Consider the following 118,498-nt stretch of genomic DNA (forward strand, 5'->3'; position numbering starts at 1 on the left):
TAACCTTTTACATTTCCCTTCAAGCAGTAAATTCCATTCCCTCGAATAAAACTAAATGCTTTGAGTATGGTTTGTCAATAAATATTATCCATTTTTAAAATCAGGACAACTAGAGAAGAAGTTGTAGCTTTTAACTCTACAGATGGCGAGGCCATAAAACGGGTTTCGGGGAAAGGGAACGAGATCCTGAACAGTTAGCGGTTGGGTAGTCAGTGGGGGAGAAACAGAGACTAGCTAAGGGCAAACCAATGGGAAACTCGATGCTCTGGAGCAGGAATCTCCAACCTCGGCAACTTTAAGACTTGTGGACTTCAACTCCCAGAGCAAAGCTGGTTGAGGAACTCTGGGAGTTGAAGTCCACAAGTCTTAAAGTTGCCAAGGCTGGAGACCCCTGCTCTGGAGGGGAGAAGAGACTGGGGTGGGGGGAGCTGGTTTCTTGGGGTTGCTTCTTGGTTAAAGGGCGAAAAGTTTGGGTGCCAAGATGAGGTGGCAGGCCAAGGGGCTGGAGCTTAACTGGCCAAGGAGGGGAAGGGAAGATCCAGCTGCTTTTCCTGCAGACCCCTGATGGGTTATCAGGATCACCCAGAAACATCCAGAACGCTGACTGAGGACTCGAGGTTCTGTGCCAAGTGACGGCTGGCAGTGGGGGAAATCTCGGGACAAAGGTCACGTCACAGGCAACAAAATGCAGCCTCTTTCCCAGGCTGGCAGTGGCCCTGCCAGCAGGCAAATCAAGCAGGTTCTCTGCCTAGCAGCATGGAAGGAAGGGTCACTTCCTCTCCTGGGGCAAAGGCAGAGCGGCAGCCTCCAGTGCCCAGCATGGATGGGTGAAAGGAGGCCAGGATGCCCCTTCAGTTTGGAGCCCACGCATTTTAATTCAACTTAATTCCACCAGCACCCAGTTATTTTTGTATCCTCTTAAAAGACTTTTCGATGGCCTCTGCCCTGTGGGAATGGGTCCTCTTGAAACATTTTCCCTTTTCTTAAAATAAAGCTGGGAGGCGGGGATTGGGGGGGGGAGAAGGCTACAATATCTCCCTGAAGTGGGATGAGGTTTTTCTAAAAAAGAATTGGGTCTCTTTTCTGGTTGACACGGCAGCATTAAACAAAAGACTGCAGGAGAACACGTACTGAGAGAGACAGGAGAAAAAAGCAAGATAGTGCAAGGTGGGGGGGGGGAATGGTGAAGCCCCCCCCCCCCCCCCCCCAGGCACTGCTGAAATGCTGGAGTCAGAGGAGGGCAGAAGCCCCCACTCATTCCAGCAGGGCTGCCCCCACACTGCTTTCCACTCTTTTGTTAGTGTTTAAAAGAGTCCCACCTGATCATATAGTCCATTTAGTGCTTTAAAATGCAAATAAGGTTCTAACACGCACTCACGCACACACATACACACAGTGTTTCACACCTCCAGACGCAACTGCCCCCATGGGGTTAACATTTCCAGTGCAAAGTGCAATCTCGTCCCTTTCTTTCCCTTATCAGTTCTTGTAAAGACAGAGGGATGGAAGGAGGGAAGGAGGGGCACACTGGCCTGTCCCCATCCACACAGGTGGGACTGAATTTCTGACCTACTTAGAGAAGGGGAGGGGGGCTCAAGGGGAGAAAAGACAGGCAGCTGGTTCGCTCTGGGGCCTGCAGAGAGAGAGGCTCCTTCGGAACCCGCAGAACCTGCACAGCTATCCTGGCTAAACAAAGCTGCCTTCGCACAAACAAATCTCCTTCCCATGATAGCTTTACTATAGCAACTCCCCCTCCCCCTGCAGAGCTAAGAGAGGAGAAGGTAGCAATGGCGATGATGATGATGATGATGATGATGCTGGAAGGTCAGGCTTGATTTTTGCAGGTCAAGAGGAAGGGACCGCAGGCCGGGCTTTGGAGTCGTCCTAAGTAGAGCCAAGCCAGGACTGAATGCATGGCTATTGTGCATAAAGCAAGAGGAGTGGGGGGGGGAAGGGGGGAGGTCCGGGAAGTGAGTGGGAATGGAGTCTGTGCAAGTAGTCATGCAGATCTCTCACTTCAAAAAAAAAAAAAAAAAAAAGTGGGGGGGGGGAATCTCAGCATCGTCAAAGGGGCAGGGGTGTGAGAGGGAGCAACGTGAGAAACCACCCCTATCCGAGTGGTAGAACGGCTGTCAAGACCCTCCCGAGGTTAAGGAAATGGGGCTGAGCCCCGGAGGAGGAGGAGGAGGAGAGAAAAGAGCCACCTGTTCTGGGGCCACTGGGGATGGGAAGGGGCCCCTCGCTAGCCAGACTGCTCTTGCCATGGGCTGCCGCTGCACCGCCTCCTTCTCTGCGGGGGGGGGGGAGGGGGGGCGGAGGACCGTTACAGAGCGAAAAGGGCGTCCTCGGACCGCTCCGGCTTCCTTTTGCTAGGCGGGTTCGCTGGTGGTGGTGTGGGCTCCTCCTGAGGAGGGGAGGGCAGGTTGGGGATCCTTTCCGCCGCTTTGGCACGCTCCTCCAGGAAGCGGTCGAATTCTGCAAGGTTTAAAACAAAGCAAAATGAAACAAAAAGACCTGAAGGCTCAGAGAGAAATGATCCCAAAGCTAAATGTCTCTGGAGATTCTCCGTCCTCCAGGTCAAGGTTGTCCCGAAGGTGCATTTTTTTTCAAGAGGCAATTGGACTTTCCGGTTTCGCTTCTCATGCAAGAAGCTTCTTCAGCTCTGAAGAAGAAGAAGCAGCATCTCGGATGAGAAATGAACCAAAGGAAAACCGGAAAGTCCAGCTGCCTCTTGAAAAAAAATGCACCTTCAGGAGTCTCAATGCTATTTCATGATCCATCCCATCGACTCTTCCCTCCCGGTCAAAATCCACCCGGGGATGGCCTGAAGAGCACCTGGTTGGGGGTGACCGCCCTGGGGTCAGCTTTGACCCCATCTGCTGGAAAAGGCAGGGCTTGGGGTCCGAAATGTGATTGTCTGGAGGAGAAATGGCTGGCTGGCTGGCTGGCTGCAAGCTTTAACGGAATAACAGAGTTGGAAGGGACCTTGGAGGTCTTCTAGTCCAACCCCCTGTTCAAGCAGGAAACCCTACACACCATTTCCGACAAATGGTTGTCCAATCTTTCTTCCTGGCCTACATTTCCCACATACCCAGTTTGCAGAACTAGTGAGGGAGGGGCAGGCCATGCAGGGCCACACGTTTTCCATCCTGCTAGGCTTCATTAGCTCCACTCTCTCGGGTGTTGGGGGGGGGAATGTCTCTACAGTCCATTGCTGGGGGTGAGGAGTCCTCCCCATCGTCTGGCAGCTCATCCTTTTCAATAGCTAAGGCAGCACCTCGATCCCTGGGCCGCTTACGTACCTTCGCTGGTCACGCCTTCTTCCAGCTCATCTCCTTTCTGGAATTGGAGAAAGAAGGAAAGGGGGAGTGGGGAAGAAAAGAGAGAGAGCTTATCATTTTGATACCCTTCCTCCTTTGAGAAGAACTGCAGAGAGTGTAAATACGTTGCCAGCCAGGTGAGCCAACTGAGGCTGGTCCCAAAATCTGGTCCCCGAGTTGCCCCAACTCAGGATTAAAAAGAAAAAAAAAACAGCAAGAAAATATGGTCGCTGGACAAGGGTCCACAGATTTCCGGGAATGAAAAACAGGGAATGACCCCAGCGTAGGAGAATCAATCCTCCAACGGACAAAAGGGACCTTCCAGATTCAGGGGTCGGCTTCCCCCAAGCTGCCCAGTTTGGGCACCTTCGAAAAAGCTGGGATGATGAGGTGCCTGGAAGGAGACGAGGCAACCCAGCGACTTTAACCGTAAGGCAAAGATGGGCTGACTCCATACACCTCACCAAGCCCGCTATCCTGAAAAGTCTTAGAAGCAGCAGCTTTCATGCCCTGCCTCTGTTAGAAAGTGCTTGTCCTGCTTGGAGTAAGGGGGCACCATGGGCCTTTCTCTTCCCAAGGACCCTTCTTGGCATCCCCACAGTCAGGGCAAAAGCACAGGCCTGGGAGGAGGGAACACCCCTCCTCTTATGAAATCCAAAGCAAAGGATCAGCCTGCATGGAGAGACACATGGGATCTACCATGCAGGAGGCGGTGATCCTATCCAGCCAGCCGTGTCCTTTGGGGCGGACATGACATTTCCTGGGGGACTTTTTCCCCTTCCTTTGGATATTTTTCTGCTCTGTATTTTGTAATGTATTTCTATAGACCCGTGTTTCCTAATCTTGGCAACTTTCAGAGATGTGGACTTCACCTCCCAGAATTCCCCAGCCAGTTATGCTGAGGTTGGACCCCCACTGCTGAAGACTTCATGGGGTCTGGGGAATTCTGGGAGCTGAAGTCCGCTCCTCTTAAGAATGGCCAAGGCTAAGAAACATTGTTTATACACCTTCTAAGTTCCTCGGGGTTGGCCAATACTTTCCTCTCCTTCAGCACACATCTGTTGCAGATGCTACCCATATTGGATGGCTTCTACCTGCAGCTCAGCCAGAAGTCCAACCCACCCTGCCTTCCTTTCACTCCACACCTTCGCCCAGGAGTACCTTGACTTACGACCACAATTGAGCCCAACGTTTCTGTCGCTAAGTGAAATATTTAAGTGAGCTTTGCCCCATTTTTATGATTTTTCTTGCCCCTGCTGCTAAGCGAGTCACTGCAATTAAGTCAGTCACACAATTGTTAAATAAATCTGGCTTTCTCATTGGACTTTGCTTATCGGAAGGCTACAAAAGCAGATCAGGTAACCTGGGACACTGCGACCATCATGAATACGAACCCGTGGCCAAGCACTGAATTTGGATCACGTGACCAGGGGGATGCTGTAACAGTCATTCCGTGAGAAAAATGGCCATAAGTGACTTTTTTCAGTGGTGGTGTAACCAAAGTTACAGTCACTAAATGAACTGTTGTAAGTCGAGCACTACCTGTGCTTTAGAAAGGTATGCCAAAGGAGAGCTCCTACCCTGGCAGCGCCCTGCCCTCCTCAGAGGCCAATTTTAAAAAAGTAAAAGAGGACCAAAGAGTCTCTTACCACGTCGGTACTCAGCCACTCCTCAATGTCCTCCATGACAGAGGATTGTGGGACAGGAATCTAGGCAGGGCAGCAAAGACGGAAAAACAAGACCAAAAACACACCCAGAAATATGGGCCCAGAATGAGACAAAGAAAAAAGAGAGAGAGAGAGAGAGAGAGGAAGGAACAAAAGAGAGGGAAAAGAGGAAGAAACAAAAAACAAAAAACAAAAAAACAAATATAGGCTGTGTAAGATGCATTGCTGTCGTAAAATTAAAAAAAAAAGTGCATTGTTGTCATCGCACGGGGGGTCGCAACCGAACGGAAAAAAGCACACGCATAAACGAAGCAGTGCGAAAACGAGGCAACGTGGCTAGCAAAACTCAACACAGGAAAGGTTATGATGAGTGAAATGGTGGGGGGTGGGGGCGGTTGAGAGGGGGTGGGTGGGCATCCTCTAAACCAGGAGCAATGGGGCTGCCGATAATGGAAGACCGGAAAGCAGGAAGGATGCCCTGCAAGGGGAACGGGTGAGGGTTTGGGAACGGTGGTGCCGAAGTGTGCGGCCGGGTGAGAGAAACGAACTGGGGAAAGCTCAGCCCATAAGGGTCAGTCTTGGACAAGCTGCATGGACATCCGAAAATCCTTCGGGATTTAGTGAGGCGGTTCTGAATTCCGAGATTCCTTTCTTCCCTCTTCCTCTTTCATGGGCACAAAGAAGTGGTTGCTGGCCAAATTCTGGTCCACAAAGTTTGTAGGTGCTTCTGCGTACATACATGCACACACGCAGACACACAGCACACTCCTTCTGCCCCCCCCCCAAGTCTCTCTGGACAGTGGAGGGCGGATAACATTAGGCCGCCAAGTGATGGTCTAAATCAGGGGTGTCAAACTCAATTTCACTGAGGGCCGCATCAGGGTTGTGTTTAGCCTTGGGGGGACCAGCCTGGGTGTGGCGAGGTGGATGTGCCCAACTCGACTTGTGTCAGGGCCGCCTGTGGCGACCCAAGTGCTCTGCCAGTGAAAATGGGCTCTCGACCTCCGTTTTCGGCTGCAACGGCCTCTTGCAACCCTCCGCCAGCAAAAACAGAGCTCCATTCTCACTGGCAGAGCCACCCTGGGCCAGTCCTTTACGGTTTCCAGGGTGATCTAAGCAGTCCATGGGCCAGATCTGGCCCCCGGGCCTTGAGTTTGACACCCCTGGTCTAAATCAATATCACAGCCAATTTTAATCTGAATACAGGCTGGGGCCTCTCGCCCAAATTGATGCACAATCCAAAGAGCAATTCAACATTCAATTGCAACCGCGTCATTTGCCTCGCATTTCCAGCAGACTGCACTGTGTGGTTAGGTCTAAAAAACCCTTCTGTTCATTCCCCGCTTGGTAAAGATGGTTTGGCTCAAAGACGTGGGGTTACTCCAGACAAAGACTGGGGGGTGGGGAGAGAGAGAAACCTATCGGATCTTACCAGATTCCTTCTGCCGCAATCACACATCATGAGATTTCCCCGAGCTCAGGCTTGCACAGAAACCAAACGCTCATCGAAACTATCAAATTATACTCCAGCTTTAGATCCAAACCTGTATCTTGCCATTTCAGACATCGTAACTGCTGGCTTTTTATTTCTCATTTGCCAGACATTCCCCTTTCTCCAGTCCTGGGCTGCCTGGAACAGGAGCGACCGCTATAACCATGGCTTGTTGATTCAGGTATTGTGCCAAGTCACAGCTGGTGAAGCCACGGCTGGGGCCGGTTTTCATCACGGATCAAAATAGGAGGAAGCTCTTTCAAAGCCACTTGGCTGCTGAGCTGAGGCTACGAGGTGCCCAAACCGAATGGGGCTAGCAATCAAGACTGAGACACGTAGAAAAATATTGTTTGGAAAAGAGAATCAGCTTCAGGGTATCTCTGACCCAGCATGCTTTAAATCCTTTAAATTTCCAGGGACTCTTGGTGTGTCCTTGCACTTCCTTCTCACCTGTCTGCTTGCACACTTGGGCAGATCACTTGTATTATTATGTGTCTCCTAAAAAGACACGGCTAACAGCTTCCGCTGCTGGAAACATGGTTAGGGATTAGTTGGATAGAGGAGGTCAAATATGTCCGTGTTAAAAACAAACAGGGATGAGGAGCTTGTGAAGGAGCCAGCCTCTCCGATTCTCTACATGTGTTATTGAAGGGTCCATGAAGGGGGCAGTAACCTTTTTTCCAAGCTGAACAACACAAGCTAGCAGTCTGGATGCTTGGGACACTGGGGGCGGGCGAACGGAATTTTCAAGTCAGGGGGAGCTCTTAAGGATGTCCCCAGGAAATTGAAGCAGCAATATTATCTGCTCAGGGGATTTACAAGGTAAAAGATGTCTCCATTCTCCATTCTCTCCATTCTCTCTTGGGGGAGGGAGCTCTTTACAAAGTAGTTCAACCCCACTAAACATCACTCTGTCCACTAAACCATTTGCACCCGCTTTTCCAAACCGAAGTCCTTCCCCTCTTTACTGTTTTTCTAAGAGTTTGTCTCCTGCAAAAATTCACATTTTCTTTTCCTCTCTTCCTCCCCCCACCCCCGATTTCTATTACTTTTTTAAAAAGTTCTCTTTTGTATTTTATATTTTGATAAACCAATAAAAATATGATGGGGGGAAAAAAGGCTGGGATCCCATGTAAACTCTTCAAGGTGACTTAACTAATGTCCCACTAACTCCTGCCCTTTCCTGCCTAGCCGTATTTAGGGTTTTTCCTTCCTCTTCCTTCCTTTGCAATAATAATAATAATAATAATAATAATAATAATAATAATAATAATAATAATAATAATAATAATAATAATAATAATAATAATAATAATAATAATAATATAGTTTGAAAGCAACAGAATCTTTCAGGAGAAGTTTATATCCAGCGTGCTTTGCTTCTTGCAAGCCGGGGGCCAAGCTTATCAGATTGCCAGCTGTGGGTGTGCAGAGTAAGGCACACAATACAGAGCGTAGAACAGTGTTTCTCAAGCTGGGCCACTTGCAGATGCGTGGACTTCAACTCCCAGCATAGCTGGCTGAGGAATTCTGGGAGTTGAAGTCCACGCATCTTCAAGTGGCCCAGCTTGAAAAAGACTCATGTAGGAGAGACCTGTCTGCTATTTTCAGTTTTCTGCTCTTGCAGGACATGTTGTTATTTTTCTCCTCTTCCTCCCAAGCTTAGCAGAAAGACGGATGAACCTAGGGCTGCCCAGGTGTGCTGAGCTTCTGGGATGCCCAGACGGGGATGGGAGTTGAAGTCCAAAACATCTGAAGGCAACAGAGCGTAAGAGGAAGAGACCCTCTTTCACCTGAGCTTAAGGTTGCTCTTTTGCGCTGCCTTGGTCAACCTTTTGCAAAACCCAAACGTCGAAAGGCTTGTGTTTACCAGGGAGGGGAAAAAGGTAATACTGCAGGTATTAAAAAAAAAGAAGATGACGACGATGACAGTACAAGGAACCAACCCGTGGAGAGATCCATCCAAGTATTGGAAAACAAGGCCGGCGCACGAACATTACGTCTCTTTGTCCTAGTCCCCCCACCGTCTGAAAGAAGTACAAGTATTCCTCGACTTACGACCAAAATTGAGCCCAACATTTCTATTGTCAAGTGAAAGATTTGTTAAGTGAGTTTTGCCCCGTTTTACGACCTTTCTTGCCTCGGTTGTTAAATGAATCTGGCTTCTCTGTTGACTTTGAAGGTCGCAAAAGGGGGAAACAGACGTGACCCCAGGACGTTGCCACGGTCGTAAGTGTGAACCAGTTGCCAAGCGTCTGGATTTTGATCACCTGACCATGGGGATCCTGCAACGGTCCTAACCGGGAACAATGGTCCTAGGGCCGCTGTAAATTTTAACTGTCACTAAACGAACTGTTGTAGGTCGAGGAATACCTGTATTCAGCTCCTCGACCAGCCCATCCTTCCATCTCCCCAGATGAGGCTCCCCACCCGCACCCTCCTTTTACCGCCACCAGGCCGGTACTGTTGAACAGGTTGAGTGACAGGTAGACAGAGGGCGGTGAGGCCGGCGGAAAGGGACACCAGGAGGAGTGAGGGCAACATGGAGGGGGGAGGGGATGTCACCAGATGGCAAAATGGTGCTCACCATTCCTTGGGAGATGAGCCACCTGTCTATGGGCTCCATGGGGCAACGCCCACCTTTACCTCTCCGCTGTGTGTTGAGAACAGAAAGCCTCATTACCGTAGGTAACAAAAAAAGAAAAAGAAAAAAGAACCATGTCCCCCCCCCCCCAAGGCAGACACGGGATGTCCAGCTGCAGGCGCCTGGAGAAAAAACTTTGGGCATCCCAGCCTCCCACCCGGTTCTACCTGTGGGTGACCCTGCCGAGCATCGACAGCCTGAGGGTAGAAGAAACGCCCCTCTGTACCCAATTCCAGAGCCAAGAGGGCATTGAAGCGGGCACAAAAGTCCTACGTCTTTGTTTGCAAGGATCTCAACAAGCCATGCTTTGGGTACTAGCCAGCCAAGGCTGCAGGTAGACCTCGATTTAGGATTACAAATGGGACCAGGATTTCTGCTGCTAAGCGAGACAGTTATGGAAGTCGTGCCCGGTTTTACCAATTTTTTAGCCATGGTTAAATGTATCAAGGCTGAAAATTGAAAGGACAGTGATTGCTACGGTGTACAAAGGTTTCCAACACCTTTAAGTCAGCTGGAGAGCAAAATAAAAACGTTTTCACCTGCAGGCAAAGTCTTGGTGGGAGGAGACACTCCTTCAGGTACTTTGACCCTGCTCCAGGAGGCCCTTTGAGCTGACAACACACTAAGCAGTTTGCCCTCAACCTGGTGCCCTCCAGACCTGTGCAATTCATTCTCTCGAGCCAAACTCAGGAGAGTTAAGGCCTGAACCAGGGCTTAAATGGGAGCAAAGGTTCCCTATCACAGAGTATTACCACTGGAGCGATCTGGATTCAAATCCTGGCCATAAAGTTGATTGGGCAAATGCAAATCTCGCGTTTTAATGGTGACGATAAAAATGGGGACAGAGGAAGAAAACAGAGCCACGGACACTGCCTTGAGCTGTGTTTGGGGGAAGCACAAAGGTGGCCCATTATTCTGATGAAATAAAATTAATTAGAGATCGACGGATATTTGGATGCTACAAAGGCCAGAATATGGAAGGGCGTGATCAGCTGGAGAAAGTATAAAAGCCTGAGGAGGGGAGGGGAAACCCCCCTCCTGTGGGAGATGAGGTTCACAAATCAGGACTCTGTGCTTAGCACTCAATCTGGACTGCAAGGGGGGGGGGGAAGGAAAGTCATTCCATCCGTCCGTCCCCCCCACCCCACCCCCCGGTCCTAAAGTAGCACCTCGCCTTTCTCCACACTAAATCAGTGGTCCTTTTAAGCACAAATGAAGCTGAGAGAGAAGGTGGTGGGTCTTTGGGCCATCCTCCGGAGTTTCCCATTGACCCACTCATTATCTGGTCCCCAAATACTTCTAGACTGCTGAGTCCCCCCCCACCCACCATGACCAAACAAGGAGATGACCCCAGATAGCTCTGCCACACTTCCAGTCAGGTACCCCAAAAACAGACAATTGCACACAAGGGGACACACTGCCCTTCTGTGTCCTCAGTTTAAGAATGTGACACACACACACACCCCTTTGGTAACACAGCAGAACGGACTTACCCCTCCTGAACTGGGTTTCCGGATATCTGGGGCAGGTGCCATCCCTTTAGCTGTTTGTGGATCCTCCCTTGTCCTGCTGGACAAAAGGAAAGAAAAGAATTGCTAGAATAACCAGAAAGCAACAACAGCAAAAGAAAACCTATGAAAGAGAGACCCAAAGCAGGCTGATTTTGTTGGCAAAAAAGAAAAGAAAACCACCAGCGCAGCCACATGCCAGCACACTTAACTCTTCCGCCCCTGGGGGCAGATTGGATTATGGGGAACTGAATATGCACATGTAGAAAGTTGCACTTCACTACCTCCTAAATCTGGGGATTTCACGTCTCCCAGAAGCCCACCAGGCCAATCCAATTAAGGCAGAGGGAGCCGATTAGATAAAAATCCGCCCCCCCTCCTTTAAATCTGCCACAAGGTGGAGCCAATGGAACAAAGAGGAGAAAGCATCATTCATGCTTAAATACCGAGGAGTCTCTGGGAGGTCTCTGGGGGCTGTAATTCATCCAGCAAATCTCCAGAAAGCCAGGAGGACTCCATTTTTAACAGCCCTGAAAGCTGGGACAATCATATCACCAAAACAAGGGCTTGGCAAGGGCGAGGCCTTCCTGAGGTCTCATCAAAAGGTCTCAGGCTGTATTTCTGATTGTCTTTGATTTTCCACTGCATTTGGATTGGCTCTGAGTAGCCTAGAAATAGTCTGAAATACGATCTAACTGAGCGATCAAAATTCCCTCTCACAAAGCCCTCTGGGTAAGATCTGCTCCAATTGTGTATCTAAAAAAGGGAAAATGTATCTGCTGTAGCACAGTGGCCACGAAATGAAGGCGCCTGATCATTTGCTGGCTCAGATTTGAACCTGGGCCCAGGCCCAGAGGACGACTATTGGCCCGAACAGCTCTTTTGGTCCTAGGAGCCAGTTTTATCTAGTGGTTAAGGTGTCTGGCTAGAAAGCAGATGATGATGAGTTCTAGCCCTACTTTAGCCATGAAAACCAACTGGCAAAAGTGGGTCAATCATCAGGAGATTCTGAGTTCTAGTCCCACTTCAGGCATGAAAGTCAGATGGGCGACTGTGGGCCAATCACCAGGAGGTGGAGAGTTCTAGTCCCATCTTAGGCATGAAAGATGGCTGGGTTACTTTGGTCCAATCACTCTCATTCAGCCCAACCCACCTCACAGGGTTGTTGTTGTGAGGAAAACAGGAGGAGGAAGGCGTGTTGGATCTGTTCATCATCTTGAGTTTCATTTGTAAAAATGATAAAAGGCAGAATACAGACAAGTACAGACATTTTCAGAGAGGCAGAGCAATTCATGCCACGGCCACTTACGTTTTACGCTGATCTGCCACGGAGACGCCTCTCGTTTGTGCAAAGACGTCAAAGTCATCCCGGGGATTGCTGTGGGGGAGCGAGCTGAGGGCCCCACTCACGTTGTTTGTGCCCAAATCTATGGAGAAGACACAGAGGACAAAAAGGAAGACTGCTTAAGTAAAGCCTGTTTGGCTTTGAACAAAAAAGTAGCACTCTGTCGTTTGAGAAAGATGAGCCTGAGTGCATACGCACGTTCCCTGTAGCCCAATTTCCCCTTCTTCCTCTTCTTCTTCTTCGTCCGTTCCCGTGGACAAAAGAGCCTACCCTCTACCTGGCTGGGATCTGAAAGATGAGCTCAGATCGAAAACTCATCTTCGGGGAGGGGAGGAAAGAGGAAGATCAGATTCAGGAGGAGGACAGATTGGGAAGGAAATGGTGCCTCATCCAGTCCTCCCCGCCCGTTTGCGGTGCCGAAGACTCCAAGCCAGAGAAGGGACCACCGAAATCAATAAATGAGACACAGCTTGAGTGTAATATGGGACGTAAATTTTGACTCTTAAGAGCCCCACTGGGACAAACACGGATTTGCGCACAGCATGGTTGATGATTGAGCGCAAGCTAATGAAAGGCGGTGTCTTATCGCAGAGACTTATTGTGCACAAATCCATTACGAATGAAAAAGGGCCTCATATCTAAATGCAGTGTTGGCTCCTAGGTGTTTCCTCCTAGAGAGCTGCCAGCTTCCAACATCGGCAACTACCTAAGCACACTTGGCAACTTCTCAAGTTTCAAAGGCCCTCACTGTGGACTAGCTTCTTGAGACTTCCTCCAACTCTTTGAGAAACAGAAGGGAAACTAAAATACTCACCGAGCCCAGCAAGCTGAGAGGAAAGGGTAGAGGCGGGGGCTGTGTTTCCCACCATGGGGCTGACCACTGCTGGGGACCCAGGGCCCAGGTCTATTAAGTTGTCCTCGGTCACCTCGCTGAGAACCTGCAGGGACACAGAGGGCAGCAGCAGAGGTCATACGGGACCACAGGAGTCAAAGGCAGCACCAGGTGGCTCTGTTAAAGCCCAGGATGTTACAGCCAGGAGGGGTGCATGTATACAAGCACACGCCCCCATAAACCTCTCTTCAGATGCTCTTTCTTTCCTTGGCCACGTCACTTCGGCTAAAAGGGGCAGAATTCTGCCAGTACTGAGCCTTCCCTCCCAACACCTCCCAACAGGAGGAGAATTATGATCAACTACATACAGAAAAAACAGGCAGAACTTTGAGCCATTTGGGCCACCATCCTGATTTTCTGATTAGGACAATGGTATTCCAAGAACAGGCAACGGTTGAATTTCCAGTCTAGGTATTTCCACATTATCCTGTTCCTGATCAGCTTGACATGGCTGGATTCCTCCCAATCTGCCAGCAGACCTTTGACTGTTGCTTTGCCAACAAAGACACAACCAGTTATGCTTAATATTCAGGATAAACATTGGCAATTCCGAGGGGAAGAGTACATTCTGGTCTCAAGGACAGAGAGGAGCTGTTACTCTGCTTAGAAAGGCTGGCGGGAGGACTTACTCCGTTGCTTGAATTCTGTGCTGATCGGCCCAGCCTGTATCGTTCAAACCTACAAGGAGACAAGGAGAGATGAAAAAGGAGGGTAAGGGGCAGTTTTGAAGAAGTGTGGATCTTCACCCAAAAGCAGGACTGGGGAGAAGAAATTACTGTGGAGCCAAAGGAGGAAGAGTTGATTCCAAGTAAGACACGCAGGAGATCATTACAAGACCCATATGCCATTCTTTCCCCATCTCCCTGGTTGCCCATGAAAGTTAACCCAAAGGGGCCGCAGGAAGTTCCTCCATGGAGTGCTGGTTGGTTTTCTCTCTCTCTCTCTCTCATTCTGGCCATACTTAAGCACTTAACTGGACTTGATATCTGCTTCCAGGCAAACAAACACCCCCCGTCCCACAAAACAGATCAAATGCTTGGGATCTGTTTTGCAGGGCAAGGCCCACACCTGGAATGCAATATCCTGACGGCCACGACCTGCCAGCAACCGGTTCCAGTTTTTGGATGCCTGGCTAGCATGCATGATTTTCCACATGGATGCTTTTTCCAGGAGGTTCTTTCTGGACATCTAGCGTCCAACTGTACGCATGACACCTCACCCGGCCAGGCATCAGTGTAGGCAGCCGGGAGTCAGTTATTGACAGCTGAACAGCTGAGAAAGAACACAGCACTGACATTTCCATGGTTCTCTTCTGTGCCTCCAGGGAGGGAAGGGGAGGGGATGGAAGGAGAAGCCCAGGAAAGAAGAGGAAAGGAAAAAGGAATGCCTGCCCTTCTGAGGGACACCCCGCTGCCCAATGCTGTCACTTAGAGAGGGAAGGCCTGGGCTTGCTCTGCCCTCCTGCCAGGGGATCTAACTTCTCAAAGGGGGAAAAGAGACCCCACCTCTCGTATCGGAGGAAGACGTTATTCAGGTCATCGTTGGCATGCAGCAGCTCCTCGGTGACTTCTTCATTGGACACCCTGGAGATCAGCTCCACAATCCGTTGCTGCATCGCTCGGCAGGTGCGGTTCAGCTCCTAGGAGAGGAGGCAGGAAGGCGGCTGAGAGCAAGGAACAGCCTCCAGGGATGGCACCACAAGCAGGAGCCAGAATTTTCACCTCCAGGAGGAGGTCCTGCGGTCTTTTGAGGGTATGTTTGCCTCCAGGTGTCTCTTAGGGAGGCTGTGGCCACATCTGGCCTCTCTTGTCTGCTGTTTTGGCTCCCTCTGCAAAAGGAGCCCAGCCTCTCTAGAAGATCCACCACTGGACCTCACATCTACAACAAGAGAAGCCAGCTCCCTACCCCCCCCCACCCGGATTTTCTGTGAGTGGTGACCTTGAACAAAAGCTGGCCTGAATCTGGAGGCTTCCCTGCCAGAGTGAGAAATCAGCAGAATGGTGACAGCATCCAACCTTTGAGAAGCTGCCTGGGCTTCCTCTGCCAAACTGACATTCAGAGTGTGGCATCCATCTCCACTCAGGTTCTCCAGCTGCTGAAACAGCTTGAAGACCAGGTTTGCCAACACTCAGCTTTAATCTTGTCAGTTTAGAGCCAGGAGGTGGCATTTCAGACGTCTGGACTCAAGTAGTGGAGACAGGCTGACACAACCGGCAGGTGCAGCATCGGGAAATTGCCTTGTGCACCAGTGCTTAGTGGCGTCTATTGTTTGGCCCTATTTCTAAGAGGCAACAACCAACCACACATTTATCTCAGTTTCTTCGATCCAAGTCACTATAAAGGGGCACCTACAGACAATGGCTTGCTCTCTGTCATCCCGGAAGGCCGGGGAGAGAATAATGGTCTTAAATCCCAGGAAGACAGGTAACGTTCGCATCTGGTTGAAGTGAGCCTTACTCCCCAAAGCCTCTGGCCGTTGGTGAAACCAGACTGCATGTGACTTCTGGCGAACAAGAGGGGTGGGGAAGGGAAGGGAAGGGCTGGGGGTGTCGTTCCACAGGTGACTATAAAGAGAGGTGGAGAAACCATCTGTCATGAATCCTTCCCCAAGCAACAGATTCCAATGACCTCTTCCGACTCTGGGGCTTTAGATGTCGCTCCGGATTAAATGGTCTGAGTCTATCAAAACCAGGAAAGATAAATCAAATACCCTCAACTTACGACCATAACTAAGCTCAAAGTTTCTGTTGCTAACGGAGACATCTCTTAAGTGAATTTTGCCCCGTTCTATGACCTTTCTTGCCACCATTGTTAAGCGAAACACTGCAGCGGTTAAGTCAGTTAGTAACACAGGGGGTTCAGTGAATCTGGTTTCCCCGTTGACTTTGCTGGGCAGATGATCGCAAAAAGGGGGTCATGTGACCCCGGGATGCTGTAACCGTCATAAATAAGAGCCAGCGGCCAAGCGTCTTAATTTTGATCACGTGACCCTGGGGAGGCTGCAATGGATGTGAGAAAAATGCTCACGTAAGTCACTTCTTCTGGTGCCGTTCTAACTTTGAATGGTCACTAAATGAATGGTCATGAGTTGAGGACTACATGTGCAGAAGAGCTAGGGAAACTGCCCTCTCGTAGATTCACCTGCAGTAACTCAAGGTCTGAGGGATCCTCTTGCCCAGGGATCATTTCCGTGAGCATCTCCGACATCACCTTGGTGTTGCCACGAACAACGTCCAACTCGCTACGTAATCGTGCAATCTGGTGGGGGAGAGAAGGGGGGGAAGGCCGGGAAGGAGGAAAGCACTTTTGTATATAAAAGCCAACACAGGTCTCCTGAAGGAGTGTGGGGGAGGGGCCACACTCCCCACCCCCACCCCTGAGCCCCTTCCTCCAGAGCTCCACCTGTTCCGTATTTGCTATGATGGGGCCGGTCACATTCAGAGGAGGGGTCTGAGGAGCCGGGAAGGACGTAGGGGAGGTGCTGGAGCTCATCTTTTGCTGAGACTGGGACTTGTGCATGTTGGCAGCTGGGTCAATTTCAGGAACGCTCTAGCAAAGGAAATGGCAGTTCATGAAAGAGAGACCCAGTCCACATTTAAATATGCAGAGGGGAGGGTGTCCGCTTGTGTGTGTCTGTTTTCAACAGTCACCTAAACGGTCTGGAGGCCCAAAGACTGGGTAGCCTCCCATCCAAGCAGCTAGTAGCCCATCACCCTGGCAGACGGACAGGGTGCTAAAAGGGTCAGATCCTGCAAGGTTGTTCTAAAAGGCAGCTGTCTTTTCTGGATCAATGAATATCCAGTGGTGTTCTAGGGTTCATTACACTACAATTTATCCCCCTCTTTCATTTGCAGTTCAGGGTCTGGGTCCTTGGGTAGGAGCTCTTATCTTCCATGCTTAGAGACTTACTCTCTGTGGGGTGTGTATTGGAGACAGGGCATCCAAATCCGCAACAGGAAACTCTATGCCTTTCCTCTTGAGCTCTTCGTAAATATGCACCACTCCTGTGAGGTCAGGGCTGCTTCGAAAGGCATCAGCCCAAGCCTGGGGGGAGGGGGGGGAGGGGGGGGAGAGGAACAGGGAAAATTGTCAGGCTGTTTTTACACAATCCATATTTCTTCACTGGGGCACCAGGACCGGTTCCATGGAGAGAGGTTTTCCGCGGACCGGAGGGGGTGTGGTTTCATGTGCTGCCTGCTTTTTCATGTTTCATGTTTTCATGTTTTTATGTGCTACAGCCCGGTGCCTGGAGGTTGGGGACCCCTGCACAAGGTTGTCTGAATGGATCGTTTTTTCTTGGAGCCATTACAACAGAGAGATCACAAGACAGCTCCCATAATAGCCCTAGGAGAGGGCCTCACTAGAGACCCTCCTGAAATTACCCCTCATCTTTAGTGTGATGGAGAGAAAAGCTATGAAATGGACTAGAAACAGTCATTCATCCTGACCCTCTTGCTTTTGGGCATGGAGACCTTTATGCACTGTGCTATTCGACAGTCAAAGGTGGGATTCAGAACCTCAAACATTGCGCAAATGAATCAGGCTGTTGCCCCAAAATCTTGAGAAGAGCCGTCAGGCCAAGGTGGCCAATGCTAGGCTTGATTCACTATTTCAAGTTAAGAAGCAGGGAGCTGCTGAATGTCCAGTTGGAAATATTGCCAGTAGAAGCTTCAAAACTAGGTGGCCTTAAAACCGTTAGGATTTGTGATGCTATATGCTCAGGGAGAAAGAGTGACTTAAATTAAAATAACATACCTGAATCAGGGCAAGGACTTTATCTTGAACGATGGTGGGAGGATTGTTCTTGGGTGAAATTATTTTAACCAGGACACCATCTATGAAATCTCGGTTTGCTACGAGGATATGGAAGCGATGGCCGCAGTTCTTTACACACGTTTCCAGGACCTTGGTGTGAAAAACACATTTCAGGTGCAGAAGAGAGAGTCAACACTCAGCATCCTAAAAAAAGAGAGCTGCTAGGTTGGGTCCTAGGATGATGGACATATTCCCCCACCCCAAGTCTCCAGATCTTGATTTCTTATACTTACCGTTAGAGCGAGCATCACCTCCCTGTAGTTTTTGTTTCCATTCAGCCTCTTCTTGAGCGCTCTAACGGCATCTTTCGGGCTGAGGAGGAAAGGAGGAGAGGATGGTAAACGCCCCGGGTGCCTCTGAAGCACAGAAACACAACAACCCTGGTTTTAAGCTGTTTGTGCACACCTGTTTTGAACCTGGGTGCTTGGAGGCACCGGCGTTTGCTCAATTACAGCGGAGCATCTCAAAGGAGAACAGAGTCCCCCAAGGGAACACACAAATACTTTCAGTAAATTAAAAAAAAACAAAAAAACCAAGCCAGGCCAGGAGCTATGAAGATGCTGAAAAGAAGCCAGCAAAAAGATGTTGTTTTTCTGATGCTTTTGTCTAAAAGGAGACTGCAGGAGATGGGCCAACAATACTGCTATGGTGTTTAAACAAAGAGAGCTGCTTTGGACTAAAGTATTCCAGCTACTTGAAATATTATTGAACAATTTCTTGAACAACATCTTACAGAACAAGCTCTTCAGGCTTAATCCTGGTGGCTGTTTGGCTCATACAACTTCAAGTCATTGGTCCATTTAGCATCATCTTCTCTGCTTGATTAGGGTTAAGGCAAGCAAACACTATCTGCAGTTAACGGGCGCCAAACATCTAAACTGCTGGCAGAGACCACCTGACCAACAAGCAACTACTCTTCCCAGAAAAGGAGGCCTCCAAAATAACAAAAGGCAATTTTGCCGTCAGCTAACAGGGTGTGCATACACATACCCTTCTTCTGTCTCATTGATGATGTCGCATATCTCCATGTTCAGCGTCCAGTCTTCGCTCTGTAGGGAGCCATCAGTGGCTTTTTCTGTAAGGCAACCAAATACGTTGCTCATTTTCTGCAAAATTGACAGCCAAACTGGTTAGCCTCACCTATAGCTCCATGCAGTACAACACAAGATATTCCATCAAGATTATCTTCCTTCTGAGCAAATGGTGCACTGCACACTTGTTCGGAATTACATAAAATATAGTGCCAACAGACTGTGTCACAGTTTGCAAAAAGTGAGCAACCTAAAGGGCCTGAAGTTTAGAAAATGACCCATAAAAGGTACCAGGAGAAGGAAAAGATTTCAGAAGTAGCTTGGAAGGGAAATACTTTGAAATCAAATTTTGAGTCTGCCAGCTTTCTGCCATCTGATAGAGCAACCTCTTCCGGCCAACAGCACTAAATCACCTGTGCTGTCCTTTTACCTTTTTTCCTTTTGTGCCAGAAAGCCTCTTAAGGAGGGGAGGCCCAAAGTCTAGGTCATGTTATCAAACTCAGTGTACATTGTTTTTTGAGGCCAAGAACTGAATTTTGAATGATGTGGCAAAAAGTAGGAGATTATGCCTTGGACAAAAAAAATCAGTGTTTAATATTTGCATTGAAATGTAATTATTATATAATATGCTACTTATCTATGTACTCTCTTATTACATGAAAAATTACTGTTTGGGAACAATTTTCAAAGTGTAAAGAGGTCTGAACATTTTTGATCTAGGTGAAAGCTGACAAATTATAACTGGGTATAACGTGTGGGGGGGGAGGCACACGGGCATACACACCCACCCACACCCATAAATACCCTTAAATACTTCATATTAGCAAGCGATAAAGCATATAAGTCAATCAATCTATTTCTTGTAATGTGTTCCTTTTGAAGATTTAATGTTCAGTTCCTGAGGATTTCCTATTGCAGTATAATCCATCTGAAATAGGCTTATGGCACCCTCAAAGCACTTTACAATATGGATGCGTTCTGGCGTGTACTTTATTATTTATCTGCAGAAATATTCAACCACCAAATCTGGAGTACCAATCACAGTCTGGTCTGAGGCCACTCCAGCATCTTGTCAAGTTATTCAGAGCGGCTAATTTACAATAAGTACTGCAGAGGGCTCTAATTTTATCAGAGGGGATAATAGGGGAGCTTTTGAGTTTTGTGGTCCAAAGTTGAAAAATAATCACCCCATCTTCTGTTTCAAGAAAATGGTCCTTTGCTATTTAGAGGGACTGCCGTGGAATACGATCTCCGGCTGTTAAAATCTGCCCACTTTTAGGTACTTTTGCCAACCTCATTTATGCCGCCCTCTTAAGTCACTGTCTGGATGCTGGGAAGAGTCAGTTGCAGACCACTAAGTTAAAGCCCAATTCTTGCAAGACAGATGGACTGAGCTAAACAATGGCTTACTGAATCACCCCTAAGTGAAAAGGTTGCTGGATGATGCAGAAGCCATGGTTTATGAACCGCAATAGCTAAGCTCACATGATATCTTCAGTTGAAACCCAAATAAATTCTATTTGGGCTTAGCTTGATGTGCGAACCAAGCCATTCTCTTGGTCAGCAGGCAATCTAATTGGAAACAGCTGTTCAGGATGAGAATTGGAAGAGAAATGGTCTATTTTTTTATGGGCAGGCCTGTGCTTGCTTTACAGATTTATCGTTTTTATTCCTGTTGTGCTACTGAGTAACCTGCGTGCCAAGCCATATTTTGCTTCCATTAGCAATATGTTGCATCGAACTAGACCTACTTGGTTTTTTTAAAAAAAATATTTGGAATCCTGCACAGAACTTAAACATTCTCATCCCCGCTTATTAAAGAAATAATTGTGGATCTTTCACCCTTTGGATTTTTGTCTTCAGGGATATTTTTGCATTAGCATTTGGCTATTAGCCACCAAATATGTCAGAGGCTAGCATACAATTTTGCATGTTTGAAAAAAAAGAGTAGGGAGGTATTAGAATGCCAAGGAAGATTCCATGCTTAGAGAAAAGGAACTAAAAAGCAATAGTCATCAGCAATAGTCGTGACCTGTTGACAGTAGTCATTTAATGACCTTTCAACTTGCAGGGAGGATCTAAGAAGAAACTATACTGTAGTTTGCGATTCTGCGGGTACCTTCATTAGCTAACTCTCAGCCTCAGGCAACAATTATTATGGTCTTCTCAGAGTTCAACACATCTCTGCAGGCTTACTCGGCCAACTCCGTGCTTTCACAGAAATCTTGTTCAATCTTTCATGGTGAAAAAATTCTGCCAGAAGAACCTTCTGCCATCGCAAATATGGCAAACACATAGAGGGAGTTGCATCAGGGATGAATGAATAAACATATTGCTCATTAACCTTCGGAAAGTGTTTATCCCTTTACTGCTTCAACCTGTTTCACAGCTGAGTTATTTACATTTTACAACAGAGAAAGATAAGCCTCTGATCATCTCAACCCTTTCCTGAACAGTGTTTGCTCATGTTTACCCAATGTCCTAGTGTGCTGGCGATTAAATTTTCATGGGAATCAATGCCATTTACTGGCAGAAGAAGTAAAATGCTGAAGCATTTCTAGCCCTAGATATTTTCCGAGACCACCGGGTTTAATTGCAGATGCCAAAGCTGTCATCAATCCTATAAGTTTTAATGGAACTAGTCTCCATCTTTTCCAACATCAAAAGGGCCCAAAGAACAAGAAACAGCCAGATAATTGCATCTCACACACAAGCCAGGAAAAAAACCACAGAAACATTCAACAAGGCAAATTCAGTGAACTATGAACTACTTTAGCCAAGGTTATACAGCAGATATTTCATCCAATATATGTTTGCTTTTCCATCCCCCTTCAAATTAAAGTGAAATCCCTCACAGGCTTCTCTGCTTTTTAAGGCCGCTTGCCCTATGCCACCAGAGGAAAACTTGTTATACCGTACATGATTTGCAGATCTTCAAAATTTCAGATTGAGATGGTAATAATAGGTTGGATGCCTTTTTTTCCCTGGATAGCCAGCAACCAGGTCACATAATGTCAGTGACATCCATACCAAAGTCTACAAGATTACTTAAGTCTTCAACACTAAAATTTCAAATCGGGGAGGAGGAGATGTGTGCGATTAAACTTTGGACAATTTCTGACATGAGACTTTGAAAACAACTGTTTCTTGACTGAGATCAGATCCTGCTCTGCAAGCCAAGTGGGATGTTTTGATCTTTTGATAAACACTGTGTGTGTAGCCAACCTTTGGTTCTTTTACTTTAAAAAAAATCAATAGCCGAAGAGTGCAATTTGTTTCTACTAGGCATTTTCTTCAGAATAAAGATTTTCAAGCTATTATTTCCCATCTCTTGCCTAAGAGGGCAGAAATAACGAGCGTGTAAGCTGAACGTCTTTTCTCATTTTGGAGTTGGCCAATTTTAGGCTTAGGAAACAGCTTCAATTTTCCAAGCGTAACTACTTCCATTGTGAAGTGCTACCTCTGCTTGTGCCCGCCGGGCTGGGCTCACTCACTCAGCTAAGCTATAGTTATGTTTAATAACTCCTTAAAAAATAACAATGGTTGCATTCATACAACATCCTAAACCAAGAAGAACTAAATCCCTTGCTGGCTGAACTAGCCCCTATATACTCTAATTCAAAGACGTGACAACTTCAAGGCAGCAACGTTCCAAGGAATTCATTCAAAAATTCCAAAGTCCCTCCTGAATCAAGACCACATAGAAACTGTTCTCTAACAAAACAAAGATTTTAAAAAGAAGAGCAGCAATGTCCTGTTTTTATCTGTTTCTCTTTCAGAGGTTTTTACGTTTTTCTCTCCCAACTGGTGTAACCCCCCTCAGGACTTTCAGCTTGCAACAATATGTGTACTGTAAAGAATATTCTTAGAATTGCAGTAATGTCTCCTTTTAAATAAAGGGATGTTCCGAGTCGCTTATTCAAGGTCTTGGTAAAGGTCAACAGAGTCAGGATGTAAATGACATTCCTTGGACTATAGACAACACTTTCATTATGCAACCCTCTCTTGAATAAAATGTCACAATTTGTTAGAAAAAAGGCCAGAATCTATTTTTGATTTTCCAAGAGCAAAAGGAAGGCACCCTAATTAGACTGTTGCCTTTTAGAGCAGGGTCTCTGATTTCTTTCTCAACAATTTAGCATCTGCCACAAAGAAAAATGGGCTCAAATTAAACAGCGTTTACCTGCTTTCGGACCAAGCATCCCTACAGCATTCACAAAACTATGCAACAATAAAATGTGTGTTGAAGTTTACTCTAATGATGCACAAGCAAGCAGTTAGCTTCATAAACTGATCAAGATCCTTCCCAGTAAGAAAAGTTTGTGGCCCACTTCCTAATTTTGACTAAAAGCTAGGTAGAAACCGACATAGATTTTGTATTTCTCAATTCTTCCTTCCAATTTCTCAATTCTTCTTTTCAATTCCTGTGTTATATGTCTCAACACGAGCCAGCGTATTCTCTCCCCCACATTTCTCAACCTTGCGCCTCAGCTCTGTCCACCTTTTCTCCTCTCTCCAAACTGAGTTCAAGAAGTGAATGAGCGGCCACTGATCAGAAAAGTCCACTCACCAAACAATTGTTGGGTCCTTCGGTTCTTTAAAGGCATGTTACATCCAGGAGCCTCGCAACCTGCCGTATAGTCATTTCCTTAAAGCGCACAGGCATTTATGCAAGGCGTTGCTTCTTTTAAAAAGAACAATTGGTGCACATCGCAAGGTCCTTGCACTCTAACACGTGGCTTTTGTACAACCATCAACCTTCCCACACCCTGCTTAGTCACTGTTTTTAAGCCAAGAAAACCACAGCTTCTTGAGCCTTAAGTGGAGAAGTTGCTGTATATATCCACAAACAATTCAATCATCTTTTCTTGGCTCCACCTCAGGGGATCTTTTTCAAGATTACAGGGCCTCTAAATCTGCACCTTGCTGTGTTTTCAAGTCAGTTTTCCCTCTTGGGCATCCTCTGTTTCATTTCCTGCCAGCATTCCTAGCTCTAAGCTCACCCACAAGTTCTGAGCATCTCTAACCTCTTCTTCTTCTTTTTGAGATCTCTTCCTTCATTCTCAGGCTGCCTCTTCCTACAACCTCGACCGCTCCCCCCTCCCTGACTTCTTTCCCCCTCTGCCACAGATCCTCCAAAGGTTTTGCACCCCTCTTATTCTCACCCCCCCCCAAAAAAACCCTGACAGATTACTACCAGGCAACCTCGCCTTTTATATCACTTTTCTCCCAAAACATTCTTTTTTTTAAATGCATGCTTTTTGTTTTTTGTTTTTTTAATCTTCCACAAAACAGGAGTCATCCTGCAGACGGATCCAGGTTTGGGAAGCTGCTGGGCGTGTCACGGCCGGCCGGCTTGGGCACACACTTTCATGGGCGGGCATAAGCCACACACGCACCCCACCTCTCCAGGGGGATAGCTGGCCTTTGCCTGGAGGGTCTTTGCAAGGACCTCTCCTCCAGAACCCCCCCCCCATGTGCCTTCAGAGAGACTTTGTACAGAGCTGTATAGAAAGGAAGAAGCTAATTTGCAGCTGCAAAAGCAGCAGCAGCTGGCCAGCTGGGAAAGTCCAGGCGATGCTCATCCAGCTGGGCACCCACTCTCACCCGAGAGGCGCCCACCCCCTCCTAGGCTGATTGGGGGCTGGGGTGCACATCTCAGCATCGCCATACATTGAAACCAACTACAAAGCCCCCCTCCCACCCCAACTACAAAGCCCCCCTCCCACCCCTGGTGTCCCAGATGGGGCACCAGGGACCAACCCCCCCCCCTGCGAAAGATGCTCTGCAGGGACCGAAGGGGGAGGGGCTGCTTTTTCTCATCCAGGGGAGGGGGAGGGGCACACCTGTGCAGGTGGGATGTTTGCAGACGTCAGAGGGGCTGGAAGGGGGTCACTGGGGAGCGGGCGCCTGCAGAGCTCCCCCTCCCCGCCTCGAACGGCCTCTTCAGCCCAACCGACTCCGGGGGTCCCAAAACGGGCCTAGGGGCCTAGGAGACCCCCTCCCCATCCGCGGCCCAGCCCCCCACTTGGCCTGAGGGCGCCTCAACCGAGCTCCAGCCGGGCCGAATCCTCCCCCTCGCCCGGTGCCGGCTTACCCAGGCTCTGCCCCACCGGGGTGGCGAAGGGGTTCCCCAGCAGAAACTCCATCTTAAGGATGACAACAAACGCGACCGGCCTCCCGGCCCGATCCGCCTCACGTCGCCTCTCACTCCGCCACTTCGTTCCGCCTCCCCGGCTTGAGCGACGGCTGCGGCGGCCAAGGGCGGCGGCGTTCGCGCCTCAGGACGGCCCCGGCTCCCTTTCTATTGGTCGGAATTCCCGAGGGGCGCTTTGTCATTGGATGAACGAGAAGCCCATCACTGTCAGGCCAGGGGGACTCGACTGGAAAGCGGACAGCTTCTGAGAGACGACGACGAGGCGGGGAGGGAGAGGACTCCGCCTTCCGCGCTTCGCCATTGGAGAACGCTGCGGGAGAAGCCCTCAGACTATTTGGGTAGCATTCGCAAGTGATTCGCAAGCCGTGGGGCTCCGACAACCAATCCCGAGAGGGAATGGCTGTTTATGTGGCTTTTCATTGGTGTGCCAGCTCTGACAGACGTGCTGCAAAGCGAATGCGAATCGAAGTCGCCTGCTAGCTGCTCCGACGCGAGAAGAAAGGCAGGCGGGCTCCGATAGAGGGCACGTGACCTGCCGTAGCAACGGACGCAGCTTCCACAGCAACGAGGCCTTCCTCCGGCAGGGCCGAGGGTCCCAAGGGACCTGAGCTGCGGCGTGCGGACCGGAGCTCGGGATAAGCCGAGAGAGGCTTCCGTCCACGCAGGGCCAGGCCCAGGGCCAGATAGGCCTCGAGCCCCCTAAAAGAAGACCGGCAACCAAGACCGCTGCAGAAGAGATACAGGTAGTCCTCGACTTACGACCACAATAGAACCCCAAATTTCTGTTGATAGAGGGAGACCGTTGTTAAGTAAGCTTTGCCCCATTTTACGATTTTACCTTCCTCGCCACCGTTGTTGAGGGAATCCCTGCAATTGGTAAGTGAGCCACACGGTTGTTAAATAAATCCAGCTTCCCCATTGACCTTGCTGGTCGGAAGGTTGCCAAAAGGGATCACGAGACCCCCTAGGATGCTGCGACCGTCATAAATGTGAGTCAGTTGCTGAGCGTCCGAACTTTGATCAGGTGACCATGAGGATGCTGCAACCATCGTAAGTGTGAAAAACAATCAAGTCACTTTTTTACAATGCTGTTGTAGTAACTTCAAGTGGTCACTAGACAAGGACTGCTGTAAGTCAAGGATGCCTGTATGCTGCATGGGTTCACTGAGGGGTCCCTGAGACTTGGCAAGAACTGGTGGTCGTTGGTTGCCAGGAACTTCATCACTGGAAGATTTCCGGAAATGATGTAGGGTCTCTTGCTTGGGCGGGGGGTTGGACTAAATGACCTCCAAGGTCCCTTCCAACTCTGTTAATCTGTTCTGTTCAGAACTCTTTGCCCCTATAGAGAGATCCCAGCAATGGGGGTCATTTTTCCTTGCATTTCAGGGCCAGCCACGGAATCCAGTTAACCTCATCCCAACTTTCTCCCGAACATGAGTCGCTTCTACGACAGCATCGAGCCCAACGTGATCAATGAGGAGATGCTGCAGAAAGCAGTGGAGGAGCAGGGGCCTCAGGACGATGCAGGCCAGCTGGCCAAGAAGGAAGGCATCAACTTCAAAGAGGTCAAAGCCCTGCAACTTGATTTCAGAAGTAAGGGCCCCGAGCACAAAAGAGAGCATTTTATTTTACAAAAAAGGCCTGCCCCCTTTTCACTGCAAAGACTTGCTGATCCGCAACTTGCCACGGGAACGCCTAGTAGTTTCACTTGGGTATTTAAGAAGGTTTGTGAAAAGGATTGGAAGAAGCTGTTGCAGGAAAGTGTTGTTGGGCATAACTTGGCGTTATTTCGCTAACTCCACTTTAAGGTACAGTTCGGTTGGTATTGGAAGGCCTGAAGACCTTGTTGGACACAGAGAAAGCCTATCCATGTGATTACTAAGAAAGCGTATCCATGTGATTGCTACGATCCACTGATTGGATGGTCCATAATGAGTCTGTTGATAAAACCTTTCCCCCTTCTCTTTCTACATCTTGTCTTTCTATTCCATCCTTCTGTAATCTATTGGCCTCCAGATGTGTTGGGATGCTCTCCGAGGCTGCTAAAATCTTTGTGAACATTGTGCAGTGCTGATCCACTGTAATAATGTGGTAAAATTGGGTCTTTTAGACAATTAGATACTATGGAAGTATGAGAGTTTGACATTCAGTGCTGTGATTTGCCTCGGTTAATATCTACCCTGGTATTGCTAGTTCATTGACTATATTTGTGGCCAACTTAAAGTAAGTGGTTCTTTTCTTATGTGGTCTCAGATATCCTGAAAATCGACAATCTTTGGGAGTTCGTGAACCTCACAAAATTGCAGCTTGACAACAATATTATTGAAAAGATAGAAGCACTGGACTCTCTGGTTAATCTGGTTTGGTTAGGTAAGGTAATGCAAGCCACATCAGATAAATCTCTGGAAGTGCCACCCTGAATATATATCCCTGATCGCTGATGTTTCTACATGTCAATAAGGATTCCATCTAGCAATTGTGGGCCATCTGAAATTGTGTCAAATGCCACAGCAAACAGAAACTTTGCTGCCTCTTGGCTATTTGCCCTGCCCTGCCCTCTCGGGTGCATCTTGACCTGAATAGATAAAATGCTTTATTTCTCTATGGCTAGGATTTTTGCTTTTCATGTTATATACAATTGAGATTAGTATGTATTCCCGTAACAGAAAGGTTTTATCTTTCTGATCAGATGATACTTACATGACACATCTGATGTGAGAAAGAGCTGAAAAAATGATTTCATTTGCTTATTTACTGGATTTATTCCCAGCCCCATTCAATAGATTCTCAGCAGCTTTTGCTGTTTTTTTCAGGAGCTGTAAGTTCTTTATCACCAATGCTCTACCAATGGCCATGTGGGTTTGCAGGTCTTGCGTGGGAGGGATTTGATGGCTTCCTTTTGGGACTCATACATTCTAACCTTGTTCCCACAGATTTGTCCTTCAATAATATTGAACTCATTGAAGGCTTAGACAAGTTGGTTAAATTGCAGGACCTTAGTTTGTACAATAACAGAATCTCCAAGATTGAGAATCTGGATACACTACAAGAACTCCAAGTCTTTTCTATAGGAAATAATAACATCAACAATCTGGAAAATGTAAGTTTTTGATTAGAAAGGATTTATAAATCTTTGGCACCCATTTTCTTGGGCCTTTAGTCAGTTTTGAACTCAGAAGATATATTTTAGTTTATGCTGCTCCTCTTCCGATTTCCCCTCTTTGGTAAGGTGATATACGGGGACAATGGCACATCTGTAGCTAGACAATGAATCACTAACTAAGGAAGCTACTATTAATGACCTGAATAATTAGGATTTATTTAATGCTAAATACATGTGAAGGGTGGAAAGCACTGTGAACTTTACAGCATGTCTGTGGGTTGAACCACTTGAGAAATATATATAATATATTGTGGATCTCGATATTTTTTAAAAATTGAATGTATCGGAAATATTAAAGCTGAGAATAAAATTTCTCCAGGCCCAAGCACTATATTAAATTTTCTAACAGAAGTTTCCTGAACCAAAAATCCATACTTCTCTTCTTCTTTTGTCATTTGTAACAATTGCAATATTTTGATTAATCAGTTACAGGCTTCTTGATTACCTGGATCTTTTTGTCCATCTACCTCAGATGATCTATCTCAGGAAATTCAAAAACTTGCGGACGCTGAACCTCACTGGGAACCCAGTGTGTGACAATGAAGTGTACTCCATGTTCATTGCGGCTTACCTGCCTAATCTCGTGTACCTGGATTTCAGACTGGTGGAGGAAAACAGTGTAAGGATCTCAAGAGGCGCTCCTCATTATAAACCGATAGCGAGACCCCCACTGCCGCGCCGTCCCCCTCGGAGAGATTCTGCTTGCGTGACTTTCAAACCCAGTTCTAATCTCAGCTGATTGTCATTCCCGTCTCCTTCCTGCCAGCGAGAGATGGCCTTGATGAAGTACCAGTATGCCATAGAGGAGATGAGGCACGGGGAAACGCTGGCCCTGGCCAAGCAGAAGGAGTGGGAAGCCAGGGAAAAGGAGGTGGAATCCCACAAGGTAAAGGCACTCTCACTAGCTCTGGGTTACAGGACCCTGGGGAGCAGCCGCTGGGTGCCTTCTGCCTCCCCAAGTTTTAATGGGACCGTAAAAATCACCCAGTGAAAACGGAATCAGAAACAGGCGTCCGTTTCGCTGTTTGAAAGGAAAATTTGTCTGAGGGCCATTTGCTTCCCTCTGGAGCAAAATTTCCTGTGCTGGAATATAAAACCTGAAAAGTTTCACGGGGAATGCCACAACTGGATTCACAGACCAAGTTGGCTGAACAAATTACTGGATCCTTGTTAAATCCCAAATCCTAATTTACAAATCGACACATCCTGCTGTGCTAAAATCAAATCCCCCCCCTCCACACTTTAGTGCAAGTTGTGAGTTTACCTCGAGGTGTAAACTTTCCATGCAATTTGCATGTGGACATTTATGGGTTGTCTGATTCCCCTTCAAAGACACACACAGTTGTTTTGCCCTTGAGGATTCTTAAAGCAGAGATATCCTTGCAGCCTTCATCTAACTTTTGTGATTTCTCTTCCAAGGCTGCCTACGTGGAGTACCTGGATGGGTCTTATCTCTTTGACAGCATGTATGCAGAAGACCCTGAAGCATCTAAGTTCAATTACCTTCCTGGCGTACCGGCACTGTTAGAGACATATCCTTCCAGAGGAGATGCCTCTTGGAAATACAATTTGAGGCAGTTCACTGTGTCATGACTAGTGTCACGCTTTAAACAAATAAAAAAGCAAATACAGCTGTGATGAGCCATAAGCGGAGGGAATTCCAAAATCTGTGTTAAAGTAGCATCGTGTGGGGCAGCTGGTTCACTGCCTCCCATTCCATGTTTTAGACAGGTTTTCCTCAGCTGGGACCTGAGAAAAGTAAATAATGTCAGGATTTTTATTTTCTATGTATTTCAAACCCAAGAAGCTCCCCCAAAATCTACTTTGCCGTGTTCTCTCTGATCTATTTTCCTCTCCAAATTTAGCATGGGAAATTGCTCCATGTTTATTCCCAGAGAACCGATTCTGACTGACCTCTTGGAGGCAGGAGATTTCCCGGCAGGAAATCAGCCTTAGAATAGAATAGAATAGAATAGAATAGAATAGAATAGAATAGAATAGAATAGAATAGAATAGAATTTTTTATTGGCCAAGTGTGATTGGACACACAAGGAATTTGTCTTGGTGCATATGTTCTCAGTGTACATAAAAGAAAAGATACGTTCATCAAGGTACAACATTTACAACACAATTGATGGTCAATATAGCAATATAAATCATAAGGATTGCCAGCAACAAGTTATAGTCATACAGTCATAAGTGGAAAGAGATGGGTGATGGGAACTATGAAACGATTAATAGTAGTGCAGATTCAGTAAATAGTCTGACAGTGTTGAGGGAATTATTTGTTTAGCAGAGTGATGGCCTTCGGGAAAAAACTGTTCTTGTGTCTAGTTGTTCTGGTGTGCAGTGCTCTATAGCGTCGTTTTGAGGGTAGGAGTTGAAACAGTTCATGTCCAGGATGCGAGGGATCTGCAAATATTTTCACGGCCCTCTTCTTGATTCGTGCAGTATACAGGTCCTCAATGGAAGGCAAGTTGGTAGCAATTATTTTAGACATGCCATGAAGCAGGCTTAGTGTTATTTATTTATTTATTTATTTATTTATTGCTTCTTTGACTCCAAGCCCACCTACAAGAGTAAATTTGTTGAGATTTGCCAAACGCTGTTCGAATACGGCCTGCAGCAGCACCAAAAGCGAGAGGATGAGATTTCTGTTTTCTATGAGTGCCTGAACGAAGCCCTGAAAGACAACCAAGATGAGGGCACCAGAATCATTCACGCATTTGAGAAGAAGAACCAAGGGGTGGGTAGCTTCCTCGCCACGGGAGTGTTAGGGGAATCTGGCACTTGCCTCCCCAGCGCCTTTCCGCTCCCATCGATTTTGTTCTTGATCACAGTCGTGACTACCATAAACCTTGCTTGCTTTGGGAACCAGAAGAGCGGGATGAGCTATTTGAGCAAACCAAGGTTTATCCTGGAAGCCTCCTTTAAAACCAGGCCTGAAAGGATGGCACACAAACATTACAGGTCGTTTCTGATTTACAACCACAGTTGAGCTAAGCAAAGTGGCCATTAAATTGGGCCCGATTTTACTTTTGCCACCGTTGTTATGTGAATAGCTGCAGTTGTTAAGTGGATCACATTGTCATTAAGCGAATTCAGCTTTCCCCATTAATTTTGCTTGCCAGAAGCTGTTTAGGACAGTCACACTGAGCAGGTGCCCAAATTTTAATCCTATGATTGTGGGGAGATTGTGACAGTCGTAGGTGTGAAGACTGGTCATGAGTTACTTTTCCCGGTACTGTTGAGACTTTGGTTGCTAAATGAACAGTTTTAAGCTGGGGACTACTTGTATTGCCTTGTGTTGGAGTGTTTTTACTCGCTGGTAGTTGCATTTAGTTGTAGCCCTATTGAAGAACCTGCATATTGCAGAGATTCACCCAGGCCATTTGGAACTTCCCATGTGTTCATGCGTTTGTGCCAGGATCTCTTTCCTTCCCATTAAGAAAGGAATTGGGGCACAAGAAAAACATTTTCTGTCTCATCTTCTACCAGTAGACGATCGAAGAAATTCAGAACCTCGGGGACTTCCAGATGGCCGAGTTAAAGCTGATGGAATACAACGATGAAATCACCAAGCTGTATGAAACGTTGATGTCTCTGGAGATGCAGCTGGTTGACCAGCTGGAGGTAAGGCAATGAGGAGTGGGGGGGAGGCCTCCCTTGAAGACTCTGTTGGGATTGGACACACAATTCCTTGTGTGTCCAATCACACTTGGCCGATAAAAAATTCTATTCTATCTACTAAGCATGGGCTAGGCGATTGGGATCGACAGTCCTGAAAACCGGTCAGTTTCCAGCAGACCATTCAACACTGCTGAGCATTTCTTATATTCTTAAGCACAACAGCAAATAAGCAGCATCCCTAGACACGCAGCCTTATGCCATACCTATCATTCCTCAGTCTTTTCACATCCAGCCACATCAGCAAACCAGGAAAAACAAAGTTTCTAAGTCTATTGGAATGTGAAGAGTCTTGGAATTGGTTTAGTTCAAACTCAACTGTCTTTTTGTTCTCCACCAAGGAAGTTATCAAAGATTTTGAAAGAAACATCGCCGATCTCGTCTCGACTTTTATAGAGAACGAACAAGGACTATATCCTTTTGAGTGCCGCCGCAATGTCGTAAATTTAAGTAGACAAATGCTTCAAGCTCCAAGCAAGCTGGTATGTCTTCCAGAACCACACAGGCCTGCGTTGCTTTGATAAAAAGCTTTGATAAAATGAAGCTTTCCTCGCTTCTCTGAGGTGAGCAAGGCTGCTGTGTTTTCCTTAACCTTCTGCTGCACGATGGCACAATGCCGGGATCTTGAAAACCACCATCATGAGAAGCTCTTAGAAATAGCCATCAACACACTGGAGAAGATAGTGAAGAGTGAGTACGATGAAGAGATGCCAGATGAAGTCCGCATGGTAAGCTTCTTCTACCCCTCCCATAACTACCCCCCTCCCCCCTGGGACCAGAAGAGGTGGGATATTCCCGTTCTGGATCAGTCATTAGACACCACATAGATCCCATCAGGGGGTCCTCAGAACCTTTTCTCAATGGCTTTGCTTCCAGCTCTTTGTGGACAAAGACACCATCGTTAACGCGGTCAATGCCTCCCATGACATTCACCTGCTGAAGATTGACAACCGAGAAGATGAAATCATCACCAAAGCTAACAATCGGGTTTACAACCTGATTGAAAAGGTAAGTGTAAACCATTAGGTCATTCCTGAGAAAGGGAAGACTTCTAGTGTACTCAGTGGCCCTCTCAACAGAGCTGGCTATGAAGGGAAATGCAAGCAGGAATGTTCTCTTAGCTCACCATAAGAAACCAAAAGAGACATCCTGAGCAACAGTTGAAGCTTCTTCATTTTTCAATCCCTAAAGGTTCACAAGGATGAAATCCACCGAAACCGAAGCCGGGTGCTAGAACTCAATCACTATATTGAACATATCCGTAGTGAACTGGATAACCTGGACATCCTAGAACAGTAGCTGCTTTCAGTACTGAAGTGTACAAACTTGTGAACCTGCCCGGTGGTCTCCTTCTGGTTGAATCTAACCGTTGAACACAAAGAACCTGTCTCACCGCAGAGACTCCGTAATCCCTCAAAATGTTTAATGATCAAAATGAATAAACAGACATATTTTCTTTTAAAAAGAACAAAATGTATCACTTTATTTTTGTCCGTCTTCAAAGCATACTTCCAAACAAAGTACTCGGTTGTATTCACCATTTTTTAATTTTCTAACAAAAGTTTAAGGCGCCAATTTGGGTTCTTTAAAATAAAGGTGGCAGAGGATCCTGGCATTTTGGTTTGCAATATGATCCCTTTTAAATTTAATTGGGGGGGGGGGGAAGTAGGATCTTTATGGTCACAAAGGGGATATTGGTGGCATGCTGGAACCCCTGTGTCTTATGTTGGGGACTCTAGCTAGAGTATAGAGATGCTCAATTGCTGCGATATATTCCCACCTCTAACCGGCTCTAGCAGGGCAGCCTTCCACCCTTTATGGCCGGCTCACATAGCATTCCAACACTCTGCTCCTGAAATCTGTCTACCTGCCAGGCAAAATGCAGAACCTGGGAAACAAGGAAATCTCGTCAGAAGTGACCAGCCCAGGTGAGATGGATAGGAAGCCACTCCCAAAACTTCCAGGGAGAATCAGCCTCCAAGGGCATAGAAGAGAAGAGTCCCATCTCCTACTCTGTGGCCCAGCCATGCCCACAGCCCCTCTCCATCATCCATTCCATCTGGATCTTCTTCAGATTCATCCAGACTGAAACTCTCCACATTCTTCTGCATCCCAGTTCCTCAGTGCTGAAGCAGCTTGTGCTTGATGGTCGAATTTTCTAAGCAAAGATGGACAAATAGGGTGGCAGCGGCTGTGCGGGCCCGTAAGTCATATCTTTCGTAGTCATGGGCCCACTCCACATTCCCCCAGTGCTGAATCTAGAGCAAAAGAAAGAAAAACAGTAAAATTGCAGGCCTTGCCTTCCACTGCAGGACTCGGGGCTATCCATACGTAAACCGTTCCTCTTCCTGAAAAAATCAACCAACCATATTGAAACTTCCCAGAGGCAGGTTCAAGTCATTTGGCAGATTTTTCCAGGAAGAGGAACAGTTTACTTATATCCTAAGGGACATTCCTTAACTAAAGCCTTGTTCAGTTTGGATGTTCCTGACCTCCATTTTTGTCCAACGATGGCTGTTTACTGATCACAGCAAGCCACAATATCCTCAGCCACAATGCCAAAAATAACCCCAGATTCACACAGGAGACAAAGCCATAAACCAGACCACAGAAAACAAAACAAGTTTCCACTAGAGATGAGCCAAAACCAAACAGGCAGCAAAACTGCCAAGCACGGTGTCTGAATCCACATACAGGAATGTATAAAACCTGTCATATATAAAGTTTACCTGATACTCTTCCTCCAGTCGAGATAGAACAACAGCCTGTTCAACTGTTAAATGTTTGTCAACGAGGCTCATTGCTAGAATCAGAGACTTCAGCTGTGTTATCATATATTCTATGCCTGGTGAAAAAAAATACTCTTTTAAGATTTAATAACAAAGTAGTTCAATGTGTTAATAAAAGAAGGGGGGAAATTGTCACTTTCTCTTATAAAGTATGTTCTCCTATGCTTCAAGGTAAGGATAGTTGGCTAAAAAAATTCAATTTAAAAAGGGAAAGGTCCCTGAATCTCCCCATCACCTTCCCAATCAGCACCATCCCTACACAGAAATACACAAAGAATGTTTTAATCCAATGCAGCTTGAAATCCACCAGTTCCCAGGATGTTATGTGACTTACCTTGGAGGGCCCAGCTGTTGTATGAAGCGAGGTGGCTAATGAAGGTGTCCTTTGTGCTTTGTGGGAGGGTAGGACCCATGAAACTTGTTGAAGAGCCAATCGCCACATTGTATCTGGAGATGGAATGGAGTTTCGATACATCAGGCTCTGGGCAAGGATGAAACAAAATCAGAAGATCCAAGACCTTCGGCACTGACTCACTGCTTATACTTACCTTTTCTCAGCCCATTCAATTACTGGATCCCATTCATTCTTCTGCAGTTCTACCAAGGCTGGTGGCTCCTCTACCCGGTAACTAAGAATCCAGGAAAGTTTTTAAAAAACAACAATGCAGTCAGGCCTTAGAGTCACTTCTGCATCTTAGTATCTCCAGCTTTTAATCTTTCCTTATTCCAAAGAAAAACATAGTCCTGCCATGTGGAAATACTACATTGCACAAATTGTAGAAATGTTTCCCCCCCCCTTTATTGCCTAGTTTGAATTTATTGTCACTTTTCCTCCAGATATCCAAGATCGTTTACATGGAAACCTTCCTCTGTTGCCTCCCATAAACAGCATCCTTGTGAGATGACTGGCCCAATTACCCATTGTTCTTCTTGGGTGATCTAAATCTTACATCACAAGGAAGTCTTTAAATTTCCAAGCTTAAATAAACCATAGAAGCCAAAATGAATGCCTACCAGATAGTATCTGTCTCCAAGAATTTCAGAGCTGCCTGGATGAACTGATCTTTGCTTCGCTGTGATGGATTGTCCAAAGCTGTGTTGCACAAGTTGGTCTAAAGAACATAAAGCAGTTTTAGCAATCCAAACCTCAGGCTCTAAGGTACTTGAACCTACATATCTGAACAGGAGAGCACCACAATTCTTGTGCAAATGTTCCCTTTGTCACAGACTATGCAAATTTGCATCCTACACATGATTTTAATACAGATCTAGAATTTTCATTAAATTTGGCCTATCGACTTTTCATAATTTACATATTTGTCTTTATCAAAACTATAAACAGTTTCCTGTTTACACAAGGATTGGGCTTGCTGTTGTTTTTTTGTCTAATATACAGTCTTCTTTTTTATTGTTGTTGTTTTTTAACATGGTGACTGTAGAGAGCAGTTCATTATTACTTAAATCATTTACCAAATCAATTTTTGTAAATACAGTTCACATTCTCCTAATGTAACTAATTTCAGTAACCTTGACTTTATTTTATTCAAAGAGACCCAACTGACTGTGGTTCCAAATTTCCATTTGCTCAGCTGGCCCGTTCCTTTCACACACCAGATGCATAGTATAGAACTTGATAGTGTCCTGCTGGGAATCCCACTCAGTTGCCACAGCCAAAGCCAGAGGCTCACTGGGTACTGTGAAGAGCTTAGCTTGCGGAGTTCTCAGCTTCCGGCTGTCCAAGTTGATTTCAAAGCCACCTGAAGAGAAAGAAAAGAGCATAGCACTAAATGTTACTGATCTATAGCTTGTTTTTATTTTGCTGTACTTCAGCTTTGAGAGGTGAACATTTGTCCTATTCCTGCCCCCTCAGTAAAGGGGCTTTGCCATTAATACACGTAAGACTCCCTTTAAAAACATAAGAAAACCTTCCTAGACTGTATGAAAAGAGCATCCCAAGGGCCAACCATATCCCTGAGAAGCCCACATCCGATATAAATCCCATAAAGCCTACAACAGAGGCTTTGACAGAGGCTGTGATAAATTTCACAGCTATGAAATTCTGGAGAACTGCCAAAGCTCTGGTGCTTTTCTTTGTTTTTAACAGTGCAATATCCTGCACTGAACATGGATTTCCAGCTCACCACACAGATGCAAGTGGGATCTTATTTTATTTATTTTATTTTATTTATTTGATTTTTATACCGCCCTTCTCCCGAAGGACTCAGGGCGGTGTACAGGCAAAAGTAAAAAAAACAGACAATACAATATACAATTTAAAATGCAAGTTAAAAAACTTATTATAATTAGCCTAAAAACTTTAAAATATATAAAAAACTAAAACCCCATTTAAAATTAGTAATATGAAATTTAAAATTGATAAAACTTAAGCCAGCCCCGCGCGAGTGAAAAGATGTGTCTTCAGTTCGTGGCGAAAGGTCCAAAGGTCAGGTATTTGGCGTAAACCCGGGGGGAAGCTCGTTCCAGAGTGTGGGAGCCCCCACAGAGAAGGACCTTCCCCTGGGGGCCGCCAGCCGACATTGCTTAGAAGATACAGAGCAAGATAGAGATTCAGTTTCCCGTTTGGCCACAAAACTCTTTTTTCCCCTCTAGTGCATCTTGCAAGAGAACAAATCGGCCCAAATAAACAAATATAACCGTAATGCAAAATTGTGCTTACTTTCTCCTTGGGAGATGCTAACATTTTGGTAAAATCTTTTCCTTTCTGCAAAACAAAAACAGACAAATAATCAACATACCTAATAGACTGAAAATAAACTGAGGCATAATCAGGCAGTATTCTAATAAAAATAACGTCAAGCCGCATAAGTTACCAGTTGTACCGTAAAAGTTAGATGACCCAAATAAAGGGCAAAACGATACTTTAAAAAAAAAGAAAGAAAAAGAAAAACGAACAAATTTAAAGGCAGTTTTCTGGAATGAGGGAAACAGGGTCACAGTGGCCACCGGGCGTATAATCCCCGCCTCACCTGCCTGGGCCCCGTAAGGCCTCCTGAAGGCCGCGAGGGAAGCCTCCGGACGGGGCGTGGGGCGAAGGGGCGCGAAGGCCCTTTTGCTAAGCAGCCGCCCGAGACTCCCTCGCCACATGCCGGGAAGCAGCCCTCCTCGCCGGCCGCCCAGAGACCCTCAAGGCGGCTCCTCTCAGGCGGCTCCCCTCCTTCCCTGGGTCAGGCAGGGTTCCGACCGATGATGACCTAATGAAATCAGGAGCTGACACCTTGAGGTAACCGTCCCGACCCTCCGGGCGCCGCCATGTTGCCGGGGAGGGGGGGGGTCAGAGGTGGCGGGGCGGCCGGCCAATCGGCGTCACAAACGCGGTTTGTCCCCTCCGCCGCGCCGTGTCCCCAGCGGAAGCGGCGTCCTCCCCCCCTGTCGCCGCGCACGTGACCGGGGCGCGGCCAATCGGGGCGCGGCGCGGCCCGGCCGCCGGCCAATCGGCGGCGGCGAAGGCAGCGGGCCGGAGCCGAGGCGGAGCGGAGGGGCTGCAGGCGGGCAGGGAGGCCGGCCCGGTGACGGAGGACGAGCCAGGCCCGCCCGGCCGCCCCGCGCTGGCGCCGGGAGACTCGGCCGAGATGCCGGTGCGGAGCTCCTGCCGCTGCCCCCCGGGGCCGGCCCCGGGAGCCGCCGCCGCCGCCCGCCTGGAGCCGCCGCCGCCCATCAACACGGCGCAGCCCGGCGTCAGCACCAGCCGCCTCTACAGCGGCGCCAAGTTCCGCGGGCAGCAGCGCTCCAAGGGCAACGCCTACGAGGTGGAGGTGGTGGTGCAGGTGAGCCCCTCCGGCCGCAGGGCGGGCTTCGTGGTCCTGGGAGGGGAGGGGTCGCTCCATGGCATGGAGGCTGAGTGGGGGGGGGGCTTCCTGGACCCCGAGTTCTCCCCCCCCCAAAGCCCCAAAGAGATGCTGCCTCGGGCGATCCTCTCCCTCCCCCCCCCCAACAGACACACCTCGCGCCTGGCATCTCCCCCTCCCCGCTTCCCAATGTTTCCGGGGATTTGCAAGAGCTCGTGGGCTGCGAAGAGGCCCAAATTTGGTGGGGGGGCTGCAAGGGGAGAGCAAAGCATGTCTGGCGGTCAGGAAGGCCCACGGACACCCCCCCCCCACACACACACATGCATACACACACAGGCACCCAGATGTGTCGTCCCCCCCCCACCCCGTCCTCCTGTCAAGCTGGCAAGTGCAGAGGGGTGGGAGGGGGTCCTGCTAGCTCAGATGGGGAAGCTCCAGATCTCCTCTCTGGAAACCTGCTGCCTGATGGGACCTTGTCAGTGTCCGTCCGTCCCCCAGCCCTTTGGGGCAGCCCAGAGATCCGAGGGACCCCTCCCCTTTTAGCCTTCTGGAGAGGAGCCAGAAAAACCTGGCTCTTTCTCCAGCACTTGAACTAGGATGGAGGTTGAGCTGGGAGGATGATCGGTCTGGCACCAGGAGGGGAAATAAAATGATGCTTTAAAAAAGAAAGAAAGAAAGAAATCCTTGTCTCAGTGGATGGTTGTGAGCTCCCTAGGACCGTGGCATGAAGAGAGGCAGCTATATAAGTCCTGTCAGTGAAATAAAGTAAATAAATAAGGCTTGCAAGGCATCCCACCGAGAAAGAAAGGCCAGAGCTGTGGGAGGCTTGTGCTTTCAGGAGACCAGTGGGTTTCATTCTGGCTTAACGGTGACTTGAGCATTTGGGGCTCAGTAGCTGGGGAAGAAAGGCATGTATTTGGCTGCTCCTGGAGCTGTAGATGTTTCAGAACTTGAGATCTGTCTGCTGCTGTCAGGGTTGGCGTTTGGGAAGTTGTGGTAGCCTTCAACGCACCTTTATGTTAGCAAAATAGGTTTGTTAGTGATTTCAGAGGTCTCTTTGGACGTGATACCTTCTGTTGATGCCTTGGGAACCTATTTCCGCAAGATTATGTCCTGGCTATCAGACCCCAAAGGAGAGCAAACCGTGACCTTCTGGCTGGCCAATCTCGGAAATAAAACGTTAGCCTGCAGAGAACTCTGGTGAGCCCAGCAAAGTCTGTTCTTTTATACGCAGGCCACCCCTGGGCTGTGTCTCCAAAGACTCAGAGGTTCTTTGACAATCTCCATCCAACCTCCAGGCAATTTTTAGATCCAGACCTGCATTGTTTCCGCTGCAATCTGACTTGCCCCCACAAAGCCCAGACAAAACGGTGCCTTCGCGTAAAGGTCAGGAGCCCCGAATAGCATCCGCTGGTCATTGTTCTGCTTTTGCTTCCTGGGCTATATTTGACGACCTGGCAACATTCTTTCCAGGTGACCCCACGAAAGTAGACCTTAGAAATGAAAGAGAGGGTTGGGCTGCATTTTCTTTTCCAGACTTTTCTCTCAGGTTCTTTCTAAGTAGAGGGGGAATCCGGGGGCTTTGTTTTCAAGGCCACCTTGATACATGGAAAGGTTTGAGGCCTGGGAGTTGCGTAAATCAAGTGTAAGCTTGAGCCAAGGAGCCAGAAGCGGCAAAGAGGAACCTGATGGGGCTTTTCTGTTTAACAGAAGGGGCTGGAACTCAGGAGAATGAGGAAGCACAAGGCAAAGAGAGTTGCAGGCTAGATGGAAGAGCAAGGAATGCATCCACGGGCCTTTTCTGGTCCTTTTCCTGGACTCTCTTGATGAATGCTGTCGATGGTCAAAAAGTGGTTCAGGAGTTGGGGGAACAAGGTTGCTTTCAATGCTGCTGTAGCTTCTTGAAATAGCCACAGCACTTAGAATAGAATAGAATAGAATAGAATAGAATAGAATTTTTTTTATTGGCCAAGTGTGATTGGACACACAAGGAATTTGTCTTGGTGCATATGCTCTCAGTGTACATAAAAAAAAAGATACGTTCTTCAAGGTACAACATTTACAACACAATTGATGATCAATATATCAATATAAATCATAAGGATTGCCAGCAACAAGTTATAGTCATACAGTCATAAATGGAAAGAGATTGGTGATGGGAACTATGAGAAGATTAATAGTAGTGCAGATTCAGTAAATAGTTAGACTTATGCACTTAGACTTATGTACTGCTTCACAGTGCTTCCCATCCCTCTCTAAGCAGTTTACAGAGTCGGCCTCTTGCCCCCAACAATTTGGCTCCTCATTTTATCCACCTGAGTCAGCCTTGAGCCGGTGGGAATAGAACTTCTGGCAGTCAGCATAATTAGCATAATTAACATTGACTTTTCAGAAGAATGAGAATTTTAAGGACTTTCAGCAAATGTAGCAGAAGAGAGGAGGTGTGTTAGTCTGGTTTTACTCCCATTTTAATTGGAGCTCAGGGCTTCATGCTTGTTTTCACAGTTGCAGAGAAAGATTCTCTATGTCAGAGGTCTCCAACCTTGGCAGCTTTCAGCCTGGCGGACTTCAACTCCCAGAATTCCCCAGCCAGCTTTGCTGGGGGGGGCTTTGCTGGCTGGGAGCTTTGCTGGCTGGGGGATTCTGGGAGTTGAAGTCCACCAGGCTGAAAGTTGCCAAGGCTTGAGACCTCAGCTCTAAGTTGTTTGATCTGTTTGTTGCAGCCTTAAGCCCTGATCTTTTTGGATATCTTTTCCTTTTGCCTTCCAGCATGTTGACATGGATAACTCGTATCTCTGTGGATACTTAAAGATAAAAGGCCTTACTGAGGTATGTGTCTGGAACAGACTGTGTCTTTCTGGAGGCGTTCTTCAATGTCCAATCGCAACTGCTTTAGGAAAATAGAGGGGGGGGGAATAATCCTGGATTTCTTCTGTATGTTCATCATGTCCCTGTTTCACTCCTTCACTCCTAGGAGTATCCAACACTTACTACTTTCTTTGAAGGAGAAATAATCAGTAAAAAGCATCCATTTTTAACCCGGAAATGGGATGCAGATGAAGATGTGGATCGTAAACATTGGGTGAGTCCCTTGCCCCTGATTTCACTCAGCCTGGGATCCCCTGCCCGTGGGTGGGGACTGAGAGAGGCAAGAGCTATTTTATGCTGGAGTTGTAGGGAAAGGATTCGTGGAGGTTTCTCCCTGATTTTCTAGCTTTCCATGCAAGGTCACTTTTGGGGGAAGGAGGAGCATTTCTTGGGTGTTTGCAGCAGCACGGTGTCCCAACTGAGTGAGAACCTGGGATAATGTTTGTTTTGGAGTGTTCGTGGTCATAAATGGGGCATCAGTGATAATGTGTGTCTCCCCTTTTCTCCTAGGGAAAGTTCCCAGCATTTTACCAGTTCGCAAAAATATTTAACTCTGATGATTTTGATTATGAGGATCTGAAGAATGATGACTTTGTCTTCATGAGGTGGAAAGTAAGTTGTTTGAGCACAGAGTTCCAAAGGGTGCCTTAGAAGTGGTAAGGGGCTAAACATGGATTTAAAGATCCTGCACTTTCCCTTCCCCTTAATCTTAAGAAAAGTAAAATTATTTTTATTTGCTCCTCGTAGCCATCAGTGGAGCAGTGTTTCTGAACCTTAGCAGCTTTAAGACTTTAACTCCCAAAATTGGGAGCACCTCATGCTAGCTGGGGAATTCTGTGACTCGAAGTCCACGGATCTTAAAATTGCCAAGGTTGAGAAACACTGCTCCAAACTGAGATTTGGTCCAGCATTTTTATTTCATATATAACAGTATATGAAAAGAATTTTAATTCACTAAGAAAACCACACTTCTAGCTTTCCCTGTCTTTACGTGTTTAATTTTTGTGCAGGAGCAGTTCCTAGTCCCAGATCACACCATTAAAGACATCAGCGGGGCATCCTTCGCTGGATTTTATTACATATGCTTTCAGAAGTCTGCAGCATGTATAGAGGGCTATTACTATCACAGGAGTTCAGAATGGTAAGATGGGGGATGAGGGTAAATGGAATCCTTCCTTGCCCAGGCCAAGTTGTAGAGACACCATCCCACATGTTTGACTGTGATTGGGTGACTAACGTATTGAGACCCAAAGAAATTTATTTTGTCCACCTGGCGGGTCCAGATCACATCAGGGCAGAGGCCAATAGTCCACCGCCGAGGGCCATCTGGGCCCATAACCTGATAGCCATAACGCTTAGACATATACCGCTTCACAGTGCCTAATAGCCCTCTCTAAGCAATTTACAGAGTCAGCCTATTATCCCCAACAATCTGGGTCCTCATTTTACCAACCTCGGACGGATGCAATCCTGAGTCAACCCTGAGCCGGTGATGATCGAACTGCTGGCAGTCGGCAGAATCAACCTGCAGTACTGCATTCTAACCACTGCGCCACCATGGCGCTCTGATGCTGTGAGACCGCAGCCTTGGAAACCTGCTGCCGTGCTGCAGAATCGGCCACATTTGCTCTGCTCAATCTGTTTTCCTTGCTCCCCCAGGTATCAATCTCTGAATCTGACTCACGTCCCTGAGTACAGCGCGCCCATTTACGAATTCCGGTGACAGGGATGCCAAGAGCTTCACTAAGAGATGGCCAGTGAGGCCGGGGGGTGGGGAGAGAGGAGGCGAGTGCGAGGGCGCATCTTCTATTCAGACAACGGGGATGTCTCGGTCAGGACAGAAGACACCAGGCTCCCCTCTTACGGGCATCTGGACCGATCTGAAAGCACGAAGGGGAATCCACGGGACTGCTGGAGCCTGAGCCTTCTTCCAGCTGCGTGGCCAACCTGATCCCGGAGCCGGGTCTCAGAGCTACCGTTCAATGCCCTTTTCTTGCAGAGCTCGCCTCGGGATCGCTGACAATCCTTTCCCTCCGCTCCTTTTGGGGGGAGGAAACACCCGCGTCTCCCCAGATCTCCTTGGAATAGAAGAGAACATAAGTTGCTTCCTGCTTATGTTGCTTCCTCCTTGGCTCCGTGTAGGGGTTCCTCCAGAACAGGTGGGGGGGTTTCCTGTCTGGTCTAAGTGCTACTTGAGGTTGGTGTGTCTGGCCCACAACTGCAGTGTTTGCTAAGGATGCAGTTGGCCGAAGGAAGGAGGGCCTGGCTGTGGGTGGGATGAATAATCCGCTCCTGTTGGTTTACAAGGCTCAACTTTCTCAGGAATGTTAGTCAGCCCCAGCAGCGTGAGCTTAAAGCAACCTGCAGTGGCGGGAAAGCTAATTATGCTGGTGCAGAATTCGCAACATTAAATGGAAAATGTTTAAGGACTTCTTGAAAGAGAGGTGTTTTTATGGCCCCCTTTCTCACCACTGGCTCAAAGACTTGTGTGGTAACGTACACAAATTATTCTTCACGATATTTTACAGTGGCTGCTTTTTTTATTATTATTTTTTCCTCTCCTCACGGTGAAAATGAGAGCAAGCTCACCAGATCGCATCCTCGTGGATGGTGGTGAGCTCTCTCTCTCTCTCTCTAATTATCTCGCCGTGTTGCCACCTACTCATCACGAAGGAAGCACTTGGCAGCGGTATGCAATTTACACTTCTGACGTGCGCGCCGGGTTTCCACTGCAGAAAACGATGGATGCTTACTAGGACTTTTATCAGACCAAAAAAATTAAAACATCCTCGTCCCCTCCCCGAATAAACTGGTCTCCCAAGACTTTGAAATGTTCAGTGACTTAAGGCTTCTGTGCCAAACTTTATGCATGTGTGGTCGTGTAAGAGTGGCTGTCCTGTTTCATACGGCCTCATGAGGCGTCTGCATCTCCACTTCGTCGTTGGGTGGGTGGGTGGGGAACCGCTCTGCCACTCAAGTTTTCAGAGCAGGAACATGGTGCAGCATGCTGTGCTTGCTTGCTTGCTTCAAATGGCTTAGAATCCGCGCCGCTGCCCTCCTCCTGTCTGCTTCCGCAGGTGCCTTGGACTTTGCAGAGTTTGGCAATGGACAGCAACACAATGTCCCCAGTGGCCAAAGATGATAGGTTGTGGTTGTGTTCTCTTTGGGGCTCGGCCTTCCTGCATGGCAGGATCAGAAGCGTTCACGGGGGCTTGATTTTCAAAGACGGGCAGGTAATTGGGGCGGAGGAAGAATTTCTCTCTGTCTCCAGCACTGTGTGTGGGCCACGGTCTTGAGGAGGGGACGGGAATAAATACTACAGGTTGAGCTCTTAAAGTACAGAATGGTTTTAGCTTCCTTGAATGATGGGAGGCAGGGTGTGTGTGTGTGTGTGTGTTGCTTGCGAAAGAAGTCGCTGAAAAAAAGGACTTGAAGGTTGGGGCAGCGTTCTTCTCTGTAGCTCTTTGTTCTTCCTGACAGCGAGCAAGGCTGGAATAAACAATGCAAAAGAAGATAAATGTGCAGGCTGGCTCATTTGACATGTGGATTGCAGAATCCTGCTGTTTTGTTTTTTTATTTCAGAATTTGGCTTGTTAAGACATAGACTGTTTAAAAGAATGACCACCGGTCTACATTATCCTGCATCCTTTAGCACAAGGTAGCTGTGCATTTTAAGATGGGCTCTTTGCTTCCCTTTGCCACAGTGTAAACCAGAGATGTCCAACCTTGGCAAGTTTCAGACCTATGGACCTCAACTCCCAGAATTCCCCAGCCAGCCATGCAAGACTTAAAACCCTAGTGTAAACCAAGTTGCTAATTAATGACCGCTGGGGTTTGCATTTGCAGGGCCTAATGGTTTTAACTGGACAGGAGTGTATGGATCTCAGTAAGAGCATGCCTGCTTCAAACCAAGCCTTCCCATCAGCCATGCAAGAAACCCATTTAGCCCGTGTGCAATATATTCATGCCCAGCCATAGAAGGTCAGGAGCATCCTGCAGAATTCCCAGAGCTCTTTCCTCTGTTAAAAACCACAACTCCCTTCTGCTTCTGGGCAAATAGGCCTCTTGCAGAGACTGTGCCTGTAATTGAATAGGGATCATATATACCTGTCCCAGGTGTGAGTTACAATTTGCCTATAACCTTTGAAGCATGGGAAGGGTCATAGCTTGCCAGAAGGTGATGCTTCCTTCAGGTTAAAGGATTTTCCAGGGCCTCTCCAGCCAGTAATGCTTAATAGCAAAACTTAAAAGAATTAAACTTTTATCTTGAAAGCGCTGACCAGGGAAAAATTGAGAATTTACAGGAAGGGCGATTAAGTTGTCTCTATTTCAGCACCTGCTCTGTAGCATACAAGAAGAAAGTGAAAGTGAGGCGAGTCCTGTCCACACTGTCCCAAATTGAGAAACTGCAGGGGAAACTCTTGGTCGCTGTTCCTTCTTGGGCATCTATTTTTTCCCCCTTGGGAAAAATCATTGGGATGATACTGTCCTGATTGTGGATGGAATGTTTAGTTTCAGATGCCGGGGAGAGCTTTGAGATAATGTCCTTCAGGCATAGACTTCCATGATTTATGTGAAAACGGTTTTTCATCTAAGAGGGAGTGAAATCCAACTTGTGCCAGGCATTGGTAGAAGGGCATGTGGCAGGCCTTCAACTAGGCTTAAAGTTAATTTAACTCAAATATTGTATAATCACCTCCAACCCCAGGTGGTGGTTTCTTTTGGAACCTAATCTCTCAAATGCTGGAAAATGTTCTTCTTACTCTAGCCACTGAAAATGCTGCTTCCTGAGGTTTGTTATTAAGCAGATGGAATATTTCATAGCAGGAATTTATCAGATTTCTTCCCTCCATTCGGGAGATTTGAATAACTTGGAACAAGCAAGGCAAAATGAGGTTGGAGAGAGCAAGATTTCCACTCTATTTAAGTCATTGATGTGACATTGATGCTTCCGCTTGAAATTAAATAGATGGGAGTTAAGTTGGTGTGGGGGAAGCAACTTTAATTTTGAAAATAGCTTCCCCCCCCCCCAAGGCTTGTCTTTAATTCTCTCTGTCTCCATTAAACTTAAGAGCTGTTGCCTCCGGGTTTGTTGAGGAAACAGGACGAAGCTTGTCAAAGGATGGGATATTCCAAAATATATGGAAAGGATGTTATAAGCTTAATCACAGTATTAAAGAGTATTTATAGATGAAATGCAGAAAAGAGACTGTGGGGTTTTTTTCTTCCAGAGTTATCAGTGTCCTAAATAAAAGAATGTGTATTTAAAAAGCATGTGTGCTCTTTTCCTTATTTTATCCGTCTTATCACAGATTGCCCAGCTGAATTAAGGTCATAATTCTTAAGCAAGTTGATATTTTTCCAAAAGGCTCAGAACCATGTGGACAATTCTAATTGTTTTCCCTGGGCAGAGAAGGTTATAGAATATCAGTATTCACATCTTTGGCAAAAAAATTTTTTTGGGGGAAAGCAAGTCCTGGATGTCTGGGCATATGAATAAAATTTGGCCAGCATCCTTGATGTTCCTTTTGTGCTTGTCAAAATTTCGCATTCCTGCTTCATTACTTCAAAGAACTAGAAACACTAATCAAAGGGTAATTTCTGAAAATTAAAACAACCCTACCCACCCCCACTTTCCATCACTTTCTTGCAAGATGGTATGATAGCTATTTTGCATACTGGATATCTGGATGATTGAAATAAGATCAGTTTAAAAACATCTTTTGTGTTTGGCCTGGTCACTGATGCTATAGGGCTCTGTTTTCCCTCTGCCCTTTGCCTAGGAGCCCTTCTAGCTCTCATTTGGGCTTGGAGGGCCATGTAGGATGGGTTTTGTAATATTTGCAAAATGGGTTTTGTAGTTCTGTTGCACTGGCCAACTTTTACCCAAGAGCTGGGAGCAAGTCTGTTCATTTGCAGCTCTGATGGCCTTACTGTCCCCATCCCCTCCATCAGCTAAAGAACCGCCTTCAGTAACAGAGTTGGAAGGGACTTTGGAGGTCATCTAGTCCAACCCCTTGCTCATGCAGGAAACCTGCACTAGGGATTCAAACCGCCGAACTGCTGACCTTTCTGACAAGCTCAGTGTCTTAGCCACTGAGCCACCTAGTCAGTCTTCATTTGTCCTTGGGGTTGTAGACATCCAAGAAGCAGCAAATATTTAGAAGCCAATATGTCAATAATGAAAAGAGGACAGAAGTGACCCTTAAGTCTTGGGAATGGGGACAGGATGAAAAAAAGACTTGGGCCAATGCCTTTCTATTATTGAACTGTATATGTAGCTCAACTTAAGTGATTCTGAGCTGTGTACAGATTTAATAAATAATGTTTTAATCCATGGGCTATAATATTTTTAATATATGTGTTAAATAATAAGTTAAATTTGTGCCTGCTGACAGTTTACTATTTTAGGAGTGTCCAACATTGGCAACTTTAAGATCAGTGCTTTTCAACTCCCAAAATTCTCCAGTCAGCCATGCACCTCTATAAGTGTCTGGTTTGGTTCTGTAACTCAACAAGAAAGACACAGACTTCAGAGGATCATTAGAACTGCAGAAAAAAACCATGGCTATCAACCTGCCTTCCACTGATGACCTGTATACTGCACGAGTCAAAAAGAGGGATGGGAAAATATTTACACACCCCTCACATCCAGGACATAAACTGTTTCAACTCCTACCCTCAAAACGATGCTATAGAGCACTGCACACCAGAACAACTAGACACAAGGACAGTTTTTTTCTCAAACACCATCAGTCTGCTAAACAAATAATTCCATCAACACTATCAAACTATTGACTAAATCTGCACTACTATTAATCTTCCCATCATTCCCATCACCCATCTCCTCCCACTTATGACTGTATGACTGTAACTTTGTTGCTTGTATCCTTACCATTTATATTGATATTGATTGTTTCCTGATTGCTTATTTATACCTTATGACTATTAAGTGTTGTACTTGATGATACTTGACGTATGAATCTTTTCTTTTATGTACACTGAGAGAAAATGCACCAAGACAAATTCCTTGTGTGTCCAATCACACTTGGCCAATAAAAAGTTCTATTCTATTCTAGTCTTCTGGATGGGGAATTCTGGGAGTTGAAGTCCACCAGTGTTAAAGTTGCGAAGGTTGGACACAACCAAACCAAAGCAAAAATTATTGTGTAAACCTTATGTAATTCGCTTTGCTTTGCTTTGCTTTGCTTTGCTTTGCGGCGGCCTCCCCTGCTATTCCAGCTCTCCCCGACAGGGGCGGAATAAAACTTCGCCGGTCGGGTTTCCGGGCGGAAGGCTTAGCGCGGCGGACCTGCCGGGAAACTACTTCCGGGGCAGCCCGTCCCTAATCCCGGACCGCCCGACTCGCCACGATGGGGATCCTGGAGAAGATCGCCGAGATCGAGAAGGAGATCGCCCGGACCCAGAAGAACAAAGGTGAGGCGGTGTGGAGGGGGGAGCCCGGCAGGCAGGAGCCCCGCCGGGGAAGCGCTCCGGAGCCCCGGGCGGGCCGGGAAGGGGCGCTTCACCTGTTGGAAGGCTGCCTGAGCGGGGGCAACTTCCAGGCTCAGCAGATTTTGCCTTTTTAAGGGAAAAAATGCCGCCGGTTATTTATTTGCCCGTCTGTATTATTTCAACGGGGGGGTCGGGGTCATTTAATGCAAAATAAAATTAAATAAATCTTTTTCAAAATCTGACTCCTGCATGTGTGTATATACATATATATATATAGGTCTTTGGTTGTTCGGGTTTTCTCCCGTGTAAAATTGGAAGTGTCTTGGCGACGTTTCGACGAAGTCTCATCCGTCATCTTCAGGCTTCAGCTTCGTGCTTCTGGGAGCAAACATTGCTCCCAAAAGCACGAAGCTGAAGCCTGAAGATGACGGATGAGACTTCGTCGAAACATCGCCAAGACACTTCCAATTTTACGCGGGAGAAAACCCAAATAACCAAAGACCTACATACAAACACCCGCGAAAACCTCAGAAAACAAATATTTATATGTGTGTGTATGTTTGTGCGTATATACACACATGCGCGCGCACAGACGTATGTGCGTGTGTGTGTATATATATATATACACACACACACACACACACGTCTGTATATAAACATACATGTGTACGTGTGTGTTGCATGTGCCTGTTTACGCTGCTTTAAACATTTCCTAAATACAGGGAAATGGCTGCATAAATGAACTGTTTTCTTTTTCGTTGCTTCATCGTTCTGCTTTTTTTCCTTTCGCGTTGTTTAAACTTCTTTTTTATTTCTTCGTTTCTTGTATGGGTGTGAGCGCCCCCAGGGTAGCCCATGCTGAGATTAGTCAGCAAATAGATTTAACAATAATAACAATAACTGGTGCCTCCAGTATGATCTGATGCGTTCCCCCAGCCCAGATCACAGTAAAGCCATTGAAACCACTAGGATTCCCTTTGGGCCAATTGCCCCGTCCTCCTCTCCCTCTTCCTGCCGGCCTCCAGAAGCAATGCACAGCCATCATCCCTGCCCTGTGGGAGCAGGTGGCTGGCACAGCTCGCGTGTTGCCTGCGCAGGAACACCCAGGGAAAAGCAGGTGGTGGGCACAGAAAACCAGAAGAGGGCCAGAAAAGGGCCACCTGGGATTATATTTACAGAGTGTAGCAAGAAAAACGAACAAAAACATGTTACTACTGCATCATGATTAATATTGCTTTAGATTGATTATAACTGCTGCCCAGGGAATTTCTGGTGACTCAGATGAAACAGTTTGCCCTGAGTCTCCCCCACCCCCACATGGTCGACTTGGCTCTTGTCACCTTGTTCTTTCTCTGTTCACTTCCCCCACCCACCCACCTACCCCCCGTAGCTACGGAGTACCACCTTGGTCTGCTGAAGGCCAAGCTCGCCAAGTACAGAGCTCAGCTTCTAGAGCCTTCCAAATCGGCTGCTGCCAAAGGGGAAGGCTTCGATGTGATGAAGTCGGGAGATGCCCGGGTGGCGCTGATCGGTTTCCCTTCTGTGGGTAAGGTCAGTGCCAAGCAGAGAACAAGGACTCTTTGGGCATGGCTTTGAGAATAAGTCCTTCTGCTTTCTGAATCTCTGCCTTCTCTTTCAGTCCACGTTTCTGAGTTTAATGACTTCCACAGCTAGTGAAGCAGCTTCTTACGAATTCACCACACTGACCTGCATTCCTGGAGTCATCGAGGTAAATGCACTTTTAATAGGTTCCCTCTTGCTGGGTGGCAATTAACCCAGAGGAGATACTGAAGCTTCTATGAATGTGAAGCTCACAGACTAGTTAAATTGGCACTCAGATTCATATGAGACGATTGCTTGATCATTCATGTGGTGGATTGCTTTCTGAGCCCTCCCTGCCTCCTCTGATTTTTCTTAATTTATGTGCAGTACAAAGGAGCCAATATCCAGCTTCTAGATCTTCCTGGGATCATTGAAGGAGCCGCTCAAGGTTGGTGTTTCCTTCCGCTTTTTAACTGCTAAATAGCTCACGGGTTTGTTGTGGGGAAAATAAGTGGAAGAAGGTGTTTTGGGTCTGTTCACTGCCTTGAGATACGTGCCAAAATAATAAAGGCGGGATATGGATAAATAAAATAAAAGATAAGGAAGTCCTATTGTTGAGAAGTGTCAGGTAGGGAGTGGGGAGAGGAAGCTGCACTTGAGCTGTTGTAGGAGAAAGCAATGTTTATGTCAACTTTCAGAGAGAGGGTTCTGTTTGGATTGACCAGGTCAAAAAATGAACATGACCTCACTCTTTTATGCCCTGGTTCTTTCTCAGCTAAGAGTAATTTTGTGTGTGTTTTTAGGAAAGGGCCGAGGACGCCAAGTGATTGCGGTGGCCCGGACCTCAGATGTCGTCATCATGATGTTGGACGCCACAAAGGGCGAAGTGCAGAGGTCAGCAGAAGGAGGGGGGGGACTTCTGAGGGGAAGAATGGTGTGGGAAGAGAGTTTGAACCTTGGGGGTTTCTCCTTTGCCAGCCGCCTTAGAAGGCAGCCGTCATCTCTTCTCTGTACGTGTGCAAAATGTAAGGGTTGCTGCTTGCAATCAGGCTGCTGGGCTCCTGCAAACTTACATTTGGCCAAAAGTTTGAATGCGTTATTGTGATTCCTCCTGCAGAGCTCTTTTGGAAAAGGAACTAGAAACGGTGGGCATCAGGCTGAACAAAAATAAACCCAACATCTACTTCAAGGTGAGACGCAGAAAGCCTGAAAACCCTGGTTTGCACTGTGGGAGGGAGCTACCTTTGCCTGCTGGCGTCTCCCGTTCAAGGAGGAAAGGGGAAGCTTGGGTTGTCCAGATGACTGGATTCCAGCCCCCATCAGCCCCACACATATTCCATATTGTAGTTCCAGAAAAAAAGCAGAGGGCCAGTTTGGAGAAATCTGGAATCGGATGTCATTCCAGGCTTTTATTTGCTTTCCCACAAGCTTAGATCCTTCAGTGGGGGGAATCTGGGTTAGACCCTTCTTGTGTCCTGAATTCTGGCCAGGGAAATCATGAGACCATGTATCCGTTCACCTGTGGTAGGTTTGACATTGAGGGACATTCCGACATCGCCCTAACAGCACCTCTGTCCTCCTTCCAGCCCAAGAAGGGGGGCGGCATCTCCTTCAACTCCACCGTGACCTTGACCCAGTGCTCGGAGAAGCTGGTGCAGCTCATCCTCCACGAATACAGTATCCTTTCTCCGGGCCCTCCTGGGCGCATAACCTGTTCTTCTCCCCAAGGACCCAGGATTTTAAGGGGGGGGGAGGGTGTGGTTTGATAAAGTGGTGTGGAGGAGCTCGCCTGGAATTCAAGTCCCAGCTGAACTCTGTTCCTGTGGCCATAAGCAACAGGAGTCCCACGAAAGGCGATGTGTCCTTACCTCTCCCATCCTAAGAAATCTTCAACGCCGAGGTGCTGTTCAGGGAAGACTGTAGTGCAGATGAATTCATCGATGTGATTGTGGGCAACCGGGTGTACATGCCCTGCCTCTACGTGAGTAGCTTGTGAAAACTTTCTTCTGTAACAAGCCGGGACGGAGGTTTGAATTAAATGGAGACATTCTCCTTCCTGTTCCAGTCTGCCAGGTGTCCAGACAGCCACATTTGGGGACTTAAAATATTGTTCTGATCTGAAGCAATCAAGTTCCCAGCACTCTGTCTGATGAAAAATCATTCAGCTGATTATTATTTTTCTCCCCAAATAGCAATAACACTTAGACCAGTGATGGGGAACCTTTTAGACACCGTGCCCAAACTGCGGGCATGCGCATGCACGAATGTGTGCAGACGCGGGCATGCGCAAACATGCCCGCATGCATGCGTGGACATGCAGACATGCGCAGCCAAGACCCAAAGACCAGCTGGCCAATGGGAGGCAGGGCATCCCAACAGTGGCAGCGTGGAAGAGGTGAGAACTTTTTCTTTTGTGAGCCTCTGTTTTGTCATTTGAAGGGAAACAGAAGCTCACAAAAGAACGCCATGGAGATCTGACCTGGGGCGATGGCGCGCCTGCCAACAGAGAGGGCTCTGCGTGCTACCTCTGGCACCTGTGCCCTAGGTTTGCCATTACGGACTTAGACTTATATACCGCTTTACAGTGCTTTACAGCCTTCTTTAAGTGGTTTACAGAGTCAGCCTATTGTCCCCCAACAATTTGGGTCCTCATTGGGCCCACCTCGGAAGGATGGAAGGCTGAGTCAACCTTGAGCCTGGTGAGATTTGAACTGCCAAATTGCAGTCAGCTGGCAGTCAGCAGAAAGAGCCTGCAGTACTGCACTCTAACCACTGCGCCACCATGGCTCATAACTAAAACCTGTTGTCCCAGAACATTTCTCTGCCTGGGGTGTGAGGGCTTATAATTAAGTTACCCCGTGGCAAGATGGGCAGCCAATACATCTATTAAATAAATAGCATTTTAGAAACTGTGTGTGAGAGATGGGAGTGGAATCAACATGTGATGTGTAACTTTTTCCCCCTCCCTTCTCGGTGTCTTAATTTAGGTTTATAACAAAATTGACCAGATCTCCATGGAAGAGGTGGACCGCCTGGCCCGAAGGCCCCATAGCGTGGTCATTAGGTAAGGGAATCCCCCTCCCCCAAGCCCTGCACAAATTCGAGTTACCGTTGTGCCCGTTGATGGTTGTGTCTTCCCAGCTGTGGCATGAAGCTGAATTTGGACTACCTCCTGGAAACCCTGTGGGAATACCTGGCTCTCACCTGCATCTACACCAAGAAAAGAGGCCGTGAGTAACAACCCGGGAACGACCAAGAAAGCTCGGTTGTGCCTGAGGGTGAAGGGGAGGTTAGGAAAGCCAGTATGGGTAATGAGTTAGAAGACAAGCATTTCCTTTTCCTCTCCTTCCCTCACTGGGAAATGCTTGTTCCTTGCAGAGAGGCCTGATTTTTCAGATGCCATCATTCTGCGAAAAGGGGCCTCCGTACAGCATGTGGTAAGTCCACAAAAGCTCTCGGGGAGCCTGGGCTCGGATGGCTAGGAGCCTCATTCGACCTCCCCTCGTTCTGCAAAGTTTCCCCTGATCCAAACTGTCTCCAACGAGCCCATGACCTCCGGAAGGGCCTTGTGGCTGGAACTGCTGGGAGTTGAAATCCCCTCGCCTGAAGGGTGTCCCAAGGGGAGACGGCCAGGCGAAGCCATTGGATGGGGTTGTGAGAACTCGGCTGTTGTGACGGCTGGATCTTTGGTGTGGGGAGAAGCTCTGATCAAGGATACACGAGGCCCTCTTCTCATCTACCTGACCTTTTCCCCTTTTCAGTGCCATCGAATTCACCGGACGTTAGCCGACCAGTTCAAGTATGCCCTTGTGTGGGTAAGTGTTTGCTGAAGGAGGAGGGGGCAGTTTGGTCTTTTATTCATAGCAGCAGACCCATGGCCAGAATTAGGATCTCAAGCCTGGCCCTGGGCATCTAGAGGAACAATCTAGGGAGCAGTGATATTCTAGTGCAGGGTCTCCAAGCTTGGCAACTTTTAAGATTTGTGGACTTCAACTCCCAGCTTTGCTGGCTGAGGAACTCTGGGAGTTGAAGTCCACAAAGTTTCCAAAGTTAGAGACCCCTGCTCTAGTGCTTCTTGCAGGTGGAAATCCAGCACAGCAAGGGCAAACTTTCCATCCAATCTCCCTTCTGAGGGTCCCCTTTGAACTATTTTTCCCAGGAGAAACATTCAGGAAGCGTCTCCTGGTCCCCTCCATATTCTGCTGCAGAGCAGCCTGCAGAATGTTTACGAGAAGGATGGCAGAAACAAGACTGGGGTTTCCCACCAGCTAAAACAGGCTGCTGGGCCGACTGTTGTCCTGCTGCCCATCTGGGACAATCCTTCTGCCTGGTTGGAGAGCCAGGATGGGCCCTGGGTTCGGATCCAGCAGCAAGGTCTTCCTTGCACAAAGGCCCAGATCAAAGGAATAAAGGCAGCAAGAGCAGACTTTTAGCCCCAGACTTCCTGAGAGGGTCTTGACAGATGCAAAGAGAGGCCCAGCATCAAGAGGGCAGGCAGAGGCGGTTACAGCCTGCTCGCCAAGCTTCCATTCCCCTTCCATTCAGTCAGAACTGAAGCAGCTTCTTGGATGACAAGCGAAATGACTTCAAGGAAAATCAAAGAAAGCCCAGTTGCCTTTTAGAAAAAGCACCTTTGGTTCAGTCACAGTAGCATCTTGGAGGAGAATCCGAACTGCCAACATCTGCCACCTCCTTGTGCCCTTTGGGAGGGTCCATTTTAATCCCCACCCCTCTAGAGCTAAACCTTAGGGCAGCGTTTCTGGATCTTGGGGTGGACTGGGGAATTCTGGGAGTTGGAAGTCCCCTCTTCTTAAAAGTGGCCGTGGTTGAGGAAAGCTGTCCTGTTTGATGATCAACTTGTTTAAGACGTCCTTCACTCTCTGTCTCCCAAACTTCTCTCTCTGCCTCTCAAGGGAACCAGCACCAAGTACAGCCCTCAGCGCGTGGGGCTCAGCCACATGGTGGAGCACGAAGACGTCATCCAAGTGGTTAAGAAGTAACCGCCCCTACCTTGCTCCCCTCCGTAGCGTTTCCACGCAGCTTAACTGCGAAGTGTGTAAGGACTCAGCTGCTCCACCTGGCCAAAGGAGGCGGGGCAGGGAGGACACTTTCCCCCAATTCCAGGAAGGAGAGGAGACGCAGCCACAGAGGGGGAGGCGCTTTTTCGGGACGCAGAAGGACCAGAACGGGAACCTGGTTCCGATGGCTACCTTGGGGGAAGCTTGTCGTTGAGGGTCCTTCGATGGGCGATGATTTGAAGCAGAGCGATGGTAGCAGCCTGGCGACCTCTGGCCTCAGATGTGTGACCTGGGGAATGGGATGTCTGATCCGGAATGAGGACCCTGCCTTTCTCTCTTCAGCCTTGTCACCTCTTCTCCGAAGGAAGGATCCGGCCACGGGTGGGAGGGAGCCTGGATGAATGAGTCCTCCTCCTCCCTCCCTCCCTCCCTCCCCATTTCACCAGGTCATCTCCTGATCCCACAACCCACCCCGCAGACTTTGACTCCAGACCCACCGGCCTCCTCCTCCCTCCTGCTGAAATAAAGGATGGTCCCCACATCTCTTTGGAACTTCTAAAATGTTCATGTCGCGCTTCCTTAGATTGCTCTCAGCACCGCCTGGACCTTCAGGGGCCCTTCCTGAAGGGAAGTCGTGAGCTACAGGGCTGTTGGCCACTGGTCACTCTGGCTGGGGATGATGGGTGCGCCAATAGCTTTAAAAACATCGAGAGGTTGAGAGTTCCTTGTGATTGGAGCTCTAGTTCCCTTCGCTCTGATCGTCACACCAGAACTGGTTCTCCTAAACTGGGCTGCTTGTTTGGATGGCTTTGGCTTTTAATTCCTTAACTGAAATGTTGGTAGTTTGGGTCAGGATTGGGAAGCTGCTGGCTCTCCAGATGTTGATCAACCGGCATGCCTGAATCATAAATTCAGTCCTCTTGCTGGGTTGCTTTAGGTGGGCGTTACTCCTTATCCCGTTGATCACATGCCAGCAACAACTCAGTTGTTCACGATGGAGAGGAAAAATTAGGGGAGCAAGGGGGTGGAGGAAGGTGAGTGGGGTGCCTTCCCCCCCGCCCCCCCATCAAAACCAGTCTAGATTCTCTTGTTGGTGAGAAGATCCAAAGGTCTCTTTTTTCCTAATAGATGGGAAACATGAGCTTCAGTTCTTCTCTCTGGAAAAACTTTGATTTCCAAGGAACAGGAACTAATCTGAATTGCTGGCTGCTGCTGTGGCTTTCCCACGCTTCTGAGGAGTTGTGTAGTAGGGCTACTTGGGGCTAGAACTCGGCCTAGTTGCTGGGCAGTTGGGGGGGGATCTTATCTCTGTCCACAATGTGGCCCCACAAAGGTTGAAGATCCCCAAATCTTCAGTTGTTGTTTTTTTTTGTAAACAAGTTTTATTAGAATTTTTCTTTCAACATACATGTTTTATGAACAGAGTGCTGACCGGGTCACATCTTCTACATCTTATATATGTCAATCTTTATAGTCTTCCAGTCTTCCTACTTTTTCCCTATTCATCTATTTTATATAATTCTTTATCACAAATTAATCATTTTTCCCCATATCTTGTTATTTCAGCTTCTGGCATAATGTTCTTTTTTTCCCCCTGTCCATTTTACATATTTCCAATTTCAGCCATAATATTCTTTGTCCATATTTCTTTATCTTAACAACTTCTTAATATGTAAACAATATCACTACCAGCCCTTAATTCCTACTCTCTTACAATAACATCAATTAATTATCTTCTCCATTACAAAATATATTTCTCAGAATCCCCACTTTTTAACCTTTCAGCTTTATCTCTTAATTTAAATTGTTTTCAAAATTAAACCAAATTGCCAGTTCACCCAAATCTTCGGGTTTTGGGTGGCAAGAAACGGAACACCAGTCTTCCTTTCTGTGTTGTAGATTTGCTTTCTGGGTGTTTAAAGTGGCATCAATTCATTCGACTACCGGCTTTCATTCCGGCCCCCAAAAGAGCTTTCTGCTGAAGTTTGTGTGAATGAGTCAAAAAGAATGGAAAAAGACCATTAAAGCCCACTTAAGGAAACCAGCAGTTCAAATCCCCCACGAGAGCCCTACCTGCCTTTGACTCTCAGTGGCCTGTTGAGGTCAGTCCCAAACCTGCCCCCGGGAGTGTTGGGGTTTGGGGGTGCAGAAAGCGAAGTGGGCCCCGGCTCCTGGGTATTGAGGTGACTCCTACCCCTCTGCAAAGGCTTCCAGTGAAAGACCTCCCCCCCCCCCCAGCTCTTTCCATCCAGCCACCGCAGGGAAGAATAGCTGCCATCAAATATGCATGGAGACGGCAGGTGTCTGGCAGCCACTCGGGCAGGGCAGACGGTCGCTGGGTGAGTTGCTGCCCTTCCAGACCTGTCCCTTGGATTGGGGGGGCGAGGGGATGGAGCCGCCTGTCCTCCTGAGGGCTTAGTCTATTGCCAGCCCAAAGGGCAGGACGAGGGGGGAAGCAGGCAGCCCCTGCCCAGGTAAGTGGGCCATGCCACTCTGGTTGCGATGACGTCAGATCTCTTTGCATTTGACCTTGCTGTCTAATCTGCAAGACGGCCATCAGCTGCTTGGTAGCATACTTGCTTTTAGTTCATTGGTAGCCAAGTTTTGGGGTAGGGAAGGGGTAGCCTTGTTCTCCCTTCTGAAACCCTCACAACGGACCTTGGGGGTAGGCTGCCTTGAAGGAGGGGCCTGCGGGAGGGGGGGAAGGAAGGATCCATTTCTTATCAGAGGCTTTGCAAAGCTGGGGGGTGAGCAGCTGCGATGGCGTTTTGCCTGCTCTGTTAATGTGTTGTGTTGTGCTCCAGTTAGCCCACCTCACAGGGTGGTTGTGAGAGTCATAAAGGTACATCCCCATTTGTAAGAGTGAAGCAGAAAGCTTTGAGTCTCGCTCTGGAGGAAGCTGTTTTGAAATTAAGCACAATTTTGGGGAAACCTTCAAAGCTAGAAATGGACAAGGAAGGGCTTGAAACAAGGATTCAAACCTGAAGAGTCGCAGGTAGGATTTCGGGCCTCTGTTAACACTGAAGTTTCTAGTCCTCAGCAATAAATCTGACCTATAGCCTGACCTCTGCTGTAAAAGTGGGCCAGGAAGAGAAGGTAGAGAGTCTTCTCTATTTTCTATTTTCTATGATTTTTCTTTTCCTTCTGCAAGGGGTCAGTCATGCCATCCAAGTATATCCAGGCACATTTGTGCCCACCACCCTGTCCAATTTGAAAAGGTGCCAGCAGCTGTCCTGCCCCACCATTTGTAACAGACTTTGGAGGGGCACTGAGCCCCCAATAAGGGGTCCAGCTAGCCCCCCCTTCCTAAAGCCAGCAGGAATATCTCAAGCCTGTGTGCCTGTCTCCCTGTTGGCTGCAGGCAGATGGCGAAGAGAGAAAGGTGAGCCTCTCTCTACCAGCTGCCCAGCAGAGGGGCTGGAGCTCTTCCATTGTCCCTTTGATTTACGTCTCTCGGTCTCTCGGCCATGACGTCTGAGGCCTGGGAGGGGGGAGTGAAACTCCCATGGGGAGAGGGGAAGCAACAGTTGCCAAGGCTCTCCATTAGAGATGGCAACTTCCCATCGGTGCAGTGTGGCACTGGGGTGCTGATGGGACCGGACATCTTCAAATTGGTTTGTGCAGGTCTTTAGATCTTTGGGAAACCCTTGCATCAGCCGAGCTGGGAGCAAGGGGCCAACGTTTGCCACGTCATGCCAAAACCAGGGTGCCCGAGGGCTCGGGACTGACCCTTGCTGTGGGTGACGTCCAGGGGGCAGCCGCTGATGGTGTCTGATCCGAAAGGTAAGCCCCCTGGCAAGCTGATCTGGGTTCCTTCCATGTGTCTCTTGTACGTTGCCTTTAAGTTCTCCTCCCGTTTGGCTCTGATCTGTGAAGCCGAGGAGATTGCGAAGAGCCAGAGGTGAAAAGCTGCACATCTGGATTTCAGCAGGATGCCACCGAGAGATTTGGGCCACCCATTTGCCTGAAATGCAATAGGGTTTCCTACTTCAGAGGAGGGTCAGACTAGAAGACCTCCAAGGTCCCTTCCAACTGCTACCTCTCTTCTCAGTCTCACAGCTCCCCCGCCCTTGTCAGTTTCTCATCCTGAAATTTGCAGGTGATATTATTCATTTGCCTTTGAAAGTAGGTTGGCATTGACTCGGGAACAGAACTGGAGATGCTCCCCAAAAATCAAGAGATGATGGTCCTTGTCAGTGGGATCAAAACTCCACCAGTTTGTACGTGTGCCTGTTTGATCATGGCATTGTGGCTGCCCTCTTGACCCTACCTTGCTCGCACCCCTGCCCCTCCCGCCCCTCGATCGCTTGCCTTTCATCACTCCAAGCCCCAGCCTAGTGTTGCCTTGTAGAGCTGTTTTTGTACATCTCCCAAGACAAGACCTGGCACAAAGACAAGTTTCAATAAGAAAGTGCCTCCTTCTACTCACCTGTCACAGGTGTGTAATTGCACCCATGTTCCTTCAGCTTATCTTGCAGCGCGGGCCGTTCTCTTCCCCGGACATCTGGGTCTTCAAATATCTCCTGAAGGGCAGCGAGGAGATAAGGTGTCTCCTGGCAGAATCCATTTTCCTTCTGAAGCGGTTGCATTGAAGGGAGGGCTGCAGAAATGACCTCCCACCCATCCAGCCATCCTCAACCCACAAAAGAACCCACAAGGGCCCTTCTTGAAATTTCTTTTAAGCACAGCTGCATTTTTTTCCCCATAAAGAGGTAAATATTCCTTTCATCACCAATTAAATTAAAAAAGAGAGAAGGAAGCGAACAAGAGAAATGACTGTAGTTTTCCTTCGGATCCAGCTGAGCGGTCCATAGGTTTATTCCACATTCTGATTTTTAGTTCTATTACTTTAAAATGCCCTTTAAGCCCAAGGTAATTAAAAAAAAGAGCCAGAGTGGTGAAAGGGGGCTCAGCCCCCATTTCCTTTCTTCTCTCCCCCCCCCCACTCCTCCTTTGGAGAACTCTCGGTCTGGAGATGGACTGGTCCATTTACATTATTCATTTACATTATTCATACGGACGGAGGAGAGCCCAAGATATACGGTTACATTGCCAGCTCACATCAAGAACTAGACCTTCGCTTTCCTCCCCTCCCGGCTCCTTGCAGGAAACACACTGGGGGAGAAGGATGGGAAAGCTCCCAGCCAGCTCCAGAGAGAAGACCGCTGTGTGTGAGATCAAGCTTCGGTGCAAACTCTGCTGGGCCTGGACAGACCCTCCTCAGCTCTTTTGAGGAAGACTGTCGAGGTCTACCACCTCCAGTAGCTGAAGCCAAGGAGAGATTATTGGGAGGCCCTTAAGGACTTTATCCAGCTTCCCCCACAGGTAACTGAAACGGAGACGTCTCTCTACCTAACTCTGAAATGCGTAATTGCTGAAAACAGGACAAGTGAAGGGAAACGCGAGGTCTTCAGAGCTTCTTCAGTTTTCGAAGAGATCACAGGCAGCGTTGCTTTCTGAAAACTCCGTGCGTCTTCTTCACCATATTTGCTTTCTCCTCATCCTGCTCTCTGTTCCCGCATGGACAAAATTTTACTGAGCTTTCCCTGGAGGGGATGCAGCCAAGGAGAGCGTGACATCCTCCTCGGAAATGGCTAAGAAAGGAAAAGAGGACAAAGGAAAAAATGCCCGAAAGGGGAAGAAGGAACCTGTCACTCAGTTGGATGAGGGGTCAGAGTCTGACGTGGCAAAGAGGAACACTGAAGAAAGCGAGTTGGACAGCGAGCTGGTGGAGGAAGAGGAGGCCGAGAATGAAGATGACCCTAAGAAGAAGAAGGGGAAGGACAAGAAAGGCGTGGTCAAGAAGGTGGGTAAAGGGAAGAAGGGGCAGCTGGACGAGAAGGAGGTCAAAGAGCTTCCTGCCAAGACCAAGAGGCAGCTCAAAGGAGCCTCCCAGCTGGTCATGGGCCTAGCAACAGAGGACCCCAAAAAGAAAGTGGCCAAGAAGGAACACGCCAAAGCCCAGCTGAAGGGAGCCACCAAGGCCATGGCCATGGCCAAGAAAGAGGTCGCGGCCCCACCCAAGAAGAGGCGGAGCTTGAAAAGCACCTCCAAACTCTTCATGGGCGTAAAGGGGATGGGACCCCAAAAGAGCACCAAGAAGAGCCATTTCAAGAACACCTCGCGCTTCTTCTGGGGCCTGAAGAAGCACAGCACAATGAAGAAGAAGAAGAAGAAGAACAAGGGGGTGCTGAAGTCCACCTCCAACCTGATGATGCGCTTCAAATCTCTTGGAAAGAAGAAGGAGAAGAAAGAGGGAGCCCTTGACAAGGAGAGCAAGAAGTCCACCTTCTTGCTGATTCGGTTGGGAGGTGGGAAGTCAGAAGAACACCAGAGTAAAGGAGGGGGTTTCTTTGGCAACCTCTTCCGGCGGAGGAGGCCAAATCAGAACTTTAAACCCCAGGCCCAGATAGTCAGCAAGGTGGCTGCGGTCACCAACTGGCTGACCCGGAAATTCTTGAGTAAGCGGAGCAGAACTAGATATGACAAACGAGCGACTGACGACTCCTGGTTAGTCAAGATTGGAGCCCAGAAACTGCCTTTCCCTTCAGAAGATGAAGTTTTGAGACACCGAGCGAATATGAGAAGAGTTCCTGGAGCCAATAAATGTACCTGTTTCGGCCAATACCCGGACAAATTTGGCCAGTGGGACCACCCGGATTCTGCCACCATACAAGATCAGTTTGATGATTATGAAGAAGAACATGGTTGTTTTGATGTCCAGTCCTCTTTCAAGTATGGCTTTTCTGGTTATACCCAGGATTGTTATGGAAAGCATCCGATGGAAGAAGAATATGGGCCTTATGAGGAAGACTATGATGAGCAGGACCCTTATGGATACCACGGTGACCCCCAAGAATATGGACCACCTTTAAATTATCCACCTTATGAACCTTATGAGGACTTCAGCAATGATTATGAAGGGGAAGGTGGCCCATATTGGACTAGGGAAGTTGAACACCTTGATAATGATGAGGGTATTAACTGTCAACAGGACATTAATGACAGTGACCAAGAATGGGCCTCCCAGTCTTCATACAACCCATATGCTTGCCTGTTGGACGACATTGCTGAGATGGAAGAAGCAGACGGAGCTGAGACTGAGCCAGAAGATGACCCCATTGCTTTCTCCCATTCTTCTGTTTTTGAACAAGGAATGGGAGGGAAGACGGCCGCAATGGCACCGTTGAACAGGAAGTTCCGGCTTTTCCCGAGGCCCCAAGTGAAGCTGTTTGGTAAGGAGAAGCTTGATGTCCCTCTGCCCCCTTCCCCACAGATCTCTATGGCTTATTTGGATCCTGAGGAGGAAGACATCCCTGAGGAAGAAGAGCAGGAGCCTCTAATTTCTCCGTTTGGCCAGTTTGATGGTCAGTATCTAGAGCCTTCTGGCTCTCAGGAGACTTTTTCAGAGTTGCTCCCTGTGAGCAAGTTTCAGAGGTCCCACCGGACCAACTTGGGTGGAAGGAACTGGACTCAGGATCCAAATCACTTGAAGTCTCCTCTTTCTCCAAGAGAATGTGGGAGCCCACTGGGACAGTTCCTGCAACAATCCATCTCGCAGCCAAGACCTATTCTGAAGCACCACAGGAACTGGGGAAGGAACCAACCAGGCATGCATGAGCCCAACAGAAGAACTCTGTCTCCGCGGTTTGGGAAGAAGAGTCCTCTGGAGTCATCTTCTCCTCCACCCACAAGGATGCCTTTAGAAAAACCACATTTCACCTCCACCCCCAGCTCTATCAGGCAGCTTAGGGGTCCAGGGAAACAGCACACTATTTTCGCACCTTCTCACACCACAGTAGCAATGCAGGACGCTCTTCACCAAGAGTTGCAAAGCACTCTCCAGTCAACTTTCAATAGAAAGTCCCAGCAAGACCTCAGGTTTTCACAGAGGAACACCTCATGGTCCACAACTGGACATCCAAATCCTTCCCTCAAAGGGAGGAGTCCACATAATCACGTGTCTTCTCCTTCTCAGAGAACAGCCAAAGAAAACCGGGTTTCATCAGGGGGACGCAGGACAGCCACTATGGAAAACTCATCCAAAGACTCCTTCTTCCAGACACTTCCTTCCCCTCGCCCGTCAGCACACAAGCGTTTGGGAAGTCAACGCAGCCTCTCATCTTCTAGTTTAGCATCTGTTAAAAGCCTGATGGACACGCCTTTCAGTCGTTCATTATTTCATACCTCCAGCACTCCAGAGTTTCTAGAGTCTGCCAGAAATAGGACCTCTGGAAGGTCTGCCCCACGAGAATTCCATGATCCCATCAAGAGGAGTTTGAAGGCTCCTCCGTCACCTCAACCATCCCTTAGGCATTTTGGATCTCCTCCCTTACCAGGTCACTTACAACCAACGAGGGCAGTTCATCAGGTATCTATGGATGCTTCGGGAAGTCTACCCCAGGCTTGGAACAGGCAGGCCGAGCCCCCAACGAAAGCAGTGAAGCCATTAATGAGAAACCAGCATCTGAGGCAGTTTGGCCATCGCTCCCCAGTTTTATCTGCTAGGGGTTCTCCTCACATGCTGTCTCATCAAGGAAGCCACCGAATCAGGATCCGAGAGTCACCCCAAGGCTCATCTCTTTATGCCCAATTACCCTTCGAAACGGGTAGACCAAAGGAAGCTCAGCCCCAGCCCCAGCCCAGGTGGTTTTATGCCTCAGAAGAAGAAACAGCAACTCCTTGGAGTTCCTCACCCAAGCTGGGAGCTACGAGAAGCTTGAGAAATGGTTTCAACTTGCCCCAATCACCCACTCAAACTCCAAGCCCCCGGAAGGACTTCCTTCAGCGCATTGGTCAGCCTCTGGCTGGAATGGTTCAGCCTGCTTCTTCTGTTCAGTTCCTTCCTGGAGAAAGAAGAGGACATTTAGAAGATGAGAATCCATATCTTGTGGAGTTTGGTCCAGAAGAGACTCACGCTTTCTCAAGGCATCCATTCCCCCAGCATTCTCCAGCTGCCGTTGCCTCAATGAAGCAGAAGACAGACGCCATGTCTGTCAGGTCTTCTACTCCTAAAGAGGCACGTAAGCTCTTGGGTGGGCATTTCTCCTGCACCATCCCTGGTGATAATCATGGCAGTTTGAGGAGGCCCAGTCTCAGCCCCGTGTCTCAAAGAACAGTTTCATTCGAAAGACCCTACACTTTGGAAGAAGAGGGCTCCTCTTTGGCCAGACCGCCCTCCTTTTGCAGCCAATATAACAAGCCGAGAAGACCAGATTTTGCCCACGGACCTCCTGAGCTTCTAGAACAGGAAATGGAAGGAGGCATAGGGAGATATGCCGTGGTGATGCCCCAAATCCAACCGCCGAGGAGAAGGTCCCGGAGGCAAAACCAGCCATGGTCTGAGTATCACACAGTGAATGTACATGAGATGCCAAATGAATGGACCTCAGAGAAACTCTTCCAGCACCCTCCGGCAGAGAGTTTTAGGGCTCAGGAAGTTCATTGTGGAGGAGGGAGAGGGAGAGGGAGAGGGAATGGGGTGTTCTGGTACCTGACGCGGGGAGCATCTGGGCCCAAGAGCGAATATGGAGAGACCAAGAACTGGCAATGCAAGGTAATTGAAAGTGTTCCCGTCTGCTGGATATTGAAGTGAGGCAGAGGGGATCAGGAGACTGAAAGGCAGAACTGGGGGTGGGGAAGGAGTGAGAATTGGAGGAGGCCCCTCTGAGTTCAATTTCTCTTGAACTTCTGAGTCATCCAATGGGCTGTAGATGCCCTAAAGGAGATCAACCCACCCAAGGGGATCTGTATCCTTGTGAACTCATGCAGTGTAGCTGAGAGAGGCTAGTGTGGCATAGCAAGACCCAACCAGACTCTGACCAGGCATCCCCACCTCTCAGGAGTGGCCCCCAGGGCCATTCCAGCATTTCAACCCCCATGAGATAGAAAAGAGAGGGAAACCATGACATTCCTAGCAAATTGTGGCTTTTTTTGTTGCCTTTTGTTGAACACAAATCAAAACACCATGAGCCATTAGCCTTGTCTGTGCTCCAGTTAGGGGAGTCAAGACTTTGGCAAGTTCCTCAGATGCCCAACAGTTTCTTTAGGATAAGATTAAGGTCATCCATCAGTGGTGTCAGAAGCGCCACAGGGAAGTGGGGGAGATCCTGAGGTCCCCTCTTGATCTGATGCAACCAAGGGAAACCAGGGAGGCCACTGACTGTAGGAAGGGAAGCAGGTGTTTCCCTGGTGTCTCTCTCTCTCACACACACACACACAATTGTGTGTCTCCCCCTCTCCAACTTTCTCTTCTCCTTTGAAAGAATCTCAGATGCAAAGTTGGTTTGGTCCGATTAAAGAGGAGCTGGCAGGGGAAACATGCGAGGCAGGCTCTCTGCTCTGGGGGAATCTACACAATGCCTTAGATCAAAGATGCCCATCATGGCCGGTCTCTCTCTGTTGTGTGTATAATATCTCCTTGTAACCAAAGAACAATATGCATAGGGGAGGACATTGCGCAGAGTTGGAACCGGAGGGAAGAATTAATTAGAGAGAAGCTGCTACCTGACTCCTATCTCCTGATTAGTGGAGTGAGTCACTGTTTAATAGCCAGCCCACCATGACATCCAACTAAGGTGTGTTTGCTGACTGCCAAGACGTGGCCTTTGCAGAAGCAAAAGGATAGCTGAGCACCACTTGCAATCCCTCAATCTTTTCCTAGGAGGGAGGGATGGCAAGGTGGGCAGGAGAAACAGCCTGGAAGGAGGGGTGGGTTTCAGCCTAAGTCAGACACACACCCCGTGCCATGAAATGCCTTCTGCGATGCTTGAACTGCTGCCGGCTCTCAGCTGAATCTACCTCTCAGGGTGGTTGGGGAGATTCAAAGAGGGACAGGGATGTTTTGGAGGCCTGTCTTGACCTTCTCCTGGTCTTTCCACCAACTCCTAGATGCACTGCATTCACAATTTGCAATCGGCAACCAACCCAGGAGAGGCGAGCCGTGTCGGCGTGGATGACTTGACCCAACTAGAGTAAGTATTGAAGGGTGGGTTCTTGTAGCAGACCGAGGGGTGCTGTCCACCTCCTAGAGATGAGCTGTCTTGCTCCAACCTGGCAACTTAAAGATGGGTGGACTTCAATGCCCACAATCCCCCAGCCAGCACATACACCGAGAGATACACCCACCCACCATGTATATCTTAAAGAAAGTTCTTTTTCCATTCAGCTCCTCTTGTAGTATTTTGGGGCGGGGCAAAATTAAACAAAAGATGTATGAAAAGAAGGGAAGACCACTTATGAGAGCATCTTCCACACGGAGCCAGTTTAGTTCTTCTTACTAATCTCTCTGCTGGTGTGTAGAGTGCAGCCTTTCTTTCATGCTTCACCTGAGCCAGGTGGGGCTTAGAGTCCTGCTACCTACAAGTTAACAGGGAGCAAAGCTTCCTTGCTCCTGTGTCTTTTCATCCTGTACCTTTAACAGATTTGCTCCATGGAACTCCTGATATCAATATTTACTTTCCCTTCTTAAGGTTGTGTTGTGTTCAGCCATGTTTGTTCTTTATGCCACAGAGACCTCCAAGAAAGCCTGGTCCTTCACAACATCCAAAGGAGGTTTGAGCGGGGGCTGATCTATGTAAGTGGGTTGTTGTCACTTTTGCTCTCTGGGCCTCAAAACCATTGAAAGGAAAACCCAGAGTGATGGGGAGGGTCTGGTTTCAAACCCAGTTAAGCCACAAGATCTCTTAGGAGGACCAGACTTGGTCTTCCTCACAGCCTCGTAGGGATGGTGACCAAGATGGAATGGAAGTAGAGAATTCGGCATGTGACTGGTAGCCTTCCCCAGCCTCCAGGACTGGCCCATGTTCTTCCTCAGCCTCATCGCTGTCCGACTCCGTTTCCAGCTCTGTAGGCTGCTGGCAGACCACAACAAAGTCATTTGGATTTACACAAAGTACTAAGTCCTCCAGAATTTTGTGTTTTTTGCTTTTCCTAACTTTTCTCTCCCCCCGCCTCTCTCTCACACATACATCACATTCCTCTTTCTCTCTGCCAGACCTATATAGGTAGCATCCTGGTGTCAGTGAATCCTTACAAAATGTTCAACATCTATGGAACGGACCACGTCCTGAAGTATGAAGGCAAAGCTTTGGGAGAGAACCCACCGTGAGTCTCTTACTGGCTGCAGGTTTGATCTGGAGGGTGTTTCACTCCATCCTGTAGAAATGGGGGCAGTTTCATTACCCTGAGCTCTTTTGACAGGAGATATTCTTAGTTCTGGTGGCCATGAGGATGTTCTCAGGTTCTTTTGTGGGTCGGGAAGGGCTGACCAGGTGCTTCCTGAAATCTCAGAGGTTTGATGAATAATGCTTCTGAGCCTTCTCACCCAGCAAGCTAGAGTCTTCCAGAAGATTTGCAACTACAGCTCATGTCATCCTGGTTCTCTGCTTTTTATGGATAGGGCTGGGAATCCAAAACAGCTAGAAAGCATAAATGAACAGCTTGTCTTCCCTCATATATATATTTTACTTTATTTGGCAGTGATTCTCTAAAATTGCAACTAGGTAGAACTACCAGTACTGGTGTTTCTATAAGTGGTTCCTTCCGTATGTTTCTAACTATTGCCACTAAGGCTTGGGGGAATGCTAGCTAGAAAGGCACCATTCTCAACTTGAGAGCAACCTGTCCCCTGTTTTTAAAGACAGCTTGAAACTTACTTACTGACTTCTTTTCTTCTGCAGACACCTTTTTGCAATCACTAATGTTGCCTACAGCAAGTTGAGAGATGCCAAACTCAACCAATGTATCATTATTAGGTGAGTTTGGGATGTTTTCTCTGACAATAGTCCTCAAAATACCTAAGAGAAGAAAGAGAACCCCTCCCCCACCATCTCTTATTTATTTGTTTGTTTGTTTGTTTGTTTTGTCACAACAATATATATAGGTATCATACAAAAAAGATTATATAGTATATAAACACATATATGAGTAAATATAAGGAGGTATAAGCATATATATATATATATAGGAAGAAGAAAAGAAAAACAATAGGACAGGAACGGTAGGCACGTTTGTGCGCTTATGCACGCCCCTTATGGTCCTCTTAGGAATGGGGTGAGGTCAATAGTAGAAAGTTTTTGGTTAAAGCTTTTAGGATTATGAGAAGAGACCACAGAGTCAGGTAAAGTATTCCAAGCACTGATGATTCTGTTACAGAAGTCATATTTTCTGCAATCTAGATTAAAGCGGTTGACATTAAGTTTAAATCTATTAGTTGCTCTAGTATTATTGCAATTAAAGCTGAAGTAGTCTTTAACAGGAAGGACATTACAATAGATGATTCTGTGAGTTAAACTTAGGTCTTGTCGAAGGCGACGGAGTTCCAAGTTTTCTAAGCCTAGGATTTCAAGTCTGGTGGGATAAGGTATTTTATTGTTTTCAGAGGAATGGAGAACTCTTCTTGTAAAATATTTCTGGACACGTTCAATTGTATTGATGTCAGAGATGTGGTGAGGGTTCCAAACAGGCGAGCTGTATTCTAGAATTGGTCTAGCAAATGTTTTATATGCTAGGTCCCTGTTGAGATGTTTCATTGGGCTTAAGAGTCCTTACATTCCTTCCATCTGGTTTTCTTCTAGTGGAGAAAGTGGATCAGGCAAAACCGAGGCCACCAAGCTGATTCTTCGTTATCTGGCAGCTATCAACCAGAAACACCTTGCGACTCAGCAGGTAAGAGGGAGGGGATGAGCAGAGGCCACGAGGCTCAGCCAAAGCCTTGGTGCTCACCTAAGGCAATGGATGGGCGGGTGGGTGGGTGGTTAAGGGGGGAACTGCCCTGAACCTTTGAAGACCTATCATTGCTTCCTACCTTCTGCTGCCCTGCTGTTCTTGATGCTTCCCTAGATAAAGGTATGGGGCATGCTGTACATCAGGTATAATTTTCTCCAGATTGGTTAATGCCGTGGTGCATGCATGAACTCAACTGTGTAGGAATTAGTTCGACTCATTTTCCCACCTGTCTTGGAAAATGAGGGTTTCCCTCTGAGCAATCAGTCCATCTCCGTTCCTTATCGGTTGACTTATTGAACCAGGATAGTAGTTTCCTCTACACTGAAGCGATGAAGACTCAGCTCCGACCTTTCCTACATGATTTGGACCCAGGTGACCGGTACGCCTGGCTACCTTTCTTATGGCTGACTTCAGTAAGGGATCTTGCCCCCCAAAATTCAGTCGTTGCTCAGAGGTACTGCAAATAAATATTCTGGTTTATTTACTTTCACATCAGCTGTTGCTCTACCATCTCTCTCTCTTAGCTCCCCCTGGTTTTTTTTATGGGAGGTTCATGGAACATTTGGTCCATTCTCCACACTGCCTTTCTCTCTGGTGCTTTGGCAGGCTGGATTTTGGCAATTAAATAAAAACCAGGCTAATGTAACAGCCAAGGCACATTGAGGTTTAGAGACCTCCCTTGCCTCTAATTGACCCTATTCTAGGTCCTTTCCATTTTATGGCTTCCAATGGGGATTTGTGACAATTGCTCCTTAATTGCCACTTGGCAAGGTTTGGTTTCTATGGGAGGAGAGGATGGAGTAATTTATTTCTCCTCATTAGGGATGTCTTCCTCTTTTTTTAAAACCACACAATTGGGCTCTTTTGCTACATAAAAATGAACCATCAAAAGCAACAGGAAGACTCGAATATTCAACTACAAACAGAAATGGGAAGGGCAAAGCAAACTGAAGGAGACATTTGATTTGATTTGATTTGATTTGATTTGATTTGATTTGATTTGATCCTGCATTCATCTCTGTGCCTCTGGGGCTGCAGGTTTCAAACATATTTGCCCCTTCCTTAGAGCTTTGATTTTTAAATATATGTTGCTCTTGTGTTTTACCCGCTTGAGTCAGATTCTCGAAGCGACCCCTCTTCTGGAATCGTTTGGAAATGCCAAGACTGTGAGGAATGACAACTCCAGCAGATTTGGAAAATTTGTGGAACTCTTTCTAGAGGAGTAAGTAAACCAAGGCCTGGGTCTTCCTACCATGTCCTCCCCTACTTTTATTTATTTTATTTATTTATTTTGCAAATCATATATAAGATAACAGGTAAAAGTATAAACATAATTTGGATACATGAAAAGAGTAAGTAAAAAAGGAATATTAGGACAGGGACGGTAGGTTCACAGGTGCACTTATGCACGCCCCTTACAGATCTCTTAGGAATGGGGAGAGGTCGACAGTAGACAGTTTAAGCTTAAAGTTTTGGGGGTTTGGGGAAGAAACCACAGAGTCAGGTAGTGCATTCCAGGCATTGACCACTCTGTTACTGAAGTCATATTTTCTGCAACGGAGTTTGGAGCGGTTTACCTTGAGTTTGTATCTATTGTGTGCTCATGTATCGTTGTGGTTGAAGCTGAAATAGTCATTGACAGGTAGGACATTGTGGTAGATAATTTTATGTACTATGCTTAGGTCAGACTGAAGTCGCCATAGTTCTAAGTTGTCTAAGCCCAAAATTTGGAGCCTGGTGGCAGAAGATATTTTATTGCAAGCAGAGGAGTGGAGGACTATTCTCGTAAAATATCTCTGGACTCTCTCAATTGTATTTATGTCTGATATGCAGTGCGGGTTCCAGACAGATGAGCTGTATTCAAGGATTGGTCTAGCAAATGTTTTGTATACTCTAGTTAGTAGTACAATTATACCAGAGAAGAAGCTACGCAAGATTAGGTTAACAACTCTTAGTGCCTTTTTGGCAATGTTGTTACAGTGGGCTCTGGCACTTAGATCTTTAGAAATGAGTACTCCAAGGTCCTTGACAGAGTGAGGGTCATCTATAAGGTCATGTCCATCTAATTTGTATTTTAGGTTTTGATTTTTATTTTATTTTTTGCCAATGTGCACGACAGAGCATTTGTTGGTTGAGAGTTGAAGTTGCCACTTGTTAGACCAATCTGACACATAGTCAAGGTCTTCTTGAAGGGTAGTTGCATTGTCTGTGGTGTTGAATAGTTTAACATCGTCAGCGAAGAGACCACAGTTGCTTTTAAGATGATCGCAAAAGTCATTTATGTAAAGTATGAAGAGTGTTGGACCTAAAACGCTGCCTTGGGGTACACCCCTTGCAGCCTCTTTGCTCCTTCCCATACAACCCTGCATGATAGAGATAATCCTCGACTTACAAACATTTGTAAGTGAACAATGGCACTGGAAAAAGTGACTAATGACCAGTTGTGTTTCTCCAGCAACGGATTGATCTGTGGTGCCATCACCTCCCAGTACCTTCTGGAGAAATCAAGAGTCATCTTTCAGGTGAGGTTTTCTTCTGTTCTTGGGTTGGCATAGCCATGGCAAGCAAGGGAGACTCTAGCAAAGCAGGGGAGAACTGCAAAACAAAGGATTGGCCCGTTTCCTTCTTCAGGATTGTAAAGGAAGCCTTTGGGAGAAAATAAAACAATTAGCATTTGCCGGGAGCTGGTTTGGAAAGAGCCCCTCTCCAGCTTGAATGTGTTACTAATAATGCATTGGATTAAGCTGGTTACTTTGATCCTTTAAAATTAACTAAATGGCACTGTTGGTTGCACGGATCTGTCCAAACTATGATGATTGTCTACAAAAGGAGGGAGAGATGGATTAGATTTGGACAGCAGTTGAACATTTATTAAAAAGTAGAAGTGGGTTTTTTCCTGGCAACAAGGAAAATCGAAAAGATCGTTCTAGCATCTCACCAAATGACTCTTTTTAGAACAGTTCTCCAAGAGGGCTTAGAAATATCAAGTCGTATGCAGTCCTGTGTATTTTTAATTCTTTCTTTGTTTCGTTGGTAGCCATTCTGGATTTTTGCTCATGGGGGTTAAAATGTCTTGGTGTCTCATTCATAAATATCCTTCAGTCTTGTCTGGCTCATTCCCTAGGCCAAAAATGAACGAAACTACCACATCTTTTACGAGATGCTAGCTGGTCTCCCCACGCAGCAAAAGCAGATGTTTTGTCTTCAAGGTGCAGAAACCTACTATTATCTCAACCAGGTATGGAGCTGAGTGAAAACTCCTCACAGTTATTCCTTCATGATGATGTCTTTGTCCTTTGAATTTCTGCTTCTTCAGATACTTAAAGGTCCTCAAAGTGGCTCAGATCAGGTTCTCAAAAAACTCAGATACCTTCTCAGCGATTTCTCATAAGATGCAAATGGGAAAGAAAAAGAGAAGGGTGAATACTTAAAATCCAAGAGAAAGGGGTGAACCTTGATCAAAGTGGGCCTTGATCTAGGTTGGACCTAAATGGTTAATCCTCATTTATTTGGGAAAAGTTGGTGTTGGTCACCTCCTGCCAATTGCTAGGAGAAGCCTAGCTGTGCTTCTTTGAAGCTCTTTGGTCTCAGGACATTTAAGGAGAAGAAGATGAGGTCTCCATTGGAAGAGAAGATGTTCCTTCTGGATTCTCCTGCCATTAAAGGCATTAGGACATGCCGTTGGGAGTCAGATGTTTTTCTGCTGTCCTTCCCAGGGAGGCAACTGCGAGATTCCTGGCAAAACAGACCTAGAAGACTTTCATCGGCTGCTCGACACCATGGAAGTCTTGAATTTCAGCCTCCAAGACCAGGACAGCATCTTCCGAATCCTGTCTTCCATACTTCACTTGGGGAACGTCTACTTTGAAAAGTATGAGGTAAGAGGCAGCACTGGAAGTCGGAGAGATGATTCCCTTTTCCAAGGGAAGATGTCTGAGCCTGATTTGGGTCCTTGCAGACTGACTGCCAGGAAGTGGCCTCTGTGCTGAGCGCCAAGGAGATCCGGGTCGTGGCTGAGCTGTTGCAGATCTCTCCTGAAGGCTTGCAAAAGTCGATCACCTACAAAGTGACGGTGAGGGAGCTAAAGACACACACACACACACACACACACACACACACACACACACAGAGGCAGATGCTGGCCTCAGTCTGCAACGCGATCCACACTGAGGCCATAACTCACAACATCTTGGATAGTTCTGGTGTTTCCCCCCACCCCACCCCCAAGTGTTGTCTGCAAGTGACCACACCTTCAGAGCCAAACAGAGCAAGTGGAGTCAGAACAGGAGCTTGGAACAAGCCTTGAGATGGTCCACAGCATTGGTGCCTCAACAGGGTGGACTGGAGTCTATTAAGAACATCAGGTCTTACCATCAGTGGATGGAGAAACTGCTCCTCATAAGCCCTGAGTTTGAGGCACACATTTTGAGCAAATGAGCAAGTTCGGAAGGTCCCATAATTAGCCAGGGGTCCTTTTCTGTCCACCCTAAAATCCTAGCTCCCGTCTCCAAGCTTGGTAACTAACAATCATGGGCCTCTTATGGTTATACTTAGATCTTCTGAACTAAATTCCCCCTCTTTGGACATGAAAACATCATATTACGCTATTCCACAATAAGGAGACTACAGAAGCCCCATCTAATGGTACCACTGTGAAAGTATTTTAGTGGGGCTGGCTCCAGGGAAGAGAAGGCAGCCATCTTGGTTCTTCCTTTGCTTTTGGATAGGAAACGCTGAGGGAGAAGATTTTCACACCACTCACTGTGGAAAGTGCCGTGGATGCCAGGTAGAGAGAGAACGGAGGAAGGGAAAAGGGGAGTATGAGGCCCATCTTGGTGCCCTGAGTTGGAGGCCACTGTGCTTAAAGCAGCATCCGTGGTCTGCCTGTGTCCTTCCAGGACTGATGTTCTACCGTATGGGTGGCCTTCCCTCGATTTTCTCTTTTCAGAGATGCCATTGCCAAGATCCTTTACTCTCTGCTTTTCAACTGGCTCATGGACAGGGTCAACAAGCAGATGAACCCCAAGCAAAACACCTTATCGATTGCCATCTTGGATATCTACGGCTTTGAGGTGAGGAAGAGAGAACTAAGCTAAAGATGCACCTTAGGATACTCTGTCATGCACGTTGAGGTAAGAGAGAGGAGGAGAACACAACCATGAGGTCCTCTTCCGATTTACAGAGGCCATAGTTCAAGCGTTAGGTGTCTTCTGCCACCGAGCCCTCAAAATGGAATTCTGGAAAATTCACGGATCATCATCTTGCCTTGCAATTTCTTTGCAACTTTGGGGCCTTTTCATAGGTCATTCCAGCTTATTAATGAAGGTTAACAATTCTGTTTAAGTACTAGTCTATTTTTGTTGGTGGTTCCTTGCAGCCAACATCTGATTAAGCACTTTGCTTGGTAGGTTACTTAGTTTATTCAATCTATGGCTGCAGAAGTATGGGTTCCTCAGGGTTTGTACAACTGATTAAAAAGCATGCAACCAAATTCTAAAAACAGTAAAAAAAAATAAATCAATCCACATTGGATGGTGGAACTTCTAAATTCCTTTTTCTCCTTCCCTCCCTGGTTTTTCCATAGGATCTTGGTTTCAACAGTTTTGAGCAGCTGTGTATTAATTATGCCAATGAATATCTCCAATATTTCTTTAACAAGATCGTCTTTAAGGAAGAACAGGTAAGACCAGGGGGAACCAAAGTCCTTGAGATCTTAAAGGCTGCTGGTTGAATCAGATCCACCACCCAGCTTTTCCTTTCCTGTGCAAAGGAAACTAAAATGCACCTGGCATTTTATTTGGTGGCTCTCTGCTTTGTGTTAGAAACCAGGTGACCTCCTTTGGAAATGTCCTACACAGCAGAGGGCAAATAGCAATACAGTTTTTATTATTATTATTATTATTATTATTATTATTTATTAAATTTTTATACCGCCCTTCTCCCGAAGGACTCAGGGCAGTGTACAGCCAAAGATAAAAAACACAAAAATGTACAATTAAAACGACAATTTAAAACCGAACATATTAGAAAAAATGGCCACATTTAAAAGTTTAAAATTTAAAATTATAAACCATATAATGATAAAACCCCAGTTAAAATTTAAAATATTAAAAATATTAAAAATATTATGCCAGTCCCGCTTGAATAAATAAATGCGTTTTCAGCTCACGGCGAAAGGTCCGAAGATCAGGCACTTGACGTAGTCCAGGAGGAAGTTCGTTCCAGAGCGTAGGAGCTCCCACAGAAAAGGCCCTTCCCCTGGGGGCCGCCAGCCGACATTGTTTGGTGGACGGCACCCTGAGAAGACCCTCTCTGTGAGAGCGTACGGGTCGGTGGGAGGCATGCGATAACAGCAGGTGGTCCCGTAAGTACCCGGGCCCTAAGCCATGGAGCGCTTTGAAGGTGGTGACCAAAATCTTAAAGCGCACCCGAAAGACCACAGGAAACCAGTGCAAGCCGCGCAGGATTGGTGTTACATGGAAGCAACGAGTTGCTCCCACTATTACCCGCGCAGCTGCATTCTGGACTAGCTGCAGCCTCCGGGTGCACTTCAAGGGCAGCCCCATGTAGAGAGCATTGCAATAATCCAAACGGGAAGTGACAAGAGCGTGAGTGACCGTGCATAAGGCATCCCGGTCAAGGAAGGGGCGCAACTGGCGGACCAAGCGTACTTGGTAAAAAGCCCTCCTGGAGACGGCCGCCAAATGATCATCAAACGACAGCCGCCCATCCAGGAGGACGCCCAAGTTGCGCACCCTGTCCATTGGGGCCAATAACTAAAATAGATAGATTAAAATAGATCTTCACCATTTGTGGTCAAGAGGAGAGTTGAAATCCAGCAGGTTCTGACAGGTTCTGGAGAACCGGTAGCGGAAATTTTGAGCAGTTCGGAGAACCTGCAAATACCGCTTCTGGCTGGCCCCAGAGTCGGGTGGGAATGGAGTTTTTGCAATATCCTTCCCCTGGAGTGGGGTGGGAATGGAGATTTTGTAGTATCCTTCTCCTGCCACACCCACCAAGCCACACTCACCAAGTGACACCATACCCACCAAGCCACGCCCACAGAACCGGTAGTTTAAAAAAAATTGGATTTCACCACTGGTCAAGAGGTAACTGAAGACTTTGAAGGCATGTTCATCCCCAAAGTTCTTAGAACTTCAGGAAAATCCTTCTATGGATTCTGCTTTGGAGGGTGAACCAGATTGGATCGGCTGGAGTTGCCTTCCGACAGAGACTGTTCCTTGGCCTTCTTTTTTCGTGAAGGTTGCTTAGCAAAATGGCAGCAGCTGTTTTTCCCCAATGGAGCATCTGCTGGCGTGCTTAAAGACAGCAGGAGATCACGGCTCTTGTGTTGTCCTCAGGAAGAATATATCCGTGAGCAGATTGAATGGAGAGAGATTGCTTTCACGGACAACCAACCCTGCATTGAGCTGATTTCCCAAAGGCCTCACGGCATTTTGAAGATCCTGAATGACCAAAGCAGTTTCCCTCAGGTGAATGTGGTCCCCCTTGGCTTGGGGCAAGGCGGAACTCAGGAATTAATTAAAAGATCATTACTTCCTACCTATGCCCAAGTTCAGAAGAAATCTGAAATCTCCTAAATAGTCTTTGCATCCCAAAACTTATTCATAAGTCCTGAGCAGGGGAGAGATCTTCTCCTTACATGGAGGGTGTTCCATCTGAGCTTGGAGACAAGCCAGTCTGAAAGTCTTGGGGTGACTTGTGACTATGCTTCCCTCTTCCTAGGCCACAGATCACACATTCCTTCAGAAATGCCACTATCATCACGGTTCCAACCCCCTCTATTCCAAGCCAAAAATGCCACTGCCGGAATTCTCTATCAAGCACTACGCAGGAAAAGTAACCTACCAGGTGAGGGGGGGGAAGAGGAGGAGGAGGAAGACTGGGGAGGGTCCTTGGTGCTCTCTGAGCTTGGTTGTCTTCTTTCAGATGTTTCATTACCCAACCAGGTAATATCATCAGTGTCAGAAGGGAATGGGGTTTGCAGAGAGGAGGAGGAGGAGGAGGAGGAGGAGGAAAGGAATGGTGATAAAGGAGAAGGAGAAAGAGAAGGAGAAGGAACATATCTGCACCATCAAGGGTCCAGGAAGGTTGGGGATCTTGATTTGTGGGATCTCAGCAACCAGTTTTGGTGCCATCAGCTGTTTCCATTACAAGCTAAGAGGCTGAGCATTCAACTTTCTTGGTGCCATCTGGGTTGAACTGTCATCCTGCACAATGTGTTCCATTATAGCGGCCTAAGGAAAATGGAGCTGGAAACCAACATTCCTGGACAGCATCAAAAGCTGAAAAATGAACCATGGTTTGTTCAACCTTCTCAAGCAGGATGCCACCTAGGGAACTGGACTTCAGCTCCAAGAATTCTTGATCGTGGCTCTGCTGCTTGCATTTTCTCATTCTGTTTTCTCCTAGGTGCATAAATTCTTGGATAAAAACTACGATCAAGTTCGCCAGGATGTCCTCGATCTTTTTGTCAACAGTAAAATCAAAGTAGGTGCTTAGACTGATCTCACAGCTGGCCCTGATTCTTTGCGCAAGTTTAAATGTTCACGCGAGAATTTTAGTTGTAATGTTTGGAAAAGGGATAAGTTGGCTGGGGAATTCTGGGAGTTGAAGTCCACCAGGCTTAAAGTTGCCAAGGTTGGAGACCCCTGATCTACACTGCATGGTGTCCCAAGCTTCTTGGAAGAGGCTGGGATCCTGGAGGGCACGAAGGACTAAAAAGGGGTGAAGCCATTTCTCGTCTGCTCTGCTCTTGGCTCAGATGGTGGCCAGCCTCTTCTTCAGCCATGCTCAGCTGGTGGCTCAACAGAGGACCGTGATGGGAAAAAGCAGCACCAGCAAACGGAAGTATAAGCCCCAAACGGTGGCTGCAAAGTTCCAGCAGTCGCTTCTGGACCTGGTGGAGAAGATGGAGAGGTATGTCAAACAGGACTCCAGTCTTAACGTCAATTAGTAGATGCCACGTGGACATGAGACCTTGCCTTCAGAAGTTTGGGGGGCTCCATCACTGGAGGTTTTTAACAAGAGGAGAGAGAGCCGCTTCTCCAGAATTGTATAGGGCCGTGATGGCGAACCTATGGCATGCGTGCCGGAAGTGGCACACAGAGCCATTTTTCTGGGCATGTGAGCTGTTGCCCAACTTATCTGCAGCTGTACACGAGCGAGTGTCCCAGCTGGTGTTTGGGCATCCCGTGTACATATGTGCAATTCAGGGGACCTAGCTGGTCTTTGGAGTTTTCCTGCGCATGTGCACGAGAGTACTGGTGTGCAGCGCGCATATGGTGTTCACATGTGCGCATTGCATGCGTGAAAACCACGCACATGTGCAGATGGTGTGATTATGTGCACAGTGCAAGGGAGAGGAGCCGTTGTTAGCGCGGATGGCACGCGTGTGCACGAAGCGCGCAAAGCCCGTACATGTTTGGCACTTGATGAGTAAAAGGTTTGTCACCACTGGTATAGGGTCTCCTGCTTGAGCGGTGGGTTGGATTAGAAGACCTCTAAGGTCCCTTCCAACTCTGTTATTCTGTGATGAAGCAGACCTGTCGTGGCCCTTGCCACTGCAGAGTCTAGCTGAGGACCTTCTGAGGACCAGAACCAAGGATCTGATCCAGGAGGAACCCATGTGGAAATCCCACTGCAAAGAACCAACCAATTTATTAACAGAAATTGATTCAAAGCCCAGAGAAGATAAAACTAAGAGGAGAGAGGCAACTGCTCCATTTAAACATTCGAAAAGCAAAAAGAGCAAAATTGTTCTCTGTGGTTGTAAAAGTAGGATCTAGATCTGGACATCTGGAACGGGCAGCTTTGACGTGAACCGTGGAAATATCCTAATGATGAGCTAACACGAAGCAATTTTAAATTTCCCTTGCTTTCCCAAATGAAAGCTTAGGTGCATTTCTTTTCTTCTTCTAGGGGTACCACTTTATCCACAAAGCAATTTTGCTAAGCCATTTCTCTCTCTCTCTCTCTCTCCCCTCCCCTCCCCTCCCCCCTTTCTCCAGATGTAATCCTTTCTTCGTTCGCTGCATCAAGCCCAACAGTAAGAAGGTAGGGCTGACTCCATGCTCCCTCCCTCTCTCTCTCTCCTGGTCCTATTTTTCCCAAATTAAGCAGTTCAGATCCCATTCGTGTGATGACAGAGTATGCGCCATGCTCCATCCTGCCCTCAATTGCATTTTAACTCAATTGTCCCTTTTGGATACACAGCAATAGGTAGATTATGACTTGTTGAACAATTGCCATGATTCACTTAATGATCAGAGTAAAAATGGTCCTCAAATTGGGCCCATGTGATGACTCGTTTAATGACCACATGGCTTAGTGCCCAAAGTTCCTGTCCCAATTGTAAGTTGAGAACTACTTGTAGGCTTGAGTGAGTACTGGGAAGCCAGGGATAGATAATGTCCATGATGACGTCACATGGATGATGCAACTTCAGTCATTGGTATGACTTTTGCCATGGCACCATAAGGTATCTGACGCCATCATGGCTTGTACCAGAGGCCTACACTAGCAAGCATTATGAAGTTGACTTAATGAAGTGGAAGATGGTTGGAACGGCTTTTCCCAACCTGGGTCCTTTCAGACGTCTTGAATGACAGTTCCCACCAAATCTGTGTCCCAGCAAGACAGATATCCAGGCTACTGAAGGTTGAGCATCTGCACTTGAATGCTGTAGAAGACTTAAGGTTAAAACTAACCATGGCTAGTTTTTTCATGAAACTAGCCTATTCACTTAGTGTAGGGCTCAAGTATATTGTTAATGCCCAGGAGTTTACTAGGTTGGAAAAATTGTTGTTGTTTTCATCCTGTCAGACACCCTTGTTTCTTCTTCCTCCTCCTCCTCCTCCTCTTCCATCTCACCTCCAGGAACCAGGACTGTTTGAGGCCGATACGGTCAGCAACCAGCTACGATCCTCTGGAATCCTGGAGACCATCCGAATCCGCAAGGAGGGCTTTCCTGTCCGGATCCCCTTCCAAATCTTCATTGACAGGTCCTTAGTCCAAAGCTATTCCAGCCTAAGGTCAGAGCTCCATGACCCCCGGATCCAAGGGTCAGAGCTGAGAAATCCACCTTCAGATCCTTAGGGGTCAGTGGCTCAGGTGTCAGGCCACCATTGCAGCATGGAAAAACACGTCCACCACGGGTGAAATGCTCCCGGTTCGGACTGGATCGGCCGATCTCGTAGCAATGGCAGCGGGTGGTTCGGAGAACTGTTAGCAAAAATCCCTGTCTCCCCTCCACCGCCCATGCCCAGCTGAGCCACGCGATCATCAGAGCCTTTTTTTTTTTTTTACTTTTAAAAGCATTTTTTCTACAACCTCTTCGGGGGGGGCCCCGCGCTGTTCTACTTACCACATGTCTCCATTCTGCATGCACTGCTCGCATGGACCTCGCATTTGGTGCGTGGTGCGCACTGCTCATGCATGCACAGCGCACGTGCGCAGCCAGCGAACCGGTAGTAAACTGGTTCAGATTTCACCACTGACGTCCACCCTATGATGCCTTAGCACTACATCCCAGTCCAATCTGTGTCTCCTCAGGTACCGCTGTCTTGTGGATATCCGTAGTGACATCATCCCGGATGGGTGGAATTCTGTGGGGGTGCTGAAGAAGCTATGTCCGGTCACCCCAGAGATGTACCGCATTGGCACAACCAAGGTAAAGCCACCACTGTTGATGATGATAGTTTAATTACAAGAAGTGACAGAACAGAAAATAGATGGACATTGCACCGGGGTGGGGGGGTGGGGGGAGGGCCCTGGTCTTTAGAGAAGGGCTTGGTGGATTCTTCTCAACAGATTCAGCTCACAGTGTCTAGATGGATTTGGACATCAAGAACTGCTCTTTAGGTTCTCCTATCCCAAGTCTTCTCCATCCCCAACTGCTCCATCTGGTCATGTACCCGTAGGAACAACTCAACATTATCTTATTTTGCTTGTCCTTCACCTTCCTACCTTTTCTTCCTTGTGCATCCCGTCCCTTAGCTCTCATTGCCAAATGCCAACGATTCCAAGGGCCTGGGCAAAAAAGTCATAATATCGGTGCCATCCACCAATGAAGATGATGGACCCGTGGCCCCTTGGGCTTCTGCTTCTCCTCACCCATCTTCCTCTTCCTCCTCTAGCTCTTCATGAAGGAAAGCATCTACCAGCAATTGGAGGCCAAGCGGGAACAGATTGTCCACATGGCAGTGGTGACCCTCCAACGTTACGTCCGTGGCTTCTTGATAAAGAAACGCTTTTATGCCTTACGCTGCAAGATTATCCTCTTTCAAGCCCGGGCACGGGGTTACCTTGTCAGGTGCTGAGTTTGACTGTCCTTGAGAGCCTTGGGGGTGGAGGGGCTTGAAAAAGAGCCTCTGTCGTGTGTGGACCAACCTGTCATCACTCAAAGGCTAACCCCTTTTCAGACTTCAAATTCTGAAGTCTAATTTTCTGCCCAGTCAACCAAATATTCTCTGAAAAACAGTTATAGTCATGGGGGCACAGTGGTTAGAGTGCAATATTTCAGGCTGACTATGCCCACTGCCAGGAGTTCGATCCTGACCAGCTCAAGGTCGACTCAGCCTTCCATCCTTCCGAGGTGGGTAAAATGAGGACCCAGATTGTTGGGGGCAAGAGGCTGACTTTGTAAACCGCTTAGACAGGGCTGTAAAGCACTATGAAGCGGTATATAAGTCTAAGTGCTATTGCTATTGCTATAGGTTCTTCTAAGTCCCTCCCACCTTTCCACTCAGCCCCACCCCACCCCAGATAATAGCTTAGGGATCTCAGAAAACGCTAAGAAGCTGTCCAAATGCATTTTCAACTGAATTCTGAAAAGATTCAACCACTCTCACTGATCACTTAAAGGAGAATAATGCCCTTTCCATCCCCTCATTTTAGCATCTTAACAACCTTGTGAAGTGGGTTCCTCTGAGCGTGAGGGACAGGTTTAAGGCCCACTCAGGTGGACTTTCTTAACAGTAGAATTTTGAGGACTTCCCCAACTTGGTGTTCTCCAGACATGCTGGAGAGCCTCTTCCACAATTGTCAGCCAAGATCCCTGGATGGATTGAGATGATGAATCTCCAACACCTCTGCAAGAGGTCACGTTGGTGAATGTCCCTCCAAGTGGTCCACCTTCTCCCTCTGATGTAGATGCCTTTGCCATCCTTGGTCTGGCCTGTCTGTCCATTATTGTGTTTTGATTTGATTTTTTACCCTGGGTAGGAGAAAATGTTGTTGAGACTTGGGGTGATCTTTCCATCCTCCATCCCGGGGGTTTCCCGTCCTGCAGGCAAAAATGTGGGAGGCTGCGTCAGACGCTCATCAAATTCAGATGCCTGGTACGCATCTATATGAACCGCAGGAGGTACCTCAAGGTGAGTGTCTGGGGTGGGGGTCTGATTGCAAACTGGGGATACAAGAAGAGGATTGGGGAGAGAGAGACCTTATCATAAATTGCCTTGATCACTCGGTGTCGACTCTGGGCCGCGGTGTGGCTCAGGCTGTAAGAAGCCTGTTATTAAACACAGCTGCTTGCAATTACTGCAGGCTCGAGTCCCACCAGGCCCAAAGTTGACTCAGCCTTCCATCCTTTATAAGGTAGGTAAAATGAGGACCCATATTGTTGGGGGGGGCAATAAGTTGACTTTGTATATAAATATACAAATAGGATGAAACTATTGCCTTACACAATGTAAGCCGCCCTGAGTCTTCGGAGAAGGGCGGGATATAAATGTAAATAAAATAAAATAAAATAAATGGTGGATGACAATTCCCACATTCTGTGAACATGGAGAAGGCCCCAATTCCTGGGCAAAAGGCCCCAAGGATTCCCACATTCTTGGGGTCCTTTCCAAGGACAGTACTTACTCCCTCCCTGCACTTAGGTGCTCTGGAATCATTGGATTGCCTTCTAATAGAATTCTATGAAGGGGGTGGAATGCTGATGTGACCTTGGAAATCTCACTTTGATTTCAGAGGAAGGATGAGGAGCGTCGAATTGCAGAACAGGAGAAGAAAAAGGCAGAGCAGGTAATTCTCTGGTGTTTTGAGGTATACTGGGGGCACAGGGGTCAGTTGGAAGCCATTCCTGAGTACGCACTCTCTCCCAAGGCAAATCCACTGGGTCTTAAATACTTTTGAGGAGAACTAGGGCTTACTATGAAACTTGAAGTAACTTGAAACTTACTTTGATAACTTGTGTATGCAACTGGAGCAGTCTTGCTGAATGCTCTCGGAGGGAGACAGTCCCTGGGATCATTAGAGGTGACCCATTCCTCTGGCTTCCACTAGGAACTGAGTCAGCGAGAAGTGATGAAAGTCGCAGACTTGGAAATCCCAGCTGATCTGGTTGGACTCTTAAACACAGTGGCTGGTAGGTCACGATCCACTACGAACCAGGGGAACGTCAAGGGGATGGCCAGATGAACTTCTCCAAGGGTTTTAGAAGGTGGATCTTTGTGGTTCCACTAGGATAACGCTTCCAGGAAGGAGGTTAATTCCTCCTCTGTACCACCAATCAGAGGTGGGTTTCAGCAGGTTCTGACCAGTTCTGGAGAACCGATAGCGGAAATTTTGAGTAGTTGGGAGAACCGGTAGTAAAAATTCTGACTGGCCCCGCCCTCATCTATTCTCTGCCTCCCGAGTCCCAGCTGATCGGGAGGAAATGGGGATTTCGCAGTAACCTTCCCCTGCCACGCCCACCAAGCCACATCCACAGAACCGGTAGTAAAAAAAATGGAAACCCACTACTGCCACCAGTGGCAAGCTGAGTGGACCGCAACATCTTGGCTGTCAGAAGGCCCCAGACCCTGAATTGTTTGCCTATAGCTGCCACCTTTAGCTGTAGCCTTGGAGCCCTATTGGTCTATCCTTGCCAACGGAACTCTGCACAGGTACATTATAAGCACCATTTTAAAAAAACAAAAAAAGAAAGAAAGTACTTGGATGGATCTTCCACTTGCATTCTGGGTCCCAGAAAAGAGGGGCTACATCTGGCATTAGAGAGAACTTGTTGTCCAGTTGACATGGTCCAGCCAATGTTTTCTGGCATTCTCATGAGTGAACTTAAGGGGTTAGGATGGGGGAGCCCCTCCTTTGCCTTCTGCACTGGCTGCTTCCTGTTCCTCGTAGTTCACAAGCAAGTGAATGAGGACTGTGTCATGCCTGTCTCTCCACCCAAGATGAAGGCCGACTCCCAGCTCACCCTGCCTCTTGACATCAACAATTACCCCATGGCCAAGTATGTGCAGCTCCACTTCAAGGTAAGGGTGACGACGCTGGGCTTAATGGTGTAAAGTGTTCTTCACTCACACCACGGTTGGGAGGTAGACCAAAAGCTAGTATTTGTGGCCGAGTTTACATGCTGTATTTAGTCCTGGGTTGGGCTTAAAACATGGCTTGTTTAGGGAGCTGCTATGGCTGGCTTTGCACGTATCCCATAGGAAATCAAGAGTTGATTTGACTCAAACAACACATTAAGACCCCTGCATTAGATTACAAGCTACCATAAGTAGATTCATGCTTCCTTATGTAACTCCCTTTATTTAACAAATGGAATCATGTCTCACTCTCAAGAACTCTTGATTGATTGATTGATTATATTCCCTAAGTCAGTGTCTGTCAATTCTTACTGACCACATACCGGCCTTCTTCAAGATAATCTGCCCCAACCTGGTCCTTCAGGTCTTCCAACAATGCCCTTATCACCATTCTAACTAAACTCATCTTGCTCCTGGTTGCCTTCTTCTCTTCCCTTCCACCTTTCCCAGAGTTATGTCATCTAGAGAGAGCTGGGTATTGACATAATGCAGGGAAGTCAAACTCTGGTGGGCTGGATCTGGCCCATGGAGTGCTTAGATCTGGCCCTTGGGGCTGCCCTGGAAACAGTGAAGGACCAGCCCGTGGTGCCTGTGCCAATAAAAATGGAGTTGAGGTGGGCCACCTGAGCTTCATTTTTGCTGGCAGAGGGTTGCAGGAGACCGTTGCAGCTGGAAACGGAGCTCAGGAGCCCGTTTTCACTGGCAGAGTGCTCGGGTGCCCATCGGCACCCCCAACAAGAGTGACGTTGAGCTGGCCACACCCACCCTGGCCACACCCCCAAGGTCAAACACAACCCTGGTGCGGCCCTCAATGAAATTGAGTTTGACACCCCTGACATAATGTGTCCAAAATATCAACGACCTTTGTGATCAAATTATAAGCAGCTGTGTCCTCTTTCCAATGATATTAAACTATTCAACACCACAGACAACTTTGCTATCCTTCAAAATGACCTTGACTATGTATCTGAATGGTCTAACAATTGGCAACTCCAAATCGCTGCTAACAAATGTTCAGTCCTGCACATTGGCAATAGAAATAAGAACTTCAAATATTTGCTGGCTGGTAATGATCTAAAAGTTGACCCACACTCTGTCAAGGATCTAGGAGTACTCATTTCTAAAGATCTAAGTCCCAGAGCTCACTATAACATCATTGCAAAAAAGGCTTTAAGAGTTGTAAATCTTATTTTACAAAGTTTTCTCTCTGGTAACGCTATATTCCAAACTAGGGCATATAAAACCTTTGCCAGATCTGTACTTGATTACTGTTCACCTGCCTGGAACCCTCACTGTATTTCAGACCTCATTACATTAGAGAGGGTCCAGAGATATTTTACTAGGAGAGTTCTCAAATCTTCTGCTTGAAATAAAATTCCCTATACCACAGGCTTGAAATCTTAGATCTAGAAAGCCACAAACTACATCGTCTACGTTTCGACCTATGCTTAGTTCATAAGATTATTTACCAAAATGTTCTACCTGTAAATGACTACTTTAATTTCAACCATAATAATACAAGGGCCATCAATAGATTTAAACTCAATGTAATTCACTCTAATTTTAATTGTAGGAAATATGACTTTTGCAATAGAGTAATAAATGTCTGGAACACTCCACCTGATCCTGTTGTTGGTCTCTCTAATCCCCATACATATCATCCCACAGGAGCCACTTTGGGGGATGCTCACGAGGACTCTATCCTCCCCCCTGACTCAGTTAGATGAGAGCCTGGCCCCTGAAGCTCTTAACCTCTTCAAGCTGGTAGGTGAAGGTGAACTGCTTCCTGCTGCTTGGTCAAATGATGGCCATCAAAAGAGCGTTAGTGGTAGGGTGGGTTTTTGGGGGTCACTTTCTGGATTTTCTCTGTGGCAGATCCTCCGGTTTATGGGTGACACCCAGCTCAATGGCCTCCAGGAGAACCTGTTTGGGAACTACATTGTACAGAAGGGGCTCTCTATGCCAAGTCTGCAAGATGAGATCCTGGCCCAGATTGCCAACCAAGTATGGCGGAACACCAATGTCCACAATGAAGAACGGGGTTGGCTGCTGTTGGCCTCCTGCGTCAGCGCTTTCGTGCCTTCCCGCCAGCTGGACAAGTACCTGCTGAAGTGAGTGGGGGCAGGTCTACCTCCAAGGGAGATCCAAAGAAGGTGGCCCCATTAGCTGGTGACGATGGTCACCCTAGAAGATTTCTGAAGCACGGGGTGATGGTGGCCCTCCTCTTCATCTTCTTCCCAAAGCCACATGAGGAATTTAAAAAGAGGCTCTGCTGATTGATCTGAAGTTCATGGCCAGGAGAGAGAGGAGCACAGCTCAGTTGAGCCTCACTCATCTATTCTGAGCATGAATGCTAAGTGTGTACCATGGCTGGCATCTTCTACTCACTGTCTCCCTCTGCACTTCTCCCCACCCACTCAGGTTTGTTTCCGACTATGCCTTTGACGGCTATAAACCTGTGTGCCAACACAAGCTCGTGCAAGCCATGGCAAGAGCTCAGGATGGTGGGGAGGCCGCCCGAGCGTATCCACCCACCCTGCTGGAGTGGACAGCCAGCCGGGACCGAGTGAACATGGCCCTTGATGTGTACTGCTTCAATGGTGAGTTAAGGGAAACAGCAGGACGGGTTGGGAATCGATAGGCAGATGAGAGGCCTCCTTCTCTAGAACCTGGGAGCTTGCTTAAGAAACACCCATTGCAGGAAGAAGGAAGGCCCAAAGCTGAATGGCTAAGGAAGTAGGTCTCTACTTGCAGGAAACTGCATTCAGATCTGTAAGTGTGTGTTGAAATGATCTTGGCAAAAAGATATCGGCCAGGGCCGTGGTGGCGAACCTATGGCTCATGTGCCACAGGTGGCACGCGGAGCCATATCTGTGGGCACGCGAGCGTTGCCCTAGCTCAGCTCCAGCACGCATGTGAACCGGTAGTAAAGGTAAGTAGAACCCACCCTTCAGTCCCACCAGAAGTCGGGAAACGGGACATTTCCGGCCTCTGGAGGGCCTCTGGGAGGGTGAGGAAGGCCATTTTAGCCCTCCCCAGGCTCCAAGAAAGCCTCTGGAGCCTGGGGAGGGCAAAAAATGGGCCCACCGGGCCCACCGGGCCATCACGTGCCAAAAGCAGGGGGAGTGCAAGGGGGTCATGTGCACATGCATGGGGGGGCGCACTGAATTATGGGTGTGGGCACATGCACATACGACCCCCCTGCACTCCCCCCGCTGTTGGCATGCGAGGGCAAAAAGGTTAGCCATCACTGGCCTAGGGAATGATCAGATTATAGGGGACATAACCCACAGCTGCATAACGGGCAGGGAAAGAAAGGATTTCTCTAACTTCTCAGGCTATAAAAGAGACCGTGGGAGATTTGTACTTTCAGACTTGAAAGATTCTGTCAATGTAGACTTCCAAGAAAGGAGAATTAGCTTGTCTGGGTTTCCTGTTTGTTCTGCATGGAAAGACTGACAAAATAAGGCAGCAGGAGGGACATCTATCAGAGTAAATGATTTGCGGTTTTGTTTCAACAGGAGATCATTATTCTTGCCCTGTCCATTCCTGGACCACAGGGGAAGGCCTTGCAGAAAGTTTGTTGAGATACAGGTAGAAGAGATGGGGTGTGAGGGATGTGGGTAATGGGACGGAGGAAGAGGGGATGGGCTACCTTCCAGTCGCCCTTTCCAGCTGTCCGACTCCTGGAAATCAGAGGCTCCTTGGAGGATCTTGTCTCATCCACCTCCAGCCCAAACAGAGAGTCCAGCTGCCCGATGTGGGTCTCCCCTCCTCGCAGGAGAACCTAGAGTGGCTAAGCCCCGATGTTTCTTCACAGGGGGCTTACAGATGGATGCCGAGGCTGGTCTGTCACCATGAAGGATGGTACCCAGTGGGCCGAGCTGGCTGGCCACGACTATGTCTTGGATCTGATTTCTGACCTGGAACTGATCCGTGGTTTCCCCAAGCAGAAATCCTACTTCATCCTGGCCTCTGAAGACCCAGAGAAATACACTGGTGGAAAATTGTAGGTGCCATCATGGCTCTTAGTATTTTTGGTTTGGAACTCTCATTGGTTAAGGTTAGGGTTATGGGGAAGGAATTACAAATTAACAATGTCCACGGCATATAAAGAAAATCAATATAAAATGTTTTATAGATGGTATATGCCCACTGAGAAACTGGCAAAAATGTTTAAAGATAAATCAGCTAAATGTTGGAAATGTCACCAGTTACCAGGATCTTATTATCATATGTGGTGCACATGCCCAGAAGCTAAAAAGTATTGGAATAAAATTAAGGCATGGTTAGAAGAAATGACATAACAACATACTGATTTAAAACCAGAGCTGTTCCTATTGGGTGTCCTCCCAGAGAAAATTAGTAAAGAAAATATCTATTTGATTGTACATGTAATAACAGCAGCAAGGATTGTTTTTGCGCAAAATTGGAAAGCAGAGAAAATACTTCTGGAAGGGAAAGTTATTAAAAAAAATTAGACTGTGCAGAAATGAACAGATTAGCTTTGATGATTAAAGTAAAAGAGGATTCAGAATACTTTAAGATACAGGATCAATTTTACCATTGGTTAGAAAAAAGATATAGATAAGCATCTAATAGTTGTGTAAGAAAATGATATAATTAGAATATTGTTCTTGTGGAAAAATTGTAACAGATTAAATGTAAATGAAGATAGAAGAAACAACAAAAAGATGAAGTCAAGGAAAAAACACTGAGATGTCACATGGAAAAAATGACTGATGTATTAAATGTTTATGGTCTTGATCCTGAATGGGACAGAATTATTTCTTTCCTAGACTGTGAAAGAGGACTAGATATCCTGGATGTAGACCACTTCTGGACTGTCTGGATGTCAAGGTTGACTTTGGCCTTTCCTCCTTCTGCTTCTTAGAGTTTTCCAACATGGTTTGGATTCAGATGGGAGAGTTCCTCCTCCGCCACTGATAAAGGCCCCCACCATGGCCTCTGCCCACCTGCCAGACTCCGAGGGATATTGCAGCCACGGTGAGAGATTGGGATGCTGCTTATGGTTTATGTCAGAGCATGGGATCAATCTTTGCAAGATCTGGGGTAGTCCTGTAGCTGGAGCCGCACAGATCTGAAGACCAGTGTGTCTATTAAACTGTGCTAGAGTAATGTTTTTCAACCTTGGCCCTTTAAGATGGTGGACTTCAATGCCCAGAATTCCCCAGCCAGCAGTGCTACCTAGGGAATTCTGGAAGCCCACCCATCTTAAAGAGGTAAGGTTGGAAAACATTGGATTAGAGGATGCATTTTTCTCACTAAACGGTTGAAAGAAAAAAGTCTGCAAGAAAAAGACCAAGTTCAGAGAACACCAAGGATCCCACGTTTCTCACTGCCCCATTGGCTGCATTCACACAAAACAATTGAGAACTGTTTTATGCCACGTATCACCCATTAGGCTACTGACACGGGAAATGTGTGTTCTGAAAAATGCTTCTCTACCAGCAATCCGAACGGCACAGATGCCATTTTCTCTTTGCAATTGATCTTATTTCTATTTCTTTTTTCTTTTTCTAAACTGGAAACAGATTCAGACACCTGCAGTGAACCCCGGAGCCAAAAAGGACTGGATCATTATCTGGATAGCCTCTTTGATCCTGTGCTATCCTATGGGAAAGGGGTAAGACAAGCATGGTGGCAAACCTATGGCACCTGTGCCCAAAGTGACACCTGGAGCCATGTCGCCTGGCATGCGTGGCGTCGCCTGTTCCTCTTTTGGGTTTCTAGCGCCCGTGAGCACATGATGATCCGCTGGCCTTTTTGCATGCAGCAGTGCCGGAAACTAAAAGATCTTCCAGCTGGTCTTCTGTTTTCCTGCATGAGCATGGGCGCCAGCCAGCTGATCATCACGTGCACATGCGCACCAGAAACCCAGAAGAGCAGCTGGCTAAAACCAAAAGTTCAATAGCTGAAACCGGAAGTTCATTTTTGGGTGCCTGCATGCGCCCTGGGCAGTTCCTCTTCCCAGTTGCGGCCCAGACATGCACGTGTGCACTCGGTGCCGAAAAGGTTCGTCATCACTGCCCTAGATTCAGAAAAAGGCCACCTTAAAGTATCTTACATCTTATTTCTCATAGAAATCTGTTTTTCCAAGAGCTGGGAAAATCCAGATGTTCATTGCCAACATATTGAAGGGAGATCAGAGAGGTTAAGAACATATGAAGGAGCTCAGCTCAAAGCATTTTTTCGCCCCGTGTGAGCTCAGGCCTTGGGGGGTCCTGAAGGGGAAAATGGATCTTTCAAGATGCTTTGGTTTCTACCCCCCCTCAGGAACTAGAGAAGCCAGCGGCCATCTCGCGAAGGATGAAAGGTGGTGGTCGTGTTGGGCAAGGCAACAGCGACAATGTGACTGCCGTGGTCCCTCAGACTTCTGGTGAGCAACAAGCTACGTCGCCTTAGTCTACATATTTGTTGGGGGATGAAAAGTTTTCCCCGCCATCTCTTAGAGTCTGCACAGCAGATCCAAATTATATTATTAGACTAGAAATGGTTTGTGGAAAGACGGACAATGACGAAGAAGAAAATTCCAGAGACCAGGGGCCACCTAAGCTGGATCTTATTATGGTTGGTGGTGCTGCTCGGGACAAAATCCATGAATTTCTGAATGCCAGGAAGGTGTTCTCTGTTTTTGCAAGCATTCTAGTATTCTTTGGCAAACTCAAAAGGCTGTTTTCATCTTCCCTCTCCACAGGAAAGGAGGAGGAGGCTGTGTTGACACAGCTGGCTTACGACAAACACCAAGAGTCAGCTCTGGTTAGTAAAGGCAGGAACTGTCCAGTAGAACTAGAGATACTTTAGAGAAGTGCTGTTTAGAGGGACATGTGAATTTCTGAAAATAAATCTATGGAGAGTCTCAATCATCCAGGTCACAGTTGCTCCAACGGTGCTTTTCCAAAAGACAGCTGGACTTCCTTGGTTTTTCTCCTTGAAAATGTTTTGCTTCTCATCCGAGAAACTTCTTCAGTTCATGACTTCTTGGATGAGAAGCAAAACGTTTTAAAGGGTGTGTGCGGAGAAAGTCCAGTTGACTTTTGGAAAAAGCAATTTTGGGACTTCAGAAAAGAAGCTTACAGTATCCTGTAAAGATTTTATTCTCTCTGGCTTTCCGTGTGAGACACCGTTTCACAGGTGTATAAGGAGGGGAAGGAAGCCCAGCCAGACTTGCTAACCCTCAAACAACTTTGAGGGTTATTTCATTGCCAATTTGGCCATGGGTGAGGAAGCCAGGAGCTGCTTTGGGGTGGTATCTGGGCACTTGCCAAGGCTGCATCCTCAAGCCGATCCCGTCCCCTTTTCCGATGCCTTTATACCCTTCTCAGCTGACCTGAGGCTGGCAGACACTGGATACTCACCTCCCAAGCAGCCTCTGTATCCATTTCACTTGCAGGCTGGCATCGGCAAGTGCCATAGCCCTGGGCCTTTTCTTGCTGCGTGGAATTGGAAGCCCGGGCAAGGACGGGCTTTCCATCCCCTGCCCTGCCCTGGAGTGATGTCCCAGGTCTGGGGGACGGTGGGTGGGTGGGAAATAGCCTGGCAGAGGGGTCTTCTTTGGCTCCCCCAGACTACTCAGAGGAGTAGACAGGATTTTGGGGACGGGTCCTAGATTGGAGAAGACAGGCCAAGATCCCTGCAACGGGACCACAAAACTGGGAGAAACATGATTCCCAGTTTGCTAATGGATTTCTCCTCCCCCACCCCTCCTTTTGGCAGAGGAAAGCTGGGAAAAGGCTGATGGACAGAACTGTGTCGCCTTCAGGTATTGCATGGAGGACAACCAACCTTCAGAATCCAGGTAAGGAAGCATCGGAGAATCTGCCGGTTGCAGAATAAACGGCGCAGAAGAAAAGTGTGGTTTAAATTCTTATCTCCTCTTTGCTTAGGGGCTTATAACATTTATGTGGATTTCGTCTTTTGATAGCTGCAGTTTTTATATTTCTTGTTTTATTCAATTGTTGTACGCTGCCCAGTGTCGCTTTTTGTGAGGCGGGGGGGCTATACATATTAGACAGACACATGGATAGATATTGAGTGCTTCATTTGAAAGTTAACACTCATCAGTGCCAGGGACAGAAACCTGTTTAACTGCACACAGAGGTTGTACAGAGAGCTTCGAAGGGGTTGAGAAGTTGTGGTCCAACTTCTGTGAGATGTAAGAAGACCTTTTGCATCAGCCCTGAAAGAGTCAACCTGTTTGGCTACGGCATTTTAGCAATAGCAATAGCGCTTAGATTTCTTGACTAGATTTATAGCAATATCGCTTATATTTACAGCACTCTCTGGGCATGTACAAAGTCAGCCTCTTGCCCCCAACAATCTGGGTTCTCATTTTACTGACTTTGGAAGGATGAGTCAACCTTGAGCTGGTCAGGATCAAACCCCTGGCAATCAGCAGAACTAGCCTGCAACACTACCTTCTAACCACTGCGCCACCAGGGTTCTTTGATGGCATCTAGCCATCGTGGTTTGTTAGCCTGGGTTGGAGGATTAAAGCTTTCCTTGTTCCAAGAATCCATTTACTCTGGTTTCCATCCCTCCTTCCTGAGCAGAGTCTGGCTCCACGTCTCAGGCCGGTGGGCTTGTCCGCCACTCCAAGCTGAATTCGGAACACAACCCCGAACCTACGCAGAACATCCGCAACATCATCAAGCAATGCCAGCAACCTTTGCGAGTTTCAGATCCGGTCAGGTCAGATTGGGTCCTCCAGCAGCCTTTCCTTTCTTCCCCCCCGCCCCCAAAAATATTTATTGGAAAAAAAGGGGGGATTATGCTCCCTCTTGATAATGCAAAGCTTCTACGTATCTGTAAACGTCAGGGGCAAGGGCAGTGATGGCTAACCGTTTTGCCATCGCGTGCCAAAAGTGGGGGGAGTCGCGCATGTGCATGCCCACATCCATAATTCTATGCGCCTCACATGGCCCCTCCACATTCCCCCCGCTTTTGGCACGCAATGGCACGGTGGGCCCAGTAGGCCTGTTTTTTGCTCCCCCCAGGCTCCAGAGCCTTTCTAGGAGCCTGGGGAGAGCAGCCTTCCCCAACCCCCTCCGGAAGCCAGAAATTGCCCGTTTCCTGACTTCCAGTGGGACTGGAAGGTCTGCTTTTGAGCTCGCGTGCCCACCAATATGGCTTCACCTGCCACCTGTGGCACACATGCCATAGGTCTACCATCACGGGGCTAGGGGATGCTCCCATATCATCAGTTCTTTTGGGGGGGGGGCTTTATTTGGAAAGGACACGACTGTTTTTGATCGACTGGATTTGGAAACTTCCATCTGCCCTGCCTGTCTTTTCAGAAAGGAAGTGGGGAAGGCCTTTGTGAAGAAAATGGATCCCCACGAAGAAGCCTTGATGATCCTGAAGAGACAGATGGCACCCACAGGAGGACCTGTGAAGCCCCTTCGGGTAGGGCCAAATGGCTGGCCCAGCAACCCCTCCCCCCAGCAGTACTGGCTTTCTCATGCCTGGCTCCATGGGTCTGCTGCTGGTAGGGAAGTTGAGACCCTCACGCCAGCAAAAGCCGTATCAGAAAGCAGAAATAAATGCAGAGAACTTTAAGAAGAGATCTGCCAAAAGTCTGTTAACCACAAAATGTGGAGCTGATAGCTGGTCTCTGAGCCTCCTGCTAGTCCTTCCATTTCGGGCTACCTCTGCTTGCTCACTGACCCTTTGAACCACTGAAAAAAGAGAGCTAAGAAGGAGGAATTGGAGCGTTTCCCTGAGGCAGCTTTGCCAAGCGATGCCAGAGAGAGAGAGAGCAAACAAAGGAGAAATGTCCATGTGGATATTGGATCCCCTAGAATGAGGATGGGCACTCGAAAAGGATCTGGGGCAAAGACCCTTGAAACTTAGGGTTGGCCCTGATCTCAGGTGGTTCTCAGGCAAGGTAAAAACGAGAACCAGGTAACCAGGCTGAACATCCGCAAGGGACAATGCTGGGTTCCCTTTTGGGTAATGTGTGAAACGGCTTCTTTGCAGGCTGTCCATGAGCCAGCACCGAGAGAGATGGTCGCGATGGTGAGACCAGTGGCTAGTGCCAAGGTGGTTGAACCTCCTACCGTGACCCAATCTCTGCCTGATGCTTCTTCAGGTGAGCAATCATCTTCTTCTCTCTGTTGGTTGGATTCCTGGCCTGCGAGAAGCAACTTTTTACTGGTGGTGATGGTTTTAGATGGTGATAATTCTCCATCTACCGCAGCAGCCTCTGATTTTTCCCCCCCCTCTCACACTAACTAGGATGATTACAGCCACGAACTTCAGATATTGTGGTGGTTATGATTGCTTTCCCCAGATAGACTAGACCAGGGATCGGCAGCCTTAAACCCTCAAAGAGCCACAAAGGTCCTAAGCAGAAGCTCCCGTTTAATTCTGGAGCCGACCATAGCAGGTTGCTGACCCCTGGACTATACCTTCCTATCCTGGGTACTTTTCCTCTTTAAAAAGATGGGGAAGAACAGTTGAGTTTTCTCCCATCCAGCTCCCATCTCGCGAGAGTTGGCATCAGAGGATGAGACGGTCCAGACAAAACTTTACGGTCGAAGCAGCGAGGAGTTTTATGGGTACCACAACGTCTCCTGGAAGATCTATCTCAGGAAAGAGGTACGACTCTCTCTCAGTTTTCCTCTCCTGGCTGCGGGATGACAAGGGAAATATGGTCATTTTAGAGCAGAAGAAAGATCTGTTGGCTGCTTCTCAGATAAAGAAGTCAGTCAAAGAAAACGCCCAACATATCTCTGATCCTGGAACTCATCAGGGCAGAGGGCAGAGGAAAGGCTGTAGATGGCTAATAGGCTCTGATAGCTAGATCAAGCCTCCATATTCAGTAGCACTTTATCTTTAAGCAGAAGACAAATATTTTAGGGAAATATTCTAGAGAACATGCTCTGGTTGCCATGAGTTGCAGTCAAGATACTGGGCTGGATGGAGACTTTGAGTGTAGCCCCCCACCTCTCCCCCAATCACAATGTCCAGAATCTTCCTTTTTCCTTGCAGGTTTTTTACCCAAGGGAGACTATCAGCAGCCCTCTTCTGCTGGATCTCCTTTTTCGGCAGGTGAGTGAACTCTGGCATGTAATTTTGCTACTGATGCTCCTCTAAACCATTGGTCACTTGAGAAGGTGCGTCCCAAGTTACCTTGGATCTCAGATTCCTCCCTGGGCAGGTTGTTTAAGGGTGAATTTTTCCCTTTGGTGGAATGCAATGCTATTGTACTCTATTGTTTTTGAGTTAGTTTAGTAAACTTTTTATGCCACTCAGACTGCTGAGGTCTGCTGGCAGCTTATAAACAGATAGAAATTCCCAATTAAATGTTTTCCATAAGCAAAATTGTGTTGACTTCTTCCTGTTATCCAACTTGGGTGGTTCCCGCCCCAAACGTTTCCTTACCTGTCTAGATGACGTCCTCAAGGCATGGGGGAGTGTGGTTAAACCACACTCCAATAAATTTTACTTCTCATGCACTAATAATAAAAAAAAATTCAGAAAACCATCGAGCTTGGAGAACGTAAAGAATGGAGCTACTCATGTTCTCTACACTTGAAATCTATGTTGTGAAGGCCTTTCTAGGGCCCGCCAAGACTTCTTCTCATATTGTCTGAGTCGCTTTGCAGATCTTCAATGATACTCTGTCGGACGCCTGCATTCGTCTCACCGAGGAGGAGAAGCTACGCATGAAAGCTCTCTTTGGTAAGAGAAGGTGGAAGGTCTTCAGATGTTACCATGTTAGGTTAGACGTGTCTAAGTGTCTCTATCAACCAGCAGTTATTGGACAGAGCCATACTGCAAGTGTCATGCTCAGGAACAGTCTCCTTCTGGGCACCGGTTGATGAAAGAGAGGGAAATGTAGCTCTCTTTGTCCTTCTTGCTGAGAGTCCTTCTTATTTCCCAAAAAACTAGGCTGGCCATTGTGAGAAAAAGAGTCTTCGCTCTGCAAAAAAGCTGGATGTACAATTGTGGTGAAATGTAGTCTGGATTCCCAGCAGGGAGGGGCTGCATTCCAGAGGAACAAGAGACGGCCAAGTTTAGAGAGTTTGTGTGAGAGAAAGAGGGTGAAGACAGCTTTTCTCTCATGGTTCCCTGGGTCTGCTTTAGCCTGACAAGATTCTGTCTCTAGGTGAAGCACAATAAAGGAAACCGCTTAGAAGTCATTCCACGTGTCTTCCTGGGTCTTTTGGAGACTGCCGGCTGGTTGAACATTTGGCTTTAAATCTTAGCTTTTCAGCTCACAAACTTTTACAAGAAGCCAGAATGAGAGAGAAGCTGGGGGCCAGTTTTTCCCTATCAGAAACCTTCCAAGAACACCAGTGTGGTTTCTCCCCACAGCGGAAAACAAGCTGGACTCCTTCAGCCCGGTAGCCGATGAAAGTGTCAAGAAGGAAATTATCCGTGTGGCCCGAGAGAATTGGGAGGTGTATTTCTCCCGCCTTTTTCCAGCCACGGTAAGAGAATCCCCCCCAGTTCACACAACCCTGAGAGAAACTTAAACCAGGCTGTGGTCCAACCAGTCGAGAGGACACTTCTTTCAGCACATTAATGTTGAACAGTCACTAAACGAATGGTCTTAAGTCATTGCATTGATATTTTGCACTGTTATATATTTTAACAGCGGCTCTCTTTTCAGTGGTGTGAACCCAGAATCCTTTTGGTTTGCTTGAAGCTGCCGCTTTCCTTCCCTTGGGTGCTGGTTCCAGCCTTGCCCACTTCCCTCTCTCCCCCTTCAGGGCAGCGTCGGCACCGGAGTGCAAATCCTGGCCGTCTCTGACACGGGGATTAAACTCTTGCGACTGGTCAAAGGGGCCAATCTCCCTGGGGAGCAGGTCCGGGTGCTGCGAGGCTACAGGTAAGTAAGGACAGGACACACCTGTCCAGAGGAGAAGTAATAGAATATCAGAGTTGGAAGGGACCTCGGAGGTCTTCTAGACCAACCCGCTGCAATTAGCAATTAACCAAGGGGGACCCCTTTGTCTCCTCCACATCCCCCAACCACCACCAGCTACAGTGAGCTCCTGTTTGTCACCATCCCCTCCAAGAACATGCTGGAGTTCAACCTGGCCCATGAGAAGCTGATCCTCTTCTCCCCCAAAGCTGTCCAGGTAAAGGCCTTGATCGACCACTTCATCATGGAGCTCAAGAAGGTAAGACCTTGGGAGGGGGTTGGGAATTTGGTTGGGGAAGGGGGCTGCAAGGAAGAACAGAGGTGGAGGCCAATCTCTCACAGCCTTAAGCCCCATACCTTTTACCTTAAACTGTCTACCGTGGACCTTTCATTTTTGTTTTTTGTTTTACATTTATATCCCGCCCTTCTCCGAAGACTCAGGGCGGCTTACAGTGTGTAAGGCAATAGTCTCATTCTATTTGTATATTTACAAAGTCAACTCATTGCCCCCCCAACAATCTGGGTCCTCATTTTACCTACCTTATAAAGGATGGAAGGCTGAGTCAACCTTGGGCCGGGCTTGAACCTGCAGTAATTGCAGGCTACTGTGTTCTAATAACAGGCTCCTTACAGCCTGAGCTATTACGGCCCATTATAAAGGATGGAAGGCTAAGTCAACCTTGGACCTGGTGGGACTAGAACCTGCAGTAATTGTAGGCAGCTGTTTTAATAACAGGCTTCTTACAGCCTGAGCCACACCGCGTTTCATGTTTCTTAAGAGGTCCCTAAGGGGGCATGCATAAGCGCAAGAGTGTGCCTACCGTCCCTGTCCTACTGTTCCCAATTATATGTAATCATTCTATGTGTTTATGGCTATGTTTTGCCAATTTTTTTCATGTGTCCATGTCTACGTTTATACTGTTACTTGTTTCCTTGTACTTGTTGATAAACAAACAAATAAATAAATAAACACATGCATGCAAGCATTCAGGGATCTTCTTTGCAGGGATGAATGGAGAGTTGGCCAGCTTTGCTTGGTCCAGCATTTTGAACCAGACACTTGTGAGTCTTTTTTCTCTGGTTTAGGACTCGCAATATATGGTTGCCATTAAGAACCATATCATGAACGCTGAAAATCTTCTGAGTTTTCACAAGGGAGACATCATTTGCCTGCGACCGATGGAGGGCCTGGACCCAGGTGAGAAACCTAATGGGGGAAGAATTTTAGCAGAAATGAAATGCAGCAGCAACAGGAAGAGAACAATGTTTAGACTGGAGCTGGCATGTTTATCCACCTATCCCAGGTCCTTGAGAAGAACTTGTCAGGTGGACTAAAATGCCCAATCCAGTCTAAATATCTGGCTGACGAACCATAATAATAGTCATTGAATAACACCGGCATTGACAAAATCCCCATCAGTCAATTGCAAAAGGCAGCTTGACTTGCAACAGCTTACATCCTGCAACAGTATTTTTAGCACCCTTAAACATGCACATCTGCCTATCTCAGGTTCTTGAGAAGGACTCGATAGGGGGACCAAAATGCCAAATCCAGTCTAAACATCTGGCTGACTGTGCAACAACCCATGAAAATAATATCAGCAGCTGCAATAAATACACGCAGGGTAGAGAAAGCATCTCTTTGAATGAATCTTTGCAGACGTAGGGATTAGCAAGTTTCCCAAGGTGATCCTTCATGATTTCTTCATGCCTCAAATATTCCCTTTTGCTGAGCGGCAGAAAATCCCTTCGGAGTTGAGCCCTCCCACCCCTTTCTTCCTCAGAAGAGCACAGGTGTCTGACAGATGCAGGCAAACGCTTGAATTAATCATCATTCAAGATATCGAGACACGTGTCCTCAGATGCCACCCTGTCCTTGCGTTGATATTCACGGCCCAGATGCTCCAATTCCTCTGACATTCTGGAACGTCTGATTCGGTCTGTTCTAACCATTGTTTATCAATGTGGCTTCCTGATGAACAAAACAGAGCTTGGTTGATTGGATGCGCGAACAACAGAGGGGGTTCTGACGGACAGTTAGCCCATCTCTGACTGTCAGTTGGAGTCCCCCGAGTAGCAAACAAGCATTCTTTGCTTCTTCTGACTCTGCGTTCGGCCGTCATCCTGGCCTTGCTATCTGCAAATGTGATTCTTTCCCAGCACCATCAGGGTGAAAAAGGAGTTTTCACACCGAGCCGTCTTGAGACCTAACAGACCATGAAAGGACATTCCAGATTTTCCAATAGGCTATTGACCCGAACACCCTCCAGCAGCTTGGAAGGGGTGATCAATAAATGAATTTCCAAGGGAGCCCGTGAAGGCAAAGCATAAAGAATTAATGCCATTTCCCTCTGATGCATTAAAGGAGACTTGAACCCTAGAGAGGGAGGTGAGATGAAACTTTGCTGCAAAAGGAATCAATCAGGGAAGACTGTGAAAAGAAATTGAAAACATTTTTTGGGGGAATAATCTTAATAACAGCCCATACATACAGACGCCAGGGGAAGCCATTAGGAAAAGGACCGTTAATGCAGCAAAATAGTAAATGACAAAAAAAAAAAGACAAAATAGAAGAGAAGATGCAAAAGATTTTAATGGAAATGGAGATGAAAGAAGGAGGCTTAATGAGATCTCCAGGAAGGGAAACATGTTTTACAGCAGATTAAACTTTCGGAACGCTGTCTGTCTGTGCTCACGATAAGAGAAAATGGAAACAAAAATGACTTTTGCAAAAAGAAGGATTGCAAAACGGAGCATCATCACTGCCAATGCAAAAGGGGAGGGATTGAGATTGAAATTGGATTGTGATTGTTGGCCGCTCTGCGTGGAAGCCTTCTTGGGGTCCTTCTGATGCCCCTGTGATTCTCCCACCTACAGACCACTATTACGGCTGCGTGGTGAGGAAGAAAGTGATTCTTCTGGAAGAGGTCAAAAAAGGCACCCTGGATTTTGGTGGGTGGCTTTGGCGTGGTGTGGAGTGGAGTGGAGTGCAATGCTCTGCTTTCTTCCAGATTCTTCTTCTTCAACAACTTCCACCTTTCAATTGCATGCTGGTTTTTAATTTTCTTCTTTCCCCTTGAGCAAACTCAATCCTTGGTTGGAGATGTTTAGAACTTCCTAGGTACAAATAGACCTAATCAACAATGACCTGAGCAGGAATGGGCAAACATGGCCCCTTTATGACCTGAGAACTTCAACTCCCAGAATTCCTGAGCCAGCAATTCTGGGAGTTGAAGTTCTCAGGTCATAGAAGTTGCCAAGGTTGGACATCCCTGTCCTAGAGAAAAGGGGGCTGGAAACCGATTGGGCAGACCTCTGTGAAACCCACTCCTCTTCCTTGGGGAAAGGTGGTTGGAAGACCCTCAAGAGGGAAAGATCTCTTGACAAGTATCCTGAGGGTGTCTTATTCCTGGGATAGGCTGGAAGTTTGGTGCCATCTACGGGAAGTCGGGGCTCTTCCCCTCCAGCTGCGTCCAACCAGTGGCAGCCCCAGATTTCACACAGCTGCCCACGGAGAAGAAGGAGGACCCCAACAGCAAGCAGGCAAAGGTGGCTGGTCCAGCCTCAGTGGCCGTGGCTGTGGCATCAGCAGCTGTGGCTCAGGAGCTGGACAGGAAGGTTGAGGCAAGTCGGTTGTGGAGGTATGAATGTCCTGGTGTGGCAGGAGGTGGGATTCAAAGGAAGGAGGCAGGAGCAGGCATATGGGTCCTGTAGTTCCTTGGTTGAACATGGCTGGTTTATGATAGCAGCATGTCCTGAGGCAGGACTATCCTAGTCCGGGAACAGATTGCTTTTGTCCAGATGCCTTGCAGGTCAAAACAGTGATGAGTGATTGATTTGGTTATGGGTATTGTTTTCACCTGGAGGGGTGATTCAGTTATAGTCATGGTGGCACAGTGGTTAGAATGCAGTATTGCAGGCGAATTCTGTCCACTGCCAGCAGTTCGATCCTGACCGGCTCAAGGTTGACTCAGCCTTCCATCCTTCCGAGGTGGGTAAAATGAGGACCCAGATAGTTGGGGGCAAGAGGCTGACTCTGTCAACCGCTTAGGGAGGGCTGTAAAGCACTGGGAAGCAGCATATAAGTCTAAGGGCTATTACTATGGCTATCTGCAAAGCTTTGGAGAAAAAAAATGGTGACCTCATGGCCGGGGATAAAAAATATAGACCTCTCTCATTGAGTCAAAGAGGGACCCCCGACTCATCTGTGCAGTCATTGTAAGTGTGGGGGTTCACCCAACACGCCCAAAGAACCCATTTCCTGACTTGGCAAAGCACCATTGCATTTGTTGCCTCTTTGAAGATGGGCAGAGAAGCTCCCTTGGAGACCGTTATGGGCAGTGGTGGGATTCAGCCCGTTCGCACCACTTCGGGAGAACCGGTTGTTAACTTTCTGAGCAGTTTGGCGAACTGGTTGTTGGAAGAAATCATTAGGGCAGAGAACCGGTTGTTAAATTATGTGAATCCCACCACTGGTTATGGGTCACTTTCGCCCTCTTCACCCTGACAGGTTTTCCCACCGGGTGAGGAATATTTGGAGAGCTGGGAAGAATTTCAGAGCCCCCCCGAGATCAGACTCCAAGGAGGCCCTTTCACCATGCTGGAGTTTGCCAAGAAGTATTTCCGAGAAGGGCAGAAGGCAAAGGGGTGAGTGATGGCAGAGAAGGCAACGCCTGGCAGAAATAGGAGCTGAATGAAAGGGAGAGAAAGAAGCAATTCCAGGAAGCCACCATCTCCCATGTTATCTGGGAATACCCCATGGTTATGGAACCCCTGATGTTCTTTGGGGGGGGCGTGGGAGGTGCCAAAGGAAAGCCAAGAGTGGGAGGGGGAGAAGCAGACAAGGTGAGAGAGATAGAGAGGATCTTCCATAACCAGAAAGGAGTTTTGATCCCAGCAGCATTCCAAGAAATCAAATATCTGAAATGTTCACCAGGTCATGAGAAAAGGGATTTTTATTTATTTCTGGGCAAGTTTTGAAGATGGGCATCCTACAGTTAGAATCCTCCCTGCCCCCCCAACACACACGGCATTCCCACTTTAATGTTTTATTTATGATTTCAGGGACAAGCAGAAATCGAAGAAGGGTGTCGAATCTAAGACCGTGGCGGATATTCTGAAATACACCAAGGTAACCATGAGGATTTCCTTCAGGGGCACAGTGGTCCTTGGTCCAGGGGTGAAACCTGAACCTTACTACTAGTTCGCTGGCTGTGCATGCGTGCTGTGCATGTGCATACACAGTCTGCACCATGCACCAAATGCAAAGTGCGCACACAGTGCACGCCAAAAGGAAGCATGGGGCAAGTAGTGCAGCGCGTGAGAGAGGGGGGGTAATCAGTTGTGGTGGCCAAATAGCTTGTAAAAAATGCTTTTAAAAGTAAAAAAAGGCTCTGATGATCAGGCAGTTCAGCTGTGATTGTCAAGAGCCTTTTTTTTACCTTTTAAAAGCATTTTTTAGAAGAAGCGGCAAGCAGGCAAGCGGGTGACTGGGCAATTGGGTGGGCATGGACTGGGGGGGGGCAGGTATTTTTGCTACCGGTTCTCCAAACCACCCATTGCCATTGCTACCGGATCAGCTGATCCGGTCCAAACCGGGAGCATTTCACCCTGGCTTGGCCCCCTGGCTTTACATTCTCACATAAAGCATTCTGTGCACAGCAGAGCCCTGGTTTGGGTAGTTCCCTCTTCAATCCAAGTCTTGGACATACCCACCAAAGCATGCCAGATATCTTGCCCACTGCTTCCTCCACGTGCTGAGTGGAGTGTGAATCCCACACCCACTTGATCATCTCACTTTTTCCCCTCTTCCTGGCTTTCCAGTGTCCCATTCAGGAGTCACTCATAGGATTCACCAACAGCAGCTTGAACAAAATAGCAGCAGAATCCTTCCAGGGTGAGTCCTTTTCTTGTGCCAAGGTGCCCACCTCTCCTAGGAAGACATTGGTACCCTGTGCCCTGAGTTCAGACTGATGGGGAAACTCAAATAGGAGAAGAGTTTTGGGGTCGTGGTGTTTCAGTAAATGTCTACTGTTTCTTTTTCTCTTGTCGTGTTGTGACCCAGGCCCAAGTAGGTAGTAGGAAACTCAGTCAGTGAAAAACAAACAAACAACTGAGAATTACTTCATTCTTGGCGTAGTTCAACTAAATTAAAGCAAATTCCTCCCAGCACAAATTCCTCAGTCCTATCACCAACCATCACCAATTAGGCAAACTGCCAAAGGCCTTTCTTGGCAAACGTTCAGAAGTCACCAATACAAAAATAAATGCAGGAAGACAAAGCTATCAACGTTGTTTTCCAGCAAAGCCCAAACACCGTTGCTGGTCTTTTAAGCCTTATGGGAGAGGCCAATCATCTCTTGGCCCTACTCCCGAGTCGTCCTCTTTGCTTGAGCTGCTCTTGCCTTCAGGCAGCTCTTCTCATGCGTGCATTAGGAACAGACTCCTCCTGTTCCTCTGCCTCACTACTATCAGACTCTGGAGGCTCCGGATTCTGCACCTCACTCCCCGATGGCCCTGGCCCCACCTCTGCCTCACTGCTGTCCAGCTCCGTTGCCAGTTCTGCAAGCTGCTGGCGGAGCACAACACGTCAGCTGCCCAAAGTCAGCTCTACAAGCTTGGCAACCGAAACTCGTTGGCTTATGATAGCAGCATGAGCTATGCAAGTTTTGGAACAGGTTGTTTCCATCCCAATGCTCTGCACATCAAAACAGCAATAAGCGATTTAAGCTCTGTGAATGATTTGGTTATGGTTATTGTTTTCATCTGCAAAGCTTTGGAGAGAGAAAAAAAGATTCCAGCACCGTTCCAAAGGACAGCAGTCTTGGAAAAGTTGTCTTCCATCTCTTCTCCAGCACATCCAGGCTTGGAGAAATCAGCCAATGATCTATGGCTGTTTGCTGTTGTGTGGATTTCTGGTGTAAATTAGGAAAATGATTTCCTTCTGTAATTATTGCAAAGCTTTGCAAACTAAGTGTTCAGCCATAACGCTAAGCATGCCGTATGATGGGCAAACAACAAAGAGTTGCTTCACTCATGCCAAGTCAAAACAATAAAATAGATTATGATGACATCTTAATCTAAAAAAGGTATGAGTAGTTGAAGAGATAATCCCAATTGAAAGAGGTATGTGTGGGTTTTTTTTGTGTCCCCCCCAGCTGTGATGAAGTTCATGGGTGACCTTCCACTCAAAGGACAATCTGAGCTGGATGTGGTCTATGCTTTGTTGAAGGTAATCTTCTTTGCAGTGTTGGCTTGTATCAAACCTTATGGAGCAGAAGATGGACGTGTTCCAGGTTTTGACGGTGTGCGTTTTTTTTTAGTTGAGGGGGTGCAGTTGAAAGGTGAAAGTACTTTAAGTGAAGACCAGCTGTAAATCTTCAGAGTTTTCTGAAATCCAGTGTTTTGCTGCCAAATTTCTGTAGTTTTGTGTTTTGGGGAGTTTAGAATCCTGCAAAAATAGGAGACAGAGAGCTCATTGCCCACAAGGATGGTCTGTCCCTTCTGTAGAGGAGGTTTTTTGGATTCTATGTGGTCTCAGGGGAGCCTAACTGGCTAAGTCTTTCCAGGTGAGAAGGACTTTGGGAGAATCAGTGGCTGACAAATTATGAGGGGGGGGAATAGACTCTTTCCTCCCATGCTCTCTTCCTGCTTCTTCTTCAGCTCTGTGGAAACCACGAGGTGATCCGTGATGAAGTTTATTGCCAGATCCTCAAACAGATCACAGACAACGTCAGCAGCAAGACGTAAGCCAACCCCTCAATCTTTCATGGCTTTTCCGGAGTCCAGTGTCCCCCTCCCTAGAGTTCTCCAGGGGAGTGGTATTTTAACTCTCCTAGCTGCCAGGCCTGCTGGCTCAGGAGTATGGGAGTCGAAGTAGCATATATTCCAAGGATACCATGTTGGACATCAGTAGATAATAGTAAAGTGTGGACATACCCACCCCATATAATTCACCTTTAGTCCTTGGGCAGTCAAAGGAGAGAGAATACTTTTCAACCCAAAGGAGTTTGGAGATAGAGCTGTTTTGGGGAAAGCTTCCCCCAGTTGGGGCTTCTTCAGGAGGAGGAAGGGACCCCTTCTTCTCTCTCTGAGGAAAGGCAGAAACACAGGCCCCTAATGTTCCAAGCCAGGAGCTGAAGTCTAATGCCAGGGAGCTCTGGGGTCCCAAGAGAGGCCAGGAGAAACAGTGCCTGAGTCAGTCCTGCTCCTATCTCTAGCTATGGGTAGAGCCTCTCCCCAAGATCCAGCTGAACTTTCCCACTGGTGTCTCCTTTGGCCTAGGGATAGCTGCCCAAAAGGATGGAGGCTTCTGTACATCCTGAGTGCCTACTATAGATGCTCCGAAGTCTTCAAGCCCTACCTTCTACAGTTCCTCCAGGAGATCTCGGCCCACCCTGGTTTGCATTTCCAAGGTGAGCTGGTGCTGGAACTTTCCACGAAAAGACTCCCAATGTGGCCCAAGATTATTTCAACATGAGCCTATCCTAGGCTGCGTAAACAGAAGGATAGAACCAAGATCACACGAAGTGTTGATAGCACTTTATAAGGCCTTGGTGGGGCCACACTTGGAATCCTGCATCCAGTTTTGGTCGCCATGATGTAAAAAAAGATGTTGAGACTCTGGAAAGAGGACAGAGAAGAGCAACAAAGACGATTAGGGGACTGGAGACCCTTACGCAAATGCTCACCTTTTTTACTTTTTAAAAAAATTGAAAAACAGCTACAAAAGACAATAGGGAATGTATTGAGAAAATCCTGGGGGGTGGGGGGTGTTGTCCCCTGACCCTCTGTACAATCAATGCTCTAATCTCCCATTTCAAAGGATCAAACTGAAGTCATTTAGGGTTTGGATTTTATCATTTGTAATAATTGAGTTATTTTTTAAAAAAACAACAACACCCAAACATATTTGCATTAACAACAGTGGAACTCTCTCCTTCTCTCGTCCATGTAAAAGACTGCCTCCCTGAGGGGGGATGTAAAGTGAATTAAATGCTTCGATTCCTAGGACAAGGCAGGTGTTAAAATCTAGCTGTTAGAGGAAGAAAACTGACAGGGCTTAAGCCAAAATTCATCAATCAAACGTACTTGCTCTCCAATCGCCAAAACATGGAAATGAATCCATCTGCTCTGTCTACGGCTGGAAGAAAGCCTGCTGGGTCACATCGCAGCCCAGGGTTATTTTCTCATTAAACTCCCTCCGGTGGGACAGAGGTGATTGGCAAAGACGGATGACCCCTAGCTTGACTTCCAGCTGGGCCGCGATTTCAGCCCATCAGCACCTCTTTTCGGCTGCTGCCATTGGAGAAAATCTGGCGCTTCGGAGGTTTTCAACCATGGAAGGTTAGGGAATGAATCAAGCGGGGAAATGGCCACCCATCCGGTCCTGCTTTTCAGGGCTCAGTAGCCCGCTCCAATCTAAATTCTGCAGAGGGTAGCCAATATGGGCAGAGAGGTCTACCTAGGTTGGAGGAAGAAGAGTTAATCTCACAGGTGGGACTTCTCCATGGGCGATTGAGAACGTTCCACCTCTTCTTCGGGGTGTTTACCTCTCTTCTCTCGTCCACGTAAAAGACTGCCTCCCTGAGGGGGGATGTAAAGTGAATTAAATGCTTCGATTCCTAGGACAAGGCAGGTGTTAAAATCTAGCTGTTAGAGGAAGAAAACTGACAGGGCTTAAGCCAAAATTCATCAATCAAACGTACTTGCTCTCCAATCGCCAAAACATGGAAATGAATCCATCTGCTCTGTCTACGGCTGGAAGAAAGCCTGCTGGGTCACATCGCAGCCCAGGGTTATTTTCTCATTAAACTCCCTCCGGTGGGACAGAGGTGATTGGCAAAGACGGATGACCCCTAGCTTGACTTCCAGCTGGGCCGCGATTTCAGCCCATCAGCACCTCTTTTCGGCTGCTGCCATTGGAGAAAATCTGGCGCTTCGGAGGTTTTCAACCATGGAAGGTTAGGGAATGAATCAAGCGAGAAAATGGCCACCCATCCGGTCCTGCTTTTCAGGGCTCAGTAGCCCGCTCCAATCTAAATTCTACAGAGGGTAGCCAATATGGGCAGAGAGGTCTACCTAGGTTGGAGGAAGAAGAGTTAATCTCACAGGTGGGACTTCTCCATGGGCGATTGAGAACGTTCCACCTCTTCTTCGGGGTGTTTACCTCTCTCTTTCTCTACTTCAACCTCCATCAGGCATCGCCAAGGCCTGTGAGCAGAATTTGCTGAAGACTTTCAAGTTTGGGGGCCGCTGTGAGTTTCCTTCTGCTGTGGAGCTCCAAGCCTTGGTGGTAAGTTGTTGAGAAGAGAGGGAGGGAGGAAACGAAGTGATCGTATCAGCTGGGAAGGGGTCACTTAGAGAGGGATGATAGCTTTGCTATGGGCTGAAAGAGATGGGCAAGCAAGGGGCCTCAATAGCAGTGATGGCAAACCTATGGCACGCGTGCCATAGGTAGCACACGGAGCCGTATCTGTGGCCATGCAAGCATTGCCCTCACTCAGCTCCAGCACACATGCGAACCAGTAATAACGGTAAATAGAACCCACCCCTGTTCCGGTCCCACCAGAAGTCGGGAAACAGGCCATTTCCGGCCTCCGGAGGGCCTCTGGAGGGGGTGGAGAAGGCTGTTTTTGCCCTCCCCAGGCTCCAAGAAAGCCTCTGGGGAGGATGAAAAACAGGCCTACCGGGCCCACACGTGGCAAAAGTGGGGGAAGCGCGGAGGAGGGGGATCACGTGCACATGTGTGGGGAGGTGGGGAGCATTGAATTATGGGTGTGGGCATGCACACGCAAGACCCCCCTGCAGTCCCCCAGCTTTTGCCACGCAACGGCAAAAAGGTTAGCCATCACTGCTCTATAGCACCCACTTTCCGGTTTATGTCCCTAATAATTTTGCTTTTTGCCATGCTATTCCTCCTCCTCCTCCTCAGGCTGGAAGAAGTTCAAAGCGCCAGCTCTTTCTCCTTCCAGGAGGGATCGAAAGGCACCTCAAAATCAAGACTTGCTCGGTGAGTGCCAAAAAAAAAAACCAACCCCACCCCCAGCCTCCCTTCCCTGATCTGATGCAGCCAGCAAATAAAGACGGAGTGTTTATACACAAAACTCCAAAGTGTTTCAAGTGTCAACAATGCACCAGCCAGCCCAGCAGTCGCCTTCCATGAAATCTTGCAGTATATAATCTCTTTCCTCTTGGTCTGTGTGTGTTGTTTCCAGAGCTTACCCCCAAAAAACCATGCCTCTCTTTTCAGGAAGCAACCTTAAAGTTCCACTTAAAACTTTTATGCTCAAAATGCCCTTCCAGCCAAAACGGGCCGAGTCCACTTTCCCCAAAGACCGATCCTAGGCCACTTTCCCCCACAAAGTCACGTTCACAACATTTGTTCCCTCTCCTTTTCCGTCATTTCCTCTTACAGCCTCCTCTACAAACACATTGACCGAGCATTCTTCAGCCAGAAAAATTCTGCGCAGTTCCCACATTTGCACCTTCTGTATTTTGACCTGTTGCTAGGCATTTACCATTCTCCCTGGTGCAACTTCCTGCCCGTTCATTTTCTAGGTGGCCCAGGATGTCATCGAAGAGATTTGCTTCGAAATGGGTCTGCAGCAGCCGGAAGCCTTCAGGGAATACATCATTTTTGCTGTCTCTGGTAAAAGTGAGTTGATGAGGCTAGAAGGGAGATTAATTTCCCTTATTTAGGCATCGAGAAATAAACACCTTCCTTCCTGTGCGCTGCGCCTTTCAGATGTCCAGCTGCATCCATGCTACAAAGCCATCCAGCATCTCATAATTACTTGCAAGTTTTCCTTAGGCCCCTAATTCCAGGGCCTAAGACGCTGCTGCACCCTTATCTATGTATAATTTCTAGGACAATTTATAGAAATGGTTAATGTGATGGTTAATCTGGTGACCCCAGATTCTCATTCGTGGTTGGGTAGCACATAATTCATTCATTGGAGCCATTGATGAATTTTTGTCCGTTTGTGTAATCCACCTTAACCTCAATATTTGGGATCCACTTAGATTTAAAGCCAAGAGACGTGGCCCTCTTTCTCTTGGTTTAAGCAGGAGAAACGTAGATGTTTCCTTCACCAGATACTTGGTCTTGTGTATAGAGTTGCTGGCCCATCCATCGGCAAAGGGGAGCTTTTCACTTTGGGCCGCCCCGTTGTGTAGGTTGCTTCGAAAAATTGATTCTCTCCGTTTTCACATCCCAGATCAGAACGTCCGGCCTTTGGACAGGCGGGAGTACATCCTGGATGTCACTCTGGAAATGGAGAACATGGACAGCAGCTACATGTTCTGGTACCGGCGTGTGATTTGGGCCCAGCCGCTGAAATTTGACAATGAACTCTACGTCACCATGCATTACAACCAGGTGAGACCCTCTAAGGAAATGTTGAGAGAAAAAACTCAAGTTTTGGCTCTGTTCTGTGAAGACTCCAGCACCCTTTCTTAACTTAACCTGATTTCATTAGTTAAACTATACTAACAGCATGGAAATACAGTAAATACTGAAACATTCTACAATACAGTAATGCAAAGCCATACCGTATCAAAAGACTTTAAAATATACCGAACAGCTTGTGTTGCAGAACACAACCTCCTGCAAGGCTGGTCTTTTCCAAATGAGCCAAGCTTCATTTTCTGTCTCCCCCATCGAACTCATCTGGAGGGTCTCAGGTTGAGTTAAGGTTGCTTCCTGGCAGTGATGATGTCACTGGTGTCTCTCTCACAGGTACTACCTGACTATCTGAAAGGTCTCTTCTACATCTCGTCTTCTGCAAAGCCAAGTGACCAACAGTTCCAGCAAATTTCCAAATTGGCTGCTCTGCAGCTCTGGGTGAAGGGCCTGGCAACCTTGTAGGTGCCTTTGAATTATGGTGGTGTTTGGAGAAGGCTAATGCCGCAGGCAAGAGGGAGGATGAGTCCTGGCACTCAAGGCTGAGTGGGCAAAGACTGGGTGGGATGGTCACCGCCTTCTGGGTGTGAAGCTGTAGCACCACCCTTGGGGTTGTCATTCTCTGTCTCCTTGGCTTGGAGGAGAGGAGGCTTGGCGGAGAACTTCCCTTTAGTTCCTCATGCCCCTGTTTCCTCAGCTGTCTGTGACTTCTCACCTAGTCCTTCTGCTTCTCCTCCAAGAAGGGAAATTCAGGACTACATCCCACCCCAGTTCTACCATCTGCAGAAGGCTCAGGCGTGGCTGGACATGGTGGCCCCCTTCATGCATCAAGCACAAGCCTTGAGCGCCCACCAAGCTCGGGCCCAATTCTTAGGTAAGGCCTTCTCCTTCCAAGGGGCCAGGAAGGGAGGGCAGACCAGCCAACCTTCTGGAATTAAGCTGCAGGCATGCTGGCTGGCCAAAAGAAATGCCTGCGGTGTAACTCAGCCCTATGTTTCTCGTTTCAAGAGTTCTCAGTTGCTAATCTCCAGCATTCTCTGGCAGCTGCACAATAAACATACAAGCAGGGTTGAATGAGAGTCAAGTGAGAAATAAGCCTACTTGACTGTCTAGATTTGAGGGTCTCGTGATTGTTTTGGAAAGCGGTGACCAGAGGCTTCCAGGAGATGACTTACAAAAGAAATAATGATCTCCTGCAATGACCATCAAGAGCACGAGTGTGATGTCCACTCACTAAGAAATTCTTGATGTCTTATTCATGATTTAGGGATGGGGATAACCAACTTTGGCCACTCAAAGACTTGTAGATTTCAACTCCCAGAATTCTCCAGCCATCAAGTCCACAAGTCTTTGAGTGGCCAAGGTTGGACATTCCTGATTTAAGGGATGAAATCCTCTAGTACTTTTAATTTCTTCTAAATGAGTAAACCTCACACCGCTGAAGGTTATGAATTCCCAAAGTTTGCAAGGAAGAGCTCTCCACAACCAGCTTCTATGTGGGTCCCGTTCTTGTTCTTTGTGGACAAGGAGTTCAGTGACCTCCTGCTCCAGGTCCCCTTCTTTGAGCTGATGGTTGGCTTCCATCCATTGTAGGGCTCCTGAGCGCCTTCCCCATGTTTGGCTCTTCATTTTTCTACATCCAGAGTTGCAGTAACACCACCATCATTTCGCCCTGTATCCTGGCCGTGAACCAGAATGGGCTGAATTTTCTCCACAAGGAAACTCATGTAGGTGTTGAGTGTTTGTTCCTTTGACATCTCAGTAGGTTTTCTTCTGTTCAGATCTCTTGTGTGATTGCTTTCTGCTAAGGAAATGAAGCTTGGACTTTATGCCATTCCTGGGGGGGAACCCTGCAAGTGGTTTAACAACAGATGATCCCGAGGATAATAAAAACGATGGGTTCTCTGTCTCAAAGTAAAGAGAATCTGACCTGCAGCATCAGAACAAAGCCCCCGTTGAACAAACTAGGAACAAAATTGATCATTTAACACCCCCAGACATATTCACACAATATATGTATCAAAAAGGAAGAAAGAATAGAGAGTCCTCCAGGATCAACCAGGTAGAAGGGAGTTTGGAGAATCCAAAGAAGCTGTTTTGTGGAAGAATCTCTGTAGAAACATTCTTTTTTTTTTTTTTTTTTTTATTGAAAGAGTTTTAAAAAAAACAAAAACATTTTCCCCCTTTTTTCCCCCTCCCTCCCAAAAAAAAAAAAAAACAAAACATCCCCTCCTCCCCACCCCGGCTTCCCGGTCAATCACAAGGTAAAGTCCAATCCAAATAACCACATCCAAAGCTTTTCGCCTCCCAACCCCTCCCATTACATAAAATAACTTTCTAATTATTCAAAGGCAATCTGATATTTCTTAATCTGATATCTGTTTTGTAGATAATCAATCCATTTTTCCATTCAATTAAATATCTTTCCTGCGTATTGTCTTTTAAAACGCTGAGATTTTAGCCATCTCAGCCAAATTAATAACTTTCAATATCCATTCTTCTATTGTAGGTATCTCTTCTTCTTCCAGTATTGTCCAATCAACAGTCTTGCTGCTGTTATTAAGTTCAAAATCAATTTAGTCTCAATCCCTGTACAATCCATTATAATTCCCAAAAGGAAAAATTGTGGCAGGAACTTTATCTTCTTCTTCAGTACATTTTGAATAATCCACCAAATTCTTATCCAAAAGACCTTAATTTTCTTGCAAGTCCACCAAATATGAAAATATGTAGCATCATCACAATCACACCTCCAACATTTCGCTTGGATATTAGGATACATACATGATAATTTTTTGGGATCTAAATGCCATCTATAAAACATCTTATAAAAATTTTCCTTAAATTCTGTGCTTGTGTAAACTTAACATTTCTAACCCAAATTTTCTCCCATGTTTCCAACATTATTGGTTCCTGAATATTCTGTGCCCATTTTATCATACAATCCTTTACCAAATCCTTTTCCGAATCTATTTCAAGCAACACATTATACAATCTCTTTATATGCTCCTGGGTCTGATTTCTAATTTGCTTTATTAAATTTTCCTCCCTTTGCATTATACCAATTTTTTGATCTTCTTTCCATCTAGCACTTATTTGCCCATATTGAAACCAAGTATAATTCCTCCTTCTTCATTTTAATACCTGTAATGATTTTAATTGCAATCTACCTCCTTCAGCATACAAAAGTTCTTTATATGTAATCATTTCCTGTTTCTGTTCTATATTTATATTCTCTATTGCATGTCTAGGGCTCGCCCATATAGGAATCTTATAATCTAATTTATAGGAATATTTATTCCAGACCAAAAGAGCACTTCTCAACACATGATTCTTAAAAGCCCTATCCACTTTTTTTCCATAAAATAAGTACGCATGCCATCCATATAACAAGTCATAACCTTCTATATTCAAAATTCTTTCCTCTGTTAAGTTAAACCAGTCACTTATTACTGAAAGGGTTACTGCTTCATAATATAGTTTAAAGTTAGGCATTCTTAAACCACCTCTTTCCCGTGAATCCTGTATTATTTTCATTTTAACCCTCGCCTTTTTACCCTGCCATATAAATTTATTAATCCCACTCTGCCAATCTTCCAAATTTTTATCCTTTTTAATTATAGGTATCATCTGGAACAGAAACAAAAATCTAGGTAACACATTCATTTTAATAGCCGCAATCCTTCCCAATAGGGATAACTGCAATTTCTTCCAGCCATTCATATCATTCTGAACTTTTTGCCATAGCAAGTCATAATTATTCTTATAAAGTTTCTTGTTCGATGAGCTAATATAGACCCCTAAATATTTAACCTTTTTTACTACCTCAAATCCTGTCATTTTCCTCTAGTTTTTGTTTCTGTTGTATAGACATATTTTTAATTATCACTTTTGTTTTATTCTGATTTATTTTAAATCCTGATACCTTTCCATATTTATCAATTACTTCCAACAAAATCTACTTGAATTTATAGGATTCATTAACGTAACCACTACATCATCTGCAAAAGCTCTAACTTTGTACTCATATTGTCTAATCTTAATTCTCTATTTTCATTAATTTCGTATTTTATCTAATAATGGTTCCAGAGTCAAAACAAACAATAATGGTGATAAGGGACATCCCTGTCTTGTTCCTTTCGCAATCTTAATAACTTCTGTCAAACTACCATTTACTATAATCTGTGCTGTTTGCTCTCCATAAATCGCTTTAATTATTCTAATAAAACAGTCTCCAAATTGCATTTTCTATTAATTTAAATAAAAATCCCAATGCAATCGATCAAAGGCTTTCTGCATCCAAAAAATAAGTGCCGCTGAAGTATTCTTCTTTTCCAAATATTCCAATATATTAATAATCTGTCTAACATTATTCCTCATCTGCCTCCCTTTTATAAAACCAGATTGATCAGTATGAATTCTTTGTTGTAAAACTAACATTAATCTATTTGCTATTATTTTTACAAAAATCTTATAATCATTATTTAAAAGTGAAATCGGCCTATAGTTACCAGGTTTAGAGCAGTCTTGCTCCTCTTTCGGTATCAGTGAAATAAAAGATGTTTTCCATGACGGGGGTATTCCCACTCCTAATTGTATCTGATTAAATAATTCTTTAAGTCTTTAAGTGGTTCTTTAAGTGGTTCTTTAAGTGGACCTAATATTTCATCCTGTGTTCTTGACTTCATGCAAGATGTGAATGGGATGGATATGGGCATTAAGTGACTACATCCAAGAGGTGTGGGGTCAAAAACCAGCTCAGGGCATGGACTTCTCTAGTTCTTAGCCACAGGGGTCAGGGAGGGTCTGGGGAAGACAGAAAATGACCTTGTGATTTAGACTGCTTGCTCTTCTTTTAAACGTTTTCTCCTCCACTGTTCTAGGAAGCCATTGTGACGTTCTCTCTGAAGGAGATCCACTCTACTCGGACCCAGAGACCCTCAGCCGGATCCAGTTACCCCTATGTCGAGATTATGCTAGGAGACCTGATGTCTCACAGGATCACACAGCTGCAGCTTAAGCAGGTATAGCAGGGGAAATGCAGGTCTCACAGTTTCACAGGATCACAATTTCTCCACAGCAGGATCTGGTCAAGGAAGTGGTTTATGGGTTTGAGGCTGTCATTCAAATGATTGAATTTTCCTTTTAAAAAACGTTAAGGAATTGCTTCTCAGGGAAATTATTGGGGAAACTAGAGAGGGTTTTCTTAAGACTTAAGCTGGCTTTTGTGCATACCTCTTAAATATGTGGGGAACATTTTGGGTGCTCTTTCTCAGACAAAGCATTTGTCAAATTTTAAGGCAAGCATAAAACAAAACTAAAAGTCTGAAGATAAGCAAAATGAGGAAGATTTATTTATTTATTCCACATAATAGCAAAACAAAAAATAAAATGAGAAAGATGCAAACCATGATTTGATTGTGGAGTTTGCATTCTTGTTTTCTTTTTTTGAAAATTTAGACTGCCTGATTGTTAAAGAATACAGCAAGTTTGGCCAGTCTCTTCAGAATATTGGCTCTGTTAAGATGTATTTTGACTTTGTTGGAAATATGTTGAAGCTTAACTCATTTTCCTCCTTTCTCCGTCTCCTTCCCTGTCTCTTCCCCTGTCTTCTTCCATTGGCTTTGTGAAGCTTAACATTCAGATGGTAGGTGTTTTCCTCATCCTAATTCTGATAAGGTATTGGGGTGCAACCTTTGAAGTGTTCCAGATGCTTCGCTTCATTTGTTTTGCTGTCCTGACACTGCCCCCCCCCAATATCTGCAGAGTAGGGCAAAATGGCTATCCAGGTTCTATTGGAGGGATAGGACAGGAGTGTTGATCTAGGATCCATGAGCTTAGGATGGGAGCATTAGAAGTGCTGGAACTCTTGAGTAAGTTGAATAGGCTGACCCACCATGGCAGACTATGCAGCTTTTAGTTCTGAATAAACCCTTGAGAGGCATGTCCTGACTTTCGTTGTGTCCTCTTTCCCCCCCCCCCCTTGCAGGGCCTGGAACTATGTCGTGTCATTGCCACCCACATGGAGAGCCTGCTGCATGCCCGTGAAAAGCAGCTCACGCTGCCCCCAAGCGAGATTACTTTGTTGTGACTGGATCTGCTGCTCTGCGTCTCTCTCTCTCTTTCTCTTCCAGATTCCAGAACAGATCCTGGCTCTACTACTGGAAGATATAGCTGAGCTGTAAACAGCTCATCCTATAGGATTCAGTGACGTCCACATTGTCATCTCCAGATTTAGGGGTGGGAATGTGAGCAAGGCGACTTCAGGGCATCACATCCGGCCGGTTTGTGTGATGTAATGGATGCTTCTGTTTTTCCCAGCTCCCTTCAGATGCTGAATTGGAAAAGGGATCACTTAACTTAGCGGCAATTGCAAAGAACTTTTAGAAGCATCTTGTCTTTTTTTTATGTGGACTAGAAGCATCTATTGATGTTTCATACAGAGTTATTCTATATGAACCAGTTGACTTGGCCAGCAAAATGTCAGCCAGACAGCACATTCTCCATTGGGTGTAAATTGGTGGTTATGGCCAAAGCGAGAAATTATTTTGCTGTAGCAGGCCAAGTTTTTACTTGGCTCAATATTCTGTTTCAGACAGCTGATGGCCAGATGTTAGATAGAAATGTCTGAGCAAAATAGGATGATGTTTTACTCTATTGTTTGTATCCAGACTAAATATATGTATAAAAAAGTTTTTTGAAATTTTTTAAATAATTATTTTCCTCCTGTTTTATGGTCTCTCCAAACTGTAACTCTTTACTTATTCATTAATAAAAGCAGTCGATCCATCTTTAGACAATGTTTCCTATTAAGGCAAGATATGGCAGCTGTATTAAATAGCGGCTTTGGAAACATGACATCAGATTGTGCAAGAAGACGCAGGTAGCCCTCATCTTACGACCGCTTGTATAATGACAGCAAAAGTATGGCAGCATTGAAAAAGGGACTTCTGAGTGTTCCCTTGCGGTCACGTAATGGCAACTGGCATGTCTTCAGCAGCCAGAAGAGCAAAGTCTGGGGTGGGCTCTTTGCACCGCTTTTGCTCTAAGTTTGGTCCCCCAGACCAAGTTGGAGCAGGGCCACCCACCCACACCTGGCTCCATGCTCTGCAGCTCATGGATTTCCATCTTCTGCTTTTGAACAGTCCCCAGTGCTGTTGGGATTTCCTAGTGGTCTCCCATCCATCGACGTCTTTGCTCCGCAGAGCTGCAAACGGGGCTCAGACGGCAGCGCTTTGGCTTCAGCGGTGCTTTTCAACTTGCTCGCTGTGCACGGCCGGGATGCCCTCATTGCCAAGGGAGGAGAGGTTTCTTAAATTTTATTTATTTTGATTTGTGTGCTGCCCATCTCCTCCCTGGGCCACCTTCGCTCTCTGCACTGCAAAGCAGACCCTTTAAGGAAGGCCTTTTGGGGCTGCGAGCATGCTCCCAAGGACTGGCTGGGGATGATGGGTCTGGATCCCTGGCTGGAAGAATCTGCAAAAGGAATTTCCCATAATGCTCCGGGGTTGGCCAGAGTCGCCTGCGCAAGGCATCATGGGAGGCGTTTCAAATGATTGAATTTTCCTTTTAAAAACGTTAAGGAATTGCTTCTCAGGGAAATTATTGGGGAAACTAGAGAGGGTTTTCTTAAGACTTAAGCTGGCTTTTGTGCATACCTCTTAAATATGTGGGGAACATTTTGGGTGCTCTTTCTCAGACAAAGCATTTGTCAAATTTTAAGGCAAGCATAAAACAAAACTAAAAGTCTGAAGATAAGCAAAATGAGGAAGATTTATTTATTTATTCCACATAATAGCAAAACAAAAAATAAAATGAGAAAGATGCAAACCATGATTTGATTGTGGAGTTTGCATTCTTGTTTTCTTTTTGAAATTTAGACTGCCTGATTGTTAAAGAATACAGCAAGTTTGGCCAGTCTCTTCAGAATATTGGCTCTGTTAAGATGTATTTTGACTTTGTTGGAAATATGTTGAAGCTTAACTCATTTTCCTCCTTTCTCCGTCTCCTTCCCTGTCTCTTCCCCTGTCTTCTTCCATTGGCTTTGTGAAGCTTAACATTCAGATGGTAGGTGTTTTCCTCATCCTAATTCTGATAAGGTATTGGGGTGCAACCTTTGAAGTGTTCCAGATGCTTCGCTTCATTTGTTTTGCTGTCCTGACACCGCCCCCCCCCCCCAATATCTGCAGAGTAGGGCAAAATGGCTATCCAGGTTCTATTGGAGGGATAGGACAGGAGTGTTGATCTAGGATCCATGAGCTTAGGATGGGAGCATTAGAAGTGCTGGAACTCTTGAGTAAGTTGAATAGGCTGACCCACCATGGCAGACTATGCAGCTTTTAGTTCTGAATAAACCCTTGAGAGGCATGTCCTGACTTTCGTTGTGTCCTCTTTTCCACCCCCACCCCTCCCTTGCAGGGCCTGGAACTATGTCGTGTCATTGCCACCCACATGGAGAGCCTGCTGCATGCCCGTGAAAAGCAGCTCACGCTGCCCCCAAGCGAGATTACTTTGTTGTGACTGGATCTGCTGCTCTGCGTCTCTCTCTCTCTCTTTCTCTTCCAGATTCCAGAACAGATCCTGGCTCTACTACTGGAAGATATAGCTGAGCTGTAAACAGCTCATCCTATAGGATTCAGTGACGTCCACATTGTCATCTCCAGATTTAGGGGTGGGAATGTGAGCAAGGTGACTTCAGGGCATCACATCCGGCCGGTTTGTGTGATGTAATGGATGCTTCTGTTTTTCCCAGCTCCCTTCAGATGCTGAATTGGAAAAGGGATCACTTAACTTAGCGGCAATTGCAAAGAACTCTTAGAAGCATCTTGTCTTTTTTTTATGTGGACTAGAAGCATCTATTGATGTTTCATACAGAGTTATTCTATATGAACCAGTTGACTTGGCCAGCAAAATGTCAGCCAGACAGCACATT

General features: G+C 47.0%; 6 protein-coding genes across 12 annotated transcripts; 4 read left to right on the forward strand and 2 right to left on the reverse strand.

The window, feature by feature from the left end:
- Positions 1-850: 850 nt before the first annotated feature.
- TOM1L2 (target of myb1 like 2 membrane trafficking protein) lies at positions 851-25,005 on the reverse strand. 5 transcript variants are annotated; one of them, XM_058156855.1, is made up of 15 exons: positions 24,812-25,005; positions 18,674-18,758; positions 17,917-17,995; positions 17,624-17,773; positions 16,778-16,912; positions 16,271-16,417; positions 16,010-16,126; positions 14,374-14,507; positions 13,498-13,546; positions 12,791-12,914; positions 11,941-12,058; positions 10,617-10,689; positions 4,970-5,029; positions 3,303-3,339; positions 851-2,475 (listed from the first exon to the last, which is right to left on the reverse strand). In XM_058156855.1, exons 1-15 carry the CDS (start codon positions 24,861-24,863, stop codon positions 2,324-2,326), a joined length of 1,512 nt encoding a protein of 503 aa, XP_058012838.1. In that variant the 5' UTR covers positions 24,864-25,005; the 3' UTR covers positions 851-2,323. The 5 variants fall into 5 exon arrangements, with proteins under 5 accessions (XP_058012838.1, XP_058012837.1, XP_058012839.1 ...); XM_058156854.1 differs by having other exon boundaries at positions 10,617-10,692; XM_058156856.1 differs by lacking the exon at positions 24,812-25,005 and adding an exon at positions 23,285-23,421 and having other exon boundaries at positions 10,617-10,692.
- Positions 25,006-25,294: 289 nt separating this feature from the next.
- Positions 25,295-33,169, forward strand: DRC3 (dynein regulatory complex subunit 3). 3 transcript variants are annotated; one of them, XM_058156850.1, is made up of 13 exons: positions 25,295-25,614; positions 26,258-26,464; positions 27,125-27,241; positions 27,805-27,971; positions 28,507-28,653; positions 28,801-28,920; positions 29,454-29,564; positions 30,604-30,780; positions 31,536-31,667; positions 32,063-32,133; positions 32,326-32,449; positions 32,598-32,729; positions 32,913-33,168. In XM_058156850.1, the coding sequence occupies exons 2-13, from the start codon at positions 26,305-26,307 to the stop codon at positions 33,018-33,020; spliced, it is 1,566 nt and encodes a 521-aa protein (XP_058012833.1). In that variant the 5' UTR covers positions 25,295-25,614; positions 26,258-26,304; the 3' UTR covers positions 33,021-33,168. The 3 variants fall into 3 exon arrangements, with proteins under 3 accessions (XP_058012833.1, XP_058012835.1, XP_058012834.1); XM_058156852.1 differs by lacking the exon at positions 27,125-27,241 and having other exon boundaries at positions 32,913-33,169; XM_058156851.1 differs by lacking the exon at positions 29,454-29,564 and having other exon boundaries at positions 30,601-30,780.
- A 3-nt stretch (positions 33,170-33,172) lies between these two features.
- Positions 33,173-37,885, reverse strand: ATPAF2 (ATP synthase mitochondrial F1 complex assembly factor 2). The gene is made up of 8 exons (XM_058156859.1): positions 37,498-37,885; positions 37,188-37,232; positions 36,122-36,267; positions 35,525-35,622; positions 35,059-35,139; positions 34,845-34,957; positions 34,451-34,566; positions 33,173-33,979 (listed from the first exon to the last, which is right to left on the reverse strand). Exons 1-8 carry the CDS (start codon positions 37,613-37,615, stop codon positions 33,842-33,844), a joined length of 855 nt encoding a protein of 284 aa, XP_058012842.1. The 5' UTR covers positions 37,616-37,885; the 3' UTR covers positions 33,173-33,841.
- GID4 (GID complex subunit 4 homolog) lies at positions 37,803-44,007 on the forward strand. Its single transcript, XM_058156860.1, has 6 exons — positions 37,803-38,295; positions 41,086-41,145; positions 41,291-41,398; positions 41,695-41,796; positions 42,195-42,325; positions 42,844-44,007. Exons 1-6 carry the CDS (start codon positions 38,101-38,103, stop codon positions 42,905-42,907), a joined length of 660 nt encoding a protein of 219 aa, XP_058012843.1. The 5' UTR covers positions 37,803-38,100; the 3' UTR covers positions 42,908-44,007.
- Positions 44,008-48,468: 4,461 nt separating this feature from the next.
- On the forward strand, positions 48,469-55,635 carry DRG2 (developmentally regulated GTP binding protein 2). Its single transcript, XM_058156861.1, has 13 exons — positions 48,469-48,621; positions 50,030-50,190; positions 50,279-50,368; positions 50,569-50,629; positions 50,985-51,075; positions 51,299-51,371; positions 51,768-51,858; positions 52,065-52,162; positions 53,169-53,245; positions 53,323-53,411; positions 53,560-53,618; positions 53,943-53,996; positions 55,095-55,635. Exons 1-13 carry the CDS (start codon positions 48,558-48,560, stop codon positions 55,179-55,181), a joined length of 1,095 nt encoding a protein of 364 aa, XP_058012844.1. The 5' UTR covers positions 48,469-48,557; the 3' UTR covers positions 55,182-55,635.
- Positions 55,636-55,771: 136 nt separating this feature from the next.
- Positions 55,772-116,580, forward strand: MYO15A (myosin XVA). The gene is made up of 64 exons (XM_058157778.1): positions 55,772-57,301; positions 57,438-57,538; positions 66,090-66,172; positions 66,711-66,774; positions 67,195-67,304; positions 67,880-67,954; positions 68,777-68,867; positions 70,046-70,149; positions 71,383-71,449; positions 72,052-72,165; positions 72,644-72,805; positions 72,886-72,999; positions 73,655-73,713; positions 73,876-73,999; positions 74,512-74,607; positions 76,289-76,420; positions 76,674-76,799; positions 77,361-77,438; positions 77,713-77,867; positions 78,959-79,004; positions 79,827-79,951; positions 80,502-80,619; positions 81,086-81,261; positions 82,240-82,324; positions 82,926-82,979; positions 83,241-83,322; positions 84,081-84,211; positions 85,937-86,032; positions 86,144-86,379; positions 86,690-86,868; positions 87,790-87,862; positions 88,089-88,277; positions 89,163-89,275; positions 89,824-89,915; positions 90,566-90,668; positions 90,987-91,048; positions 92,006-92,087; positions 92,842-92,980; positions 93,586-93,694; positions 94,268-94,379; positions 94,767-94,888; positions 95,282-95,341; positions 95,899-95,974; positions 96,611-96,726; positions 97,009-97,127; positions 97,281-97,422; positions 98,250-98,361; positions 100,041-100,115; positions 100,582-100,850; positions 101,674-101,810; positions 102,228-102,294; positions 102,987-103,059; positions 104,321-104,394; positions 104,826-104,908; positions 105,447-105,577; positions 107,363-107,457; positions 108,097-108,174; positions 108,723-108,819; positions 109,382-109,542; positions 109,903-110,027; positions 110,307-110,440; positions 111,160-111,293; positions 114,450-114,590; positions 115,556-116,580. The coding sequence occupies exons 3-64, from the start codon at positions 66,090-66,092 to the stop codon at positions 115,655-115,657; spliced, it is 6,879 nt and encodes a 2,292-aa protein (XP_058013761.1). The 5' UTR covers positions 55,772-57,301; positions 57,438-57,538; the 3' UTR covers positions 115,658-116,580.
- The last annotated feature ends 1,918 nt before the right edge of the window (positions 116,581-118,498 follow it).

This window comes from Ahaetulla prasina, chromosome 14, assembly GCF_028640845.1.
Source record: "Ahaetulla prasina isolate Xishuangbanna chromosome 14, ASM2864084v1, whole genome shotgun sequence".
Lineage (NCBI taxonomy): Eukaryota > Metazoa > Chordata > Lepidosauria > Squamata > Colubridae > Ahaetulla > Ahaetulla prasina.

What these genes read in the sequence shown, in the direction of transcription:
- TOM1L2 (XM_058156854.1), bottom strand. Translation starts at nt 24,863, where the DNA reads ATGGAGTTTCTGCTGGGGAACCCCTTCGCCACCCCGGTGGGGCAGAGC. An exon ending in GTCTTCCTCCGATACGAGAG is followed by an intron (nt 13,547 to 14,373) that starts GTGGGGTCTCTT and finishes GTCTCCTTGTAG; the next exon opens with GTTTGAACGATACAGGCTGG. An exon ending in GGAAACCCAGTTCAGGAGGG is followed by an intron (nt 5,030 to 10,616) that starts GTAAGTCCGTTC and finishes TGCCCTGCCTAG; the next exon opens with ATTCCTGTCCCACAATCCTC.
- DRC3 (XM_058156850.1), top strand. Translation starts at nt 26,305, where the DNA reads ATGAGTCGCTTCTACGACAGCATCGAGCCCAACGTGATCAATGAGGAG. An exon ending in CCTGCAACTTGATTTCAGAA is followed by an intron (nt 26,465 to 27,124) that starts GTAAGGGCCCCG and finishes ATGTGGTCTCAG; the next exon opens with ATATCCTGAAAATCGACAAT. An exon ending in AGGAGGTGGAATCCCACAAG is followed by an intron (nt 28,921 to 29,453) that starts GTAAAGGCACTC and finishes TTCTCTTCCAAG; the next exon opens with GCTGCCTACGTGGAGTACCT.
- ATPAF2 (XM_058156859.1), bottom strand. Translation starts at nt 37,615, where the DNA reads ATGTGGCGAGGGAGTCTCGGGCGGCTGCTTAGCAAAAGGGCCTTCGCG. An exon ending in AGTTCTATACTATGCATCTG is followed by an intron (nt 35,623 to 36,121) that starts GTGTGTGAAAGG and finishes TATGTTCTTTAG; the next exon opens with ACCAACTTGTGCAACACAGC. An exon ending in ATTGAATGGGCTGAGAAAAG is followed by an intron (nt 34,958 to 35,058) that starts GTAAGTATAAGC and finishes TTCCATCTCCAG; the next exon opens with ATACAATGTGGCGATTGGCT.
- GID4 (XM_058156860.1), top strand. Translation starts at nt 38,101, where the DNA reads ATGCCGGTGCGGAGCTCCTGCCGCTGCCCCCCGGGGCCGGCCCCGGGA. An exon ending in AGGTGGAGGTGGTGGTGCAG is followed by an intron (nt 38,296 to 41,085) that starts GTGAGCCCCTCC and finishes TTTGCCTTCCAG; the next exon opens with CATGTTGACATGGATAACTC. An exon ending in AGATAAAAGGCCTTACTGAG is followed by an intron (nt 41,146 to 41,290) that starts GTATGTGTCTGG and finishes CTTCACTCCTAG; the next exon opens with GAGTATCCAACACTTACTAC.
- DRG2 (XM_058156861.1), top strand. Translation starts at nt 48,558, where the DNA reads ATGGGGATCCTGGAGAAGATCGCCGAGATCGAGAAGGAGATCGCCCGG. An exon ending in GTTTCCCTTCTGTGGGTAAG is followed by an intron (nt 50,191 to 50,278) that starts GTCAGTGCCAAG and finishes CTTCTCTTTCAG; the next exon opens with TCCACGTTTCTGAGTTTAAT. An exon ending in AACCCAACATCTACTTCAAG is followed by an intron (nt 51,372 to 51,767) that starts GTGAGACGCAGA and finishes TCCTCCTTCCAG; the next exon opens with CCCAAGAAGGGGGGCGGCAT.
- MYO15A (XM_058157778.1), top strand. Translation starts at nt 66,090, where the DNA reads ATGCACTGCATTCACAATTTGCAATCGGCAACCAACCCAGGAGAGGCG. An exon ending in TGGTCTATGCTTTGTTGAAG is followed by an intron (nt 104,395 to 104,825) that starts GTAATCTTCTTT and finishes CTTCTTCTTCAG; the next exon opens with CTCTGTGGAAACCACGAGGT. An exon ending in GACAACGTCAGCAGCAAGAC is followed by an intron (nt 104,909 to 105,446) that starts GTAAGCCAACCC and finishes CCTTTGGCCTAG; the next exon opens with GGATAGCTGCCCAAAAGGAT.